The following is a 134,579-nucleotide window of genomic DNA, read 5'->3' on the forward strand; positions in this document are numbered from 1 at the left end:
TGGTTGGGGTTGAGAGCCAGCGCGGTTCTAGATTAGCGCTTATCAGTGCTAATCATGCTGGATGGAAACATGAACAGGTGAACAGATGAGCAGGTGAACGGGTAACAAGGTGAGCAGGTGAACGGGTAACAAGGTGAACAGGTGAGCAGGTGAGCAGGAAACCTACCTGATCAAATGTTTATCTTGTTAAATAAAGCATAAGATAAATCTCTCTCAAACCTATCATCATAGTATAGAATAGAATATAGTAGAATGTAGCCACAAGGGGGGTCGAAGAAGGAGAGGAGGAAGGTTGGCTCGTAAGAAGAGAGCGAACTCCAAGAGTCTAGGATTAAGAGTAGGAACTTTGAATGTTGGAACTATGACAGAAACAGGTAGAGAGTTGGTTGACATGATGCAGAGGAGGAAGGTAGATATATTGTGTGTCCAGGAGACCAGGTGGAAAGGTAGCAAGGCTAGAAGTTTAGGAGCAGGGTTCAAGTTGTTCTATCATGGTGTAGATGGGAAGAGAAATGGAGTAGGAGTTATCTTGAAGGAGGAGTTTGTTTGGAATGTCCTGGAGGTTAAAAGAGTGTCAGATAGAGTAATGAGTCTGAAGGTAGAAATCAAAGGTGTGATGTTCAATGTTGTTAGTGGTTATGCTCCACAGGTAGGATGTGAGCTAGAAGAGAAGGAGGAATTGTGGTGGGACCTTGATGAAGTGATGCAGAACATCCCTAGAAGTGAGAGAGTTGTCATTGGTGCAGACTTCAATGGACACGTTGGTGCAGGAAACAGAGATGATGAGGAGGTGTTGCAGGTTTGGGATCCAGGAGACGAATGCAGAAGGACAGATGGTGGTTGACTTTGCAAAAAGGATGGAAATTGCTGTAGTGAATAATTTCTTCCAGAAGAGGCAGGAACATAGGGTGACCTATAAAAGTGGAAGTACAGTAGGAGTATGCAGGTAGACTACATCTTGTGTAGACGCTGTAACGTGAAGGACATCAGTGACTGAAAAGTAGTGGTAAGTGAGAGTGTAGGTATGTAGGATAACTCTGATGGTGAGGAAGATGAAGAGGGCAAAGAAGACGGACTAAATGGTGGAAGCTGAAAAAAGAAGAGTGTTGTACTATTTTTAGGAAGGAGTTGAGTCAGGCTCTGGATGGCCAGGAGGTGCTTCCAATTGACTGGACAACTACAGCTAATGTGACCAGGGAGACAGGTAGGAGAGTATTTGGTGTGTCATCAGGAAAGTGTGTAAGGAGACTTGGTGGTGGAATGAGGAGGTGCAGGAGTGTATACAGAGAAAGAGGTTAACTAAGAAGAAGTGGGACACTGAGAGGACTGAAGAGAGTAGACAGGAGTACAGAGAGATGCAGCATAATGTGAATGTAGAGGTGCCAAAGGCCAAACAAAGGGCTTACGATGGCTTGTATGCTAGGTTGGACAGTAAGGAGGGAGAGACTGATCTATACAGGTTGGCAAGGCAGAGATACAGAGATGGGAAAGACTTGCAGGTGGTTAGGGTGATTGAGGATAGAGATGGAAGTATGTTGACAGATGCCAGTAATGTGAGGAGAAGATGGAAATAATACTTTGAAGAGTTGATGAATGAGGAAAATGAGAGAGAACGAAGAGTAGAAGAGGTGACTGTTAATATAGAAGTATAGAGAAATTCAGAGGGAGCTGAATTATATATTTGTAGATCTGGAGAAAGCTTACGACAGGGTGTCCAGATGGGAACTGTGGTTCTGTATGAGGAAGTCTGGAGTGGCACAGAAGTATGTTAGAGCGGTGCAGGACATGTATGAGGATTGTAAGACAGTGGTGAAGTGTGCTGTAGGTGTGACAGAGGAGTTCAAGGTGGAAGTGGAAGACTACATCAGGGATCAGCCCTGAGCCCCTTCTTGTTTGCTAGGGTGATGGATAGGGTTGAGAATTGATAAGATTTTATCGATTCCGATTCCATTTTCAATTCTGTTTAACAATTCGATTCTTTATCGATTCTCTTATCGATTCTCATTTGGAAAAAAGGAGAACAAACAGGTCGATTAGCATCAACTTTGTTTTATATCTTTGAACAAAAAAATACAAGTGAGGTGTTAAGACGCCCCCAGCCTTGATGATGTGCCAGGGGGTCCCCACAAAATTATTTGTAATATAAAATATGTATTTAATATAAAATAATAACAATAAAATAAATATTCTTCTGTAGAAATTAACGAAATACAACAAATTATTCTGTGGCAATTACACAAGAAGGTCCAGTAACATGTTTAAGACCACAAACGTAGTCACTGCTCAGTTTCATTCATCTATTCTGACCTGATACTCTTCCCTGCTGATGAAAGGAGAAGCTAGCCGTAAACTGCTCTTTAACTTCTCCCATAGATGAGCGGACAGCTGCAGCTGACGAGCTGCAGCTGTCCGCCGAAGCGCGCCCGGCTCGTCGTCGTTGCCGAGCGCGCAGCTCTTCCGGCCACACACCGTCCGCCTCCATGCTCCCAGCGACTGGGTTGCGGAGGAAAGCCCAGCCAGCCGAGCCCGAACAGTTTCCTCCCTTTGTTGAAATGTCCACATTGCAAGTAGTCGCCCTGTTGTCATCCTTTTTCGTACTTTCAAGCATTTATGCCGCTTTATCCCCATGTTTTCCTGCTGGGAGCGAATGCGCACGTTGCGTTACTACGCAATGTGTGGCGTGATGTCATTCGCGCCCACTGGAATCAATTAACGATTCCATGGAATTGAAACACTGGGAACTGGTTCTCAACAAGAACCGGTTCTCGATTCCCATCCCTAGTGATGGACAGGCTGACAGACGAGGTTAGACAGGAATCACCATGGACTATGATGTTTGCAGATGACATTGTGATCTGTAGTGAGAGCAGGAAACAGGTGGAGGAGAAGCTAGAGTGGTGGAGGTTTGCCCTGGAAAGGAGAGGAATGAAGGTTAGCCGCAGCAAGACGGAGTATATGTGTGCGAATGACAAGAACCCAAGTGGAAGAGTGAGGTTACAGGGAGAAGAGATAAGAAGGTGGAGGATTTTAAAGGGGATGTATTATGGCATGTAATACCTATTTTAAACCGGCCTTGAATGTCTTAAAAACAAACTTTTGATTTTTTTTGCTAAATAAATTAGAAATTCAGCCTCTGATCCATGTCTTTAGCATCCCATTCTCTAACCTCATTATCTATGCAGGATTCTGAGTGGGCGTGGTTATGATAATGAGGCTCTGTGCTGATTGGCTGCCTGAATGACGCGATACACCGCTACAGAAAAAATGGCGGAAGCTCCGGCTGACGGAGTTAGTTGCGGGCGTGGTTTCACGTATCGGAGGCCAACTGAGGTAAATCGCTCCCGTCGATACGTAACGACGGGAGCAGAATCTGAACGGCTCGTAGATCCACATCACACTGGATGGATCATCCAGGCGGCTGTACAGACACTGCAGAATTTGGTTGCTTTACTTCTTCTCTGAGTTGGCAGGCTGAGGGGAGACCACTTTATATATGTTAAAGCAAGAAAAAAAAACCTGTTTTTCATAATAGGTCCCCTTTTAGTACTTGGGGTCAACAGTTCAGAGCAATGGAGAGTGTGGAAAAGAGGTGAAGAAACATGTGCAGGCGGGATGGAGCGGGTGGAGAAAAGCGTCAGGTTTGATGTGTGATAAAAGAGTTTCAGCTAAAATGAAAGGAAAGGTGTACAAAACTGTGATGTTGTTTGGTCTAGAGACAGTGTCACTGAGGAGAAGACAGGAGGCAGAGCTGGAGGAAGCAGAGATGAAGATGCTGAGGTTCTGTACAGGAGTTACCTGATTGGATAGGATCAGGAACGAGGACATCGGAGGGACAGCACATGTTAGAGGCTTTGGAGATAAAGTCAGGGAGGCCACACTGAGGAGAGATAGTGAATATATTGTTGAAGGATGCTGAGTTTCAGGGCAGAAAAACAAGAGTGAAGTGAAAGACGTGTTACAGCTTCTCGGAGTCAGTTGTCTCGCATTTCAAAGTTGAGCTAGCGTTTGATCCCGTTGGCCAAACGATCGGCGTTCGGTCGTCACGTCGGCCGGCAGCAGAGGTTAACGTGGAGGGAACCCAAACAGATGGAGTGATGAGTGCAGGAGGAAGGAGAGAGCGAAGGCAGAGATGAAAGAGTGATGACTGATTCTGTCATTCGGTCAGAGTTCCAGCAGAAATCCCAGAGGACAGGAAGTGTTGACCGACAGGCTGCTGCTTCTCTTCCTCCTCCTCCTTCTCTTCCTCCTCCTCCTGCTGTTTCTCTCCTTTCACCTCTTCTTCATCTTGTCTTCCTGAACATATAAATAAATATTCCATCATGAACTTCAGAGCAGAAATAAACATGTCTACAGTCTGGTATGAAAAAACAAGATGAAGAAAAGAATTACAATTATTTCTAATGGATGGATGGATGGATGGATGGATGGATGGATGGATGGATGGATGGATGGATGGAAGGATGGATGGATGGATGGATACATGATGAATACATGGATGGATGGATGATGTGGGGATGAAATCGTGATGAATTAATATTGTACTTTCTATGTTTTATATGATTCTACATGCTAGTTAACTTAGTTATGTTTAAAGTCCCTGCTCCTTAACCCCCCCCCCCCCCCCCCCCCCCCTCTGGCCTGACCTACGGCCCCCCTCCGTGGAATCCCAGCAGCCCCTAGGGGCCACTGGGCTCCTTCTGCCCCTCCAGCCTCCCCCTCCACAGTAAAGCCCTCAGACTGCTGCCAAATACCTCCGTGGAGCACCGCGATGCGGCAGGAGGCCCCTGGCGGCCCCCAAGGGCCTCGGACATACATTAAATACTCTGACGACACCGTCATCATGGACACCACCAATACAGATGGACTGTTACAAAAAGAACTGGACTCTTTTGCCCTGTATTGGGTAGAGACAATTGCCTGGACTTAAAGACCTCAAAGACCAAAGAAATGGTCATTGACTTCCGCCACGGACACCTCACCCCCACGCTCTCTGTCAACACTGAAACAATAGAAACGGTGGAATCATACAAATACCTCGACACAATAATGGACTACAAACTCACATTTAAACTTGACAGTGAACATCTTGTTTCCAAATGTCATCAACGCCTCTTTTTTCTCCTTAAACTTTGTAAACTCCAGGTTCATCAGACAATACTTTCTGCTTTCTCTAAATGTTTCATTGAATCCATCCTCACATTCAACATAACAGCCTGGTTTGGTTCACTCAGCATCACCCACTGGAACAGTCTAAATAAAATAGTCAAACTCAGCAATAAAATCATAGGTCAGGAACAGGAACCACTCATCAACATCTGAAATACTCAGGTCAAGAAAAAAGGCACACATATCGCAACAGACACAACACACACATGACATGGCAACTACACTCTAATACCATCAGAATCAGATACAGGTCACTCCCACTCCGGACAAAGAGCATCACCCAGTTTCATCCCCACCTCAATCCGACTTTTAAACACCTAACCCGTTTTTCCTTTTTCTAGAGACCTGTTTCTTTCTTTTATCCTATGTAACTTTTTTATCCTGTAGCCCATGTGATGGTTTTTAACCCTTGCTACGAGTACTTGTGCTTATGTTGGAATTTGTTTTAATTATTGTACTGCATGTAAGGATGCGTGGACTGTGATTTTTGCACTTGCACTTTTGTCCTCCCGAAACGAAGTTCCTAACGGAAAAATAAAATGTCTTTTGAGTTTGAGTTTGAACCACCTGCACCGCAGGCCTCGAAATACCTGGCGTTTCTGAGTGGTTCATCTGGATCAGATCTTTATCAGGTCTGATTAAGAGTTAAGAGCCCCGTGGCGGCGCAGGAAACTGGAGAGGTCACTCACGTCTACGCCGGACGGGTTTCCCGCTGAGGCGGTCGCCTCAAAACAAACTAATAGAGGGAATGCGCATGATATCCCAGATGCGACTTCACAGCGGGTTTCGCCACTGAGTGTCAGAAAGACTGAGTGTCAGAAAGACTGAGTGGCAGAAAGACTGAGTGGCACCATAAACTTTCAGTTTGAACAACTGGAAAACATCTAAAATGGGAAAGAGCTGTTGTGCGATCGACTGTAATCATAGATTTAACAAGAAATCTGAGTTATCGTTTTACAGACTGTCAAAAAATAAGCCTAAGAGAGACAAATGGATCGCTGCAATTCACAGAAACAACTGGATTCCAGGCACCGAAACGTGGATTTGCGGTTCCCATTTTGTATCAGGTAATGTTGGATTTTTGGGTAACGTTAAACGGTCAAATCATAAAGTTCGGTGTCCTCATCACTTTAATTTCGCCAACAAATCCTGCCTTGAAGTCGGACCAAGTGTCAAGACTTTTTTTATGCCTTCAAGCTTTGCTTCGTGTATTTCCCCAGCGCAGAAATGAAGTACATATAAATATCAGGAACCTGGATTCGTGGCCAAATATTAATGTCCATGGACCACTGGTTCTTGGTAACTGTACCAAATATTAATGTCCATGGACCACTGGTTCTTGGGGTAACTGTACGGGTCACTGTCAAGTCCAACTGCCTTTAATTTAAGCCGATAATTAGCTGTTATCCCGCCTTCTCCACTAGTTGCAGACATTTTTGCCACTCAATGCCAGTAAGGGGGCTGGTCCAGTGGGGAAGTGACATCAATGCAGAACCTTTATACCAACGAGCAGGGAAGGATGAAAAAACGGCACTGACTCTGGTCAGTTGTCACTTTCTCCACCTGAGGATGTTTGTATTTCCTCCCTGTAAACGTCCCTGACCTCCAGGTTCACAGGAAGTCAACCAGCATCCATCAGTCAGAACTGAAGCCTGGAACCCGGTCCTCTGCCGCCATCTGGTGGACAGTATTGCACACTGCACCATGTTATATAAAGAAATAAGTTGGAACTGATACTGAAGTTGGCAAAACATTTCATTAAAACTTCTTTTTTATATTCATTAATATGTCCTGATATATTCAACCTTGGAACTATAAGAAAAAATTCAACTATCAACTATTTAAGTAGTTTGCGTCATTATTTGAGCTGATAATGTTAATAAAAAAAAATATTAATAGTAACAATAGAAATAATAATAATGAAATAATAATAATAACAATTAAAAAGATAAATACTACTACTACTACTACTACTACTACTACTACTACTACTACTACTACTAATAATAATAATAATAATAATAATGACAGTAATAATAACACTAGGAATAATACTAATAATAACAATGGAAATAAAAATAATAACAATTAAAAAAATAGTAATAACAAGAAAAGTATTTTTTTTTTCATTTTTACAAACACACTTTATTCACATTTTTACAGGATACAGTTCACATCATATACCATAAAGTGCTAAAGTGCCTAAAATAAAACAAAACAGAGTCCCCAATAAATAAATAAATAAATGACTACATCAGCATCACATTCACTCTCGAAGAAAAAATGCAAATTGCAGTTCATCATTAACAACATTACAAAGGACATCATTGTAACACCAGAGGTTCTTAAAACAATCCACATCATTCATCATTTTATAAAAACGGAATTCTAGTGTCATACATCTGGTGTTGCAGCGCCACACTGAGGCCGCCTCCTGAACTGCTCTGTCCTCCATTCTGTTATTTCTGGTCACGTAAATCGCCATTTTAGCTTCTTCTTCTGTATCCTGCACCATAAATAAACTTTGCATTGCAAAATGTTTCATGCATTTCAATGCATTAATTTATGTGTCCACTAGTGGCCAAATAAATGCATTAAACGCGGGAATTTGTGTGTCCACTAGAGGGCAAATAAGTCATTTTAATGAAGTAACTTATATGTCCACTAGAGGGCAAATAAATGCATTAAATGTGGTAATTTGTGTGTCAACTAGAGGGCAAATAAGTAATTTCAATGCAGTAACTTATATGTCGACTAGGGCAAATAAGTAATTTTAATGCAGTAACTTAAATGTCCACTAGAGGGCAAATACGTAATTTTAATGCAGTAATTTATGTGTCCACTAGAGGGCAAATAAATGCATTTAAATGCATTAATTTATGTGTCCATTAGAGGGCAAATAAGTAATTTTAATGCAGTAATGTATGTGTCCACTAGAGGGCAAATAAGTAATTTTAATGCAGTAACTTATATGTCGACTAGGGCAAATAAGTAATTTTAATGCAGTAACTTAAATATCCACTAGAGGGCAAATACGTAATTTTAATGCATTAATGTATGTGTCCACTAGAGGGCAAATAAATGCATTTAAATGCATTAATTTATGTGTCCACTAGAGGGCAAATAAGTAATTTTAATGCAGTAACTTATATGTCCACTAGAGGGCAAATACGTCATTTTAATGTAGTAATCTATATGTCCACTAGAGGGCAAATAAGTCATTTTAATGCAGTATTTTTTAATGTCCACTAGAGGGCAAATGCACAAAGTTTAATTCAGTAACGTATATGTCCACTAGAGGGCAAAAAAGTAATTTTAATGCAGTAACATAACAAGACGTGCAACATCATATGTGCAATATAAGCCTGTCTAACGCACACACAGTCTACCTGCTTTTTGGCACTTTTCTTTCAATCTACTGTATATACTGCTCATATTTTTGTAATTATATATATTTTATATATATTTTCTATTTTTTACTTTTTAGTCTCTTTTTACCCCTCCCCTGCATGTGTGTGCTAAGTATACTTCTGCCAACAAAGCAAGTTTCCCCACTGAGGGAGAAAATAAAGGATTATCTTATCTTATCTCTTATCTTAACTTATATGTCCACTAGAGGGCAAATACATGCATTTAAATGCAGTCATTTATGTGTCCACTAGAGGGAAAATAATTAATTTCAATGCAGTAGTACCAGTTTTAGTACCAGTTGTAGTACCAGTAAAACCGGTTGTAGTACCAGTTATAGTACCAGTTATAGTACCAGTAGTACCAGTTATACTACCAGTAGTACCAGTTGTAGTATCAGTAGTACCGTTTATAGTACCAGTAGTACCAGTTATAGTACCAGTAGTACCAGTTATAGTACCAGTAGTACCAGTTATAGTACCAGTAGTACCAGTTGTAGTACCAGTAGTACCACTTATAGTACCAGTTATAGTACCAGTAGTACTAGTTATAGTACCAGTTGTAGTACCAGTAATACCAGTTGTAGTACCAGTTATAGTATCAGTTATAGTACCAGTAGTACCAGTTATAGTACCAGTTATAGTAGCAGTAGTACCAGTTATAGTACCAGTAGTACCAGTTATAGTATCAGTAGTACCAGTTATAGTACAAGTAGTACCAGTTATAGTACCAATAGTACCAGTTATAGTACCAGTAGTACCAGTAGTACCAGTTCTTCTGTATCCTGCACCATAAATAAACTTTGCATTGCAAAATGTTTCATGCATTTCATTCCACTAGTGGCCAAATAAATGCATTAAATGCGGAAATTTGTGTGTCCACTAGAGGGCAAATAAGTCATTTTAATGAAGTAACTTATATGTCCACTAGAGGGCAAATAAATGCATTAAATGTGGTAATTTATGTGTCCACTACAGGGCAAATAAGTAATTTCAATGCAGTAACTTATATGTCCACTAGAGGTCAAATAAGTAATTTTAATGCAGTAACTTAAATGTCCACTAGAGGGCAAATAAGTAACTTTAATGCAGTAATTTATGTGTCCACTAGAGGGCAAATAAGTCATTTCAATGCAGTAACTTATATGTCGACTAGGGCAAATAAGTAATTTTAATGCAGTAACTTAAATGTCCACTAGAGGGCAAATATGTAATTTTAATGCAGTAATTTATGTGTCCACTAGAGGGCAAATAAATGCATTTAAATGCATTAATTTATGTGTCCACTAGAGGGCAAATAAGTAATTTTAATGCAGTAACTTATATGTCCACTAGAGGGCAAATAAGTCATTTTAATGCAGTAATCTATATGTCCACTAGAGGGCAAATAAGTCATTTTAATGCAGTATTTTTTATGTCCACTAGAGGGCAAATGCGCAAAGTTTAATACAGTAACTTATATGTCCACTAGCGGGCAAAAAAGTAATTTTAATGCAGTAACATAACAAGATGTGCAACATCATATGTGCAATATAAGCCTGTCTATCGCACACACAGTCTACCTGCTTTTTGGCACTTTTCTTTCAATCTACTGTATATACTGCTCATATTTTTGTAATTATATATATTTTCCTATTTTTTACTTTTTAGTCTCTTTTTACCCCTCCCCTGCATGTGTTTCTCTTATCTTAACTTATATGTCCCATAGAGGGCAAATACATGCATTTAAATGCAGTAATTTATGTGTCCACTAGAGGGAAAATAATTAATTTAAATGCAGTAGTACCAGTTATAGTACCACTTGTAGTACCAGTAGTACCAGTTATAGTACCAGTAGTACCAGTTATAGTACCAGTAGTACCAGTTGTAGTACCAGTAGTACCAGTTATAGTACCAGTTATAGTACCAGTAGTACTAGTTATAGTACCAGTTGTAGTACCAGTAGTACCAGTTGTAGAACCAGTTATAGGTATATGTGTCCACTAGAGGGCAAATAAGTCATTTTAATGAAGTAACTTATATGTCCACTAGAGGGCAAATAAATGCATTAAATGTGGTAATTTATGTGTCCACTACAGGGCAAATAAGTAATTTCAATGCAGTATCTTAAATGTCCACTAGAGGGCATATAAGTAATTTTAATGCAGTAATTTATGTGTCCACTAGAGGGCAAATACGTAATTTTAATGCAGTAATTTATGTGTCCACTAGAGGGCAAATAAATGCATTTAAATGCATTAATTTAGTACCAGTTATAGTACCAGTAGTACCAGTTGTACTAGTTGTAGTACCAGTTATAGTACCAGTAGTACGAGTTATAGTACCAGTAGTACCAGCTATAGTACCAGTTATAGTACCAGTAGTACCAGTTATAATACCAATAGTACAAGTTATAGTACCAGTAGAACCAGTTATAGTACCAGTAGTATCAGTTATAATACAAGTAATACAAGTTGTAGTACCAGTAGTACCAGTTGTAGTAGGGTCCTGATGGAGCTCTCCAGGGACCTGATGGAGCTAGTACTACTTCTACAGCCCAGGGCAGAGCTAGTACTACTACTACATTACAGGACAGAGCTAGTACTACTACTACAGTATAGGACAGAGCTAGTACTACTGCTACAGTACAGGACAGAGCTAGTACTACTACTACAGTACAGGACAGAGCTAGTACTACTACTACAGCCTAGGACAGTGCTAGTACTACTACTACAGTAAAGGACAGAGCTAGTAATACTACTACAGCCCAGGACAGAGCTAGTACTACTACTACAATACAGGACATAGCTAGTACTACTACTACTACAGTACAGGACAGAGCTAGTACTACTACTACAGCCCAGGGGAGAGCTAGTACTACTACTTCAGCCCAGGACAGAGCTAGTACTACTACTACAGTACAGGACAGAGCTAGTACCAGTAGTACCAGTTATAGTACCAGTTATAGTACCAGTCGTACCAGTTATAGTACCAGTAGTACCACTTGTACTACCAGTTATAGTACCAGTAGTACCAGTTATAGTACCAGTAGTACCAGTTGTAGTAGGTAGGATGTGTGTGAGGTAGACAGACAGATATGGCACATATGGTTATCGCACATGTTGTTATTGCACATGAGCTAGTACTACTACTACAGTACAGGACAGAGCTAGTACTACTACTACAGTACAGGACAGAGCTAGTACTACTATTACAGCCCAGGACAGAGATAGTACTACTACTACAGTACAGGACAGAGCTAGTACCAGTAGTACCAGTTATAGTACCAGTTATAGTACCAGTCGTACCAGTTATAGTACCAGTAGTACCAGTTATAGTACCAGTAGTACCAGTTTTATTACCAGTAGTACCAGTTATAGTAACAGTAGTACCAGTCCTGATGGAGCTCTCCAGGGTCCTGATGGAGCTCTCCATGGTCCTGATGGAGCTAGTACTACTACTACACCCCAGGCCAGAGCTAGTACTACTACTACAGTACAGGACAGAGCTAGTACTACTACTACAGTACAGGAAAGAGGTAGTACTACTACTACAACCCAGGACAGAGCTAGTACTACTACTACAGTACAGGACAGAGCTAGTACTACTACTATAGTACAAGACAGAGCTAGTACTACTACTACAGTACAGAACCAAGCTAGTACTACTACTACAGTACAGGACAGAGCTAGTACTACTACTACAGCCCAGGACAGAGCTAGTACTACTACAGCCCAGGACAGAGCTAGTACTACTACGACAGTACAGGGCAGAGCTAGTACTACTACTACAGCCCAGGACAGAGCTAGTACTACTACAGCCCAGGACAGAGCTTTTGAGGACATTAAAAGAATGCTGACAAACACGCCTGTTCTTTCCTTTTATGACATCACGAGGCCCACAGCTTTATCTGCAGATGCCAGTAGTTATGGACAGGGAGCTGCACTGCTCCAGCTCCACAGAGAAGAGTGGAAGCCAGTAGGCTACTGCTCCAGATGTATCTCTGAAGCTGAAAAACGCTACGCCCAGATAGAGGAGTGTCTGGCTGGCGTGTGGGCTTGTGAAAGTAACGTCTCTTAATGCGACTTATGAGATACACTCCAATGGCTGTGTATATGTCAGGAAAAACCCTCGTCATTGCTGATGCTTAGCCCCAAAGCCCACAGACTTACATGAACAGACTGAGACACACAGTGGGGTGGAGTGTCTTGTAGCTTCGGGGGTACAAGGCATCCCAGCATCTTCAAACAGGATGGAAAGCATCAAAATGGCCTCTGCAGCTGACAACGAGCTGCTGTCTGTCATAAAATGCATGAGAAGCGATTGGCCAGAATACAGCAGAGCATACATGAAGGTGAAAAATGAGCAATCAGAGGCTGACGGTTTGTTCATACGTGGAAGCAGGATCATCATTCCACCGTTACTAAGAGCCGACATCTTACAGAAAATACATGATGGACATTAGGGGCTAACAAAGTTTAGAGTGTAGAGAAAGAGCAAAGTCTTTGGTTTGGTGGCCACGACTATGCAGAACTCAACACATGTCATGCCAAGAGCAAAAGCCGGCCCAACAAGAAGAGCTACTCATCTCTACACCTCTGCCTGCCCATCCATGGAACAGAATAGCTCTTGATCTCTGTGAACACAACAAGAACAGCTACCTGGTAATATGAGATTATTACTCACAGCTCCTCCAGGTGCTGCACCTAACATCTACAACAAGCGGTCAAGTCATTCAGACACTTAAAGCAACATTTGCAAGGTTTAGGATCCCGGACGAGGTGGTGAGCAACAATGGTCCTCACTTCTCCTGTGCAGAGGTCCTGGCCCTGGCGAGACAGCGAGACTTTAAGCACACCACATCTAGTTCTCACCACCGCCAAGGAAATGGTCATGCGGAGAGAGCAGTACAGACTGCGAAGAGAATTCTCCAAAAAGAAGACCCAGTAATAGACCCTCATGTCGTACAGATCTACTCCCTCCCCTTTCAGGAGAAAGATCAGAAAAGAAAGATCTTCCAGCCAGCAAGAGTCATCACTCCAGAGCCTCACACCTGCACATCAGGACAGGTAGTTTCTTCTCATTAGTATGTCTGTGTGCATGTTTAAGCAGATAAGATGTGACATTTTCATCTTTGTTGTTACAGAAATGTTCATATTTTTTTATTCAGATCTCTGACATCAGATCAATACCAAAGTAGTATACATGTTACATTCTGATGTTTTGACAAGTACATGCAACATAAAAGGTCATTTACATTTATCTAAACATGTTTTGCACAGAAATATGTACATATTTTTTTCTCCTATTGGTACGACAATACTGGACCAGATCAACTTATCCCTAAACTTAGGATATGTACCTCATGTTTTTAAAGTTGCAGTAAATAAACCTTTCCTTAAAAAAACTGATGATAGACGGACTGTGCAGCCACGCCGTGCTTCTTCTTTTTATTTATGTGGCAAAAGAACTCTGTGCTGTCCGTAAAACCAAATCTAAGCACTGACGAATTCGCCGACATTTTGTGCCCTCATCCGTGGATCCGTGAAAGGGATTAAAGGGGGGAGTGAGGGCGGGAGAGGACGAGCGCCGACGCCGTCTGTGTCACAAAGTTCATGTGATTGATTGAACCTCCGGTCCTGACACCGCAGCAGAACCTCCGGTCCTGACACCGCAGCAGAACCGTGGTCTGTGCATCCCTGGCACCCGCTCACGTCAAACTTACCGAAGCATTTCCAACGCAGCAGGCCCAGTATTTGGGCCTCTGCCGGTAAGTTTTGATACAACTTTTAACTTCTCCCGTGTACACCGCAACTGTCTGAGTCTTCTCTCCGCTGTGGGCTCCTCTTGGAGCCCTCGCGAGTAAGTTTTGCTCTGAACCACCGGCTAAAGGAACTAGCTAGCTGCTCGCTACTCTGCCATTACTCGTTACTGGTCACCGCTGTTTTACGTCCTCAGCCACCACCACCTCCTCCTCAACAAGCTTACCTGCTGGATGTAGCATGCTGTGGCTAATCCCGTGGATATTCCTGGGGTTTTCATCGCTCCTCTACACCCGGACCCTCGGCTCCTCGACTCTAGCTAACGTTAGCTTCCAGCTACCGCTCTCCACCGGGACCATGCCGCCGCTCCACTCCGCCGTGGCCCACCACCCGCGTCCGACATCTGGTCCACTCTGGCAAAACCATCCTCCACACAGTCACTCAGGCCGCTTGTTTTCCTACAACTTCATGTCGCCAAACTCCATTCCTTCCTTCTGGTCCTCCTGCCGTCCCGCAACTACGTTACGTCATCACAACAAACAGCATGTGAATCTGTCCAATCTCCGTCCACTTCCTCAGTCCTCTCAGCCAATCACCAAGCAACACCACCTGAAACTGGCTCTGTTCAACACCCGCTCACTCAACGACAAAAGACTGCTGCTGAATGAATTTATAACGGACAATAATCTGGATTTTCTCTGTCTAACAGAAACCTGGCACAAACCCCTGGACTATTTCTCACTAAATCAGGCCACTCCCCCCAACTTCACCTACATGGAACAAGCTCGCGCTGAGGGGTAGGGGGGCGGTGTTGCAGCAATATACAGAAAGGACATTAAAGCAACCTCCATCCCCATTCCTGTCATTCCGTCATTTGAGCACGCTGCCTTCAAACTACCTGGCCCCACTCCTCTTGTCACCGCCGTCATTTATCGCCCCCCCAAACCAAACCCCTCCTTTCTCTCGGATCTCTCGGATTTTCTGACCCAGCTCTGCTCCATCTCTCCCTCTGTTCTCCTCCTGGGTGACTTCAACTTCCACATCAACGATGCTAACTGTAAACCTGCTGCTGAATTCCTGGACCTGCTACACTGCCTCAACTTCACTCAACACGTCGACTTCCCCACTCACGCCCGCAGCCACACCCTCGATCTCGTCTGCTCCACCGGCCTCACAATAAATCAGCTCTCCAGCCTCAACCTCCACGTGTCTGATCACCTGGCAATCACTATGGACATCAACATCCCCATCCCCACTCCCAAAGAAGCACGCAAAATATCCTTCCGCAACATCAGATCCATCTCCCCCTCTGCCCTCTCAGCCTCTCTTGCCACTCAGATGTCCGCCTCCCCTCCCCCGTCAGCCGACAACCCCTCAGACCTCGTGGATTACTACAACCATACACTCTCCTCCTGTCTTGATCAACTGGCTCCCATCAAAACCAAAACAGTCTCTTTCGCACGCTCAGCACCCTGGTACACCCCTGAACTCCACAAAATGAAATCCCGTAAACGTCAACTCGAGCGACTCTGCAAGAAATCTGGATTAACTGTTCATCAACTCGCCTACTCTGATCATCTCCACCAATACAAGGATGCCCTCAACTCAGCTCGCTCCACCTACTTCTCCAACATCATCCATTCCGACTCCTCCAACCCAAAGGCTCTCTTCTCCACAATCAACAAACTTCTCAAACCCAGCGACAACATCTCCAACTCCTTCACAGTCTCTAAGTGCAACGACTTCCTCTCATTTTTTCAATCCAAAATCCAGACCATCTACAGTAACCTGACCACCTCCTCCACCCCCTCCACCTACCCACCTGTTTCCCCCCCCTCCACCTCTCAGTCCCTGTCTCACTTCTCTCCCATGTCTTCAGCGTCTCTTTCAACTGTCATGATGGGCATGAAAACCTCTTCCTGTGCTCTGGACCCCATCCCATCCACATTTATAAAAAACTGTCTCCCAGCCATCTCCCCACTCATCATCAACATCGTCAACTCCTCCTTCAGCTCTGGATCAGTCCCGGACATCCTCAAACTGGCAGCTGTCACCCCCATCCTCAAAAAACCTGGACTCAACCCTGACACCATGAACAACTTCCGGCCCATTTCCAACCTCCCTTTCCTGTCAAAAATTCTGGAACGTGCCGTCGCCACTCAGCTCAACACCCACCTCACCTCCAATGATCTGTTTGAAACATTTCAATCTGGTTTCCGCTCACGTCACAGCACCGAAACAGCCCTCATCAAAGTCACCAATGATCTCTTTCTCTCCTCCGACTCCGGCAACCTCAGCATTCTCCTTCTCCTGGACCTCACAGCAGCCTTCGACACCATCAGCCACACCATCCTGCTTTCCCGCCTGGAATCATCTCTCTACATCCATCCGCCCTCTCCTGGTTAAAATCCTATCTCACCAACAGACATCAATTCATCAGCATCAACAACTGCTCCTCCTCCACTGCCCCTCTGTCACAAGGCGTCCCCCAGGGTTCGGTGCTTGGTCCTCTACTCTTCATCCTCTACAGCTCCCCCTTGGCAACATCATCCGCCGCCACCGCCTCCACTTCCACTGCTACGCTGACGACGTTCAACTGTACATCTCCACCAAATCCCTCACCTCTGCAACCCACTCTACCCCGACCAACTGCCTCGCTGAAATCAAGTCATGGATGCACTCGAACTTCCTCCAACTCAACTACAACAAATCGGACATGCTCATCATCGGCCCAAAATCCCTCACCAAAACCGGTCACGACTTCACCCTCACCATGGACAACTCCATTCTGTCTCCCTCCACTCACATCCGCAACCTCGGAGTTATCCTGGACAATAACCTCTCCTTCCAACACCATGTCAACCACATCACAAGGACTGCTTTCTTCCACCTCATAAATATTGCCCGTCTCCGTCCATCACTCTCCTTCTCTACCGCTGAAACCTTGATCCACGCCTTCATCACCTCAAGCCTCGACTACTGCAACAGCATCCTCTACGGTTCAACTTCCAAGGTCCTCAATAAACTCCAATACATTCAAAACTCTGCCGCCCGCCTGCTCACCCACACCCGCTCCAGAGACCACATCACCCCAGTCCTCCAGAAGCTCCACTGGCTCCCCATCCCTCAACGGATCCACTTCAAAATCCTTCTCCTCACCCACAAAGCTCTCCACAATCAGGCCCCCTGCTACCTCACCGACCTGTTCCACCGCTACACTCCCTCCCGCAGCCTCCGCTTCTCTGACGCCAACCTCCTGTCCCTTCCAGTCAGAACGAAGCACCGGACCTGGGGCGACAGGGCCTTCTCCATCGCTGCACCCACCCTCTGGAACTCCCTCCCCAAAAACATCCGTGACTGTTCAGACCTCCCAGCATTCAAATCCCATCTCAAAACTCACCTTTACAGAACTGCTTTTAATGTGTGATAATGTCCTGTTTCATGTTGTGTCCTTATGTACTGTCCTGTGTAATTGTAATTTGTATTATGTGTTTTGTTTTAATGTAAAGCGTCTTTGAGTGCCCTGAAAAGCGCTATATAAATAAAATGTATTATTATTATTATTATTATCATTGGTACCACTTGAAGGGGGCGTATAATGAGATGTAAATAAAAACAAAACTGTGCCTGCCTGGATTACCAGTGGTGTAGTTTACATGATACACAGGTATACGTCGTATACCCAATAGAAAATGTCAATGATTTGCATAACCCAGTGGTCCATGATGGTTTTCTAAGAATCTAAACGTGGAGTCAAAAATAAAAACATTTAGAGACAGAATCAAGAATAAAACAAGATTAATGAGATAAAAATCTAATTTATGATCAAACATCAACAATCCAGTAAATTATCTAATGTTTAAATGTTACAAAGATCAAATAAAAACACAATAAAAAAACTAAAGATAAATGGTGATCATCTTCTTCTTCATCCTCATCCTCATCATCATCATCATCATCATCATCATCATCATCATCATCGAGACACTGAGGAAACAGAACCAGAGTCCAAGTCCAGGATCCAACAGAGACAGTTTCTCTGACAGGACTTTTGAGACTAAACTGGACACAGAGACACTGAGGAATCTAACCAGGACGAGAGTCCAAATCCAGGGCAGAGAGGTTCAGTGGTGTTGAAGGTGGTGTTGAAGGTTTGGAGGTGGATCAGTCTGTCAGAGACGACTTCATAAAAGGACAGAGTTCCAGCAGGAACGTCCACGTACACTGCTACTCTATCAGAGGTTGAAGATGAAGATGAGTAGATGATGGATGCTCTGTTATTGTGAAGGACACGGTACCGACCACCTGGATAACAGTCCAGATTCCAGGAATGATCGTTTCTTCCAAACAAACAGTCACCAGAGTTTCCTCTCCTGCTGATTCTTCTGTAACTCACTGATACAGAAGCCTCTCCGCTCCACAGGACCTCCCAGTAACAGCGACCCGTCAGAACTTCTCTACACAGCAGCTGAGGAGGAATATCAAACCTGTCTGGATGATCAGGATATGACTGATCCTCCCAGACAAACATCATCTTCCTGTTGTCATCAGACAGTTTGATGCGTTTGTTGACTGTGTTTGTGTCGATGGTGAGTTGAAAGGAATCTGATGGAGAGAACAAACAAGCAGCTGCAGTTATTATTGAACAGTTATTGATCACTGATGGACTCATGAACGAGTGAAGATGGTTGAATAAAAACACACTTACACTTCCTCAGACCTGGTGTCAGCCATCGTTGTCCAGCAGGCTCCACCCTGGAAGAAGGAGGGGGGTCAGTCTCTCTCAGAGGAAGCAGAGATGTCAGAGCCCCCCCACCCCCATCACCTGTTGGGCACTCCCGTATCCGCTAAATAAACATCCCACCACACCCCTGAGCAATCACTTGAGGTGGAGGAAAACCCCCACACCTGTGCCACCATAACTACCCCCCCCCCTATACCCCCCCCCCCTCCCCTCAGCAGTGTGTCCTACCTGAGAGTGTCCAGTCTAGAGAGACGCTTCCCTACTGACTCCCCTGGATGGTTGTAGCTCAGGTCCAGCTCTCTCAGGTGGGAGGGGTTGGAGGTCAGAGCTGAGACCAGAGAAGCACTTCCTTCCTCTGAGATCAGACAGCCTGGCAGCCTGCAGAAACGCAACATGGGTCTGTTGCATGTTCTCTGCTCAAGTGTCCTGCTGCAGACACGTTTAGCAGCATGTTCACTGGACCTGAAAAAGACTTGAATGAATCCTGACCTTAGAGACTCCAGTTTACAGTGTGGACTCTCCAGTCCAGGACACAGCTTCTCCAGTCCAGAATCCTGCAGGTCGTTGTTGCTCAGGTCCAGTTCTGTCAGACTGGAGGACTGAGAGCTGAGAACTGAGGACAGAAGTGGACAGATGTCCTCTGAGAGGTTACAGTCACTCAGTCTGCAGATGGACGAAAAGAAGAACAACCAGGTTATTTCACTGTTATGGAAGAAAATGTAGTTGTGTCTCCAACTGTTCTGCTGGTCTTCAGTAACGTTTGTGTTAAATCACATTTCAGCAACAAACAATTCAAGCTGCTTTATATGATAAAAACATGAAAAGTAAAGAGGAAAAAATAAAAATCATGACTTTTAGTGCAGTTGGCAGAATAAATAAACGGTGGAAGTTTCTCCTAAAATTTAGTCCTGAAATTAGCAGTTTAAATCTGAATGCAAATTGTTTCAATAATCCATTAAAGGCAGCTGTAAATAGAGGTTTTATCTGGATTTAAAGGAACTGAGGGTTGAACCTCCAGTGTTACTATAGGTTTCTGGAACTGTGTTACAGATCTGTGGAGAATAGAAGCTGAATGCACCTCCACAGGCATACACACCTACAACTCCCTCCATCGACCGAATGACAAATGTGTAAACAAAATAACTCCTTGCTCCCACATCACTCATGTGAGGTTGTGCTGAGAAAAAGACCCCAAACAAGTGAAGAAAAAAATTTAATCTGGAGGTAAAACCAGACGTAGTCAGAAACTAGCCTCCACTCCCGAGGTCCAACATGTGTCTGTTGGTACTTACAGAACTTTCTTGGAGGCTTGGACCACCGGCAGCAGCCTCCGTAGAGCCTCCTCTGAAGCTGAGAACTTCTTCAGGTCAAACACCTCCAGATCTCCTGATGACAGTAAGATGAAGACCAGAGCCGACCACTGAGCAGGAGACAGTTTATCTCTGGAGAGACGTCCAGACCTCAGGGACTGTTGGACCTCCTCCACCAGAGAATGATCGTTCAGTTCATTCAGACAGTGGAACAGGTTGATGCTTCTCTCTGACGACAGGTCCTCACTGATCTTCTCCTTGATGTATTTGATGGTTTTCTGATTGCTCTGTGAACTTCTTTGGTTTGATGTCAGACCTCGTAGGAGAGTCTGATTAGTCTCCACTGAAAGACCCAGGAGGAAGCGCAGGAACAAGTCCAGGTGTCCGTTTGGACTCTGTAAGGTCTTGTCCACAGCTGTCTGATAGAAGCCGGTTGAAGAATGGTGATAGAGGCGAGTCTCTTCATCTTCATCATCCTCATCATCCTCATCATCATCATCATCTTCTTCATCAACATCTTCTTCATCTTCATAATTTTCAACTTCATCTTCATATTCTTCTACTTTACCCTCATCCTCAATTTCCTCTTCATCTTCATCCTCCTCCTGAACTTCTTTGCGTGTTTCAGATGTGTGAAGGGTTGTCTGATCTACCAGCAGGTTGACTCCAGACTTGATGAAGGTCCCATGGACATGAAGAGCAGCCAGAAACTCCTGAACACTCAGATGGATGAAGCAGAAGACCTGGTCCTGGTACAGGCTGCTCTCCTCTCTAAAGATCTGGGTGAACACTCCTGAGTACACTGCAGCCTCTCTGATATCGATGCCACACTCTCTCAGGTCTGGTTCATAGAATATCAGGTTTCCTTTCTGTAGCTGCTCAAAAGCCAGTTTTCCCAGAGACTCCACCATCTTCCTGCTCTCTGGACTCCAGTGTGGATCTGTCTCAGCTCCTCCGTCATACTTGACCTTCTTCAGTTTGGCCTGGACCACCAGGAAGTGGATGTACATCTCAGTCAGGGTCTCGGGCAGCTCCCCTCCCTCTCTGGTTTCCAGGACGTTCTCCAGGACTTTCTCCAGGACTGTAGCAGTGATCCAGCAGAAGACTGGGATGTGGCACATGATGTGGAGGCTCCGTGATGTCTTGATGTGGGAGATGATCCTGCTGGTCTGCTCCTCTTCTCTGAACCTCTTCCTGAAGTAGTCCTCCTTCTGTGGGTCAGTGAACCCTCTGACTTCTGTCACCATGGAGACACACTCAGTAGGGATCTGATTGGCTGCTGCGGGCCGTGTGGTGATCCAGAGACGAGCAGAAGGAAGCAGGTTCCCCCTGATGAGGTTTGTCAGCAGCACATCCACTGAGGTGGACCTTCTGGGGTCACTGACGATTGTAGAGTTGTGGAAGTCCAGAGGAAGTCGACACTCATCCAGACCGTCAAAGATGAACGCGACCTGGAAGTCTTCAAAGCTGCAGATTCCTTTGGTTTCAGAGAAGAATCCATGAACTAGTTCCACCAAGCTGAACTTTTCCTCTCTCAGCACATTCAGCTCTCTGAAGGTGAACGGAAGCAGGAACTGAATGTCCTGGTTGGTTCTGCCTTCAGCCCAGTCCAGGCTGAACTTACGTGTTAACACTGTTTTCCCGATGCCAGCCACTCCCTTCGTCATCACCATTCTGATTGGTCCTCCTCTTCCAGGTGGGGGTTTAAAGATGTCTTCCTGTCTGATGGCTGTTTCTGCTCCGTCTGGTTTCCTGGAAGCTGCTTCAATCTGTCTGACTTCATGCTCTTCATTGACCTCTCCGGTCCCTCCCTCTGTGATGTAGAGCTCCGTGTAGATCTGCTCCAGAAGGGTTGTCTTTCCTGCTTTAGTGATCCCCTCAGACACATGCTGGTACTTCTTCTGCAGCTGACTTTTGAGTTTGGATTGACAAATGGCAGCAACGGTATCTAAATAAAGATTAAATACAGAAAACCACGTAGTGATTAAAACCAGCCCACAACAAGTTCTACTTCCTCTAAAGAATCAACATTTCAACATTTACTGATCAGCAGTTCACTGAGGGGTATTAAAGCATTTTCCTCCCAAAAACCCCCCCGATCAATCAGAGGAACAAGAACAGTGTTTCCTCTACGATTCACTTCAGACAAAAAAGTTTTGTTCGTTTTGTGTTTGCTGGAACTGAATATTGAATCCACACAGTTCAACACTTTAGAATAAAACTTTTATTTACTGGGATATTGATGACCCTATTAATGAGATGTTCCTAACAGAAGACTGGTGCAAGAAGATGAGCTGAGTTCCTCCACCTTCCAGTGGGTTTAATGTTGTGTTTGATCTGTGAATGTTGGTCATCTACTGAAACATTCTGTGTCATTTATCCAGCAGCTTAGATGTTCAGTGAAACGTCTTACTGTTCTGCAGGCGGTCAGCCAGCTTCTCCTGCTTCCTCCTCCTCAAGAACTTCACTGTGATTTTCATGAATGTCTCTCTGATGCTCTTCTGCTCTTCATCTTCATCCTCCTCCAGACTCTCTGAGGATTCTGGGTAATCTGGACTCAGAACCTTCTGGATCTTCTTCAGTTCAACCTTCACAAACATGATGATGTCGTTCTCCAGCAGCTGGAACAGAAGACCACATGAATGACCCAACCAGACGGAAATCATGGAGACGAACATCAGGTCCATGATGGACAGACTGACAGTCCACTGGTCTCCAGAGACCAGCATGGAAACAAACACCAGTTCCATGATGGACAGACTGACAGTCCACTGGTCTCCAGAGACCAGCATGGAGATGGACATCAGGACAACAAATGGAGAAGCAGTTGTTGTTCATGTACAGACCTGAAAGATGGAGTCCAGCTGGGTCTGATGCTGCTGGACAGACGGACCACTGGGGGACTCTGAGATCTGCTGGTCCACTCTGTGGTGGAATCATGAAGAACTAGGTCACATCATGTCTGAAGGTCCATGGAGTCATGTTTGGATGAGAACAGTCCACCAGAGGACTTCCTGTCATGTTGTTTTTTTTGGTTTTTGTTTTTTTTTACCTTGTCTGCACACATATTAATGGTTGATACCATGCCGGTAAAAACCTGAGGCATACAGTATATATATGTGCATTATTACTATATTTAATATATATATATATATATATATATATATATATATATATATATATATATATATATATATATATATATATATATATATATATATATATATATATATATTATAAATTGTTTTGCTGGCTAAAACTAATTTCTCCTCGGATTGGATTGTGAAATCCAAGGGCTTTCTGTTTGACATTTGCCCGACGACCAAGATGCGTAATATCAACCACACTGGTCGGGAAAAGGACTCCAATAACATAAAGGCATGCCTGAGCCTTTTCAACGAGTTTGAGGAAAACATGTCTATGTTTACCTCACAATTCCTGCACCTGCTTCCACCTGTTGGATTTGGCTGTCTGGACGCCTCGGCCCTGCTCAGTAGAATAGAGCAACTGGGAAATGAAGTATCGGGTCTAAGGAAGACGATTCACGCTCAGTTGGACGTGAATAAGAACCTGGTGGAAGCTACATCTGCTGTGAATCTCCGAGTGACAGCGATGGAGGAGCGCCGCACCATGGATTCGGGCTCAGGGGCTGCTGCTGGTGGAGTTACGGATCCCCCTGGTGCTTCTCGGAAAAGTGAGGTACAGAGTCGGATCGGCTCCGCTCGACCGACAGCGGCATTACCTCCCCCCGTTGCAGAGGCTTCAATTAGCTCCCAGCCCCGCTCTCCCGTTCCGTGGTCTTTGGTCGTCGCTAAAGGCAGTAAAAAGCCTACACCAGCGAAGCCACTTCCTCGACGCGCCCCAGTGTTATCTCGGGGAAAACGGGAGCAGAAGAGTAAAGCTGTGGAGATTGTGGGTACTGGTACTGCGTGCCCAAACATTTCTGTGATCACAACCAAGAGGGTGAGTGTATTTGTCACCAAACTCTCCCCTAATGTAGTTGCTGAAAGTCTACGTGACTATGTGTTTGAGAAAATGGACAATATTACAGTGACGTGTAGAAAGATAGACGTGCCTGGCAGCCGTTTTGGCTCGGTTCATGTCACTGCTGTCTGTAATGAAGTAGCGGACATGTACAGTCCTGCAATCTGGCCCCCCGGGGTTGCTGTGCGACGCTACTTTGAGCCCCGTGGACCCAGGACCATGAACAGCAGTGCTCCTGTTGAGAGGGATGAGGTGCTGCGCACAGAAAAGGAAGCCCCGGCTTCGGACATTCACTAAAAATGCAACATGCGGGTCGCCTCTTACAATTGTTGTGGGTTGCGCCTTGGTAGTAGTGTGGGTGACAGAGCTCGGAGATTAGAAGTGGATACCCTGTTACAAAACTGTGAAATTGTATGCTTACAGGAGACTTTCCTCTCAAAGCAAGTGTTGGGAGGTCTGAACTCTATTCATGATGATTTTCACGGAGCTGGGGAATCAACAACGGATCTTTCTCAACGTATGGTTAAAGGGAGAATCTCAGGGGGTGTGGCCATCCTGTGGCACAAACGTCTTGACCCTGTAATCAGTGTTTTGCGTCTGGATATAGACTGGTGTATTGCTGTGCATCTAAAGCTGAATAGCAGAGAGTTTATTATTCTGAACATTTATACTCCCTATGACGCAAGTCACAATGATGACGAGTATGTGGAGAGACTTGCATCTCTCTGAATGCAGATATATCTGATAAAAAAGCTCCTTTTGCTAAACATCTGCTGAACTTCTGTGAAGATAATAATCTTGTCCTGTCTAGCCAAGAGCTTCTGCCTGCTGACAGTTTTACCTATTATAGTGAAGCTCACCATTCAGTTAGCTGGCTTGATCATGTGATTTATACTTCAGATGCTCATGCAACACTTGTTTCCATGAAAATATTGCATGATGTTACTACAACTGACCATTTTCCCATGGAGATGACTCTAGACATTGGCAGACTCCCAGAGATAACCAATGAGAGCAGTGGTGATATGAGGCCAGGATATACTGGTCAGAATTATCTGTTGAGGATGTTTTTAATTACTGTGGGAGATCAGGGGTCCGTTTCACAAAGCAGGTTTAGTGAAAACTCTGAGTCTGTTAACCCTGAAATGAGGGAAACTCTGAGTTTTCCGTTTCACAAAAGGAGGTAACTCAAACCAGAGAAAGAGGAGTAACTCTAGCCTGTTTCACAAAGAGAGGTAACTTAAAGGAGCTTGAGGCCGGATTGTGGCAGGATTTATGAAAAAAATCTGTATACATTTTAAGTTTTCTAGTAATAATGTCAGATGAAGCGTTCCAAACCCAAAAGAATGATCCCTCTAGTGTATCTCTCCTTTGCCTTTGCTGCAAAATGTGCTGCAATTCGGTCCCGAATTTCCCGCGCTGGGCTGCGGATGTGACGTCACATGACGCTGCATGCACATTCTCCCCGTTCTCCCGTGCCGGCTTCACTGTTGGCTGCAGTACCCCCAACGGCCGTTGTGGTGAAGGGTGGCGCTAGAGAGTCTCATTTCTTAAAAGGAGCCTCAAGCTCCTTTAAGCTCTCGGTCAGTTACCGTAGTAACAGACGCTCTGAATCTAACCTGGTCGGGACCAGGTTTATATGAATGAACCTGGAGTTTCTCTGTGTCTCCGCCTCTTTCAGAGCCGCACGCACATTTGATTTCCTCATTCATTCAGTCAGCAGGCGAGTTTTGGCGAAGTTCTGCCGTCTGTCATTAAAAACAGAGTCAGTATATATATTAGAAGTCCATTGTCACGAACATGGCATGTCCTTTTGATTAAGACACAATTGATGAAGGTGCAGAATTAATGCGCATAGAATTAAATATTCGTCGGGAGATGGTTATCAGACCGCGTAATACATGTACATTATACATAGTCTCATTACAGGCAAAGCAATATATGTTAATCCTTTATTTGTTATAATTTTGATGATTGAATTGTTTAATGATTTCATAATATATTCTAATTTTTTGAGATTTTTTATTTGGGGTTTTCATAAACTGTGAGCCATAATCTCAAAACTATAACAAATAAATGCTTGAAATATCTCACTTTGCATGTAGTGGGAAATAATATTTGTTTCACCTTAAATTGAATTTACTACGAATTAAGTTTTGCAATATATTAAAATTTTCCGACCTCCACCTGTATATTATTACATGAATAAATAAGAGCATACAGGGGTCTCCAACTCCGGTCCTGGAGAGCACATATCCAGCATGTTTTACGTGTCTCCCTGCATGAACACACCTGATTCTAATCAATGATCGTCATAACTTGTCATCAAGGACACTTCTGTTGCTGACACAGCTCCTTGTATCATGGTGTGCTGAAGCAGGGAAAGATCTAAAACATGCTGGATAGGTGCTCTCCCGCAGGACCGGAGTTGGAGAACCCTGGCATAATATGTGTCTGTATTGGTTCAATACGGAACGCAACTTTTAATTCACAATTACGGAACAATTCCGTATTTCAAGGGACGGGTGGCAAGCCTACATAAACCTGTCCAAGCCATCAAATCAAATCAATCAAATCAAACTTTATTTATATAGCACTTTTCCTACAAATAATGAAACACAAAGTGCTTAACAGGGAAAAAAAAAAAACAAGAAAAAACAAATAAACATAAAACTTATTAATGCCCCTCCCCCCCCCCCCCCCCCTCCCCGCAGACAAAAGCACACTACAATTCACCTAAATTCCTAAATTACACACACAGACACGCACGCAGACACATGGTGTAGACATGGCTAGGCACAGAGGATCCAGGTGACGAAACGGTAACAGGGAGCTGTCCACGCCAGGAGGTCTCATAGCCCGCAGCTACAAGGGGGGGGGGGGGGCCACAGAGACCATCCCGGCCCGGACGGATAGAGGAGTCCACACCACAGCGGTGAAGCCGTGGTGCAGAACTCCACCACCATCCAGGCCATAACCATCCCCAGGACGACCCCCTGCAGGCCAGAGTCACTCCCAGCATGGAGGCTCCCTATGAGGAAACACTGGAGATAAACGCTACAAGAAAACAGGATAAAATACACTAAAGGAGTTTATAAAAAACATAAAACATACAAACATAAAATCCTAAAAGTATGTCTAGAAAGTAAGACATTAAAAACTAAAATAATAAAACAGTAAAATGTATAAAATAGACCATAAATAACAACTAAAATATTTAGATAAAACATTGAGATTAAACAAAAATAAAATACGATAAGAAAGGATAAACTAAATATAAAACAGAGCAGTAAGATTCAATAAAAATAAGGGTGAGCATAAGAAATGTAAAAGAGTTAAATGAGTCAGTTAAAAGCCTGATTAAAGAGATGGGTCTTGAGCCTCTTTTTAAAAACATCAACAGTCTCTGCGGCCCTGAGGTTCTCCGGGAGGCTGTTCCACAATCGGGGACCATAAAAACTGAATGCCGCCTCCCCGTGTGTCCTGGTTCTAACTTTTGGTATGGTTAAAAGGCCGGCACCGGAGGACCTCAGGGTCCGTGAGGGTCGATAGGGTAAAAGTAGTGCAGACAAATAAGAAGGCCCAAGACCATTAAGACACTTAAAAACTAGTAAAAGAACCTTAAAATCGATCCTGAAGCGCACGGGGAGCCAATGCAGCGATTTTAAAACAGGTGTAATGTGCTCCCGCCCTCTGGTCCTCGTCAGCACGCGTGCGGCTGAATTCTGTAATAATTGTAGGTTGTACATGTTCTTTTTGGGAAGACCAGAGAGCAGGGCGTTACAATAATCTAAACGACATGAGATAAAAGCATGTATCAGCACCTCCGTACTAGCCTGAGAGAGAAACGGGCGGACTCTGGCTATGTTCTTAAGATGGTAAAAACCGATCTTTGTTATGTTTTTAATATGTGGAATAAAAGTGAGCTCAGAGTCAAAAATCACGCCCAGATTTTTAACTGATTTTGAGGGTTTAAAATCCTGTAACTTTGGTAAAAGTTTCTCTCTCTGGCCTTCGGGACCGATGAGTAAAATCTCTGTTTTGCCCTGGTTGAGCTGTAGGAAGTTTGCTGCCATCCATGACTTGATGTCTAAAATACAGTTAAAAAGGGCATCAATTGGCCCAGTGTCATCAGGAGACACAGCGATGTACAGTTGCGTATCGTCAGCGTAACTATGGAAGCTGATGCCGTGTCTCCTGATGACGTCCCCAAGGGGCAGCATGTACAGATTAAAAAGAGTTGGACCTAAAATTGACCCTTGGGGAACCCCACACTTTATCTTATAGGTTCCTGAGGAACATGTATCCATACTTACGAAGAAACTTCGATCAGTGAGGTAGGACGTGAACCATTTAAGAACAGTACCAGAGAGGCCGACCAGGTGCTTCAGTCTGTTTAATAAAATGTGATGGTCTACTGTATCGAAGGCGGCGGTTAGATCCAGCAGAACCAAGACTGTGAGTTTTTGGTTATCTAAATTGCACCTGATGTCATTTAAAATTTTTAAAAGTGCTGTCTCTGTACTGTGGTTCATCCTAAAACCGGACTGATGAGCCTCTAAAATGTGTGTTGAGTTTAAAAATTCATTCACTTGATTAAAAACAAGTTTTTCTAAAATTTTACTTAAAAACGGTAAGTTGGATACAGGCCGGTAGTTATTTAAAACATTGGGGTCCAACCCACTCTTCTTCAGAAGGGGCTTCACCACCGCCGTTTTAAAGGCGGCGGGGAAGGCACCCGTCTGAAGAGAACAGTTGACCAAATACAAAAGCTGTTCCTCAAAGAACCCATAGAGTGTTTTAAAAAACGGTGTGGGAATGGGGTCTAAAAGGCAGGTTGTGGGCTTTACCTTGGAGAAAACTCTACAAAGTGTCCCCGCATCAACCAAGGCAAAACTCTCCAGTGTTTCCTCAGGTAAAAGCATTGATCCAGGTGTGTTAAGAGTTAAAATCTGTTGAGATAAAAGACTGGATCTAATGTCGTCAATTTTACCCCTGAAGTGGTCTGCAAAATCCTCACAGAGGGCATCTGTTGCTGTCTTATGGGATCTGTTCAGGTTTCCATTTGTTAGAAGATCTATTGTGGAGAAAAGGAATTTGGAATTGTTTTTGTTATTTAGAATTAGGTTTTTGAAATGGGCGGTTCTTGCTTTTTTAATACTGTTATTGTAGTACTTAAGGTGTTGGCAAAAAATGTCATAATGAACTGTTAATTTTGATTTCCTCCATCTTCTTTCGGCACTCCTGCAGTTTCTTTTTAGTTTCTTTATTTCCTCAGTTCTCCATGGGGGTGTAGGTTTTATGCTAATTCTTTTAGTTAAAATTGGAGCCACTGAGTCCAGCGTTGTTTTGAGTATTTTGTTAAAATTGTCAACGATAAAATCACAGGGAGCTGGTAAAATTTCTGCAGGAGTGTTCTGTAAAATCTGGATAAAATTTGCAGCCACTTCAGGAGTTAGGTTACGTTTCCTCACCGTTCTCACCGGGGCCTCCCGCTGGTTAAAACTGGTGATGTTAAAAAACACGCAAAAATGGTCAGACACAGCCAGGTCCACAACAGAGCACGCACCCAGGGACAGGCCGTAGGTTATGACCAGGTCCAGGGTGCGCCCTCTGCTGTGGGTCGGTTGTGTGACATGTTGCTTAAAATCTAGACAGTTTAAAAGGTTTAAAAATTCTCTAGATACTGGGTCTGAGATGTTGTCTAAGTGCAGATTAAAATCACCAGTTATTAAGATCCTGTTGTAAGAGGTATGAATAATTGATAAGAGTTCAGAGAATTGGCTGATAAAACAGGTGGAGTACTGGGGGGGTCTGTAGACTGTTATGCAGAGAATTGGGGGGTTGCTAAAAACAAAAGCATGATATTCAAATGATGTGTAGCTGTTAAAAGGAACTGCATTGGATGACATAGTTGTTTTTGTTATTGATGCAGTTCCGCCCCCTCTCTTGCCCCCCCTGGTAGAAAATAGAAAGTTAAAATCTGGCGGGGAGGCCTCAGTGAGAACAACAGGTGCATCTGTGCCAAGCCATGTCTCTGTAAGGAGAATACAGTCCAGTTTCCTGTCTAAAATCAGGTCATTTATAATAAAGGATTTGTTTAAAAGAGAGCGCACGTTCAGCACAGCCATCTTGATGTCTGTGCCGAACGCGCGCTCATCATGACGTTTTAATGGAACATTAAAAACATAGCTGGATCTAAAAACATTCCTGTGCTTTGTTTTTCTGCTTGAGATGAGTGTTTTGATAATGTAGGTGTCCAGAGATTCTGGTGACAGGGGTGGTGGTGGTGCTGTACAGGTGTGTGTGGTGTTGGTGTATGTGGTGGGTGGGGGTGAGTGAGATGTGCTCCTATGTGTCTGTGTGTTAGCAGTGAGTCATGAGGTGGTGCAGGACTGTACTGTCAGGTCAATGTTTACTGATAAAAGCCGTGACCCCACCTGGTTTGGGTGGAGGCCGTCATGTTTAAAAAGGTGGGGTCTGTTTAAAAAAGCCATAAAATTGTCCACATATGGGATACCTTGGTCCAGGCAGTATCCCTTCAACCACCGGTGCAGCTGGCGGAGGCGACTGGTGGTGACGTCCCCGTAGCGCGGCGGGGGAAGCGGCCCGGAAATGACCAGCCGCTTCCCCGTGTCCAGCAGGCGGTCCACCATGACCCTGAATTCCTGCTTCAGGACCTCCGACTGCCGATTTCTCAGGTCGTTGATTCCGGCCTCCAGGACCAGCGTGGAGGCCGAGCTGTGCTGATCACACAGGCGCAGGGCGGCGGACTCCACATCTTTCACCCGGGCTCCGGGGTGGCAGAAGGTCCGGCCGCCCTGCACCCTCACATGGCGGACCATCGAGGTCCCGACGACCAGGACAGGTGGGGTGCGCTGCTCCGCGGTCCCGGGGACCGGCACGGGTGGAGTGCGCTGCTCCGCGGTTCCGGGGACCAGTACAGGTGGGGTGCGCTGCTCCGAGGGCCGCCTGGAGCTGCGCCTCTGGCGGGAGGGGACCCGGGGTTGGTGACGCCGGCCCGCGGTTGCTCCTGGCCGAGACGGAGAGGCCGAGCCAGGCTGGGCCTGCAGATCCCGGTTCCTGGGCTGGCGAGAGCCACGACCCGCTGGATGGACCGGTCCCTGCGGAGAGCCGGGACGCGCTCCCATCGGCGGAAAATCCTGCATGCTGAGGACGTCGAACCTGGTCCCCAGTGGGAGATCAGGTGGCGGGGCAGGGGGAGATGGACGTCTGGTGCCTCTGGTCACCACGGCCCAGGATTTCTCCGCCCTGAGCGGCGTCGAGCTCACCGGCTCCGGAGCCGCCGCTCCTTCCTCCCTGACGGAGTACTGCCACTCCGCGGGACGGAGACAGGAGGTGGAGGGTGCCGAGGATTTCGGCTTGGCTCCCTGCTGGAGCCAGCGGAGCCCAGCGGGTGCTGCTGCTGGAGATCCGGGGGTGGGAGATCCGGTCCATGGCAGGGTGGTATTTTCCATGGCCGTCATGCTCCGATCACCGGTACCGGATAATCTCAGGTGAGCGATAAACTTCGACTGCGTCGTTGCGACGGTGGAGAAATCCATAAGGATTTTGTCCTTCTCCTTTAGGTCAGCTTTCAAGCTCACTATGCTGTCCCTTAATTTTGACAGGGCGGGTAAACAGGTCTCACACACCGCTGCCATCTCAACGGTGTTCCGTGTTCCCGCTTTCCCGCGTTCCGCAATCACTTCCACTTCCGTATGTTGCGTCATCAATCTCTCACTACATCAAGGAGTTCCACAGGATTGCAGGTGAATGATGTAGAGATCTGTTAAATTAATTTTATATTATATTCTGTGCTGCGGTGTTACTCTTTTTTCGAAAAACATGTTCAAATTCGCCCTATGCGCGCATTAAAATCTTTAATTCCTATCGGGTGAAAAAGGACACGGTGTGAAGTATGTGGATCTTCAGATGAAAAAGTATGTTGCTCTTTTGTTGTCGCCAGTTGCCATGGTGAATCCTTGTATCACCTTGTATCGCTCTACTGATGATGGCTTTTTATTTCCCTCACGCACACGCTTAACTCCAGGTGAAACTACTTAGAGTTGAGTAAATTACCTCAAATCCGCTGTTCTGGAACCGAAAACTCAGAGTTCCCGATCTCAGAGTAGATACTAAGAACTAAGAGTTCAGGATTAGACTCAGAGTTTGTTGAACCTGCTTTGTGAAACGGACCCCAGGGCTCCTTTTAAGTCAGGTTCAGTTACCCATTGAAGCCATTTTATGTACTAATGCTAATTGTAATAATACCTCACACTGTAATGACTTGAGTTCTATGTATGATAATATTGTATGTGCTTTATCTCAGGCTAGTAGGCCGCTTATCACTCACCATACAAAGACTGGAATAAGCCAGGTTGGAACGCATATGTTGCAAATCACCCTGCTGAAGCTAAGACAGCACATAGAGCCTGGCTTATTGCAGGGAAACCTAGACAGGGCCCCGACTTAGGGCCCGATTTACTAAGATCCTAAATAAAGAGTACTAAATTGCGTGTGCACTGAAAAGGTTTGCACATGCTTTTGTTGTGTGTTTTGCGGGTGATCAACTAAGATTGCGTGCGCAATTGATAACAGGTGCAAACCTGTTATCGTGTCTTAGGGTTTGCGGCGCAAACTTTGCGCCATGGAGAGTCTGGATGGAAAGCAGGATATAGTCGCAAGCGCAAAATGAAATTTGACGAGTTGGAGTTAGAGATATTAGTGGAAGAGGCAAATTGTTGTGCCGTATTCAGCACCCCTGCCGTGAAAAGCACCCCCTCGTATATTCAATGATAAGTAGACCAAGAAAAAAAACAACACACTGACACTTCAATATATTTATATATACACACTCACACAAACACATACTTAGGAGTTTATATTATATATATTGACAAATATTATGGAAGACAACACAGTAAGCAGGCTATTAATTAATGACATCAATAACCATTTACCCGATTTTTGTTATCTGTGACTGTGATTGTGGGAAAGTATGACTATTGTGGAATCCATGAGCGCATTTAAACATGAATAATTAACACAAAACTGGACGCTAAACAGAACGTGACACGGAATGAGAATATAATTTTTGTCAGACGAGGGGGTTCTTTTCACGGCAGGGGTGCTGAATACGGCACAACATCGGGGTATGACAACTGCAGAATAAGTATAGGCGCACAATAAGAAACACTTTTTTCTCCATGAAAACACGTGATTTATTTATTATCACAAATAAAAAAATGAATGTGCCTCCTGTGGCAACCTTTTGCTAAATAATACTCGATTTAACATTCAAATAAAATATTTCTCCTTTTGCATGTGGAGAATCCTCACAAGTTGAGCCATCCCCACCCCATTCCTCAATTCAGGCACCAACAAGCATCCCTGCGTAATGCTGTGCAGATTAGCACCTTCCTTTCGAACGTATTAAAGGTGACCTATTATGGCATTTAATGTATATTTTAAACAGGCCTTGAATGTCTTAAAAACAATCTAAAGCTTGTTTTTTCTACATAAATCATAAATCCAGCCTGTGGGCCCTGTCACTAGTTTTACCGCTTCTAACCTCTTTTTCTGCGCCTCATTTTTAGGGAAGGGGGGGGTATGATAATGAGGCTCTGTGCTGATTGGCTCCCTGAATGACGTGTAGCAGGGGAGGAGAATAAACCTCGCTCCGCCAGAGCAGCCCGAGTCTGTAAATTATCACAACACTGAATTTTCACAAATGGAAACTTTATTGTTAAAAAAATAAAATATGAGTTGTATATAAATAACATTTATGCACTATTTCAGCCGGATCTACCCGGCGGATGCTGAACGCTGGCCCCGGAGCCACGCCGGGCGCCCGGGAGCAGCGCGCATCACCGCGGCTTTAACGGGGGAATCTGACCGGTTCCGACCGGCCGGGACCACAGGAACCCGCCTGGACTGGTAGCAGGGACTCCCGGGGACCGACCAGCGGAATTTCAGCCGGATCTGCTCGGCGGATGCTGCGCGACGGGCGCCGCAACTCCACGGCGGGCGCACAGATCGGCTCCGGAGCGCATCCGCGGCGCATCGTCGGTTACCGGTGATCAAACCGACAGATTTGCCTGAAAATCTCGTAGGGTGAAGCTGGTCCAGCCTGGGACGGACCCCCGAGGACCCAGCTCCCAAACCAGCCGGGAACCTGGATGATTTAACCCGGATCCGCTACGCTGCGGCGCCGCGTCCGACTGGCTGAAGGAAGCACCGCTCCAGCAGCGGAGAGAGCTGGTTGTGGGCGTGGTTTCAGCAGCGGAGGCCGAACCTCTGGAAATCCGCTCCCGTCGTTACGTCACGACGGGAGCAGATTTTAATCGGCTCAAAAAAAACCACGTGACACTGGGGGACTGTCCGGCGGGGGTCAGAGAGCTGGCAGAAATTCATGGTATTTTGTCTCCCCTGTGCTGGCAGGGTGAGGGGAGACCACTTTATATATCTTAAAACAAGAAAAAATGTCTTTTTCATAATAGGTCCCCTTTAAATACAGACACAATCACAATCCCCGCAAAAACTTTCAGGCTTGGTAAATCTCATTGCGCGTGGTAAATGGACCTATTTGCATTTTCCCCTCCCAGTATTTAGCGCCTTCTGGCGGGTACGCCCCATATTGATTAGTCATCAGGGCAAAAGTACTAAATGAACAGCGTGTGCTATTTTGCTCATTTGAGAGGCGCAGTCCTCTTTGCACGCTGTTAGTAGATCAGCTTGCACATTGGTTTGCGGGTGATGTCAAGTTTGCACACGTTTTTACACACGCAAACCTTTAGTAAATCAGGCCCTTAGAGTTTAAAAAACTAACTAATGCCAGGTATAAACACGCTGTGCGCTTCATCAGCAAGCATGAGCAATCTATCAGAGCTGACACTATGGCAGGGTCAATGCTAGGCCATAATAATGCAGGTTTTTGGAAGGAAGTTAAAACTGGTAATAGTAACAAAGCTACACTTCCATGCAACATCGAAGGTGTTTCCGGTACTGCTAATATAACTGAACTATGGAGGAAGCACTATGCTGACCTGTTTAACTGTGTTAAAAGTGAGCCATACTGTGTTAATGAGCTACATGAAGAAGGGGTGCACTTCAGTCCTTTTGAAAGTGTTCAAGCTATAAGACAGTTAGCTGATAATAAGGCAGGTGGCTTGGACAATATCACAGCTGAGCATCTCAAGTTAGCTAGCCCCAGATTAGCAGCGTTGCTTTCCATCTGCTTTACCGGTCTAATGACCCACGGTAAACTGCCTGATTCTATGCTGACAGTGATGTTGGTGCCTGTCATCAAGGACAAGGCTGGTAAGGTAGGGAGTATGGACAATTATAGACCCATTGCCCTAGCTAGCATACTGTCAAAGGTGCTAGAAATAATGTTATTAGATAGGCTAAGTGATTTTATATACACCACTGACAATCAGTTTGGGTTTAAGGCTAAGCACAGCACAGACATCTGTATATATGCCTTAAAAGAGGTGGTGGAAACATACAGAAGGTGAGGCTCCTCTATGCTGATAGGGTTTATTGATGCTTCTAAAGCATTTGACAGAGTCAACCACTACAAGCTATTTGCCAAACTCAAACAGAGGGGTGTCCCTGCTTGTATTATTCGCATCCTGGCTTACTGGTACGCCAAACAGAGCATGCAGGTCAAATGGGGAAATACACTATCCTCCCCCTTTAGTGTGGGTAATGGCGTTCGACAGGGAGGGCTTCTCTCTCCTGCCCTGTTTAATGTGTATATGGATGACCTCTCGCTACAGCTGGGAGAATGTAGAACCGGCTGCATGATAGGTTTTAACTTGATCAACCATTTTATGTATGCTGATGATCTGGCCATTGTTTCTTCCAGTAGTGCAGGGTTCCAACAACTGCTAAATATTTGCTCTGATTATGGGGTTGAATTTGATGTCAAATACAATGCCAAGAAGAGTGTTATGTTGATATGCAGGACTAAGGAGGACAAGCAACTAAACTTTCCCCTCTTTTATTTGTCAGGTCAAATTATTTCTGTATGTAACTGTACTAAATACCTGGGCCACATCATTAATGATGAGCTGGTAGATAATGCTGACATGTGCAGGCAACGGCGGATGCAGTATGCTCAAGCCAACATGCTTGTCAGGAGGTTTCACTACTGCTCTTCGGAGGTTAAGGTCAATCTGTTTAGAGCGTACAGCACCCCTGTATATACAGCCCCCTTATGGGTGAAATACACTAAAGAGAGTATGCGGAAGCTCCAGGTGGCCTACAATGATGCGCTCAGGATCCTGATGAAAGTTCCTAGGGGTGGCAGCGCTAGTGAGCTTTTTAAGGACCTGTGCTTACCCTCCTTCCAAGCCTTGCTGAGAATGCACATGTATAAGTTCAAGGTTCGCTTACATGCATCGCAGAATGGTATTTTAATAGCACTGACCAACCCTCGCTACAGCTCGGTTCGCTACCAATCGCACATGTGGAAACATTGGTACGCATGCCTTTTATAGTTTTTATTTATTTTAATGGTGTTTTTATTTGTTAGCTTGATGTGTATTTATATTATCATGTATTTTGTGTGTTTGTTGTATTGTATGTTTTCCTTTACCCTCTTTCCCTGCTGACTACAGTCGATAATAAAGATGATGATATATATATATATATATATATATATATATATATATATATATATATATATATATATATATATATATATATATATGTATATATATATATGTGTGTGTGTGTGTGTGCGAGAGTGTGTGTGTGTGTGTATATGTCTGTGTGTGTGTGTGTGTGTGTGTGTGTGTGTGTGTGTGTGTGTGTGTGTGTGTGTGTGTGTGTGTGTGTGTGTGTGTGTGTAATAATCCTATCAAAGCTCCATCTGAAGTGTATCTATAGTGGGGGAGGGGGTGGAGGCAACCCCGCCACCCGCGAGACCAGAGGCCAACAAGGAAGAACCCGGAACCCAGGCCACCAGCCACCCCATAGAGGGCGAGAAGAGGGAGACTTCCTGTCATGTTAAAGGTTCGCTGGTCCTCCTGAGACTGAGAACATCCACGTCTTACTCCCAGTACAAGCTCTCAACCTGGTGGTACAAGAAGGTCCAGCAAGTGTCCACAAAGACCACCTTATCAACAGATCAATGTTCACATGGTTCCAGGAACCATCTGTCCTCCTGCATCCAGCAACACCGTCCACCTGAGGAGAACTTCCTCCCTAAATGATGTTGCAACCACAGCAGAAAGATGCCCCCCTCCGTACAAACCGGTGAACTACAGTCACTCAGAAAAGACTCCAACACCCCCTTTATAGTCTGCTGTGTTTCTGGAAACATCAACAACCATCTAAGAATGGCAGAAAAACAGAGAAATGTTCACTTTAAACATGTTACGATGAAAACCTTTCAGTCCCAGTTACATTTTTCAGAAACAATTACAAACAACTCACCCTTCTGAAGGACAACCAGGAGGATCTTTAACATTGATAATTAAACCCTTTGATGCATCATTCTTCAAGGACACATAGCTGGGACCAGGTTCAGGTCCAGGTTCAGGTCCAGGTCCAGGTCCAGGAGAGTCTGTTTCCTGATGAAACCTAAAGAAAAAAAGAAGAAGCTTTAGTCATTAAATGGCTGTTTTGATGCCTTCCAGTCAGGTTTCCGTCCACATCACAGCACTGAGACAGCTCTAGTAAAGGTTCTGAATGACATCTGCTCCAATACGGATGGTGGCAACATCTCCGCCTTGGTCTTACTGGATGTCAATGCTGCATTCGACCCGGTCGACCAGAACATCTTGATAGACAGGTTGAAAAACTGGGTGAGACGTTCAGGCACAGCACTACCCTGGTTGCAGTCATGTCTAAACGACAGGGACTATTTGTGTCTTTAGGTAACTTCAAATTGGAGCTAACAAAAAAGAACATATGGAGTTCCTCATGGTTCAATTGTGGGGCCTCTGTTGTTTAACATCTATGTGATCCCATTCGCTCAAACCATGAAAAAAAAACGTTTACTGGTGACACAAACCTATTTGTGGCAGGGTGGAGGTGCAGCCACTCAGGTGATTGGGAACAGGTGTTCCCAATTAACCTCTCCACCCTGCTTCTAAGGCCTAACTCTGAGGTCAGCCTTGATTTCTTACAGCCGACTGCATGGTTCGAAACAAAAGAACCTCCATAATGACTCAAGGCCCCAGCAGGCTTTGCATTCACGGCCCTTCGGTGATAAGGAATAGCCTCCTCATTGGGCATGAACCCCGAAAACGAAAGCAGGGGCCGCTGTCATGCTGTCAACGCTGTTATGGCAGCCTGGGCTCGTCTATAAAGTTGCGTGCTGCTGATTGGGTAACGTACTGCGTCACGCATCGCGTCACTTCCTGGTGTTGCGGTCTGTTGCTGCTGCACGGCGTGCAGGCTCAGATCTCTCCCGACTTTTTTGTCTAAAACTTAGATTGTTTTCTGGTAAAATAGTATACACTATATCTGGTACATTACTGTCTTTATTTCAACACTTGCTCATTTTCTCTTCCGTAACTTTCACTATCACCAATCACCAATACATTTTCTGTCCGTTAGCCTCTGTTAGCATCTTAGCATGGCCTCTCCGTCTTCCACCATTTCACCTCTTTGCTGCTCAGTGTGTGAAATGTTTAGCAATTCCTCTGCCTCCTTTAGTGAAGACGGTAAGTGCTTAAAATGTAGTTTATTTGCAGGGCGGGAGGCAAGGCTCAGTCAGTTAGAGGTCTGGTTCTGCCAATTTGACCATAGTCCGATAGCCTCTTCAGCTAACCAGGCTAAGCTAGCGGCGGACCAGCCTATAGCAGCTGAGGGTAGCCGCTCCCCTGCAGCTCCCGAGCAGCCGGCCAGTCAGGGCCGGTGGGTGACGGTTCGGCGGAAGCGTAGTCCTAAAGGGCTCACGGAACACCACCACCCACTTCATGTGTCTAACCGATTTTCCCCACTCAGCGACACACCCGTTGAGAAACCGACCCTGGTGATTGGCGACTCCATAGTCAGGCATGTGAAGCCGACTCCAGCGACCATAGTTAGGTGTATCCCGGGGGCCAGAGCGGGCGACATAGAAGCAAATTTGAAGCTGCTGGCAAAGAGTAATCGTAAATTTGGTAAAGTTATCATCAATGTCGGAGCTAATGACTCCCGTCTTCGCCAGTCGGAAGTCACTAAAATGAATATTGTCTTGGTGTGTAACTACGCCAAAACCATGTCGGACTCCGTAGGTTTCTCTGGTCCCCTCCCCAATCTGACCAGCGATGACATGTTTAGTCGCATGCTCTCGCTCCGTCGCTGGTTGTATCGGTGGTGTTCAGAAAACGACGTGGCCTTTATTGACAATTGGGAAACGTTCTGGGGAAAGCCCGGTCTGATTAGAAGAGACGGCATTCATCCCACCCGGGTTGGTGCTGCTCTTGTCTCTAGTAATTTGGCCTGTTTTATTAGACCCTCTCCCTGACATCGCAGGGTCCAGGCCAGGATGCAGAGCTTTAGTTTAACACACTTTTCTGCTGCTTCTCGAGGACCAACGCCTGCCAACAAAACTGTAGGATTGCATGATGTAATTGGCAACCCTAAAACTATAGGATTACATGATGTAACTGGTAACTCTAACCAGGTGCCTAGCAAAATAGAAGTGGTTGCAGTTCCCCGCCCTCCACAAGTTCACCAGGTGCGGCGTTATAGAGGCGTTAACGAAAATAATCTTGTAAAAATGAAAACCAATGCACATTTGGTACCAATAAGAGACCGAAAAATTAGATGCGGAGTACTAAATATACGATCGTTAAGCTCCAAGTCTCTGTTAGTAAATCTGTTAGTAAATGATACATACTCCTACATAAATAATTACAGAGAGTAGGAGTGATGTTTTCTGCTTAACAGAAACATGGTTACAGGAGGAAGAGTATGTTAGTTTGAATGAATCGACTCCGCCCGGCTATTTTAATCATCACATTCCTAGAAATACGGGCCGAGGTGGAGGAGTCGCAGTAATTTATAACTCCAGTCTCCAAACAAAAATTGAACCTAAGTCCAATTATAATACATTTGAAAGCCTCACGCTTAGTCTGAAATTTCCGAGCTGGAAATCAGAGAAGCCAGTCGTGTTAGTGGTAGTGTATCGGCCCCCTGTTGGCGCTTATCTAGAGTTTTGAATTTTCAGATTTCCTTTCTGGATTATTGATTAGTACAGATAAATTCATCATAGTGGGTGATTTTAATATTCATATGGATGTTGAAAGCGATCATCTTAAATTAGCTTTCAATTCTCTTCTGGAATCAATGGGTATCTCACAAAAAGTGGACGGGCCGACGCATTGTTTTGATCACACTCTCGATCTCGTTCTCACCTACGGTGTTGAAACTGATGATCTGTTATGTTGGTGTCACCTGTAAACTCCTTTTTATCCGACCATTATTTAATAACGTTTGAATTTAATGTTGTCGATGTTGAAGTGCAGGGCAGGAGGTATTATTTTAGCAGATGTTTGTCTGATGAAGCTATTGCTAAATTTAAGGAGGCCATTGCTCATCTTGCGACAGTGGAAAATAGTGAAGCCTCTACTGAAGCAATAGAGGCCAGTGACCTGGGTTCTACCTTTGATGTTGGTGTTGATTTTCTTGTTAGTAACACTGCTGATATGTTGCACTGAAAAGGAGGGTTTTTAGCCACAGAAGCTTAACTCCCTGGTATAATTCAGATATCCGCATGTTGAAACAAAACGTGCATGAAATGGAAAGGAAGTGGCACTCTTGTAAGTCTGTAGACTCCTATCGTGAATGGAAAGATATTCTAATAGTATATAAAAAAGCCATTCGCAAAGCCAGAACAGCTTATTATTCAATGTTGATAGAGGATAACAAAAGTAACCCACGTTTTCTGTTCAGCACTGTAGCCAGGCTGACAAAGAGTCACAACTCTGTTGAGCCGTGCATTCCTGCAGCTCTCAGTAGTGAAGACTTTATGAGCTTCTTTAACAGTAAAATCACGAGAATTAGAGAAGAAATCAACCAGCCGGTTGTGGGCGTTTCTTCAGCTTTAGCGACTTCCCTAGGCTCTGACCTGACTCTAGACTGTTTTGATCCTATAGACCTCCCTGAGCTGACTTCACTCGTTAATAGAGCTAAGTCAACCACATGTATGTCAGACCCCATCCTGACTCGACTATTCAAAAATGTTTTTTCTCTTATTGGTGCGACAATACTGGACCAAATCAACCTATCCCTAAGCTTAGGATATGTACCACAGGCTTTCAAAGTGGCAGTAATCAAACCTTTACTTAAAAAACCTTCTCTTGACCCAGACACCTTAGCTAATTATAGGCCAATTTCCAACCTTCCATTTGTATCTAAAATTCTGGAAAAGGCAGTTTCAAGCCAGTTATGTGACTATTTGTATAGAAATGATCTGTTTGAAGTCTTTCAGTCAGGGTTCAGAATGCATCATAGCACAGAGACAGCACTGGTTCGAGTCACGAATGACCTCCTTATGGCCTCAGATAAGGGATTAGTGTCCATACTGGTTCTACTGGACCTCAGTGCTGCTTTTGACACTGTAGATCATGGCATTTTACTGCACAGGTTAGAGCATGTTGTTGGGATTAAAGGGACAGCTCTACGTTGGTTTAAATCATATCTATCTGACATGTTCCAGTTTGTTCATGTACATGAGGTTTCTTCCGAACAGTCAAGGGTCTGTTATGGTGTTCCGCAGGGTTCAGTGCTAGGGCCAATCTTGTTCAGTTTATACATGCAGCCATTGGGAAGTATAATCCAGAATCACGGCATACACTTTCATTGCTATGATGATGATACGCAGCTCTATTTGTCTATGAAGCCGGATGAGACAGAACCGCTGGTTAAACTTCAGGCATGTCCAGAAATGTCTTGCTTCTAAATTCAGATAAAACAGAGGTTATAATTCTTGGTCCAGAGCATCTTAGGAAGGGACTAGATGGTGTTGCGATGGCTTCCAGTGCAACTGTGAGAAACCTTGGTGTTGTTTTCGATTAGGATTTGTCGTTTAAACCATATGTTAATAAGGTTTGTAAAATAGCGTTTTTCCATCTCCGTAATATTGCAAAAATTAGGAAAATCCTCTCGCAGAGTGATGCAGAAAAACTAGTTCATACATTTGTATCTTCTAAACTAGATTACTGTAATGTGTTGTTAGCAGGATGTCCAAGTAATTTGCTGAATGGGCTCCAGCTGATCCAGAATGCAGCAGCACGAGTACTGACAGGAATCAGCAGGAGAGACCACGTCTCTCCAGTGTTAGCGTCGCTCCATTGGCTACCTGTAAAATTCAGAATCCAATTTAAAATTGTATTACTTGCATATAAAGCCCAAAATGGCTTAGCTCCGCATTATTTACAAGATTTGATAGTGCCTTATGTTCCTGGCAGAGCTCTCCGCTCCCAGGGTGCAGGTTTACTCGTAGTTCCTAGAGTATCTAAATGTAGATTTGGAGGGCGGGCGTTCTTCTATCAGGCACCATTACTTTGGAACCAACTTCCAATCTGGGTTAAGGAGGCTGACACCACCTCCACCTTTAAAACTAAACTTAAAACATTTCTGTTTAGTAAAGCCTATAGTTAGTGTTTAGTAAACCTCTAGCTGGTGTTGGTAAATCTCTAGGTAGTGTAAACTCTAGTGTGTTAGAGTCAGTAGTCATAGTTGCAGCTATAGAACAAGACTATAATAGTTAGTCTCAAATATAGCTTTGCGGTAGATATGCTGCTATAGGCTTATGCTGCAGGGGGGCACCGACATGATCCGCTGGGCGGTGCCTCTCACCCTTCTTCTCCTCTCCTTTTCCCTTCCTCTCTTCTCCATTACCATTTTTATTTATTATAAATATCTCATAGCTATCGTTTTTGTCCATCGTTCCTGTAGTTTCTTGTGCCGGCCCCCCTTTTTCCCTTTTTTCTCTTTTGTGCATGTTTGCAGGCCGGAGCCTCGGGAGCTGCATTCTGGCCTGTGTTCCCGGTACCCCCCCCCCATCCCCAGTCATCCCATTGCTGCTTCCACCTGCCTACATAGATGTCTGCTGTTGTTGCTTCCGCCTGCCTGCGGCCACCCCCCCTTCTGGTCATCCCGCTGCTGCTTCCACATGACTGCTGTGTGCTGCTGACGCCCCAACAAACTAAAAGCTTTACTAAACACTTACTAGAGGCAATACTAAACACCAACTAGAAGCTTTACTAAACACTGACAAGAGGCTTTACTAAACACAGGTACATTATAACGTTTTATGTGGTACTTTTGAAAAAACTTTTTTGGTCAAAGTGGTGATGAAAAAAATAATTAGTAAATGTATTATCATGGACCCTAGGCTGTTTCTGCCTGGTCTCTACACCGAGAGACACAATTATACAAAGAATGAGTGGATTCTCTTGGATGTAGGGCCGTTGATTGCTGAACATAGAATATCACAATACTGGAAAAAGTCCTGCAGACCAGCTGTAGATCAACGGCTACGTCAAATGACTTTGGCTCTCCCACTGGAAAGGATTAGCTATAAACTGACGGGCAAGATGGACAAATTCAAAACTACTTGGAGGCTCTTCAGTTCATGTATCAGGAAGAAGGAGACAGAAGGAGGTCCGACTTTGAGAGATTGTTAAGGCACTTGTCCTTTTGTTTCTATGTTTGGTTTTGGTTTATACTGTATGTCATATTCAAGTTTTACATTCAAATGTGCTTTCTGAATTGTTTCTCTCATAAATATCACTGATCTCCTGGTCCATGATGAACCAACCAGGACCCTCGGGTTGTCAGGGCCACGCCCACTTTCTGTACCCAGAGTTAGAACCAAACACAGGGAGGCGGCGTTCAGCATTTATGCTCCTTGCCTCTGGAACAAACTCCCAGACACGACGAATTGGGACAGGATTAAAGTCCCAGACCGCCTCCGTGATTATCACACATCACCGCAGGTCCCAGGGTCATTTTAATCCCGAGTGAAAGAAGCATCAGTGACATGTTTTAGTGGCATTTACATAAAACTCACCTCTCTGAGGTAGAACGTCTGCATCGTTTAGAAGGAATGAAACAACCCTCTGATTGGTCACTCTTTGAAGACGCACTGGGTCCAGGTCCAGGTCCAGGTCCAGGTTGTCTCCTGTAATAAAGGTGTTTGGTGACGTGAGGTTATGTTCTGGTCTCTGGAAAGATCCTAGACACAACTTGTATTGTAATAGATGCTTTATAGTTAAAACTGAACTGGAAATTATCAAGACACATATTTCTAAAACTAAAATAATCATGTTACGATAAAAACATTTCAGTCTCTGTTACGTTTTTCACAAATATTTATGTAAAACTCACCTCACTGAGGGAGAACGTCTGGTATCTTTAAAATTCCACAAGATATCCAATGATTTGTCACTTTTCAAGGACACACAGCTTGGTCCAGGTCCAAGTCCAGGTCCAGGTCCAGGTCCAGGTCCAGGTCCAGGTCCAGGTCCAGGTCCAGGTCCAGGTCCAGGTCCAGGACCAGGACCAGGTCCAGGTCCAGGTCGTCTCCTGTAATAAAGGTGTTTGGTGATGTGAGGGCTGAACTCTGACGTGCAGAAGAGTCATGGACCGTTAGAGCTGATCATCTCACCTCTCTTCTTCTCTCCGACTCTCAGGTTTTCCCCCCGGGGAGGTTTTGGAGGGAAGGACTCCCTCCTCTCTGTCCTCACACTGATCCATGCTGCTGGATTCACATCAGCTCACACACACCTTCTACCTTCATCTGCAGAGTAAACACACGTCATTGTAGATGTACAACGACCAGCTGCTCCATCTTCATTTTTTGATGCAGGTATAAGTAGTTTTTTTCATAAATAAATGATGTAGTGATGAAAATGCAGCAGCTTCTCTCTAAAGTCTGAGCTCAGTCCTGGATGACACATCTCTAAATAGAAATGTGTATTTTGTGTAAAGAGTGTTAGGGCCAAATCCACAAAAGGATTGCGCGGCTTTTGCGGCCGCTAAACCGGTGCAAATGAGACAAAAAGAGAGCGTCCAATTCACAAAGCACCCGCAAAGGGCGAATTGCTCCACAAACTGCGCTGCCAAGCAAATAGTGGCAGTCTGCGCCGGTACCATTTGCATGCATGCAAATTAGGTAATTCGGCGCAAAATTGCCCCCTTTCTATGCAAATAAGCCTCATTGCAAAAAGCGCCTAATTCACAAAAGCCAGGGCTATTTGCCACACGCAAAAATAGTGGAGCAAATACCGTCTTTCAGAAGCGTGTATTAAACTGCGCGCAAACTCCTCACTCCCCGTCTCTCTGTTTCTCTCTCTCAATGTCATTCAAGCCTGTGTGATACTGAATGATATTAAGGGTGAAATCTACAGTCAGACATGACTGTAGACAATCAGATCAAGTGGGGTTGTGGACTTATCTCGGATTTGAAAATAAAAATAACAGGACGGAGCTCAGGATTCATCCATACAGTAGGCTAGGGGCTGCTTTATTACAAACAATTCCACCATATAAACATAATCTAGAATGTGTGTGTTTAACAGTTTAATAATGTCATCACATATCACAACATATATCAGACTTAAAATAATAAAATAATAAATTAAAATAGCGCTGATCGTGTCCCTCTGTGTGAAGCTCAGTCAGTCAGGACTCTGGTGCTGCTGCTGCTGCTGCGGTGACATGCGGGGAACCTCCTCACACTTTAGGACAGAACAAATGAGGGGCTGCGTTTAGGGAGCCCCACGGAGCCCCTAAAGGGACTCAGATTTTTTTTTCATATGAGTTTTACGCGCGCGTAAAACCTTTACGTACAGGTGTATGTTGTCTAAATTAGGGTCCCGCGTTAAAACGACGCAGACCCTACGGCGTAGGGTACGCGGCGACGCGCACCTACGCCGTAGGCTCTGCGTTAAAGGAACGCAGAACCATAAACCCGCCCTGAGCAGCTCTGAGGGGAGACGGGAGAGGAGGAGAGGGAGCGGGGGGTGAAGCGGGGCTGCGGGGCCGTTTTCGTATCGCTTTCATACAGTGTACACATACAGCTTTCATACGTGTAGCAAAACAAAGAAAATGAATTACCATTAGATCCTGATCTGATCCCGATCCAGTGTTAATGAAGTTACTGGTGCTGTGCCTTGTGCGTAAATGCGCACAGCCTCTTAACATTTGACATTTCATTATGTCATACGGACACTGAGGTCTTTTCTATCTATCTATCTATCTATCTATCTATCTATCTATCTATCTATCTATCTATCTATCTATCTATCTATCTATCTATCTATCTATCTATCTATCTATCTATCTATCTATCTATCTATCTATCTATCTATCTATCTATCTGCATGCGAAATAGAAGTACAAATACGTGAAAGTTGAGGCTGTTGTGTTCTCTGCAGTTTTCATTATGGACCAATCTGTGTGCTGAAATATGGAGAACACTGGAAACAGCTCCGCTCACTCAGACAAGTGCAAATTGCACTCAGCCGCAAAACTTTATGGGCGTGTTTGCGCCGGTATATCATTAGAGCAAAATCTTTTGTGAATAGGACCTTAAAGCGGGGCAAATTGCGGGCGCAAATGCAGCGCAATTCACAGCGCTATTTGCGGGCGCAATCTGTTCTTTGTGGATTTACCCCTTAGTGTTTAATTGTTGTGTTTTGATAACTTAAAGCTCAGTGTGACTGGTGACTGGTATGTAAAGGTTGGCCACACACGAACGCACGTTTTTGAATCCGACTGATTTACTTTCTATTATTTCAGAGGGGTTTTCAGAGGAAGTAAGGAAAGTGTGTCATTCTTGCTTCAGCTTTCTTGTAGAAAAAAGGGGGAGGAGAAGAAAAGTAGCTCATTTGCATTTAAAATAAAAAGGCACAAATGTATATATAGATAGGTGTGTACATGTAGATAGGTATGTATATATAGTTGTGTACATGTACATAGTTACATATGTATAGATAGGTGTGTAGACATTGGGTAAATATTTATTTTTATAGATGTATTTATTTTGTGTACATTCAGTTTAAATAGATTAATTCATTTATTTATAAAAATTTACTTACAAAGTATTCTATATGTTCAAAATGTGTGTGTATGCATGTGTGTATATGTGTATCTATCTCTATTTATCTATAGATACATAGATTCATACTAGTGTAAACGTTGTTATGCTCTATACAATTTTTTTGACGTGTCTGGAATTAATCAATAAGTCAAATAAATGAAATATAAAAGTTTGTCCATTTCTTTGTTGGTTGCATTTCTTTTCACAAGAAGGATCCCAGATGCTGCGACACTGTTTCTGTCCCCTCTTTTATTGGCATAAATCAAATTTCAATGTTCGTCGTCAGAACCACTCTATAAACCATGTCTTCCTACTCAGAGTTTCGTTGAAGGCTGATTTTATCTGCTTATTTTTTAATCTGTGTCTTTTTCTCTCAAAGGCTTTAAACAAGTCAACTAAACTTCCTTTTTCTTGTCCTCAAAGACGTGTCACCGTCCATCCATGAGGAATCTTCAGTTCAACCTGAACTCAGGTGAAACGTCTTACAGAGCAGAAATGGAAGTCGTGTTTGTTCCAGCCTTTGATAGTGTCTCTGACCTGGATGATAGTCTTTTAATTCATATTTACTTTGTTCAAAAGCTTTAAATAAAGAGTCAAACTTCCAAATTAAATGAACACGTTTACAGAAAACAGTAAAGTTTCTGGAGACAAAGTTCAAACATGAATCAAACTTACAGTTTGTTGGATCGGTCCACAGCTCTCCTGATGACTCGATTCCCCGGCCTGAAAAACTAGATCTGAGTCTCAAAAAGGTTCACAGGTGAGAGTCCAGACTCCGCCCCCTCGTCTCCAGGTGAGAGTCCAGACTCCGCCCCTCGTCTCCAGGTGTAATTCAGTCTCGTTAACTCTTGGTAGACTGGATTCAGTGAATGGATCCATGGAATGAGTAAAGTTCAGAAACTGTCAGAAGCAGCAGTGATGTTGGTGCTGATGACAGATATTCATTTCTTCTGTGGTTTTAATGAGGAGAGTCGGCTCTCTGACCCGACTGGAACTACTCTAGTGTTGTTCCTGTCAGTGGTTCCGACCAACCAGAGGCTGTTTTTTTGTTTCGTTGACAAGGAAGTCGTACCTGACACGCCTCAGCTGCGTCTCAAACATCCAAACACATTTAGTTCTGCTGTATCTACCTGAGGATCAGTTCACAGATTAAAGAATGTGCCCTGATCTGTCAACACACCTTCTCACGTCCTAGCAGCAGGTTCACCAGCAGAACCAGACGGACCAGTTCAACCCAGTCAGAAGCAGCATCTCTGGAGGAGATCCAACTGTTAAAGGAACTAACTCATTTCTAACATTTAACACAACTTACAGAGAACAGACAACTGTGTAATATTGCAGAACTAACATTGCCACAGTAAGTGTTAAATAGTGACGTAGAATGTTTTGAGTGGCAATTAATGTGTCGTTGCCTTGGTTACTAAGACGCTCTGTTTATGCCGGTTAGCTAGATGTTGTGTGCTTGTCATTAAATAAATATTACAGATCAAGCATGGTGTCAGATGTAGTTCATCGAACGATCAAGAGACAAAGTAAGAAGACAGATGGCCAGAAGAAAATAAATTGCAAAGTTTAACCCTCCGGAAAACTTTACGCCGGAGTGGCCCGAGTGGAGACAAGGGTTGGAGCAATAGAGGTGACTCACAAGACTGAACCTCTGGTAGTTATTATAGGCGACCACCAGGAACTCATGTGCTTTCATTTGTATCGCTCTACCCAGCATTCTCTTATTCTGGGCTTCCCTTGGTTAAAGGAACATAACCCGCACATTGACTGGAATACTGGGAGGGTTCTGAACTGGGCTGAGGGTTGTCGGTGGAGCCTCTCGGTGGGGACGGCCACCCATAGGTAGTGTTTTCCTCACCTGGATCGTTAGTGCTAAGCCATGTCACCAGTCCACTTACTGTGTGTGTGTGTGTGTGTGTGTGTGTGTGTGTGTGTGTGTGTGTGTGTGTGTGTGTGTGTGTGTGTGTGTGTGTGTGTGGCGTGTGATGGGTGCACATGTATATGAGTGTGAGTGAGTGTGTGTGTACGCGTGGGGGGTGGGGGGGCGGGGTCGTATGGAATGTTTTAAATTGTGTTTTTTATTGTTATTTTATTCTGCATGTAAAGCACCATGTGTTGCATTTTATATTGTATGATTTGGTGCTATACAAATAAATAAAGTTTAAGTTTAAGTTTAAAAACAAAAAAACCAAAGGCAAAAACCATGTTACCATGATCTGGGAGAGGTTTTTAGCAAAAGTAAGGCTACCTCCCTTCCTCCTCACAGACCGTACGATTTTCCTATTGACCTAATCCCAGGGGCCCCAATACCTAAAGGTAGACTGTATTCTATCTCTGGCCCTGAAAAGAAAACCATGACCGAATATATTGAGTCTTCATTAAAGGCTGGTCTTATTTCCCCCTCTTGGGGGGGCATTAAGTGGCCACTATGGGCCACTTAATGACATTACTGTTAAAAATCGGTACCCTCTGCCACTCATGTCATCAGCCTTTGATCAGCTTCAGCAGGCTAAACGTTTGCAGGCAGTTCATGGTGGAGGTGGACGCCTCCAATGTCGGGGTGGGAGCGGTACTCTCCCAGCGCTCCGAAAAGGACAACAAGCTTCAACCCTGTGCCTTCCTGTCTCGGAAGCTTTCGCTGGCTGAGAAGAACTACGATGCTAGGAACATGTTGTTGGCCGTTAAAATAGCTCTAGAGGAGTGGAGACATTGGTTAGAGGGTGTGCAGCACCCTTTCATTGTATAGACAGATCATAAGAATCTGGAATATATTCGCAAAGCTAAAGACTGAACTCACGTCACGCCAGGTGGACATTGTTTTTTAACCGTTACAACTTTATGTTGAAACTTACAGGCCGGGGTCCCAGAACACTAAGCCCGACGCCTTGTCCCATCTGTTCGATCCCGAGCCTACTGCCAAGGATCCTGAGCCAATCCTACCACTGAACCGTGTGGTAGGATCGGTGACTTGGCACATAGAATCTGAGGTGAAGCAAGCTAATGGTGAGAACCCATCGGTTGTCCTGTGAATCGCTTGTTTGTCCCTGTTGATATTCGTCCACAGGTGATCCATTGGGCTCACACCTCGCTGCTCACCTGCCATCCAGGAGTCAAACGAACCATGCACGCCATTTCCCAGAGGTTTTGGTGGCCCTCCATGGAGCGAGAGCTTTGGGAGTATGTGGAGGCATGCTCTATCTGCGCCCGCAACAAGACCTCCTCCAGAGCGCAGATGGGGTTGCTGCAGCTCCCCACTCCCACTCATCCCTGGGCTGAGATATCTCTGGACTTTGTCACGGGTCTCCCGGTCTCTCAAGGTAACACCACTGTCCTCACAGTGGTGGACAGATTTTCTAAGATGACTCATTTCATCGCTTTGCCTAAGCTGCTGTCTGCCAAAGAAACAGATATTGTTTTCAGACCGGGGGCCCCACTTGCACTTTGCATTAAAAGATTGTTTCTGCACAACCTGTCCAAGACTTCCTACTTTCATCAGCTGGGAGGACAGGAGGGATTTTCCAGCCAGTAAGTCTCATCACTCTACAGACTGTGTTTTCTAGTCAGAAGGAAGTCACAAGCCTCACACCTGCACATCAGGACAGGTAGTTTCTTCTCATTAGTATGTCTGTGTGCCACTTTAGGAAGATAAGATGTGACATTTTCATTTTTGTTGTTACAGAAATGAAACTTTTTCTGTCAAGATTTTTTTATTCAGACCTTTGACATCAGACCAATACCCAGTAGTATTCATGTTACATTCTGATGTTTGCCAAGTACATCCAACATAAAAGGTAATTTACATTTATCTAAACATGTTTTGCACAGAAAGATGTACATATTTTTTTCTCTTATTGGTATGACAATACTGGACCAGATCAACTTATCCCTAAACTTAGGATATGTACCTCATCTTTTTAAAGTTGCAGTAAATAAACCTTTCCTTAAAAAACTGATGATAGACAGACTGTGCAGCCACGCTGTGCTTCTTCTTTTTATTTATGTGGCAAAATAACTCTGTGTTGTCCGTAAAACCAAATCTAACCACTGACGAATTCACCGACATTTTGTGCCCTAATCCATGGATCCGTGAAAGGGATTAAAGGGGGGAGTGAGGGCGGGAGAGGATGAGCCCCGACGCCGTCTGTGTCACAAAGTTCATGTGATTGATTGGTACCACTTGAAGGGGGCGTATAATGAGCTTTAAATAAAAACAAAACTGTGCCTGCCTGCCTCATCATCATCATCATCATCATCATCATCATCATCATCATCATCATCATCATCATCATCATCATCATCATCATCATCGAGACACTGAGGAACCAGAACCAGAGTCCAAGTCCAGGATCCAACAGGACTTGGACAGAGTTTCTCTGACAGGACTATTGAGACTAAACCAGACACAGAGACACTGAGTGACCTAACCAGGACCCAGACCAGAACCAGAGTCCAAATCCAGCACAGAGAGGTTCAGTGAAGGTGGTGTTGAAGGTGTGGAGGTGGATCAGTCTGTCAGGGTCGACATCATAGAAGGACATAGTTCCAGCAGGAATGTCCACGTACACTGCTACTCTGCCAGAGTCTGGACATGAAGATGAGGAGATGATGGATGTGTATCTGTTATTGTGCCATACACGGTACCGACCATCATCAGAACAGTCCAGACTCCAGGAATGATCGTTCCATCCAAACAAACAGTCATCAGATAATTCTCCCCTGCAGATTCTTCTGTAACTCACTGATACAGAAACATCTCCGCTCCACTGGACCTCCCAGTAACAGCGACCCGTCAGAACTTCTCTACACAGCAGCTGAGGCTGATCATCAAACCTGTCTGGATGATCAGGATATGACTGATCCTCCTCCACAAACATCATCTTCCTGTTGTCATCAGACAGTTTGATGTATTTGTGGACTGTGTTTGTGTCGATGGTGAGTTGACAGGAATCTGATGGAGAGAACAAACAAGCAGCTGCAGTTATTATTGATCAGTTATTGATCATGAAGGAGTGAAGATGGTTGATAAACACACTTACACTTCCTCAGACCTGGTCTCAACCATCGTTGTCCAGCAGGCTCCACCCTGAAAGGAGAAGGGGGGTCAGACCAGCTCAGTCTCTTTCAGAGGAAGCAGAGATGTCAGAGCCTCCCCCCCATTACCTGTTGGGCACTCCCGTATCCACTAAATAACATCCCACCACACCCCTGAGCAATCACCTGAGGTGGAGAGGTAGCTGGAGGATCCACGCTGCAGATCCACACAGCAGTGTGTCCTACCTGAGAGTGTCCTACCTGAAAGTGTCCTACCTGAGAGTGTCCAGCCTCCAGCGTGGATCCTCCAGTCTAGACAGAAGCTTCCCTGCTGACTCCCCTGGATGGTTGTAGCTCAGGTCCAGTTCTCTCAGGTGGGAGGGGTTGGAGGTCAGAGCTGAGACCAGAGAAGCACTTCCTACCTCTGAGATCAGACAGCCTGACAACCTGCAGACACACAACACAGGTCTGCTGCATGTTCTCTGCACAAGTGTCCTGCTGCAGAGATATTTAGCAGCATGTTCACTGGACCTGGAAAAGACTTTAATGAATCCTGACCTGAGAGACTCCAGTTTACAGTGTGGACTCTCCAGTCCAGGACACAGCTGCTCCAGTCCAGAATCCTGCAGGTCGTTGTTGCTCAGGTCCAGTTCTGTCAGACTGGAGGACTGGGAGCTGAGAACTGAGGACAGAACTGGACAGATGTCCTTTGAGAGGTTACAGCCACTCAGTCTGCAGATGGAAGAAAATAACAACAACCAGGTTATCTCACTGTTATGGAAGAAAGTGTAGTTGTGTCTCCAACTGTTCTGCTGGTCTTCAGTAAAGTTTCTGTTAAATCACATTTCAGCAACAAACAATGTCAGCAGCACGCAGCTCCCGAGGCTCCGGCCTGCAAACATGCACAAAAAAGAGAAAAGGGTGGGCCAGCACAAGAAACTACAGGAGCGATGGACAAAACGATAGCTATGAGACATTTCTAAAAATGGAAATGGTGAAGAGAGGAAGGGAAAGGGAGAGGAGAAGAAGGGTGAGAGGCACCGCCCAGCGGATCATGTCGGTGCCCCCCTGCAGCATAGGCCTATAGCAGCATATCTACCTTGAAGCTATATTTGAGACTAACTATTATAGTCTTGTTCTATAGCTGCAACTATGACTACTGACTCTAACACACTAGAGTTTACACTACCTAGAGGTTTACCAACACCAGCTAGAGGTTTACTAAACACTAACTATAGGCTTTACTAAACAGAAAGGTTTTAAGTTTAGTTTTAAAGGTGGAGGTGGTGTCAGCCTCCTTAACCCAGATTGGAAGTTGATTCCATAGTAATGGTGCCTGATAGCAGAACGCCCACCCTCCAAATCTACATTTAGATACTCTAGGAACTACGAGTAAACCTGCACTCTGGGAGCGGAGAGCTCTGCCAGGAACATAAGGCACTATCAGATCTTGTAAATACTGCGGAGCTGAGCCGTTTTGGGCTTTATATGCAAGTATGAAAATTTTAAATTGGATTCTGAATTTTACAGGTAGCCAATGGAGCGACGCTAACACTGGAGAGACGTGGTCTCTCCTGCTGATTCCTGTCAGTACTCGTGCTGCTGCATTTTGGATCAGCTGGAGCCTATTCAGCAAATTACTTGGACATCCTGCTAATACATTACACATTACAGTAATCTAGTCTAGAAGATACAAACGCATGAACTAGTTTTTCTGCACCACTCTGCGAGAGGATTTTCCTAATTTTTGCAATATTACGGAAATGGAAAAACGCTATTTTACAGACCTGATTAACATATGGTTTAAACGACAAATCCTGATCGAAAACAACACCAAGGTTTCTCACAGTTGCACTGGAAGCCACGTCCCCATGACGCTGCAGGGGTGTTCTGCATCACTTCCTGTTCGGTCTGTGTGTCATAGCGCGTCTCTCCATTTTGCATCACTGATTAGCGCTCCATTTCTGGGTTTGGCCACATGTTTACCGCCGTGAACTCGGGGTACGCACCTGGCCACTAAAACACTAAGTTAGCGTGGTACCACTGTGTAACTCTACCAAAACAATGTGGGACTCCGGAGTTTTAACTGGACCTCAAATGTGACCGGTGACATCTTTGACGGCATGTCGTCCTTCACCACTGGCTGTCAAGGTGGAGACCAAGCGCCGACCATCTCACTTCTGGGTCGGGTCTCATGACGAACTCTGACTTGCTGCAGTTCCTCGACTGGCCGCTAGAGGCTGCAAAAACCAGCTCATGGTTGATTTCACATCCACAACAACTCTGAGGAAGGTGAATGTGTCACGTCAGGAGAGTTTATAGAAAACATTACATCTATTTGTAACATTAGTGATGGGCAGTTGGCTCAGCTGATGGTCATCCAGCACCACTTCCTCATCCCTCATCGTCATGGTAACAGTCATCAGTGGGTTGTAGTGACCCAGCGTCGCTAAACGCAGTAATCCTGGATTTCTCCGGTGAACCAACACGTGGAAGGAGATATTCTGCTGTAATCCTGAATCCTGCTGCTGCACAGCTGGATGATGTTGTTGACAGAACTACAGCTTCAATGTCAATGACGTTGGACGGTGTCGTCCCTCAGGAGTAGAAGGTCAAAGGTCAGATCAGGTCGGCCCCGTGGTTTAATTCAAAACTGCAGGTTTTAAAGCAGACCTCCAGAAAAATAGAGAGAAAGTGTTTTTCCCATAACTTAATCAAGATTAGATTAATCAAGAGTCAATAATATCGTACTTATTATCCGCACTGAAGTTTAAACCTTTGATTTCTGTGTGGAGTGTTCAGGTGAGTTTGTAGTGAAGTGGGTTCTACCAGTAAAATTGGTCTGAAGTGAATTATCTGCTGCAAGGGAGTCAGCAGGAAAAGACTTGAATGAATCCTGACCTGAGAGACTCCAGTTTACAGTGTGGACTCTCCAGTCCAGGACACAACTGCTCCAGTCCAGAATCCTGCAGGTCGTTGTTGCTCAAGTCCAGTTCTGTCAGACTGGAGGACTGAGAGCTGAGAACTGAGGACAGAAGTTCACAGATGTCCTTTGAGAGGTTACAGCCACTCAGTCTGCAGACGGAAGAAAAGAACAACAACCAGGTTATTTCACTGTTATGGATGAAAAGGTAGTTGTGTCTTCAACTGTTCTGCTGGTCTTCAGTAAAGTTTGCGTTAAATCACATTTGAATTCTATTCAAGCTGCTTTACATGATAAAAAACATGAAAAGTGAAGAGGAAAAAATTAAAATCATGACTTTTAGTACAATTGGCAGAATAAATAAAACTTTTCTACTACAATTTAGTACTGAAATTAACAGTTTAAATCTGAATCCAGATGGTTTCAATAATCCATTAAAGGCAGCTGTAAATAGAGGTGTAATCTGGATTTAAAGGAACTGAGGGTTGAACCTTCAGCGTTCCTGCAAGTTTCTGGGGGTTTGTCTGTGGAGAATTGAAATTAAAGTGTTTCCTTGTCAGAGTTCATGCTTATGTTTTATTTCAGGCCCAATGTGTGTCATTAAAGTCTCTGGAAATGAAAGAACCAGCGTACCTCACTCATGTGAGGTTTTGCTGAAAAAAAGACCCCAAACTAGTGAAGAAAATATGAAATCTGGAGGTAAAACCAGACATAGTCAGAAACTCGCCTCCACACACCCACAACTCCCCCCATCGTCCGAGTGACAGATGTGTAAACAAAAAACTCCTTGCTCACACATCACTCATATGAGGTTGTGCTGAGAAAAAGACCCCAAAAAAGTCAAGAAAAAATTAAATTTGGAGGTAAAACCAGACGAAGTCAGAAACTACCCTCCACTCCAGAGGTCCAACATGTGTCTATTGGTACTTACAGAACTTTCTTGGAGGCTTGGACCACCGGCAGCAGCCTCCGTAGAGCCTCCTCTGAAGCTGAGAACTTCTTCAGGTCAAACACCTCCAGATCTCCTGATGACAGTAAAATGAAGACCAGAGCCGACCACTGAGCAGGAGACAGTTTACCTGTGGAGAGACGTCCAGACCTCAGGGACCGTTGGACATCCTCCACCAGAGACCGATCGTTCAGTTCATTCAGACAGTGGAACAGGTTGATGCTTCTCTCTGCAGACAGGTCCTCACTGATCTTCTCCTTGATGTATTTGATAGTTTCCTGATTGTTCTGTGAACTTCTTTGGTTTGATGTCATCAGACCTAGTACCAGGTTCTGATTGGTCTCCACTGAAAGACCCAGGAGGAAGCGCAGGAACAAGTCCAGGTGTCCGTTTTGGCTCTGTAAGGTCTTGTCCACAGCTCTCTGATAGAGTTGATTCTCTGCTCTTGTTTTAAACCACGAGTAGGTGTTTCTTTGTTCTTCCAGCAGGTTGACTCCAGACTTCATGAAGGTTTGATGGACATGAAGAGCAGCCAGAAACTCCTGAACACTCAGATGGATGAAGCAGAAGACCTGGTGCTGGTACAGGCTCCTCTCCTCTCTAAATATCTGGGTGAACACTCCTGAGTACACTGAAGCCTCTCTGACATTGATGCCACACTCTCTCAGGTCTGGTTCATAGAAAATCAGGTTTCCTTTCTGCAGCTGCTCAAAAGCCAGTTTTCCCAGAGACTCCACCATCTTCCTGCTCTCTGGACTCCAGTGTGGATCCATCTCAGCTCCTCCGTCATACTTGACCTTCTTCAGTTTGGCCTGGACCACCAGGAAGTGGATGTACATCTCAGTCAAAGTCTTGGGCAGCTCCTCTCCCTCTCTGGTTTCCAAGACGTTCTCCAGTACATTCTCCAGGACGTTCTCCAGGACCGTAGCAGTGATCCAGCAGAAGACTGGGATGTGGCACATGATGTGGAGGCTCCGTGATGTCTTGATGTGGGAGATGATCCTGCTGGTCTGCTCTTCATCTCTGAACCTCTTCCTGAAGTATTCTTCCTTCTGTGGGTCAGTGAACCCTCTGACTTCTGTCACCATGTCAACACAGTAAGGAGGGATCTGATTGGCTGCTGCGGGTCGTGTGGTGATCCAGAGACGAGCAGAAGGAAGCAGGTTCCCCCTGAGGAGGTTTGTCAGCAGCACATCGACTGAAGTGGACCTTCTGGGGTCACTGACGATTGTAGGGTTGTGGAAGTCCAGAGGAAGTCGACACTCATCCAGACCGTCAAAGATGAACACAACCTGCAACTCTTCAAAGCTGCAGATTCCTTTGGTTTCAGAGAAGAATCCATGAACTAGTTCCATCAAGCTGAACTTCTCCTCTCTCAGCACATTTAGCTCTCTGAAGGTGAATGGAAGCAGGAACTGGATGTCCTGGTTGGTTCTGCCTTCAGCCCAGTCCAGACTGAACTTCTGTGTTAACACTGTTTTCCCAATGCCAGCCACTCCCTTTGTTATCACCGTTCTGATTGGTCCTCCTCTTCCAGGTGGGGGTTTAAAGATGTCTTCCTGTCTGATGGCTGTTTCTGCTCTGTCTGGTTTCCTGGAAGCTGCTTCAATCTGTCTGACTTCATGTTCATCGTTGACCTCTCCGGTCCCTCCCTCTGTGATGTAGAGCTCCGTGTAGATCTGCTCCAGAAGGGTTGTCTTTCCTGCTTTAGTGATCCCCTCAGACACATGCTGGTGCTTCTTCTGCAGCTGACCTTTGAGTTTTGATTGACAAATGGCAGCGACGGTATCTAAATAAAGGCAAGGCAAGGCAAGGCAAGTTTATTTGTATAGTACAATTCAACACAAGGTAATTCAAAGTGCTTTACATTGAGATTAAAAGTGGCAAGACATAATTAGACAGTAAATAACCAATAGGATTGAATACAATGATGAATAAGATGATAAGAAAATAAGTAAAATAATAAAAAGCACAAGCTGTTAAAAATAAGGGCCGTAAAGTCCAGCAGGTAAGTATTTTATTTAAGAGTACGCTTGAGTAAACAGTAATGTTTTTAGGGCCGATTTGAAGGAGCTGACAGTTGGAGCAGACTTCAGGTCTACAGGAAGTTTGTTCCACCGGTGAGGTGCAGAATAACTGAACGCTGCCTCACCTTGCTTGGTTCTGGTTCTTGGGACACACAACAAACCAGATCCAGATGATCTCAGGGGTCTGGGAGCTTCATAGGGAACTAACAGATCAAGCATGTATTTTGGTCCACGACCATTCAGTGCTTTGTAGACCAGCAGTAAGATTTTAAACTCTATTCTTTGACTCACTGGAAGCCAGTGTAGTGATTTCATGACCGGTGTAATGTGGTCCAGTTTCGTGGTGTTTGTAAGGACTCTGGTGGCAGCGTTCTGGATCAGCTGCAGCTGCCTGATTGATTTCTTGTTAAGGCCTGTAAAGATGCCATTGCAATAATCCAACATACTGAAAATTAATGCATGAATAAGTTTTTCCATGTCTTGTTTAGACAGAATCCCCTTAATTCTAGCAATGTTTTTTAGGTGGTAATAGGCAGATTTAGTGATAAACTTTAGATGGCTGTTGAAGTTCAGGTCTGAGTCAATAATTACTACCAGATTTCTGGCTTGATTTGTAGCTGTCAATGACATGGAGCCAAGGTGAGCGCTGATCTTTTCCCTTTCATTTTTAGGGCCAAAAATGATCACCTCTGTCTTTTCTGCATTTAGCTGGAGAAAATTCTGGCACATCCACTCATTGATTTGGTGAATACAGTTACTCAATGAGAGTAGGGGATTGTAGTCATATGGTGACACTGAAATATAGAGCTGTGTGTCATCGGCATAAGTATGGTAGGAAATATTGTGATGTTCCATAATATGAGCTAGGGGTAGCATATAGATGTTAAATAGAAGCGGTCCGAGAATGGACCCTTGAGGAACCCCACATGTGATCTTGGTTCTCTTAGACTCATGGTTTCCAATTGACACAAAAAAGGCCCTATCTTGCAAGTAAGATTTAAACCATTGAAGCACAGTGCCGGTAAGTCCCACCTACTTTTCCAGTCTGCTGAGAAGAATGTTATGATCAACTGTGTCAAATGCAGCACTGAGATCCAGTAATATCAGAACAGAGTATTTGCCTGCATCATTATTCAGATGAATATCATTTAAGACTTTGATGAGTACAGTCTCAGTGCTGTGGTGTGGCCGAAATCAGGACTGAAATGCGTTAAAAAGGTTGTTTTGCATCATAAAAGCATGGATTTGCTGGAAAACGACCTTTTCAATGATTTTCTCCAAAAATGGTAGATTTGATATTGGCCTATAAGTGGCCTAAGTATAAATGGCCTAAGTGTTGTAGCATCCAGATAAAGATGAAATAAAGAAAACCACTTAGTGATTAAAACTAGCCCACAACAAGTTCTACTTCTTCTAAAGCAGGGGTGACCAATCCTGGTCCTCGAGAGCCACACTCCTGCATGTTTTAGATGTTACCCTGCTTCAGCACACCTGATTCTAATTAATGGTCCTAATCAGCTTTTCATCAAGGTCTCCACAATTCTGTTGATGACACAGGTACTTGTATCATGGTGTGTTGAAGCAGGGTAACATCTAAAACATGCAGGAGTGTGGCTCTCGAGGACCAGGGTTGGCCACCCCTGCTCCAAAGAATCAACATTTCAACATTCACTGATCAGCGGTTCAATGAGGAGTATTGAAGCGTTTTCCTCCCAAAAAACCCTCCGATCAATCAGAGGAACAAGAACAGTGCTTCCTCTACGTTTCACTTCAGCCACAAAACTTTTGTTCGTTTTGTGTTTGCTGGAACTGAATTTTCAATCCACACGGTTCAACACTTTAGAATAAAACTTTTATTTACTGTGATATTAATGACCCTATTAATGAGATGCTCCTAACAGAAGATGAGCTGAGTTCCTCCACCTTCCAGTGTGTTTAAGGTTGGGTCTGATCTGTGAATGTTGGTCATCTACTGAGACATTTGGTGTTGTTTATCCAGCAGCTCAGATGTTCAGAAAAACGTCTTACTATTCTGCAGGAGTTCAGCCAGTTTCTCCTGCTTCCTCCTCCTCAAGAACTTCACTGTGATCTTCATGAATGCCTCTCTGATTCTCTTCTGCTCTTCATCTTCATCCTCCTCCAGACTCTCTGAGGATTCTGGGTAATCTGTACTCAGAACCTTCTGGATCTTCTTCAGCTCGACCTTCACAAATATGACGATGTCGTTCTCCAGCAGCTGGAACACAAGAACACTTGAATGACCCAACCAGACTGAAATCATGGAAACAAACATCAGGTCCATGATGGACAGACTGACAGTCCACTGGTCTACAAAGACCAGCATGGAAACAAACATCAGGTCCATGATGGACAGACTGACAGTCCACTGGTCTACAAAGACCAGCATGGAGACAAACATCAGGTCCATGATGGACAGACTGGCAGTCCACTGGTCTACAAAGACCAGCATGGAGACAAACATCAGGCCCATGATGGACAGACTGACAGTCCACTGGTCTCCAGAGACCAGCATGGAGATGGACATCAGGACAACAGATGGAGAAGCAGTTGTTGTTCATGTACAGACCTGAAAGATGGAGTCCAGCTGGGTCTGATGCTGCTGGACAGACGGACCACTGGGGGACTCTGAGATCTTCTGGTCCACTCTGTGGAGGAATCACGAAGAACTAGGTCACAAGGTCTGAAGGTCCATTGAGTCATATTTGGATGAGAACAGTCCACCAGAGGACTTCCTGTCACGTTAAAGGTTCGCTGGTCCTACTGAGACTGAGAACGTCCACGTCTTACTCCCAGTACAAGCTCTCAATCTGGAGGTACAAGAAGGTCCAGCAAGTGTCCACAAAGACCAGCTTCTCAACAGATCAATTTTCACATGGTTCCAGGAACTATCTGTCCTCCTCTATCCAGCAACACCTGCCACCTGAGGAGAACTTCCTCCCTAAATGATGTTGCAACCACAGCAGAAAGATGCCCCGTGCTGTACAAACCGCTGAACTACAGTCACTCAGAAGAGACTCCAACACCCCCTTTATAGTCTGCTGTGTTTCTGGAAACATCAACAACCATCTAAGAATTGCAGCAAAACAGGAAGATGTTCACTTTAAACATGTTACAATGCAAACGTTTCAGTCTCAGTTACGTTTTTCAGAAACAACGTTTACAAACAACTCACCTCTCTGAAGGAAAACCAGGAGCATCTTTAAAACATATAATTAAATCCTTTGATGCATCACTCTTCAAGGACACACAGCTGGGACCAGGTTCAGGTCCAGGTTCAGGTCCAGGTCCAGGTCCAGGTCCAGGTCCAGGTCCATGAGAGTCTGTTTTCTGATGAAACCTATAGAAACAAAGAAGAGGCTTTAGTAATTAAATGGCTGTTTTGATGCTTTCCAGTCAGGATTCCGTCCACATCACAGCACTGAGACAGCTCTAGTCAAGGTTCTGAATGACATCCGCTCCAATACGGATGGTGGCAACATCTCAGTCTTGGTCTTACTGGATGTCAGTGCTGCATTCGACCCGGTCGACCAGAACATCTTGAGAGACAGGTTGAAAAACTGGGTGAGATGTTCAGGCACAGCACTACCCTGGTTGAAGCCCTGTCTAAAATACAGGGACTATTTGTGTTTTTAGGTAACTTCAAATTGGAGCTAACGAAAAACAACATGTGGAGTTCCTCATGGTTCAATTCAGATTAAAGAGTGGAAAGCACCTTCTCCAGCAGACTGTGAAAGGTTTTGGGGTCTACTAGACTTCTTTGTTCCATAACCCTCAGGATACTTTATCACATTCATAAAGACCTCAGCAGCGATGATGCATTGAGAGAGGCCTTGCTGATGCAGCGCAACAACCCGACCACCTTCAAACACAACAAGCTTCTTTGCTTTCGCCATCAAGGAAAACCTGACAAAGTGATGACTTCACAGAAAATCACACGGAATACACATTTTTGAGCAGAATTTTGCTTTTAAAGGCTATCAGTTAGATTGTTTTTTCAACAAACTTTCTGCTAAGTTTTGTTCTCCTGCTCCCATTTTTCTTTTTTGCAATTTGAAGTTCTGCTTAGAACTTTCTCAAGATCCAGAAGAGCAAAATGTTAATTCTTAACTGGTCTCAAGATTTGGATCAGGAGTGTTTATATAGACATTTTCAGGTAGGGCTTTTATACCTTTTTTATATTTTTATATTTTATTTTTTTTCATGCTCCTTGTATGTTATCATGCTGCGTCCGAATAATATCCCAATCCTGGGATCAATAAAGTACTTTTTTACATACGCATACACATACATATATATATATACACATACAAACCCAGTACGTTTTTTTTATTTTTTTTTTTTGGGGGGGGGGGGTGACATCCACTGCTAACCCAGGAAGCAAGAGCACACAGACGCACACGTCGAGCACTGGAAATCTGCAACAAAAACCACAAAAGTAACACAAAACCGGCACGGAGCCGACCAAAACACGAGCAGCAATCGACCCAAATCTCGAGATCCAATCACAGTCCGAGCTAACCTAACGCGACTAACTAACCCCAAAAACTACAGAACAAGCATGCAGGTGAACAAGCCAGTGTGTCTGTCTATGTGTGTGTGTGCGTGTATGTATATGACTCTGTGTGTGTGTGTGTGTGTGTGTGTGGCTGTATGTGTGTGTGTGTGTGTGTGTGTGTGTGTGTGTGTGTGTGTGTGTGTGTGTGAGAGAGAGAGTGTGTGTGTGTGAGCATATATATGTATGTGTGGCTAAGTGTGTGTGTGTGTGTGTGTGTGTGTGTGTGTGTGTGTGTGTGTGTGTGTGTGTGTGTGTGTGTGTGAGCGTATGTATGCGTGGCTAAGTGTGTGTGTGTGTGTGTGTGTGTGTGTGTGTGTGCATGTATGAATATATGTATATGTGTGTGTGTGTGTGTGTGTATATTTCTATGTGGCTATGTGTATGGGCCCGATTTACTAAAGGTTTGCGTGTGTTAAAACCTGTGCAAACTTGACAGCACCCGCAAACCAAAGTGCCAGCTGATCTACTAACAGCGTGCAAAGAGGATTGCGTCTCTGAAATGCGCTAAATTGCACACGCAATTCAGTTAGTACTTTTGCCCTGATGAATAATCAATATGGGGCGTAACCGCCAGAGAGCGCTAAATACTGGGAGGGGAAGATGCAAATTGCTCCATTTACCACGCGCAATGAGATTTACCAAGCCTGAAAGTAATTGCGCGTATTGTGATTGCGTCTGTATTTAATACGTTCGAAAGGAAGGTGCTAATCTGCTGCTCCCGTTATTGTGGCAAGGAGGCGACATCCAAAATCAAAGAATACGCAGAGAGAGAGTCTTTATTCTGCTGCATGCTATTTTAAAAATGGTTGCACAAGTTTTATTAAAGGCCACTTTTTCTTTAGTTCTTCGCCTTATATCTTGCCACCTTCTATATATTGTGCCCCCCTCCACTCGCCCACAAGCAGGCCAAGCCTTTGTGCCAAAACTTTGTATTTTATTGATTACTTATCTTATTGAACGTGAAATCATCCTTCGTAAATTACATTTAATTAAAACCTGTGCTTATTAATCACAAAACATCATGACCAAATCCGCTCCGACCCGCTGTGTCAGGATCAGCGCAGACAGACTGCAGCTTCACCTGAATTATGGTTCTGCGTTAAATCGACGGCCATATGGTCCCGTCTGTCACACATTTACTGTCAGTGTTTGCTATATAATATATAATATTTGCAATATACTGTGGACATCTGAATAAAAACTTAACTCATAAATAGATTGAATCAAAGCGCTCTCCAGCTCTGTGTCTGATGTCTTTTTCTCCTCAGATCATGCCGAGCACCGCCGGGTCACGCAAACCCGACCAATTAAATATTAAAATCAAATTCAGTCCTGTGGCCCGTTTTTCTATTTCGTATTTTTGATCTGTGCCTAAAATTGAAATATGAAAAACCAGACGTTTTTCCGTTTTTTGTGTTACCAACTGCATTTATTCTATCGCAGGTTTTCTCCGATATTGCGTTTCTTTTGGTAATGTTTAAATTTCTTTGCTGTAGTTCATGAATGTGTTTATTTGCCTCTTCCACTAATATCTCTAACTCCAACTCGTCAAATTTCATTTTGCGCTTGTGACTTGTGGCTGTGCTTTCCATCCACTCTCCATGGCGCAGATCTGCGCTCGCAAACCTTAAGACACGCAACACTTCATTTAAATACTGCTGTTTGCACCTGTTATCAATTGCGCACGCATTCTTAGTTGATCACCCGCAAACCACGCAACAACAGCACGCGCAAACTTTTTCAGTGCACACGCAATTTAGTACTCTTTATTTAGGATCTTAGTAAATCGGGCCCTATGTGTGTGTGTGTGTGTGTGTGTGTGTGTGTGTGTGTGTGTGTGTGTGTGTGTGTGTGTGTGTGTGTGTGTGTGTGTGTGTGTGACAGCGGACTGCGACCCAGGCAATCCCCGGCCACCTGGTCCGGGCACGCGGCCAGGAGGCCCTCACCCTCCAGGCCAACGACCCCCACCCGGCAGGTGGGGGTTTTGGGGTTTTTCGGGTTTTTCGGGTCATATCGGGTGTCTATATGCGCAATTTTAACTCTCCAATTAGCAAAATACTGGATACCTTCCCCTGCAGTAGCGGAGCGTGGGTCTCAGTACAGACGGGGCGGAGTATTCTCGATGGGCCCTTATGATAGTCATTTTAATGTTCAACAACACCTCATCCTACCCATCAAACAACATTTATTCTCACTTTTATTGAGCCAAGCCTATAGGCCTATGCTGCAGAAAGCAGAGTAAAGTCACAAACTTGTTCAGAAGAAAACACACACACACACACACACACACACACACACACACACACACACACACACACACGCCTGACAGCTGTCAATCACATGGCGCTGAAAACTCAGATAGTCACGGACTGAGTCAGTTCCATCTTTGATACAGCTTAAATACAAAAAAGAAAACATAACTGGTCTAAAATTACTCATTAATCTATTTAGATAGATATAGACACAGCGGTCTATTAACATCATTTCTGAGCTCTATAATACAGAATAGACTCGGCGGTCTAGTTGAAAACAACACAAGCGCTTGTGTTGTTCGCTTGTGTATTTTAATGTGCGCACATTAAAATAGGCAGGTGGTCAAAGCTACCACAACATTCTGATAAAGAAATTATTTAAGAAGGTTACACTGACTCACCATAGTTGACTCTTCCATAACCCAAAATAATCCAGGTAACGTGGAAAACGGGGTAACATTCAAAACTTTGTACATGCTTAGTCCTCTTTTAAAGTTTAGCGCTCATCTCCTTCATGGCCGCAAATTTGCCGAGTCGGCAAATTGCTGCAACTGTTAAGGCTGATTTATGGTTCCGCGTTACACCAACGCAGCGCCTACGGCGTAGTGTAAGCGTCGATGCGCACGTACGGTGCGTGTCGCCGCGTACCCTACGGCGTATGCTCTGCGTCGATTTAACGCAGAACCATAAACCAGGCTTTACAGACAATCAGCGTTGGCTCACAGCTCTGATGCGTTCAGGACAGTTGTAAAGTAAGAATCAGCCTACACTGGGCGCACAATGCACATTTTATCATTATTATAGCCTACAATTTACGATGGAACGTGACTGTTGATATTTATAAGGGGAAAAAAAACGGAAAAAAAAAAACGGCCCACAGCGCGAGGCCCCTTGGGGCACGAGGCCCCGTACGGTCACACGGTTCGCACACCCCTTGCGGCGGCTCTGCCCGGCGCCACCCCCACTGAATTATCTTTTTTAGACACTAACCTGTAAAGTTTTGATAACAACTTTAGAGTGCTTAGGTTCAATAATTCTATTATGCTGGCGGGAAGTTGTAGGTCTAATTGGTTTAGTTTATATGTTTTATTTATTATGGCCTTAAGTTGTTGGTATTCTAAAAATGTTTTACTGCTAATTCCATATTGAACAGTAAGGGCCCGATTTACCAAGATCCTAAATAAAAAGTACTAAATTGCGTGTGCACTGAAAAAGTTTGCACGTGCTGTGCAAACCTCAGTATTTAAATGAGGTGTTGCGTGTCTTACGGCAAACTTTGCGCCATGGAGAGTCTGGATGGAAAGCAGGATAAAGTCGCAAGCGCAAAATGAAATTTGACGAGTTGGAGTTAGAGATATTAGTGGAAGAGGCAAATTGTTGTGCCGTATTCAGCACCCCTGCCGTGAAAAGCACCCCCTCGTATATTCAATGATAAGTAGACCAAGAAAAAAAACAACACACTGACACTTCAATATATTTATATATACACACTCACACAAACACATACTTAGGAGTATGGGTATGACAACTGCAGAACAATTAGGCGCACAATAAGAAACACGTTTTTCTCCACGAAAACAAGTGATTTATTTATTATCACAAATACAAAATGAATGTGCCTCCTGTGGCAACCTTTTGCTGAATAATACTCGATTTAACATTCAAATAAAATATTTCTCCTTTTGCATGTGGAGAATCCTCGCCATCCCCACCCCATTCCTCAAATCAGGCACCACAAGCATCCCTGCGTAATGCTGGGCAGATTAGCACCTTCCTTTCGAACGTATTAAATACAGACGCAATCACAATCCCCACAAAAACTTTCAGGCTTGGTAAATCTCATTGCGGGTGGTAAATGGACATATTTGCATTTTCCCCTCCCAGTATTTAGCGATTTCTGGTGGGTACGCCCCATATTGATTATTCATCAGGGCAAAAGTACTAAATGAATAGCGTGTGCTATTTTGCTCATTTGAGAGGCGCAGTCCTCTTTGCACGCTGTTAGTAGATCAGCTTGCGCATTGCTTTGCGGGTGATGTCAAGTTTGCACACGTTTTTACGCACGCAAACCTTTAGTAAATCAGGCCCTAAGTGTATTAAAAGGTACAAACTGTCCTCCTATGATTACGTGCTGTAGATACCGTATTCCTTGATCTCTCTATTGAGCAAAGTTTATCATCTTTTTATCATTTTTCAGGATGTCTGGGTTGTTCCAGATGGGTGTATGGTCACATGAAAAAAGTGACATTTTAGCTACTTTAAGGAATTCCCACCAGGCTGTCAGAGTTGTGTTAATATTAATGCTTTTGAATCATTTATGATGTTTAATGCTTTGACTAATAAATGGCAACTCTGAGATTTCCAGATCATTGCAAAACACTTGCCATGAGTCCAGCCATTGACTATCTAAAGAATGATTTTTCGACCATTTTAAAATATACTGTAATTTATTGGCTATAAAGTAATACTGGAAGTTAGGTAACTCCAAACCTCCACATTCTTTGGATTTTTGCAATATCTTCAAACTAATATGTGTTTTATTCTTCCACAGAAATGTATATACAAATGAATCCAATGACTTAAACCAAGAAGGAGGTGGTTTGGATGGTATCATTGATAAAAAATAATTTACTTTTGATAGAACCATCATTTTAATGGCGACTGTTCTTCCCATGAGTGAAATGGGAAGAGAGTTCCATCTGGAAAGATCATCTTCTATTTTCTTTAAAAGCTGAAAATAAGTCAATTTCATTAACTCTGACAGCCTAGGGGAGATATTTATGCTTAAATATCAAATTTTCCCTGATTGTAATTTAGTATTGGCTATATTCCTAAAATTGCAGTTAACACACAAAACGGTGGATTTAGAACAATGAATAGAATAGTCAGACAAAGATGAAAATGCCTCTATAAATGCAATTGTCCGTGATAGTGAGGTTTGTGAGTTCTGGAGGAAGAGAAGTACGTCATCCGCATTAAGACTTATTTTGTGCTCTAATGTTTTGCATTGTATACCTTTAATATTTTGATTTTGTCTAATAGCTGCAGCTAAATGTTGAATAAATATTGCAAATAGTGAGGGAGAGAGAGGGCAACCCTGTCTAGTGCCTCTTTGCAAGTTGAAACTTGTAGAGATTTGATCATTTTTCCTTACACATGCCTTGGGAGAGCTATATAATATTTTTATCCAGTCAATAAAAGATTTGCCAAATCCAAATTTATGTAAAGTTGCCAATAGAAACTTCTACTTTACCCGATCGAATGCTTTTTCAGCATCTAAAGATATAATAGTAGTTTCCTGTTTATTGATATTCGAATAATCTATAATATTAAGTAATCTACGAGTGTTAGTAGAAGAATGTCTACCTTTAATGAAACCTGTTTGATCCAGATGTATAATAGAAGGGGTGACTCTTTTCAGACGTTTGGTAAGAGCCTTGCTGATTATTTTAAGATCCACATTTATCAATGATATTGGGCGGTAGCTCGATGGGAGCAAAGGATCCTTATCCAGTTTTAATAAAAGACTAATATTAGCATAATTCATATTTAAGGGTAAGCTTTTATTCTCCCTAACATTTAGGATCATTTTATAAAATGTTGGTGCTAATATGCTCCAGAATTCCTTATAGAATAATAAAGTACCTTTTATCTTATCTGGCAGATTCAAGTTTTTAGAATGGCAGCAAAACAGAGAAATGTTCACTTTAAAAATGTTACGATGAAAATGTTTCAGTCTCAGTTACGTTTTTCAGAAACAACATTTACAAACAACTCACCTCTCTGAAGGACAACCAGGAGAATCTTTATAATTGATAAATAAATCCTTTGATGCATCACTCTTCAAGGACACACAGCTGGGTCCAGGTCCAGGTCCAGGTCCATGTTGTCTCCTGTAATAAAGGTGTTTGGTGATGTGAGGGCTGAACTTTGACGTGCAGAAGAGTCATGGACAGTTAGATCATCTCACCTCTCTTCTTCTCTCCGACTCTCAGGTTTTCCCCTCGGGGAAGTACTAGTGGGAAGGACTCCCTCCTCTCTGTCCTCACACTGATCCATGCTGCTGGATTCACATCAGCTCACACACACCTTCTACCTTCATCTGCAGAGGAAACACACGTCATTGTATCAATAAGTCAAGTCAAGTCAATTTTATTTATAAAGCACATTTCACATTACAAGCATGGACTCAATGTGCTCAAAATACATAAACAAACAAATACACAAAATTACAAGTTTACAATAACAGAAATAGATAACGAGTATGACAAGAGAAAAAACAATAATAACAACCATAATTCCATCTTAACAAAAGTGTGATCACCCTGCCCACCATGAGTTTAGGCAAATGCCTGTGCAAAAAGGTACGTTTTTAGTCTGCTTTTGAAAGTGGGCACTGTTGGAGCAGACCTTAGTTCCTGTGGCAAGGAATTCCAGAGAGTAGGACCGTAGTGACTGAAAGCACCATGAGCAGATCTAGTGTGGATTCTGATAAGAAGACTCTTATTTGATGATCTAAGGGATCTGTCTGGTATGTATTCAGTGATCATGTCAACCATGTAGGAGGGAGCTAAACCATTCATAGATTTAAAGACAAAAAGAAGCACTTTAAAATCTATTCTTTTTTTAACAGGGAGCCAGTGAAGAGAGGATAAAACAGGAGTGATGTGTTCATACCTCCTGGTTTTTGTTAGAATTCTGGCTGCAGCATTTAAGCTGGAGTTTATGTAACACTTGCTTTGTTAGTCCTGCAAAAAGTGCATTGCAATAATCTAATCTACTGGAGATAAAGGCATGAACCAGTTTTTCAGAGTCTGATTGTGACAGAAAGCATCTTACTTTAGATATATTGCTGAGATGATAGAAGTCAGTCCTGGAGACATTAGCTATGTGTTTCTGGAAGTTAAGATCAGCATCTAAAATAACACCCAAGTTTTTCACAAGCTCACAAGGTTTTACTGACAGAGGAGTTAATAAAGGTAGAATATGTTGCCTCAGAGCACTTGGACCAATTAAAATAATCTCTGTTTTTTCTTCATTTAGCTGTAAAAAGTTTGTTGCCATCCAATACTTGATATATGTAATGTATTGAATGACGTCATTGACCAGATACAAATAATTGTGTGTCATCAGCATAAGAATGATATTGAATATTATGATGCCGAATGATGGACCCAAGTGGTAACATATACAAATTGAAAAGTAGGGGACCTAGAATTGACCCTTGTGGGACTCCATATTGAATGCTGACATTATCAGAGTCATAGCTGCCAACCGAAACAGAGAAAGATCTACCACTTAGATATGAAGAAAACCAGTTAAGAACTGAGCCTCTAAGGCCCAAACACTGTTCAAGGCGCTGAAGTAGAATGACATGGTCTACAGTATCAAATGCTGCACTAAGGTCGAAAAGTAATAGAATAGAGACTTTGTTGTTGTCTGTGTTAATTTTCAGATCATTGATAACTCTGACGAGGGCAGTTTCTGTACTGTGATTTTTTCTAAAACCAGACTGGTAGGCATCAAACAGGCTATTATATGACAGATACCTGTGTAATTGCTGGTAGACAACCTTCTCCAGAATTTTCCCCAGGAATGGAAGGTTTGAAATGGGCCTGTAGTTCTCAACAGTGAATGGATCAAGGTTCCTCTTTTTTATCAATGGTGTTATAATAGCATGTTTGAGACCTGAGGGAAAGAGTACAGACTGTAGGGAGGTATTTACAATTTTGAGTACATCATCACCAATACAGTTAAAAACATCTTTGAACAGTTTAGTGGGCATAAGATCAAGCGAGCAGGTCGCAGAGCTCAGCTGTTGTACTGCTTCCTGAATTTCACTGCACTAAGTAAGGGTGAAGTTGGAAAGAGTGCTGGCTCTATGGTGCTGAGCAGAGGGAGAGTGGTCACGTCCACCAGCAGAGGAAGCCGCAATGTTGTTCCTAATGTTCAGGATTTTAGATTTGAAGTATAATGCAAATTCATTACATTTATCAGAGGAGTGGAACTCAGTGGTATTGGTCTCGGAGGATTAATAAGTTTGTCAATTGTGCCAAAGAGAAACTTAGCGTTATGTGAATTGTCAGTGATGATTTGAGAGAAGTACTGCTGTCTAGATTGTTTTATTTCTTTGTTATGTGTGTGTTTGTATATAAGTGCTGAGCATATCTTTATAGATCTTATAGTCAGCCTGCAGTTTGGTCTTGCACCACTTGCGCTCGGATTTGCGGCAGTTCCTTTTAAGGGCCCTCACTGTTTTCACATTCCTCCATGGTGCTTTTGTCTTGCGAGAAATTAATAGTTTTAATAGGCGCTATGTCATCCATAATTGAGTCATTGATCAAGTTGTCTCATGAAGACAATGGAGATGGAGTAAAGTCCAGGTTAGAGTCAGAGTATGGCCCAAATAATCTAGCAGTGTTGGTATATTTAGCAATAAAGCTACCAGCTGTGTCAGCAGCAATGGTGCGTCTTTTGACTAGTTTTGACCCAGGTGTAATTTTAGTTGTCCGGGCAACATTAAAGAAGATACAAAAGTGATCAGAGATCCCAACATCAAGAGTACACTCAGGGGTTATGTCAAGACCTTTGGAAATAACCAGGGGTTAATTTGTGCCGGATCCTGCCGGAACAAGATCCGGCACCTCTCGATTTTGCCCCCCCTGCGTTCCGGCACTTATTTGGGCAGATCCGGCACCTCTCGTATATATATAAAACAATAATAATATAAAAACTTTTTTTTTAATGTATAAAAAATAATAATATGCATTAATTCATTTACAGAACAAATCCCAAGCATTTCATGTTGTTTTATTTAACGTCATTTGAAAGAGTCGGAGATTTGTTGATGCAATGAAAAGATGGGCCAGCAAACCACGCCCCCGACCAAAAAAACTTTGGAAATTTGCTGGATCTGGGGAGCCAGCAGCGAGCAACGCAAACATGTCAAAAAGACAGTTGAATTTACTGTCTTTTTTCACAAAGAAGGAAGATTTGCATGATTCTTCAAAACGAATCAGAAAAGCAACAAGCGGCGATGAGGGCAGCTGCAGCACAATCAATGTGGTCCTTGCACCGCGGAGCACATACACATGAATGGATTTGTGTCGGTTGCTGTGGATTATGTTCTCACTACAAATAAAAAAAACGGGCTGAAGCCCCCCATAATTTGATCTCAGCCCCCCTAAAATTAAGAGGACATTTTTCCCTTTCCAAAGATACCAATATTGTGTTTGTACAATTTAAAACGGCGTTATTTTGGGGTTGATGCAGCCGCATCTCTCTGCCTGCAGTCACTGCACTCTGTCCCGCCCACAGCACCATCTGATTGGTTACACACAGAGACAGGCACGGGAAACAGCCAATCAGCGGTGAAGGCTGTGCATGCTCAAACAGAGGGGATAATAAGTTTAGCTGGGTAGAGAAGCTCCGGAGAGGATATGTTTCCAAGGTAAGTTAAGGCAGCAGACACCCTATTATTGTTATTCTAGCTTTCCAAAGTGCACCAGATTGATGCATTTAAATGCACTATGCTCAAAAAATTTCACGGGGGGGGGCTGTCCCCCCCCCCCCCCCCCGGATCCCCCCCCCCCCGGTACCCCCTCGATGTTCCGGGACCTCTTCATTGGCAAATTAAGCACTGGAAATAACCAAATCAAGAGTGTGCCTCTGATTATGAGTAGCCCCAGCAGTATGTTGTATGAGTTCAAAAGAGGATAACAGTTCAATAAAATGGTTGGCAAAGTGATCATTGGTACAATCAATATGAATGTTAAAATCACCAGAAATAACGATGTAGTCATATTCAACAGTAATTTGGGATAACAGTTCGCTAAATTCAATTATAAAACCTTTTTTGAGCCTTGGGGGACGGTATACGGTTAGAAGAAGACATGGATAAGCAGATCGAATAGCCAGAGCAAAGTACTCGAAAGTAGAGTATGAGCCCACATGAATGGTTTTACATGATAGAAAGTCTGAATATATAGCAGCAACACCACCAACCTTCATTATTAGTCCTGGTACTATGTGAAAATGAAAAATGTGGTGGTGATGCTTCGATCAGTTCTTTATTTCCGGTTTCATCAAGCCAGGTTTCAGTGAGGAGAATACAGTCCAGTCTGTGAGAGCTAATGATGTCGTTAACAATAAATGTTTTATTTTTGAGAGATCTGACATTTAGGAGTGCCATCTTTAGGGATCTTGCAGGAGTAATTGAACAGTCAACTAGTGCAAGTTTTGGTTAGATGGTGTAATGACTTCAAAATTCTGGGTGTTAACTCCTCTGGATTTGTGAGGTCTGGCAAGTCTGACGGTTAGTAGGGTGGGAATTGGATTGTAACTTTTAATTGTGCATGTGGCGTGAGAGGGAGCTAAGATTTCACACTGTTTTATAGATCTCCAGACCGGTACAGGTGAAACAGAGCCAGCAACAGCAGGACCCGCATTGTCAGGTGTAAAACTGAGACATACAGAGTCAGGATGCTGGGCCGGGTTGTGCTGTGCAAAATATCAGTCCTGGTGAAATGCAATAAAGTCAATAAAATTTTGTTGAAGTATACTAGATCCATTTTTGTTTAGATGTAGTCCATCGTACCTAAATAAGTCCCGTCTGGTCCAGAAAGAGTCAAAGTTACTGATGAAACCAATACCAGTGGCTATGGTGAAGTTTTTTACCCAGGTTGTGTAGGCTATAAAGACGACTGAAACGCTCAGAGTTGTTAGTCATGACAGGGGTGGGGCCAGAGAGGACACATCTCCTTCCCAGACTTTCAACAGTAATGACAAGTGATTCGAGTTCATATTGCAGCTGTGTGGATTTCCTAGCCATGACGTCATTGGCACCTGAGTGCGAGATCACAGTGTGAACAGAGGGATGCATGTCCAGGAGGGCCGGTATCAGTTCAATAAAGTCAGTGGTTTTTCCTCAGAGAGACAGTAGGTAATGGCACCAGGAAGCCTTAAAAAACGGATTATGGAGTCTCCGACCACTAAGATTTCGGGATGCTCAGACTCTGGATTTCCTTTGTAGACTGCAAGTTTTGGATTGAGTTTGTGTCTGGTGGTTGGCGAGCTGTGAGAGGACGGGTGCACTGAGTTCCTGACCTAATCGGACGGTCGCGTTGGAGGGGGCGGAGCAGCAGCAGCAACAGGTGGCTGTGAGGAGCCGGATGAGGACGCTGGAGCAGCCGCCGCGCGGGACTGGTTTTGGGGCTGTAGGAGTGATAAACGGGGCCGTTTACATCCTGGGGGGGCTGATGAAGAAAATGACGAGTCCGAAGACGAGGTGACGCTGATGGGAGAAGTCCGCTTTCGGATCCGGGCCGCACTCCGTGCCGGGGGAGGAGAGACAGGCTCGGTGGGAAACATGGCCAGAGAAGAGAAGAAGTTTGAGAGTGGAATGTCGTCATCGCCGGTGTTACACGGGTCGTAGAGGGGAAGAGACAGCTTTTTGGTGCCCTTCACAACAGAAGACCAGGAAGGAGTGGAGTTCAGACCAGGGACGTCGGTAGTGAGCGATGTTGGATCGGGATCCACGGGCCGCTGGATTTCTGCAGGCTCTGCAGGCTCGAGACACGCGAGCCGGGAGACCAGCACCGACTGCCGCTGGAGGAGGTTCTGGATGAGCCGCTCGATGGACCGGAGCTCCGACTTCAGCTCAATGAGCACCGCTGCCGGAGCCATCCTGGTCCAGGTAAGTGAAGCCAGGGGGCGGATGGGGGAGATAGAACTACGGCAGCAACTGTGTTGTAGAATGATGTGGTTTTGTGTGTACTGTAAGCCGGCATGGAGTGAAACTTACGCGCGGGGACTCCAAGAGGAGTCCGCAGCGTTTGGTGGTCACAGATCGGGTGAGTTTGAATCCGGTAAGAAACAGGACCTACTGACGTGGGCCCAGAACTGGGCCCGTTGAGGTGAGTGAATATCCGCCTAATCCGCGTAATCGATCGCCCAGTAGCCGGTAGGAAGCGGTAGGAAGCGGTAGGAAGCAGTAAACTAGGCGGCAGGAAGCAGCAGACTAGGCGGCAGGTCAATAAAAGTCAAATAGTCAAATAAATGAAATATAAAAGCTTGTCCATTTCTTTGTTGGTTGCATTTCTTTTTACAATTGGCAATTGTTTTTGTGCCCAGTTTTATTGGCATAAATCACATTTTAATGATTGTCATCTGAACCACTCTATAAACCACGTCTTCCTAGTCAGAGTTTCATTTAAGTCTGATTTTATCTGCTTATTTTTTTATCTGTGTCCTTTTCTATCAAAGGCTTTGACTTTGATGTCACCATCCAGGAGGAATCTTCAGTTCAACCTGAACTCAGGTGAAACGTCTTCAAGAACAACAGAAATGGAAGTCGTGTTTGTTTCAGCCTTTGAGAGTTTCTCTGACCTAGATGATAGGCTTTTATTTCATATTGACTTCGTACAAAAGCTTTAAATAAAGAGTCAAGTTTACAGAAAACAGAGACAAAGTTCAAACATGAATCAAACTTACAGTTTGTTGGATCGGTCCACAGCTCTCCTGATGACTCGATTCCACGGCCTGAAAAACCAGATCTGAGTCTCAAAAAGGTTCACAGGTACGAGTCCAGACTCCGCCCCCTTGTCTCCAGGTGAGAGTCCAGACTCCGCCCCCTTGTCTCCAGGTGAGAGTCCAGACTCCGCCCCCTCGTCTCCAGGTGAGAGTCCAGACTCCGCCCCCTTGTCTCCAGGTGTAATTCAGTCTTGTTAACTCTTGGTAGACTGGATTCAGTGAATGGATCAATGGAATGAGTAAAGTTCAGAAACTGTCAGAATCAGCAGTGATGTTGGTGCTGATGACAGATATTCATTTCTGCTGTGGTTTTAATGAGAGAGAGAGTCGGCTCTCTGACCCTGGAGGACTGGAACTACTGTAGTGTTGTTCCTGTCAGTGGTTCCGACCAACCACAGGCTGTTTTTTTAGTTTTGTTGACAAGGAAATACATACCTGACATGCCTCAGCTGCGTCTCACACATCCAAACACATTTAGTTCTGCTGTATCTAACTGAGGATGTATTGTATAGGGATATTATTCATAATTGCTCTGGTATATCATTTATTTATATCATTTATTTAGAATGCTCAGGTATAATATTGCAATGAAGTGCTGTAATAGAATAGAATAGAATAGAATAATAGACTTTATTGATCTCCCAGAGGAGAAATTCAGTCGGCTAGCAGCCAAAACACACACACGCTTTATACAAAAGATTTAAAATAGAAATAACCATAAATAGTTAAATAATAAAAAAGAGCAACATAAAAAAGTAGAAAAAGTAGAAAAAGACTATGTACAAGAGAGAAAAAAGTAGTAAACACGAAATAAACTATAATATAATAATATTTACAAAATATTTACAAATATTTCCAAAAATACGTGAGGTATTAGTGGTTATTGCACTTATAAAGAGACAGGTTTATTGCACAAGGGTGGCTACAGTTGCTTATTATACAGTCTGATGGCTGTGGGGATGAAGGACCTGCGGTAGCGTTCCTTCCTGCAGCGGGTGGAGCAGTCTTTGGCTGAAGGAGCTGCTGATGGTCCCACAGTGTCATGTAGGAGGTGAGAGGGGTTGTCCATGATAGAGTTCAGCTTGACCAGCATCCTCCTCTCACCCACCTCCTCGGCAGAGTCCAGAGCACAACCAAGAACCGAGCCAGCCCTCCTGACCAGGCGGTTCAGTCTCTTCCTGTCTCTCTCCGAGCTCCCGCAGCTCCAGCAGACCACTGCAAAGAGTATGGCAGACACTACCACAGAGTCATAAAAAGTCCTTAGGAGCTCCCTGCACATGCCGAAGGACCTCAGTCTCCTCAGCAGGTGGAGTCGACTCTGGCCCTTCTTGTACAGGGCGTCATTGTTGTGTGACCAGTCCAGTTTGTTGTTGAGGTGAACACCCAGGTACTTGTACTCCTCCACCGTCTCAATGTTCAGCACCTGGATGTTCACTGGTGCAAGAGGCAGAGGGTTCCTGCCGAAGTCGATCACCACCTCCTTCGTCTTGCTGGTGTTAATTTGCAGATGATTCCGTTCGCACCATGAGACGAAGTCGGCGATGACCCCCCTGTACTCCAGATCGTCCCCCCTGGACACACGTCCCACGATGGCGGAGTCATCGGAGAACTTCTGGAGATGACAAGAGTCTGTGTTGTGGTGGAAGTCAGATGTATAAAGTGTGAAGAGGAATGGAGCGAGCACTGTACCCTGCGGGGCCCCCGTGCTGCAGACCACCACATCAGACACACAGTTGTGGCCTGTTGGTGAGGTAGTCGATGGTCCATGCAGCCAGGTGAGAGTCCACTCCTGCTTCCTCCAGCTTCCCCCTGAGCAGCGATGGCTGGATGGTGTTAAAAGCACTGGAGAAGTCAAAGAACATGACTCTCACAGTGCTGCGCTCTCCAGATGCGCGAGTGACCTGTGCATCAGGTAGATGACAGCATCATCCACACCGATGCCAGGCCGGTACGCGAACTGCAGGGGGTCCATCACATCAACTCACGTCTCAGGTGGCCGAGTAGAATCCTCTCCATGGTCTTCATCAGGTGAGAGGTTAAGGCTACTGGTCTGAAGTGGTTGGGCTCCCTGGGTTGTTTGGTCTTTGGAACCGGAACCACACAGGAGGTCTTCCACAGGAACTCTCTCCAGACTGAGGCTCAGGTTGAAGATGTGCAGGAGCACAGCATAGAGCTGGTCTGCACTAATATTTTTATAATGTAATAACAGGTATATTTTTTGATAAAGTAAAGCTTGCTGTTATATTTATTTTTGTTTTGTATTAAGCTAAATTGAAAAAGAAACATGGGGTAGGACCTCATAAGTTTTTAACTTGCTCCTACTCATTTTTGGGCATGAAGGTTTATTTCCCTTTGATTTTGTTTAATGACTGTTTATTTTTATTCTTTTTCTTAAGTTTTGTGTAACTGTTTTTTTTTTATTATTTATAATTAATATGCTTGAAATAAAGATTTCAATCAATCAATCAACCCAGTCAGAAGCATCATCTCTGGGGGAAATCCAACTGTTAAAGGAACTAACTAATTTCTAACATTTACCACAACTTACAGAGAACCAACAACTGTGTTATATAACTGTTAAATAGTAACGTAGAATGTTTTGAGTGGCAGTTAATGTGTCGTTGCCTTGGTTACTGAAACGCTGTGTTTATGCCGGTTAGCTAGATGTTGTGTGCTCGTCATTAATTGAAGCTTAACCAGCGAGTTTCAGGAGCAGGACCACGCCTCAACCACGCCTCTTCCGGCATACCTTCAAATACTAACCTAACCCTCAGTTCCTCTTCGCTCTCGTTATCTGCGCCAGAGCCGCAAGCACGTCAACGCTACTACACACTCTCGTATCTCTAAGATCGTTACTCACCCATTCAGGCATGGATCTTGTGTTGCTATCGCCATCGGACGATGATCTGTTTGCAGGGGATCTCCAGCAAACACAGCGGATCAAGATTCGGGGGAGAAAAAACTTTTCAGCCGTCGCCGTGCCTGAAACACCGCTCTCCCGGGCCCGACGGCCGCCCAGGAAGCCGGCAAGCCGGTCAAGCTCCGTCTCCTCAGTGGTCCACATCCCGCCGGTTCATCTCTCCTGAACATCCGGGATTGTCGTCGCGGGTCCCCGACACCTTCTCCGCGGGGCTGGCCCGAGCCCCTCGCCGTCGACCCGACAGCGCAGGTTGCGCAATCCGCCGGCGGTCCCGGCGTCGCCACGCTCCGGCGGGGGACCTCGACGGCCGGCCTTTTGCAGGTGTTTCGGGCTGGATTGTCGCCACCCTCCAGAGGGCACTGCGTGGTGGAGGAGTCCCTTTTCACCGCACGGACAATGAAGCAAAACTTCTCAATCATCTCATGTCAGCCCGCCATGGCCACCACTCCGCCAGCGCCGGTTTCTCTTCCAGATGACGTCATCACGCAAACTTCGACGGCGCGCTGTGAAGTCGACGCCCCCATTAAATGGCCAGTCCGACCCAGCCCCCGGGTTTCGCACTCAGAAGACACGCCAATTTTTCCAGTGGCCAGCCACGGTACTGCAACAAAAAATCCCATGGGGCCCAGAAAGCTTTTTCCCGTAGACCACAATAGTAAAAGAGAAGCCTCTAAAACTTGTCACAGGACACCTCCAGCTGTAATCACTGGCAATTACTAATCCCATGGTTTCAGGTCAATTAACTACTTCAGTTTCTGGCACCGGGATGCCAGCGCCCCCCGCTGCCCACCTCCAGCAACTACAACAGCTAACTTCGGCCGGGGTTTCTGGCACCGGGATGCCAGCGCCCCCCCCCAGCCCACCTCCAGCAAGAAATGCTCCCTCAGACATCTCATCAACCAGTCAGGGCTCAGACCGGACCCTGACCAAGTGGAGGCCATTTTCAGCAGCCACCGTCTGAAAATGTGCAGGAGCTAAAATGACTTCTCGGCATGGTGAATTACCTGGGCAGGTTCGTCCCAGCCCTTGCAACAGTGGGACAGCCGTTGAATGAGCTGCCACAGAGCAAGAACTTCTGAACCTGGGGACTCGCAGCAGTCAGCTTTGAGGACATTAAAAAAATGCTGACAAACACTCCGGTTCTTTCCTTTTTTTTATATAGCGCCCTTCAAGGCATTCAGAGCGCTTTACAGAGATCATTATTCATTCATACACATTCTCACCAGTGGTGGTAAGCTACATCTGTAGCCACAGATGCCCTGGGGCAGACTGACGGAAGTGTGGCCTCCATATCATGCCAAACGGACCCCACCGACCCCCACCAAACATTCATATACATTCACACGGGGCAAGGTGGGCAAGGTGTCTTGCCCAAGGACACTACGACAGCAAACTGGGACGGAGCGGGATTCGAACCGCCGACCTTCCGATCATTGGACGACCCGCTCTACCACCTGAGCTACTGCCGCCCCAAATTTATGACGTCACGAGGCCCACAGCTGTATCTGCAGATGCCAGTAGTTATGGACAGGGAGTTGCGCTGCTCGAGATCCACAGAGAAGAGTGGAAGCCAGTGGCCTACTGCTCCAGATGTTTCTCTGAAGCTGAAAAATGTTACGCCCAGAGAGAGAAGGAGTGTCTGGCTGGCGTGTGGGCTTGTGAAAGGTTTGACAATTATCTGTGTGGCTTAGATGAATTCAGGCTTGAGCCGTTACTGCCACTCATCAACAGCCAGGGCCTCGGTAAAGTTCGTCTAAGATGTCAACGTCTCTTAATGCGACTTATGAGGTACACACCAGTGGCTGTGTATATGTCAGGAAAAACCCTTGTCAATGCTGATGCTTTGCCCCAAAGCCCAAAGACTTACATGAAGAGACTGAGACACACAGCGGGGTGGACTGTCATGTAGCTTTGGGGGTACGAGGCATCCCAGCATCTCCAAACAGGATGGAAAGCATCAAAATGGCCTCTGCAGCTGACAATGAGCTGCAGTCTGTCATCAAATTCATGAAAAGCGATTAGCCAGAATACAGCAGAGCGTACATGAAGGTGAAAAATGAGCTATCAGACGCTGATGGTTTGCTCATACGTGGAAGCAGGATCGTCATTCCACCGTTACTGAGAGCCAACATCTTACAGAAAATACATGATGGACATCAGGGGCTAACAAAGTGTAGAGACCTAGCAAAGTCTTTGGTTTGGTGGCCAGGACTCTGCAGAACTCAACACACATCATGCCAAGAGTAAAAGCCGGCCCAACAAGAAGAGCTACTCATCTCTACACCTCTGCCTGACCGTCCATGGAACAGAATAGCTCTTGACCTCTGTGAACACAACAAGAACAGTTACCTAGTAATATGAGATTATTACTCACGGCTCCTCCAGGTGCTGTTGTTACAGAAATGAAACTTTTTCTGTTCAGATTTTTTTATTCAAACCATTGACAGCAGACCAATACCCAGTAGTATAAATGTTACATTCTGATGTTTGCCAAGTACATGCAACATAAAAGGTCATTTACATTTATCTAAACATGTTTTGTAAAGAAATATATACATATTTTTTTCTCTTATTGGTACGACAATACTGGACCAGATCAACTTATCCCTAAACTTAGGATATGTACCTCATGTTTTTAAAGTTGCAGTAAATAAACCTTTCCTTAAAAAACTGATGATAGACAGACTGTGCAGCCATGCCGTGCTTCTTCTTTTTATTTATGTGCCAAAAGAACTCTGTGTTGTCCGTAAAACCAAATCTAACCACTGACGAATTCGCCGACATTCCGTGCCTCATCCGTGGATCCGTGAAAGAGATTAAAAGGGGGAGTGAGGGCGGGAGAGGACGAGCGCCAACGCCGTCTGTGTCACAAAATTCACGTGATTGATTGGTACCACTTCCAGGGGGTGTATAATCAGATATAAATAAAATAAAAACAAGACTGTGCCTGTCTGGATTTTATACCTGTGGCGTAGTCTACCTTATACGCAGTTATACGCCGCATACCCAATAGAAAAGGTCAATGATTTGCGTAAACCCAGTGGTCCATAACACTATTCTAAGAATCTAAACGTGAAGTCAAACATAAAAACATTTAGAGACAGAATCAAGAATAAAACAAGAATAATGAGATAAAAATATAATTAAAGCTGCAAGCAGCGATGAACGGGCCCTCGCACTCACGGCCACCGCCCCCCATAAGTATCAGAAATGACACCACCCACGACTTCCTATGTCAAACCATTGAAAAGTTATAGCAGAAAAAAGGGACAACCAATCAGAAGAAGGGGCGGGGCTAATTCAGGCCAATGAAGGTCAAGGACTCCATACAGAGTCTGATGACACCACCCACGACTCTCCATGTCAAACCATTCAAAAGTTATAGCAGGAAATAGGGACAACCAATCAAAAGAAGGGGCGGGGCTAATTTTCACCAATTATGGTCAAGGACTCAATACCGAGTCCCATGACACCACCCATGACTCTTTATGTCAAACCATTCAAAAGTTATGGCAGAGAAAAGTTTTCCGGGGGGTGCTGTTGAGCCATTTTGCCACGCCCATTAATGCAAACCATGAAATATCAAATTTATCACCAGGCCTGGCTTGCATGCAAAATTTGGTGACTTTTGGAGAACTATCAAATATGGACCAATCAGATTAAGGGGGCACGCTTTTTGGCGTCTAGCATCGCCACGGTAACACTTTTGAAAGAGAAAAGTAATGCGCGTAGTCGCAAGATGGAGACGCACATTTTGAGGTATAAGTCACCTGGATGCACGTTACGGTTCGGGCCGTATTAATTGCCGAAGGAATGGCATTAATTGCGCCAAAATTACACAATTAATTCAAAATGGCCGACTTCCTGTTCAATTTCGGCCATGGCGCCAAGAGACTTTTCTTTAAGTTGCGACATGATACAGGTGTGTACCGATTTTCGTTCATGTACGTCAAACCGTATTATGGGGCTTGAGGCTCAAAGTTTTTTCCCTCTGAACCAATCAGATGAAGGGTGGGCGCACTTTTTGGTGTCTAGCGTTGCCGCGGTAACGCTTTTAAATGAGAAAAGTAATGTGCGTCTTTGCAGGACAGGGACGCACATATTGATGTAGAAAAAAAAAATTGCTGACAAAAAAGTCTGGATACTGCGGGAATCGAACTCTGATCTCTGACTCCAAAGACGGGAACACTCTGGCTGAGCTAAGACTCAGCTTCTCATTTCTATTTGACCTACTGACTTAGGAGAGACCAACATATCGATATTTAGTAATGTAAGTCTGGAGCTGTTTTTTCAAATTTTTTTAAATATTTGTAAGTTATAAATATTAGTAAAACCCTACTATTTTAATTATTACTTTTTCTGTAACCATTCTGCCAAGGTTGTAACCGGGCTGAGCTGGGAATATTTCTGACGTCACCACATTACAGGGAGCTGATTGGTCGGGGGGCGGGGCCGTCATCACCCTACTCGCCACTGATTGGTCGGGGGGCGGGGCCGTCATCACCCTACTCGCCACCGATTGGTCGGGGGGCGGGGCCGTCATCACCCTACTCGCCACCGATTGGTCGGGGGGCGGGGCCGGCAGACGTTTGAATCAGGAAGCGGGAGTCAGCGCGAGAGCGACTGGCGGCTCGTGGCGATTTTATTATAAAAAAGGGACAACCAATCAGAAGAAGGGGCGGGGCTAATTCAGGCCAAAGAAGCTCAAGGACTCATTGCAGAGTCCCTTGACACCACCTACGACTTCCTATGTCAAACCATTCAAAGTTTATAGCAGAAAAAAGGGACAACCAATCAGAAGAAGGGGCGGGGCTAATTCAGGCCAATGAAGGTCAAGGACTCCATACAGAATCTGATGACACCACCCACGATTCTCTATGTCAAACCATTCAAAAGTTATGGCAGAGAAAAGTATTCAAGGTGGCGCTGTTGAGCCGTTAGGCCACGCCCATTAATGCAAACCATGAAATATAAAATGTATCACCAGGCCTGGCTTGCATGCAAAATTTGGTGACTTTTGGAGAACTATCAAATATGGACCAATCACATGAAGGGGGGGCGCGCCTTTTGGCGTCTAGCGTCGCCACGGTAACACTTTTGAAAGAGAAAAGTAATGCGTGGTGTCGCAGGATGTAGACGCACATTTTGATGTATAACACACCTGGGTGCACGATACGGTTCGGGCTGAATTAACTCTCGAAGGAATGGCATAAATTTCGCCAAAATGACACAATTTATTCAAAATGGCCGACATCCTGTTCGGTTTTGGCCATGGCTCCAAGAGACTTTTCTTTAAGTTGTGCCATGATACAGGTGTGTAGCGATTTTCGTGCATGTACGTCAAACCGTATTGTGGGGCTTGAGGCACAAAGTTTTCCGGGGGGCGCTGTTGAGCCATTTTGCCACGCCCATTAATGCAAACCATGAAATATCAAATTTATCACCAGGCCTGGCTTGCATGCCAAATTTGGTGCCTTTTGGGGAACTATCAAATATGGACCAATCAGATGAAGGGGGGGTGCGCTTGTTGGCGTCTAGCGTCGCCACGGTAACACTTTCGAAAGAGAAAAGTAATGCGTGTAGTCGCAGGATGGAGACGCACATTTTGATGTATAACACATCTGGGTTCACGATACGGTTCGGGCTGAATTAACTCTCGAAGAATGGCATATATTGCTCCAAAATTACGCAATTAATTCAGAATGTTCAAAATGGCCGACTTCCTGTTCGATTTCGGCCATGGCGCCAAGAGACTTTTCTTTTAGTTGCGACATGATACAGGAGTGTACCAATTTTCGTTCATGTACGTCAAACCGTATTATGGGGCTTGAGGCGCAAAGTTTTTTCTGTCTGAACCAACCAGATGAAGGGTGGGCGCGCTTTTTGGCGTCTAGCGTCGCCACGGTAACGCTTTTGAAAGAGAAAAGTAATGCGTGTGGTCGCAGGAGGGAGACGCACATTTTGATGTATAATACACCTGGGTGCACGTTACGGTTCGGGCTGAATTAACTGCCGAAGGAATGGCATAAATTGCGCCAAAGTGACACGATTAATTCAAAATGGCCGACTTCCTGTTCGGTTTCGGGCATGACGGCAAGAGACTTTTCTTTAAGTTGTCCCATGATACAGGTGTGTACCGATTTTCGTGCATGTACGTCAAACCGTATCGTGGGGCTTGAGGCACAAAGTTTTCAAGGGGGCGCTGTTGAGCCATTTTGCCACGCCCATTAATGCAAACCATTAAATATCAAATTTTTCGCCAGGCCTGACTTGGGTGCAAAATTTGGTGACTTTTTGGGCATGTTAAGGGGGGCAAAAAGGCCATCACTTTGTCAGAAGAAAAATAATAATAATAATTAAAGCTGCAAGCAGCGATGAACGGGCCCTCGCACTCACGTCCACCGCCCCCCATAAGCATATCAGAAATGACACCACCCACGACTCTCTATGTCAACCCATTCAAAAGTTATAGCAGAAAAAAGGAACAACCAATCAGAGGAAGGGGCGGGGCTAATTCAGGCCAATGAAGGTCAAGGACTCATTACAGAGTCCCATGACACCACCCACAACTTCCTATGTCAAACCATTCAAAAGTTATGGCAGAGAAAAGTATTCTAGGGGGCGCTGTTGAGCCGTTAGGCCACGCCCATTAATGCAAACCATGAAATATCAAATTTATCGCCAGGCCTGGCTTGCATGCAAAATTTGGTGACTTTTGGAGAACTATCAAATATGGACCAATCACCTGAAGGGGGGTGCGCCTTTTGGCGTCTAGCGTCGCCACGGTAACACTTTTGAAAGAGAAAAGTAATGCGTGGTGTCGCAGGATGTAGACGCACATTTTGATGTATAACACACTTGGGTGCACTTTACGGTTCGGGCTGAATTAACTGCCGAAGGAATGGCATAAATTTCGCCAAAATGACACAATTTATTCAAAATGGCCGACATCCTGTTTGGTTTCGGCCATGGCTCCAAGAGACTTTTCTTTAAGTTGTGCCATGATACAGGTGTGTAGCGATTTTCGTGCATGTACGTCTAACCGTATTGTGGGGCTTGAGGCACAAAGTTTTCTGGGGGGCGCTGTTGAGCCATTTTGCCACGCCCATTAATGCAAACCATGAAATATCAAATTTATCACCCGGCCTGGCTTGCATGCCAAATTTGGTGCCTTTTGGGGAACTATCAAATATGGACCAATCAGATGAAGGGGGGGTGCGCTTGTTGGCGTCTAGCGTCGCCACGGTAACACTTTCGAAAGAGAAAAGTAATGCGTGTAGTCGCAGGATGGAGACGCACATTTTGATGTATAACACATCTGGGTTCACGATACGGTTCGGGCTGAATTAACTCTCGAAGGAATGGCATATATTGCTCCAAAATGACACAATTTATTCAAAATGGCCGACATCCTGTTTGGTTTCGGCCATGGCTCCAAGAGACTTTTCTTTTAGTTGCGACATGATACAGGTGTGTACCGATTTTCGTTCATGTACGTCAAACCGTATTATGGGGCTTGAGGCACAAAGTTTTTTCTGTCGAACCAATCAGATGAAGGGTGGGCGCGCTTTTTGGCGTCTAGCACCGCCACGGTAACACTTTTGAAAGAGAAAAGTAATGCGTGTTGTTGCAGGATGGAGACGCACATTTTGATGTATAACACACTTGGGGGCACGTTACGGTTCGGGCTGAATTAACTTTCGAAGGAATGGCATAAATTTCGCCAAAATGACACGACTAATTCAAAATGGCCGACATCCTGTTCGGTTTCGGGCATGACCCCAAGAGACTTTTGTTTAAGTTGTCCCATGATACAGGTGTGTACTGATTTTCGTGCATGTACGTCAAACCGTATCGTGGGGCTTGAGGCACAAAGTTTTCCGGGGGGCGCTGTTGAGCCATTTTGCCACGCCCATTAATGCAAACCTTTAAATATCAAATTTTTCGCCAGGCCTGACTAGGGTGCAAAATTTGGTGACTTTTTGGGCATGTTAAGGGGGGCAAAAAGGCCTTCACTTTGTCAGGAAAATAATAATAATAATAAAAATTCCTGCAAATACAATAGGGCCTTCGCACTGAAGGTGCTCGGGCCCTAATTAAAGCTGCAAGCAGCGATGAACGGGCCCTCGCACTCACATCCACCGCCCCCCATAAGCATATCAGAAATGACACCACCCACGACTCTCTATGTCAAACCATTCAAAAGTTATAGCAGAAAAAAGGAACCACCAATCAGAAGAAGGGGCAGGGCTAATTCAGGCCAATGAAGGTCAGGGACTCCATACAGAGTCTGATGACACCACCCACGACTCTCTATGTCAAAGCATTCAAAAGTTATGGCAGAAAATCGGGACAACCAATCAGAAGAAGGGGCGGGGCTAATTCAGGCCAATGAAGGTCAAGGACTCAATACCGAGTCCCATGACACCACCCACGACTCTTTATGTCAAACCATTCAAAAGTTATGGCAGAGAAAAGTATTCTAGGGGGCGCTGTTGAGCCGTTAGGCAACGCCCATTAATGCAAACCATGAAATATCAAATGTATCACCAGGCCTGGCTTGAATGCAAAATCTGGTGACTTTGGTGACAAAAATTGCTCACAAAAAATTCAGAATTCAGCCAGGCTCGAACTCTCAACCTCGGGAATCAAAGACCGCAATGATCTGGCTGAGCTACATGTCAGCTTAGATACTGCTGTGACTTACTAGGTTATGAGAGACCAAAATAGCGATAAAATATCTGGAACCATTTTTTCCTAATTTTTAAAATATTTGTAAGGTATAAATATTAGTAAAACACTATATTTTATATTATTACTTTTTCTGTAACCATTCTACCGAGGTTCTAACCGGGCTGAGCACGGGACTATTTCTGACGTAACCACATTACAACAGCTGATTGGTCGGGGGGCGGGGCCGTCATCACCCTACTCGCCACTGATTGGTCGGGGGGCGGGGCCAGCAGACGTTTGAATCAGGAAGCGGGACTCTCTATGTCAAACCATTCCAAAGTTATAGCAGAAAATCGGGACAACCAATCAGAAGAAGGGGCGGGGCTAATTAAGGCCAACGAAGCTTAAGAACTCATTACAGAGTCCCATGACACCACCCACGACTTCCTATGTCAAACCATTAAAAAGTTATAGCAGAAAAAAGGGACAACCAATCAGAAGAAGAGGCGGGGCTAATTCTGGCCAACGAAGCTTAAGAAGTCAGTACAATGTCCCATGACACCACCCACGACTTCCTATGTCAAACCATTCAAAAGTTATGGCAGATAAAAGTATTCTAGGGGGCGCTGTTGAGCCGTTAGGCCACGCCCATTAATGCAAACCATGAAATATCAAATTTATCGCCAAGTCTGGCTTGCATGCAAAATTTGGTGACTTTTGGAGAACTATCAAATATGGACCAATCACATGAAGGGGGGGCGCGCCTTTTGGCGTCTAGCGTCGCCACGGTAACACTTTTGAAAGAGAAAAGTAATGCGTGGTGTCGCAGAATGTAGACGCACATTTAGATGTATAACACACCTGGGTGCACGTTACGGTTCGGGCTGAATTAACTGCCAAAGGAATGCCATAAATTTCGCCAAAATGACACAATTTATTCAAAATGGCCGACATCCTGTTCGGTTTCGGCCATGGCTCCAAGAGACTTTTCTTTAAGTTGTGCCATGATACAGGTGTGTAGCGATTTTCGTGCATGTACGTCAAACCGTATTGTGGGGCTTGAGGCACAAAGTTTTCCGGGGGGCGCTGTTGAGCCATTTTGCCACGCCCATTAATGCAAACCATGAAATATCAAATTTATCGCCAGGCCTGGCTTGTATGCCAAATTTGGTGCCTTTTGGGGAACTATCAAATATGGACCAATCAGATGAAGGGGGGGTGCGCTTGTTGGCGTCTAGCGTCGCCACGGTAACACTTTGGAAAGAGAAAAGTAATACGTGTAGTCGCAGGATGGAGACGCACATTTTGATGTATAACACATCTGGGTTCACGATACGGTTCGGGCTGAATTAACTCTCGAAGGAATGGCATATATTGCTCCAAAATTACGCGATTAATGCAGAATGTTCAAAATGGCCGACTTCCTGTTCGGTTTCGGCCATGGCGCCAAGAGACTTTTCTTTTAGTTGCGACATGATACAGGTGTGTACCGATTTTCGTTCATGTACGTCAAAGCGTATTATGGGGCTTGAGGCGCAAAGTTTTTTCTGTCTGAACCAATCAGATGAAGGGTGGGCACGCTTTTTGGCGTCTAGCGTCGCCACGGTAACGCTTTCGAAAGAGAAAAGTAATGCGTGGGGTCGGATGATGGAGACGCACATTTTGATGTATAACACACTTGGGGGAACGTTACGGTTCGGGCTGAATTAACTTTCGAAGGAATGGCATAAATTTCGCCAAAATGACACGACTAATTCAAAATGGCCGACATCCTGTTCGGTTTCGGGCATGACCCCAAGAGACTTTTGTTTAAGTTGTCCCATGATACAGGTGTGTACCGATTTTCGTCCATGTACGTCTAACAGTATCGTGGGGCTTGAGGCACAAAGTTTTCAAGGGGGCGCTGTTGAGCCATTTTGCCACGCCCATTAATGCAAACCTTTAAATATCAAATTTTTCGCCAGGCCTGACTAGGGTGCAAAATTTGGTGACTTTTTGGGCATGTTAAGGGGGGCAAAAAGGCCTTCACTTTGTCAGGAAAATAATAATAATAATAATTAAAGCTGCAAGCAGCGATGAACGGGCCCTCGCACTCACGGCCACCGCCCCCCATAAGCATATCAGAAAAGACACCACCCACGACTTCCTATGTCAAACCATTCAAAAGTTATAGCAGAAAAAAGGGACAACCAATCAGAAGAAGGGCTGGGGCTAATTCAGGCCAATGAAGGTCAAGGACTCCATACAGAATCTGATGACACCACCCAGGACTCTCTATGTCAAACCATTCCAATGTTAAAGCAGAAAATCGGGACAACCAATCAGAAGAAGGGGCGGGGCTAATTAAGGCCAACGAAGTTTAAGGACTCATTACAGAGTCCCATGACACCACCCACAACTTCCTATGTCAAACCATTCAAAAGTTATGGCAGATAAAAGTATTCTAGGGGGCGCTGTTGAGCCGTTAGGCAACGCCCATTAATGCAAACCATGAAATATCAAATTTATCGCCAAGTCTGGCTTGCATGCAAAATTTGGTGACTTTTGGAGACCTATCAAATATGGACCAATCACATGAAGGGGGGGCGCGCCTTTTGGCGTCTAGCGTCGCCACGGTAACACTTTTGAAAGAGAAAAGTAATGCGTGGTGTCGCAGGATGTAGACGCACATTTTGATGTATAACACATCTGGGTGCACGTTACGGTTCGGGCTGAATTAACTGCCGAAGGAATGGCATAAATTTCGCCAAAATTACACAATTTATTCAAAATGGCCGACATCCTGTTCGGTTTCGGCCATGGCTCCAAGAGACTTTTCTTTAAGTTGTTCCATAATACAGGTGTGTAGCGATTTTCGTGCATGTACGTCAAACCGTATTATGGGCCTTGAGGCACAAAGTTTTTTCCGTCTGAACCAACCAGATGAAGGGTGGGCGCACTTTTTTGGTGTCTAGCGTTGCCACGGTAACACTGAAAGAGAAAAGTAATGTGCGTCGTTGCAGGACAGGGACGCACATTTTGATGTAGAAAAAAAAAATTGCTGACAAAAATATCTGGATACTGCTGGAATCGAACTCTGGATATCTGACTCCAAAGACGGGAACGCTCTGGCTGAGCTAAGACTCAGCTAATTATTTTTTATATGACCTACTGACTTAGCAGAGACCAACATATCGATATTTAGTGATGTAAGTCTCGAACTGTTTTTTTCTAAATTTTTTTAAATATTTGTAAGTTATAAATATTAGTAAAACCCTACTATTTTAATTATTACTTTTTTTGTAACCATTCTGCCAAGGTTGTAACCGGGCTGAGCCGGGAATATTTCTGACGTCACCACATTACAGGGAGCTGATTGGTCGGGGGGCGGGGCCGTCACCACCCTCCGCGCCACCAGAGACGTTCTATAAACCGAGACAGCCCACTAAGGTTCGAGTTTCTGTATCTGTGTCACGTGACTGCCACGCCCCTTTAGGAGACCGGAAGTAGGTCCTGAGTCTATTGAGTCCTATGGGAAAAGTGAACGTGAGCACAGATTATTACCAATTCCTTCGCTCCATAGTAACCTAAGTAAATATGGGACGCATTTTCCAAAAGCCACAAACCTTCTGAACATTCTGACACCAAAATGGCAATTTTCAGACCGACAGATTAGGAGAAAATTAACTTTGTTTGAGACCTGTCTCTGTCTGAGCAACACACTCTCGCGAGATTTGGCTCTCATCGTTTTCCCATCGGATAAAATGAAGTTTAAAACTAAAATAAAACTTGCTTCTTTGCTTAATAATACTGTTATTTTTATTATTTAAGTCTTTTTGGAAGAAAGTTGTACTCTAGTGTTTTATGTTCCAAAACGATATGGGGAGAGGGGAGGCCACGCCCACTTAGGAGACCGGAAGTGTATACCATTTCAAACCATTGCCAGTAATGGCAATGCGCTATCTTGTGTATAGAAGATCTTTGGCGCCACTGATTGGTCGGGGGGCGGGGCCGTCATCACCCTACTCGCCACTGATTGGTCGGGGGGCGGGGCCGTCACCACCCTCCGCGCCACTGATTGGTCGGCGGGCGGGGCCGTCATCACCCTACTCGCAACTGATTGGTCGGGGGGCGGGGCTGTCATCACCCTCCGCGCCACTGATTGGTCGGGGGGCGGGGCCGGCAGACGTTTGAATCAGGAAGCGGGAGTCAGCGCGAGAGCGACTGGCGGCTCGTGGCGATTTAATTATAAAAAAGGGACAACCAATCAGAAGAAGGGGCGGGGCTAATTCCGGCCAATGAAGGTAAAGGACTCCATAAAGAATTTGATGACCCCACCCACGACTCCCTATGTCAAACCATTCCAAAGTTATAGCAGAAAATCGGGACAACCAATCAGAAGAAGGGGCGGGGCTAATTAAGACCAACGAAGTTTAAGAACTCAGTAGAAAGTCCCATGACACCACCCACGACTCTCTATGTCAAACCATTAAAAAGTTATAGCAGAAAAAAGGGACAACCAATCAGAAGAAGAGGCGGGGCTAATTCTGGCCAATGAAGGTCAAGGACTCCATAAAGAATCTGATGACACCACCCAGGACTCTCTATGTCAAACCATTCCAATGTTATAGCAGAAAATCGGGACAACCAATCAGAAGAAGGGGCGGGGCTAATTAAGGCCAACGAAGCTTAAGGACTCATTACAGAGTCCCATGACACCACCCACAACTTCCTATGTCAAACCATTCAAAAGTTATGGCAGATAAATGTATTCTAGGCGGCGCTGTTGAGCCGTCAGGCCACACCCATTAATGCAAACCATGAAATATCAAATGTATCGCCAAGTCTGGCTTGTATGCAAAATTTGGTGACTTTTGGAGAACTATCAAATATGGACCAATCAGATGAAGGGGGGCGCGCCTTTTGGCGTTTAGCGTCGCCACGGTAACACTTTTGAAAGAGAAAAGTAATGCGTGGTGTCGCAGGATGTAGACACACATTTTGATGTATAACACACCTGGGTGCACGTTACGGTTCGGGCTGAATTAACTGCCGAAGGAATGGCATAAATTTCGCCAAAATGACACAATTTATTCAAAATGGCCGACATCCTGTTCGGTTTCGGCCATGGCGCCAAGAGACTTTTCTTTAAGTTGTGCCATGATACAGGTGTGTAGCGATTTTCGTGCATGTACGTCAAACCGTATTGTGGGGCTTGAGGCACAAAGTTTTCCGGGGGGCGCTGTTGAGCCATTTTGCCATGCCCATTAATGCAAACCATGAAATATCAAATTTATCGCCAGGCCTGGCTTGCGTGCCAAATTTGGTGCCTTTTGGGGAACTATCAAATATGGACCAATCAGATGAAGGGGGGGTGCGCTTGTTGGCGTCTAGCGTCGCCACGGTAACACTTTTCAAAGAGAAAAGTAATGCGTGTAGTCGCAGGATGGAGACGCACATTTTGATGTATAACACACCTGGGTGCACGTTACGGTTCGGGCTGAATTAACTCTCGAAGGAATGGCATATATTGCTCCAAAATTACACAATTAATTCAGAATGTTCAAAATGGCCGACTTCCTGTTCGGTTTCGGCCATGGCGCCAAGAGACTTTTCTTTTAGTTGCGACATGATACAGGTGTGTACCGATTTTCGTTTATGTACGTCAAACCGTATTATGGGGCTTGAGGCACAAAGTTTTTTCTGTCGAACCAATCAGATGAAGGGTGGGCGCGCTTTTTGGCGTCTAGCGCCGCCACGGTAACGCTTTTGAAAGAGAAAAGTAATGCGTGTTGTCGCAGGATGGAAACGCACATTTTGATGTATAACACACCTGGGTGCACGTTACGGTTCGGGCTGAATTAACTTTCGAAGGAATGGCATAAATTTCGCCAAAATGACACGACTAATTCAAAATGGCCGACTTCCTGTTCGGTTTTGGGCATGACCCCAAGAGACTTTTCTTTAAGTTGTCCCATGATACAGGTGTGTACCGATTTTCGTGCATGTACGTCAAACCGTATCGTGGGGCTTGAGGCACAAAGTTTTCAAGGGGGCGCTGTTGAGCCATTTTGCCACGCCCATTAATGCAAACCATTAAATATCAAATTTTTCGCCAGGCCTGACTTGGGTGCAAAATTTGGTGACTTTTTGGGCATGTTAAGGGGGGCAAAAAGGCCATCACTTTGTCAGAAGAAAAATAATAATAATAATAATAATTAAAGCTGCAAGCAGCGATGAACGGGCCCTCGCACTCACGGCCACCGCCCCCCATAAGCATATCAGAAATGACAGCACCCACGACTTCCTATGTCAAACCATTCAAAAGTTATAGCAGAAAAAAGGGACAACCAATCAGAAGAAGGGGCGGGGCTAATTCTGGCCAATGAAGGTCAAGGACTCCATAAAGAATCTGATGACACCACCCAGGACTCTATGTCAAACCATTCCAATGTTATAGCAGAAAATCGGGACAACCAATCAAAAGAAGGGGCGGGGCTAATTAAGGCCAACGAAGCTTAAGGACTTATTACAGAGTCCCATGACACCACCCACAACTTCCTATGTCAAACCATTCAAAAGTTATGGCAGAGAAAAGTATTCTAGGGGGCGCTGTTGAGCCGTTAGGCCACGCCCATTAATGCAAACCATGAAATATCAAATTTATCGCCAGGCCTGGCTTGCATGCAAAATTTGGTGACTTTTGGAGAACTATCAAATATGGACCAATCACATGAAGGGGGGGCGCGCCTTTTGGCGTCTAGCGTCGCCACGGTAACACTTTTGAAAGAGAAAAGTAATGCGTGGTGTCGCAGGATGTAGACGCACATTTTGATGTATAACACACCTGGGTGCACGTTACGGTTCGGGCTGAATTAACTGCCGAAGGAATGGCATAAATTTTGCCAAAATGACACAATTTATTCAAAATGGCCGACATCCTGTTCGGTTTCGGCCATGGCTCCAAGAGACTTTTCTTTAAGTTGTGCCATGATACGGGTGTGTAGCGATTTTCGTGCATGTACGTCGAACCGTATTGTGGGGCTTGAGGCACAAAATTTTCCGGGGGGCGCTGTTGAGCCATTTTGCCACGCCCATTAATGCAAACCATGAAATATCAAATTTATTGCCAGGCCTGCCTTGCATGCAAAATTTGGTGCCTTTTGGGGAACTATCAAATATGGACCAATCAGATGAAGGGGGGGTGCGCTTGTTGGCGTCTAGCGTCGCCACGGTAACACTTTTGAAAGAGAAAAGTAATGCGTGTAGTCGCAGGATGGAGACGCACATTTTGATGTATAACACATCTGGGTTCACGATACGGTTCGGGCCGTATTAATTCTCGAAGGAATGGCATATATTGCTCCAAAATTACGCGATTAATTCAGAATGTTCAAAATGGCCGACTTCCTGTTCGGTTTCGGCCATGGCGCCAAGAGACTTTTCTTTTAGTTGCGACATGATACAGGTGTGTACCGATTTTCGTTCATGTACGTCAAACCGTATTATGGGGCTTGAGGCTCAAAGTTTTTTCTGTCTGAACCAATCAGATGAAGGGTGGGCGCGCTTGTTGGCGTCTAGCGTCGCCACGGTAATGCTTTTGAAAGAGAAAAGTAATGCGTGGTGTCGCACGATGGAGACGCACATTTTTATGTATAACACACCTGGGTGCACGTTACGGTTCGGGCTGAATTAACTGCCAAAGGAATGGCATACATTTCGCCAAAATGACACGTTTAATTCAAAATGGCCGACATCCTGTTCGGTTTCGGGCATGACCCCAAGAGACTTTTGTTTAAGTTGCGCCATGATACAGGTGTGTACCGATTTTCGTGCATGTACGACAAACCGTATTGTGGGGCTTGAGGCACAAAGTTTTCAAGGGGGCGCTGTTGAGCCATTAGGCCACGCCCATTAATGCAAACCATTAAATATCAAATTTTTCGCCAGGCCTGACTTGCATGCAAAATTTGGTGACTTTTTGGGGACGTTTAGGGGGGAAAAAAGGCCCTCCTTTCGTCAGAAGAAAAAAGAAAAAAAATTCCTACAGATACAATAGGGCCTTCGCACTGTAAGTGCTCGGGCCCTAATAATAATAAAAATTCCTGCAAATACAATAGGGCCTTCGCACTGCAAGTGCTCGGGCCCTAATAATAAAAATTCCTGCAAATACAATAGGGCCTTCGCACTGAAGGTGCTCGGGCCCTAATAATAATAATAATAATAAAAATTCCTGCAAATACAATAGGGCCTTCGCACTGCAAGTGCTCGGGCCCTAATTATGATCAAACATCCACAATCCAGAAAATGATTTAATGTTTAAATGTGACAAAGATCAAATAACCCCCCCCCCCCCCAAAAAAAAAAAGAAAGAAAAATGGTGACCATCTTCTTCATCATCATCATCATGATCATCATCATCATCATCATCATCATCATCATCATCATCATGGAGACACTGAGGAACCAGAGTCCAAGTCCAGGATCCAACAGAGACAGTTTCTCTGACAGGACTCTTGAGACTAAACTGGACACAGAGACACTGAGGACTCAGACATGGACCAGAGTCCAAATCCAGCACAGAGAGGTTCAGAGAAGGTGGTGTTGAAGGTGTGGAGGTGGATCAGTCTGTCAGAGACAACGTCATAGAAGGACAGAGTTCCAGCAGGAACGTCCACGTACACTGCTACTCTATCAGAGACTGAAGATGGAGATGAGGAGTTGATGGATGTGTATCTGTTATTGTAAAGGACACTGTACTGACCACCTGAATAACAGTCCAGACTCCAGGAATGATCGTTTCTTCCTAACACACAGTCATCAGAGTCTCCTTTCCTGCTGATTCTTCTGTAACTCACTGATACAGAAACAAGTCCGCTCCACTGGACCTCCCAGTAACAGCGACCCGTCAGAACTTCTCTACACAGCAGCTGAGGAACATCAAACCTGTCTGGATGATCAGGATATGACTGATCCTCCTCCACATTTGTCATCTTCCTGTTGTCATCAGACAGTTTGATGGCATTGTTGACTGTGTTTGTGTCGATGGTGAGTTGACAGGAATCTGATGGAGAGAACAAACAAGCAGCTACAGTTATTATTGATCAGTTATTGATCACTGATGGAGTCATGAACGAGTGAAGATGGTTGAGTAAAAACACACTTACACTTCCTCAAACCTGGTCTCAAACATCGTTGTCCAGCAGGTTCCACCCTGGAAGGAGGAGGAGGGGGGTCAGACAAGCTCAGTCTCTTTCAGAGGAAGCAAAGATGTCAGAGGCCCCCTACCCCCATTACCTGTTGGGCAATCCCGTATCCGCTAAATAACATCCCACCACACCCCTGAGCAGTCAGCTGAGGTGGAGGAAAACCCCCACACCTGTGCCACCATAACCACCACAATATAAGGCCCCACCCAGCAGTGTGTCCTACCTGAGAGTGTCCAGTCTCCAGCGGGGATCCTCCAGTCCAGCAGACAGAAGCTGCCCTGTTGACTCCCCTGGATGGTTGTAGCTCAGGTCCAGCTCTCTTAGGTGGGAGGGGTTGGAGGTCAGAGCTGAGACCAGAGAAGCACTTCCTTCCTCTGAGATCAGACAGCTTGACAGCCTGCAGACACAAAACACAGGTCTGCTGCATGTTCTCTGCACAAGTGTCCTGCTGCAGACATGTTTAGCCGCATGTTCACTGGAACTGGAAAAGACTTGAATGAATCCTGACCTGAGAGACTCCAGTTTACAGTGTGGACTCTCCAGTCCAGGATCTGTGGAGAGACGTCCAGATCTCAGGGACCGTTGGACCTGCTCCACCAGAGAACCATCGTTCAGTTCATTCAGACAGTGAAACAGGTTGATACTTCTCTCTGCAGACATGTCCTCACTGATCTTCTCCTTGATGTATTTGATGATTTCCTGATTGTTCTGTGAACTTCTTTGGTTTGATGTCATCAGACCTCGTAGGAGGTTCTGATTGGTCTCCACTGAAAGACCCAGGAGGAAGCGCAGGAACAAGTCCAGGTGTCCGTTTGGACTCTGTAAGGTCTTGTCCACTGCTGTCTGATAGAAGCCGGTTGAAGAACGGTGATAGGGGCGAGTCTCTTCATGTTCATAATCATTTTCTTCATCTTCAAAATGTTCTAATGCATCTACATTTTCTTCTACTTCACCTTCATCCTCATCCTCAATTTCATCTTCATCATCTTCATCATCTTCATCTTCATCCTCCTCCTGAACTTCTTCTCGTGTTTCAGATGTGTGAGAGGTTGTCTGATCTTCCAGCAGGTTGACTCCAGACTTGATGAAGGTTTGATTGACATGAAGAGCAGCCAGAAACTCCTGGACACTGAGATGGATGAAGCAGAAGACCTGGTCCTGGTAGCGGCTGCTCTCCTCTCTAAAGATCTGGGTGAACACTCCTGAGTACACTGAAGCCTCTCTGACATCGATGCCACACTCTCTCAGGTCTGGTTCATAGAAGATCAGGTTTCCTTTCTGCAGCTGCTCAAAAGCCAGTTTTCCCAGAGACTCCACCATCTTCCTGCTCTCTGGACTCCAGTGTGGATCCGTCTCAGCTCCTCCGTCATACTTGACCTTCTTCAGTTTGGCCTGGACCACCAGGAAGTGAATGTACATCTCAGTCAGGGTCTTGGGCAGCCCCCCTCCCTCTCTGGTTTCTAGGACTTTCTCCAGGACGTTCTCCAGGACCGTAGCAGTAATCCAGCAGAAGACTGGGATGTGGCCCATGATGTGGAGGCTCAGTGATGTATTGATGTGGGAGATGATCCTGCTGGTCTGCTCTTCATCTCTGAGCCTCTTCCTGAAGTATTCCTCCTTCTGTGGGTCAGTGAACCCTCTGACCTCTGTCACCATGTCAACACAGTCAGGAGGGATCTGATTGGCTGCTGCGGGTCGTGTGGTGATCCAGAGACGAGCAGAAGGAAGCAGGTTCCCCCTGATGAGGTTTGTCAGCAGCACGTCCACTGAGGTGGACCTTCTGGGGTCACTGACGATTGTAGAGTTGTGGAAGTCCAGAGGAAGTCGACACTCATCCAGACCGTCTAAGATGAACGCGACATGGAAGTCTTCAAAGTTGCAGATTCCTTTGGTTTCAGAGAAGAATCCATGAACTAGTTCCACCAAGCTGAACTTCTCCTCTCTCAGCACATTCAGCTGTCTGAAGGTGAATGGAAGCAGGAACTGGATGTCCTGGTTGGTTCTGCCTTCAGCCCAGTCCAGACTGAACTTCTGTGTTAACACTGTTTTCCCGATGCCGGCCACTCCCTTCATCATCACTGTTCTGATTGGTCCTCCTCTTCCAGGTGGGGGTTTAAAGATGTCTTCCTGTCTGATGGCTGTTTCTGCTCCGTCTGGTTTCCTGGAAGCTGCTTCAATCTGTCTGACTTCATGTTCTTCATTGACCTCTCCAGTCCCTCCCTCTGTGATGTAGAGCTCCGTGTAGATCTGCTCCAGAAAGGTTGTCTTTCCTGCTTTAGTGATCCCCTCAAACACATGCTGGTGTTTCTTCTGCAGCTGCCCTTTGAGTTTGGATTGACAAATAACAGCGACGGTATCTAAATAAAGATGAAATAAAGAAAACCACTTAGTGATCAAAACCACAACAAGTTCTATTTCCTCTAAAAAAATCAACATTTCAACATTAACTGATCAGCAGTTCAATGAGGAGTATTGAAGTGTTTTCCTCCCAAAAACCCCTCCGATCAATCAGAGGAACAAGAACAGTGCTTCCTCTATGATTCACTTAAGACGAAAAAGTTTTGTTCGTTTTGTGTTTGCTGGAACTGAATATTGAATCCACACGGTTCAACACTTTGGAATAAAACTTTTATTTACTGGGATATTAATGACCCTATTAATGAGATGTTCCTAACAGAAGACTGGTGCCAGAAGATGAGCTGAGTTACTCCACCTTCCAGTGGGTTTAATGTTGTGTCTGATCTGTGAATGTTGGTCATCTACTGAGACAGTGGGTGTCGTTTATCCAGCAGCTCAGATGTTCAGAGAAACGTCTTACTGCTCTGCAGGAGGTCAGTCAGCTTCTCCTGCTTCCTCCTCCTCAGGAACTTCACTGTGATCTTCATGAATGCCTCTCTGATGCTCTTCTGCTCTTCATCAGGTTCAGGTTCAGGTTCAGGTCCAGGTTCAGGTCCATGAGAGTCTGTTTTCTGATGAAACCTGGGAAAAACTAATCTTTAGTTCCTGACATTTGCATCTAAACTAGAGAAAATAGAGTTTCAAGCCAGTCATGTGACCATTTGTATAGAAATTATCTATTTGAAGTTTTTCAGTCATGGTTCAGAATGCATCATAGCACAGAGACAATACTGGTTCTACTGGACCTCAGATAAGGGATTAGTGTCCATACTGGTTCTACTGGACCTCCGATAAAGGATAAGTGTCCATACTGGTTCTACTGGACATCAGATAAGGCATAAGTTCCATACTGGTTGTACTGGACCTCAGATAAGGGATTAGTGTCCATACTGGTTCTACTGGACCTCAGTGCTGATTTTGACCCTGTAGATCAGCATTTTACTGCAGGTTAGAGCATGTTGTTGGGATTAAACCAGACAGCTCTAGGTTGGTTTAAAAGACACATCTATGCTGATGATCTTGTTTACTCTGATCAAGATCAGACTAAACAAGATCATCAGGGAAGCTGGTTCAGGCTCTGGCTGGAGAACTTTGAGACCGTGTTTGAGGGAAGGACACTGAGGGGGGTGACATCCACTGCTAAACCAAGAAGCAAGAGCACACGGAAGGCACACATCGAGGAAACTGGAAATCTGCAACAAAAACCATAAACGAAACACAAAACCGGCACGGAGCCAACCAAAACACGAGCAGCAATCGACCCAAATCTCGAGACCTGATCAGAGTCTAAGCTAAGCTACCACGACTAACTAACCCCAAAAACTACAGAGCAGGCAAGCAGGTGAACAAGCCAGTGTGTATGCCTATGTGAACAGGGGGAGTTGGGGCTGGGGGAGTCTCCCCCAGCGGAACGAGGGAACGCGGGTGATGTGGGCCCCCCTCCCGACCCTGGTGTTGAGTGCATGTAATTAATGTAATAAAAACAGGGAGGGGGAGGTCAGGGTATCATACTGACAATGACCCCCCCCCCCTCCAGAACTAAGTATCCTTGTTAAATGTATTTATTAAATGTTGAATGTGCAGTGTCTACAGTATTATTAAAACCGTGAGGCGGAGAGTGCCGGGCCACACGGGACAATGTCCCCTACGCCCCGGACCCCCCGCCCCTTAGCCTATGTGCGTATGAATCGTTTTGGGGGGGAAGGAGGGGGAGCGGAGGCCGAAGCCCGGAGGCAGGACCAGCTTAGCCGGTCCTGGAAGGACGCCCACGCTCCCCCACCGGCCATCCAAGTTGACGGGGGCCAGCCCTCCAAGCTGGGCCAGGGCCCCACCGTACCTCCACGGGCGCCCCCGGCGCCGTCGGAGCCCCCAGGTGGAGGAGGAAATGGTCCAATATCCCTCCATTCATACTGGCAACATAAGACATAGACACCTGAGAATGACTCCACCCCGCCGCCGCGCCTGCCCGTGCACCCCCCGGCCAGGGGAGGCCCGATCCCCGGACCCGGAACCACCCTCCCTCCGGGCCTACCCCGACGGACACCCCCAAGGTCACGGAAATGCTAATTCTTAACTGGTCTTAAGATTTTGATCAGTGTATATATAGACATTTTCAGGTAGGGCTTTTATACCTTTTTTTAATATTTTTATATTTTATTTTTTTCCTGTTCCTTGTATGTTATGATGCTGCGTCCCAATAATATCCCAATCCTAGGATCAATAAAGTACATTTTATCTTATCTGGCAGATTCAAGTTTTTAGAATGGCAGCAAAACAGAGAAATGTTCACTTTAAACATGTTACGATGAAAACGTTTCAGTCTCAGTTCAGAAACAACATTTACAAACAATTTACAAACAACTCACCTCTCTGAAGGAAAACCAGGAGCATCTTTAAAAGTGGCAATTAAATCCTTTGATGCATCACTCTTCAAGGACACACAGCTGAGACCAGGTCCAGGTCCAGGTCCAGGTCCAGGTTCAGGCTCAGGTTCAGGTCCAAGTCCAGGTCCAGGTCCAGGTCCAGGTCCAGGTCTTCTCCTGTAATAAAGGTGTTTGGTGACGTGAGGTCTGAACTCTGATGTGCAGAAGAGTCATGGACATTTAGAGGTGATCATCTCACCTCTCTTCTTCTCTCCGACTCTCAGGTTTTCCCCTCGGAGAGGTTTTAGAGGGAAGGACTCCCTCCTCTCTGTCCTCACACTGATCCATGTTACTGGATTCACAGCTCACACACAGCTTCCACCTTCATTTGCAGAGGAAACACACGCCATTGTAGATGTAGAACTAGCTGCTCCATCTTCATTTTTTGATGCAGGTATAAGTAGTTTATTTCACAAATAAATGATATAGTGATGAAAAGGAAGTAGCTTCTCTCTAAAGTGTGAATGTGTTTGAATGTGTATGAATGTTGGTGGTGGTCGGAGGGGCCGTTTGGCACGATATTGCAGCCACGCTTCTGTCAGTCTGCAGGGCAGCTGTAGCTACAAAATGTAACTTACCACCACCGGTGAGAATGTGTATGAATGAATAATGATATCTGTAAAGCGCTCTGGTTGCCTTGAAGGGCGCTATATAAAACCAAGTAATTATTATTATTAGGGTCCGAGCACTTACAGTGCGAAGGCCCTATTGTATCTGGTGGTTTGCATTAATGGGCGTGGCAAAATGGCTCAACAGCGCCCCTTAGAAAACTTTGTGCCTCAAGCCCCACAATACAGGTTGACATACATGCACGAAAATCGGTGACCACCTGTATCATGTTGCAACTTAAAGAAAAGTCTCTTGGCGCCATGGCCGAAACCGAACAGGAAGTCGGCCATTTTGAATTAATCATGTCATTTTGGTGAAATTTATGCCATTCCTTCGGCAGTTAATGCGGCCCGAACCGTAACGTGCACCCAGGTGTGTTATACATCAAAATGTGCATCTCCATCCTGCAACGACGCGCATTACTTTTCTCAGTCAAAAGCGTTACCGTGGCGACGATATACACCAAAAAGCGCGCCCCCCCTTCATCTGATTGGTCCATATTTGATAGTTCCTACTTTCTGCCATAACTTTTGAATGGTTTGACATAAGGACATGTGGGTGGTGTCATCAGACTTGGTATTGAGTACTTGACCTTCATTGGCATCAATTAGCCCTGCCCCTTCTTCTGATTGGTCGATATGTGATAGTTCCTATTTTCTGCAATAATTTTGAATTCTTTGACATAAAGACTCGTGGGTGGTGTCATCGGACTCGGTTTTGAGTCCTTGAACATAATTGCTGCATATTAGCCCCGCCCCTTCATCTGAGTGGTCGATATCTGATAGTTCCTACTTTCTGCCATAACATTTGAGAGGTTTGATATAGAGACTCGTGGGTGGTGTCATCCGCTAAATGTCCAGGCCTGAAGAATCTACATGCAAGTCATAAAAGCGCTTCCACTGCCGCCTGAACGTGCACAAGGCTGCGTGGGCCCATTCATAGCTGCTTGCAGCTTTAATCATTATGATTAAAGTCTGAGCTCAGTCCTGGATGACACATCTCTAAATATAAATGTGCATTTTAAAGAGTTTTAGTGTTTAATTGTTGTGTTTTGATAACTTAAAGCTTTTTTTGCATAGTTCACTAACGCTTTGAGCTAAGAGGCTGAAATTCTAGGAGGTGACTCTCATCCACTGTGCTTGGAGCTGGGATGCTGATTTTTGACTATGTTGCAATGCAGAAGGCCCTTTGCTAGGATCTTTTGGTCCCGTGGCTGTACGACTTCCACAGAGCTAGTTGGCGTTGCAGAGGGTTCACAGAGTTGAGACTTGGCAAGCCCAATCTAGGCCCATATGGAGGCCACATGTCAAGTTTTACTTGGTTTGGTCAAATGTTGTGGCAACGGCGTCCGTTCAAATGTTGGAAAAGGTGAAGTTTCAAAGCCCCGCCCATCGAAAAGTACAGGTCCGATCTGCACCAAACTAACGTCTGTCTGTTCAGGGGATGCCCCCAAATAACATGTAAAAAATTCCGACTTCTATGACTTCTGAAACAGTGTTTCCTCATTTCCTTACGCATTTTATGTTGAATTCTATTGTTCAGGTTTTAAAATTCTAGCTAAATACATAAAAAAGGGAGGTGAGGTGTGAGTTCCATAACAACACGTCTGTGCCTACTGAGCATTAATAACATGGGGTTAGCCATAGAAAGGGGCGATAACAGCTTCCTGCGCCTACTAGTAGGTAGAGTAGGGCTCTACTGGCCCATATCTATGAGATGATTGTTATCGTTTTGTCCTTCATTCAATGGTATGACAGCAGTCAAATCGGGTGAAACCTGATAAGACCGGTTTATACCAGCTGAAACAGAAACAGAGAAGCTAGATTTATGTATCTGTTGAATCACCGGCATCAAGAAACAGAATTCCTCTCTCAACCTGAACCAGCTTTTTAAAATTTAAAAAATCTAATAAAACGATATAAAGTGTAATTATTAAATATTGGAGAAGGGACAGCATTACATTTGTTTGACTTTTTAGACATGTTAAACAGGATTTGTGTGTTACTGTACGTGTTGTCATGCGCGTGCATGTATATAGGTATGTATGTATATATATAGGTGTGTAGACATTGAGTAGAGATTTATTTTTACAGATTTATTTATTTTGTGTAGATTCACTTATAATAGATGTTTTGATTTATATAAACTCATTTACATGGGATTGTTTTCACAATTGGCTTAAGAAGATCCCAGATGCTACAGAACCTGTTTTTGAGCTCAGTTATATTGGCATAAATCAAATTTCAATGGTAGTCGTCAGAACCACTCTATAAACCACGTCTTCATAGTCAGAGTTTAATTTAAGTCTGATTTTATCTGCTGATTTTTGTATCCGTTTCTTTTCCTCTCAAAGGCTTTAAACGAGTCAACTAGAATTCCTTTTTCTTGTCCTCAAAGACGTGTCACCGTCCATCCAGGAGGAATCTTCAGTTCAACCTGAACTCAGGGGAAACGTCTTCAAGAACAACAGAAATGGAAGTCGTGTTTGTTTCAGCCTTTGAGAGTTTCTCTGACCTTGATGATAGTCTTTTATTTCATATTTACTTTGTGCAAAAGCTTTAAATAAAAGAGTCAAACTTCCAAATGAAGTGAACAAGTTTACAGAAAACAATAAAGTTTCTGGAGACAAAGTTCAAACATGAATCAAACTTACAGTTTGTTGGATCGGTCCACAGCTCTCCTGATGACTCGATTCCACAGCCTGAAAAACCAGATCTGAGTCTCAAAAAGGTTCACAGGTTTGTTTTTAGTTTTGTTGACAAGGAAGTACATACCTGACACGCCTCAGCTGCGTATCAAACATCAAAACACATTTAGTTCTGCATTGATCACCCTCTACCAACCCCAGGAGGGCCTACACTGAGCTCAAGTCTCCTTCTTAACCTGAGGAGTGAGCAGGCCGCTTCTTCTCATCAGACAGGGTGTACGTTGCAGTTTTATCACAATTGTCTCAAACGGGATCCCAGATGCTGCAGAATCTGTTTTTATACCCACCTTTATTGGCATAAACATTTTTATGCATTTAAAAGTTGGCCACACAGACACACAAGCACGTCTATTATTTCAGAGGAGTTTTCAGAGGAAGTAAGGAATGTGTGTCATTCTTGCTTCGGCCTTCTTGTAGAAAAAAGGGGAGGAGCAGAAAAGTAGCCCAATTGCATTTTAAGAAACAGGCACAAATGAAAACCTGATAAGACCGGTTTATACCAGACAGAAAAACATAAACAAGGAAGGATTTATATATCTGTTGAATCACCGGCATCAAGAAACAGAATTCCTCTTTCAACCTGAACAAGCTTTTTAAAATTTTCTGTAAATTAATATTTTTTAAATAAATTCACAAAACTCAAATAAAACGGTATAAAGTGTAATTATTGAATATTGGAGAAGGGGCAGGATTAAATTATTTTTACTTCCTAACCCTTTTTAGACAATGTTAAACAGGATTTGTGTGTTACGTGTTGTTATGCGCGTGCATGTGTGTATGTGTGTATGTATGTATGTATGTATGTATGTATGTATGTATGTATGTATGTATGTATGTATGTATGTATGTATGTATGTATGTATGTATGTATGTATGTATGTATGTATAGGTGTGTACATGTACATAGGTATCTATGTATAGATAGATGTGTGTAGACATTGGGTAGAGATTTATTTTTGCAGTTGTATTTATTTTGTGTACATTCAGTTATAATAGATTTTTAAATGTATTTACATGGGATTGTATATGCTCTTTACAAGTTTGTTGGATTTTGTTTTGATTGGAATTAATCAATAAGTCAAAAAATGAAATATAAAAGCTGGTCCAGTTCTTTGTTGGTTGCATTTCTGTTCACAATTGGCTCAAGAAGATCCCAGATGCTGCAGGATCTGTTTTTGAGCCCACTTTTATTGGCATAAATCAAATTTCAATGGTAGTCGTCAGAACCACTCCATAAACCACGTCTTCATAGTCAGAGTTTCTTTGGAGGCTGCTTTTTTCGGCTTATTTTTGTTTCTGTGTCTTTTCCTCTTAAAGGCTTTAATCAAGTCAACTAAACTTCCTTTTTCTTTTCCTCAAAGACGTGTCACCGTCCATCCAGGAGGAATCTTCAGTTCAACCTGAACTCAGGTGAAACGTCTTCAAGAACAACAGAAATGGAAGTCGTGTTTGTTTCAGCCTTTGAGAGTTTCTCTGACCTGGATGATAGTATTTTATTTCATATTTATTTTGTACAAAAGCTTTAAATAAAGAGTCAAACTTCCAAATGAAGTGAACTCGTTTACAGAAAGTTACAGTAAAGTTTCTGGAGACAAAGTTCAAACATGAATCAAACTTACAGTTTGTTGGATCGGTCCACAGCTCTCCTGATGACTCGATTCCACGGCCTGAAAAACCAGATCTGAGTCTCAAAAAGGTTCACAGGTTTGTTTATAGTTTCGTTGACAAGGAAGTACATACCTGACACGCCTCAGCTGCGTATCAAACATCAAAACACATTTAGTTCTGCATTGATCACCCTCTACCAACCCCAGGAGGGCCTTCACTGAGGTCAAGTCTCCTTCTTAACCTGAGGAGTGAGCAGGCCGTTTCTTCTCACCAGACAGAGTGTAAGTTGCAGTTTTTTCTCAATTGTCTCAAACGGGATCCCAGATGCTGCACAATCTGTTTTTATACCCACCTTTATTGGCATAAACATTTTTATGCATTTAAAAGTTGGCCACACAGACACACAAGCACGTCTATTATTTCAGAGGAGTTTTCAGAGGAAGTAAGGAATGTGTGTCATTCTTGCTGCGGCCTTCTTGTAGAAAAAAGTGGAGGAGCAGAAAAGTAGCTCAATTGCATTTTAAGAAACAGGCACAAATGAAAACCTGATAAGACCGGTTTATACCAGACAGAAAAACATAAACAAGGAAGACGGATTTATATATCTGTTGAATCACCGGCATCAAGAAACAGAATTCCTCTTTCAACCTGAACAAGCTTTTTAAAATTTTCTGTAAATTCATATTTTTTAAATAAATTCACAAAACTCAAATAAAACGGTATAAAGTGTAATTATTGAATATTGGAGAAGGGGCAGGATTAAATTATTTTTACTTCCTAACCCTTTTTAGACAATGTTAAACAGGATTTGTGTGTTACGTGTTGTTATGCGCGTGCATGTGTGTATGTATGTATGTATGTATGTATGTATGTATGTGTGTGTGTGTGTGTGTGTGCGTGCGTGCGTGCGTGCGTGCGTGCGTGCGTGCGTGCGTGCGTGCGTGCGTGCGTATGAAGTTCCATGCGAGTCATAATGCGTGCGCACCTGTCGACTGAGCGTGTCACTCGCGCGTGCTTTGACGCCTGTGCAGCAAAGCAACGGGTAACATGTAATGTAGTTTCCCCATTGATTTATAAACTTAAACTTAAACTTTATTTATTTGTATAGCGCCAAATCATACAATATAAAATGCAACACATGGTGCTTTACATGCAGAATAAAATAACAATAAAAAAAACATTCCATACGACCCCACCCCCCACGCGTACACACACACTCACTCACACTCATATACATGTGCACACACTCAGACGCCCACACCCACACACACACACACAATAAGTGGACTGGTGACATGGCTTAGCACTAACGATCCAGGTGAGGAAAACACTACCTATGGGTGGCCGTCCACACTGAGAAGCTCCACCGACCACGACCACCAGAAGCATCGCCACAGAGACCCCCCCAACCCGGACAGACCGGGGCAGACCCCACACAAAAGGTGGAGCCCCCCCCCCCAGCTACCCAGGCCTGAGGGATCCCCATGACGACACCCCCATGGGCGGAGCAGGCACACCTCCCAGTGTGAACGACCCCCCTGAGGAAACACTGGAGCTAAAAACTAAAGGATTAAAAGAAAGTAAGAAATGCCTAAAAGTGTAAAATTTTAGAGAAATCTATATAAAACTTAAAATGAATAATAAATAACATAAAGTAAAAAGTCACTAAAATGGATTAAAGTTTTAGAGATGATAAAAGAGCTAAAGAAGTAGACACAATACATAGCTAAAAACACTAGGTAAATGAGATCAGATAAAAGCCAGACTAAAAAGGTGTGTCTTGAGCCTCCTTTTAAAAGTATCAACGTTCTCTGCGGCCCTGAGGTTCTCTGGCAGGCTGTTCCATAAAGAGGGGCCATAATGGCTGAATGCAGCCTCACCGTGGGTTTTGGTCGCGGTTCGGGGAATGGTTAAAAGGCCGGTGCCAGAGGACCTCAGGGTCCGTGAGGGTTGATACAGTAAAAGCAGATCAGATAAATAAGATGGCCCAAGACCGTTAAGACCCTTAAAAACCAGTAAAAGAACCTTAAAATCAATCCTGAAACGGACGGGGAGCCAATGCAGCGATTTTAAAACAGGTGTAATGTGCTCCCGCCCTCTGGTCCTCGTCAGCACGCGAGCGGCTGAGTTCTGTAATAGCTGTAGGTTCTTAATACTCTTTTTAGGAAGACCAGAGAGCAGGGCATTACAATAATCTAAACGACTAGAGATAAAAGCATGCATCAGCACCTCCGTGCTGGCCTGAGAGAGAAACGGGCGGACTCTGGCTATGTTCTTAAGATGGTAAAAACCTATTTTCGTAATATTCTTTATGTGTGGAATAAAAGTGAGCTCAGAGTCAAAAATAACACCCAGGTTCTTTACACGTTGCGAAGGTTTAAAATCTTGTAGTTTTGGTAAAAGTTTCTCTCTCTGGCCTTCAGGACCAATAACTAAAACCTCTGTTTTGTCCTGGTTGAGCTGTAGGAAATTATCGGCCATCCATGACTTAATATCTAAAATACAGTTAAAAAGGGCATCAAGTGGCCCTGTGTCATCAGGAGACACGGCGATGTACAGCTGTGTGTCGTCAGCGTAACTGTGGAAGCTGATGCCGTGTCTCCTGATGACGTCCCCCAAGGGAAGCATGTAAAGGTTAAAAAGAAGCGGACCTAAAATTGACCCTTGGGGGACCCCACACTTAATTTCATGCATTCTGGAGGAACATGTATCCAAACTTACAAAGAAAGATCGATCTGTGAGATAGGAGCGGAACCAGTTAAAAACAGCACCAGAGAGGCCCACCAGGTGCTTCAGTCTGTTTAATAAAATGTGATGGTCTACTGTATCGAAGGCGGCACTAAGATCCAGTAGAACCAAGACTGTCAGTTTGCGGTTATCTAAATTGCACCTGATGTCATTTAAAATCTTTAAAAGGGCTGTCTCGGTGCTGTGGTTCATCCTAAAGCCAGACTGAAATTTCTCTGAAATATTGTTTCTTATTAAAAAATAATTTACTTGGTTAAAAACCAGCTTTTCTAAAATCTTACTTAAAAAGGGTAAGTTGGATACAGGTCTGTAGTTATTAAAAATGCTGTGATCTAAATTACTCTTCTTCAGAAGGGGCTTCACCACCGCCATTTTAAAGGCGGCAGGGAAGACACCCGTCTGAAGAGAGTAATTTACTATATTTAAAATATGTTCCTCAAAGAATTCATAAAATGTCTTTAAAAGTGATGTGGGAATGGGATCTAAAAGGCAGGTTGTTGGGTTTACCTGGGAGAAAACTCGACCAAGTGTCCTCGCATCAACCAGGGCAAAACTCTCCAGTGTTTCCTCGGGTAAAAGCAACTGTCCAGATGTGTTAAAAATGACATTTTGATGTGGTAAAAGACTGGACCTAATGTTGTCAATTTTACTTCTGAAGTGGTCTGCAAAATCCTCACAAAGATTGTCTGTTGGTGGTTGTGAGGAATTCTTAAAATGTACATTTGTTAAAAGATCGAAAGTGGAGAAAAGAAATTTAGAATTGTTTTTATTGTCTGTAATGAGTTTTGAGAAATGGGCAATTCTTGCTTGTTTGACGGTTTTATTGTAGGATTTGAGTTGATCACGAAATATCTGATAATGTATTGTAAGTTTGCTTTTTCTCCACCTTCTCTCAGCACTCCTGCATTTTCTTTTTGATTTTTTGACTTCCTCAGTTCTCCATGGGGGTGTAGGCTTAGTTTTTATGGTTTTTGTTAAAAGTGGAGCAACTGAGTTCAGAGTGGATTCTAGTTTCCTGTTAAAATTATCAACAATAAAATCACATGATGCAGGTAAAACATCAGCAGGAGTGCTCTGTAAAATCTCAATAAAATTTGCAGCCACTTCAGAAGTTAGGTAACGTTTCCTCACCGTTCTCATCGAGGCTTCCTGATGATTAAGACTGGTGACGTTAAAAAACACGCAGTAATGGTCAGACACAGCCAGAGCGACAACAGAGGACACACCGGTGGACAGGCCATAGGTTATGACTAGGTCCAGGGTGTGTCCTCTGTTGTGAGTCGGCTGTGTGACATGTTGGGTAAAATCCATGCAGTTTAAAAGGTTTAAAAATTCTCTCGACAGTGGGTCGGAGGTATTGTCAATGTGTAGATTAAAATCACCAGTTATTAAAATTCTGTTGTAGGTGGTATGTATGATTGATAAAAGCTCTGAAAATTCACTGATAAAAACAGTGGAGTGATGGGGTGGTCTATAAACAGTTAAACAAAGAATAGGAGGACTGCTAAAAACAAAGGCAAGGTGTTCAAATGAGGAGTAGTTGTTAAAAGAGACCTCCTTTGTAGCTAATATGTTTTTAAAAATTGAAGCTGTGCCGCCTCCCTTTCTAACACCCCGTGTAGTAAATAAAAAATTTGGTGGAGAAGCCTGGATGAGGGAAAATGCAGCGTCCGTGCCAAGCCATGTCTCTGTTAAAAGAATACCATCAAGTTTATGATGCACAATAAGATCATTTAAAATAAAGGTTTTGTTTAAAAGAGAGCGCACGTTCAACACAGCCAAGTTAATGTCTGTGTTGGACGTGCGCTCACGACCACAACGTACCGGGTTGATAAAAACAAGAAACAAGTCTCTGTTAAAACCAGTGGGTCTGTGGATCTGACGGGGAAAACGGGTGGTGACCAGGGGATGAATTGGTTGAGGATCTGGTGTGTGGGTGGCGCCAGATGTAGTTGGTTTTATGGAAGAATTATCTGGTGGGGGTGGCAATGATGACTGTGACCTGTGGGGGAAGCTGGAGAGGGGGGCAGTGCTGTGAGCGGCTGGCTCCACAGGTGAAGAGGAAGACTCCGGGCCAGAGCTGGGAGTGTGGGTGTGGCCAGAAAATAGTCACTCCCGTGGAGCCGACAGAACCGCGTGCTGAATGTTTGCAGCCAACACGCGGCCCCCCAGCCTATTTGGGTGAAGTCCGTCGGGCCTATAAAAGGAGGGACGATTCCAGAAAAGATTAAAATTGTCGATAAAACCGATGTTAAGAGCTCTGCAGGTGTTCTGAAGCCAAGAGTTCAGATAGAGCAGCCTGCTGAAGCGCCATGCTCCGCGGGACAGCGTTGGAAGCGGGCCGCTGATAAAAATGGACTTCCCACAGTTTTTAAGGAAGGTGAACAGCTCATTAAAATCATTTTTTAAAAGCTCAGAGCGCGGTTTGGAGCAATCATTGGATCCCACATGGACAATGACGCGAGCAATGGTGGATGGAGCAGACTGTAGCAGAGCGGGGAGTTTCCCTAGAATCACCGGGACTGTGGCTCCAGGGAAGCAATGCGTGGCTGCGTTGAAGAACCTAATGTTCCGGGATATTGAGTCTCCCACGATCAGTGCGGTTTGGGAGAAGAGGGGGCGAGGAGAAGAAGGTTGTGGGGACTCACGGTTGGAGGATGCAGGGTCCCCGCTGGGTGCCCGGGTAGACTGGTGAGGTGGTGAGGTTGTGGCCGCGGCATCAGACGAGGAACGGGGATTTCCTGCCGGCTCCGGACGAGGACGAGGAGGGCCCCCGGAGCGTCGCAGCACGGCCTCCCTCAGGATTTCCCGCCGGGCAGAGGAGGAGGTCGTCGGCCGGGATGAGGATGGGCGTCGCTGGGGCTCCTGGGTGTCGCCAGCTGACGGTGGAGGGGCTGTGGTGTCGGCCGGCGCTGTCGTCGGGTGTAGAGCTGAAACCGCAGTTGGCGGGACATCAGCCGGATGGACCGGATTTTCATCCGGCGACAAAGCCGTGTAGCGGTTGGAGAGGCTCAGCGGCGGAGGAGGAGAGGCGGCCCCGCCTGAGTGCTTCTTGCGGCCGCGAACCACCACTTCAGACCAGGGTGGTTCGCGGTTCGGTGTGGAGCAGGAGGAGGGCCGTGGACAGGTGGAAGGATCCCACACGGCTGTATCCAGGAGGGCCGCGCTCAGTTCTGAGATCTTCCTGGACTGCCCGGCCGCCACCTCCATGACGCTGGAGAGCAGGGAGTCCTTCTGCTTCAGATCTTCGGAGAGTCGTCTGACATCATCCTCCAGGTCGGTGATCCTTTTGTTAGCTCGTGTGAGGAGTTTGTTTTCCTCACACGGCAGGGCTGGCATGGTGTAGCTGGGGAGAACAGAAAAAAGAGCTCCGGCAGCAAGGTGTGTGGTCCACAGCGTTGAGGTTTCAGGAGAGGTATGACTGTATCCTTTAAGGACAGCCTGAGGAACAGGCACTTACCGGCGCTACTGGGCCCGGTGAGGTGAAAAGGTATCCGGTAAGCAATCCGGTAAGCTCGGCAGTAGAGGTGAGAATTTTCTCAGCGTTTTCCCACGCTGTCAAACGCTGCGCTGCTTCCGCGTTGTGCTGCTTCCCAACGGTCACGCGTGTACGCGCACGTTCATGCGTAATGACTGCTGCACACGCGTGATCACAGTACGCGTAGTGACTACGTGTAACATTTACACGTTTTTTGCGAACGCACGCATGAACGCACGCATGAAGATGATAGAACATTTTTGTTACACGTGCGTGCGTGTGTGCATTGTTACGTACGCAGACTACATCACGCGTAACAAGAAGCTGCGTGCTACACTAACAGCGTGTGCACGTCTGTCTGTCACTGTTAGAAGATTTCTTTTACGCGATCACACACACGTGCGTTCGCATTCTCTGACTGTTCGCAACCGGAAGTACATTTCCTCGGTGCGCAGCAGACGCGTCACATAAACGTGTCGTGTAGTTTCTCTGTGTTCCATTTTCATCCAGTATATGGTGCTATCGAGTCAATAATAGGCACAACTGTCCTTAAATGAATAAAGAAGGAAAGTAAGACAGCTTCCTTTGTTGGACCAGAGAAGCTTAGGTAGCGTGCAGTAGCACATGGCTACTTAATATGCAGAATGACATCATTCTGCATTCTGCACTGCGGGAAGTAGGGGTGCTGGGGGTGCGGCAGCACCCCCTCCCCCAGCTCCCGCCCCCCCTCCAGACAGGAGGGAGGGATGATGGAAAAATAAAATAAAATAAAACCTGTCACATTATTCAAATAAATAAAAGGTTGGCGTAGGCTACTGTATTTTATAGTTATGACGGGCTGTTATGACGGGCTGCTGTGCCAGTGTGCCACTGTATAGGCCTAGCCAGGGCTTAATTTGAGGGGGAGCAAGCCGGAGCGCGCTCCGGCAAACCTGTAAATATATACTTTTACGCACCGCTGCGCGCTCATATCAATTCCAAAAACACAATAAACAGCACAACGGCATAATGGTAAACGTTATACATCTATGTGGCTTAAAAAGTACAGTTGGGTTGCTTAATGTGTCTCACACAGCGCATCTGTGTGTGTGTGTTGTTGTTTTTTCGTTCCATGCGTAAAAGCCAAAAGCGCACTGGAGATGGGCAATCTCCAGCTATGTGTGTGTGTGTGTGTGTGTGTGTGTGTGTGTGTGTGTGTGTGTGTGTGTGTGTGTGTGTGTGTGTGTGTGTGTGTGTGTGTGTGTGTGTGTGTGTGTGTGTGTGTGTGTGTGTGGCGCTTTTTTTTTCTCTCGCACCACACTCATCCTCTGCGCTCCGGGACCTCCCACTTTACAAATTAAGCATATATTTTGATAACGGGGCAATGCAAGAGAATTGGTGGTTTTATTACTCAAAGGAAGTAAAACAAGCATATGGTTCATACATTTCCGTCAATAAGATCCATTAAATTAGGGTAAAATAACCGAAATAATACTCACACACACACAGACAGATGCGCTGTGTGAGACACATTAAGCAACCCAACTGTACTTTTTAAGCCACATAGATGTATAACGTTTACCATTATGCCGTTGTGCTGTTTATTGTGTTTTTGGAATTGATATGAGCGCGCAGCGGTGCGTAAAAGTATATATTTATTTGTTACAGGTTTGCCGGAGCGCGCTCCGGCTTGCTCCCCCTCAAATTAAGCCCTGGCTAGGCCTATACAGTGGCACACTGGCACAGCAGCCCGTCATAACAGCCCGTCATAACTATAAAATACAGTAGCCTACGCCAACCTTTTATTTATTTGAATAATGTGACAGGTTTTATTTTATTTTATTTTTCCATCATCCCTCCCTCCTGTCTGGAGGGGGGGCGGGAGCTGGGGGAGGGGGTGCTGCCGCACCCCCAGCACCCCTACTTCCCGCAGTGCAGAATGCAGAATGATGTCATTCTGCATATTAAGTAGCCATGTGCTACTGCACGCTACCTAAGCTTCTCTGGTCCAACAAAGGAAGCTGTCTTACTTTCCTTCTTTATTCATTTAAGGACAGTTGTGCCTATTATTGACTCATTAGCACCATATACTGGATGAAAATGGAACACAGAGAAACTACACAACACGCTTATGTGACGCGTCTGCTGCGCACCGAGGAAATGTACTTCCGGTTGCGAACAGTCAGAGAATGCGAACGCACGTGTGTGTGATCGCGTAAAAGAAATCTTCTAACAGTGACAGACAGACGTGCACACGCTGTTAGTGTAGCACGCAGCTTCTTGTTACGCGTGATGTAGTCTGCGTACGTAACAATGCACACACGCACGCACGTGTAACAAAATTCTCTATGTTATTCACGCGTGCACACACACGCTGCTGCACGCGGCTCCTCTATTAAAGACGCTAATAGTACTTCATAGCGTGTGTGCGTGCGTGCGTACGTACGTACGTACGTACGTATGTATGTATGTTAGTCAAAAAATGAAATATAAAAGCTGGTCCAGTTCTTTGTTGGTTGCATTTCTTTTCACAATTGGCTCAAGAAGATCCCAGATGCTGCAGGATCTGTTTTTGAGCCCACTTTTATTGACATAAATCAAATTTCAATGGTAGTCGTCAGAACCACTCCATAAACCACGTCTTCATAATCAGAGTTTCTTTGGAGGCTGCTTTTATCTGCTTACTTTTGTATCCGTATTCACTCTCAAAGGCTTTAAACAAGTCAACTAGACTTCCTTTTTCTTGTCCTCAAAGACGTGTCACCGTCCATCCAGGAGGAATCTTCAGTTCAACCTGAATCAGGTGAAACGTCTTCAAGAACAACTGAAATGGAAGTCGTGTTTGTTTCAGCCTTTGAGAGTTTCTCTGACCTGGATGATAGTATTTTATTTCATATTTACTTTGTTCAAAAGCTTTAAATAAAGAGTCAAACTTCCAAATTAAGTGAACACTTTTACAGAAAACAGTAAAGTTTCTGGAGACAATGTTCAAACATGAATCAAAATGACAGTTTGTTGGTTCGGTCCACAGCTCTCCTGATGATTCGATTCCACGGCCTGAAAAACCAGATCTGAGGCTGTATCCGAATCCGGACACTACCGTACTACATGCTACATACTGCAAAGTATGTACTGTATACTGCCTACTAAATGAACGATTCAGTACGCTGCTCCAGCAGACCGTTCACACAGCAGTATGCTACAGTAAGTATCCCAGAATGCATTTCGCACCAAAACTACAGCGAAAGCTGAGATCTAAAACCAGGCTAGAAGCTGTTTTAATTTCAGCTGTAGCGCTGTTAATATGCCATTTTTTAATAGTTTTTTGATATTTTTTCAGGCGTAAAAGTAACCGTTAAGATCCCCAACCTGGGCTCAGTTTATCCAAATAACGCCTGTTAAGAAATTTGATCCGATGTTTTGCGGATCAGAAGAGCCGCCGGCCCGGGGCGCAGCAGCAGCTCACGGCCGGAGAACAAACGTGATCGCTGGGTCAACCCGCGCCGTCGTCCCGGGGAGAAACCTGCAGCTCTGTGTAGAATTACCGCTGGCTGAAATAAATCATTTAGGAAGATAAATATTGGTTTAATAGATGAAAACTAACAGTTGTAGCTGCCACATTAATAAAGTGGAGCTTCATGTTTTTATTAGAAAGATAGATAGATAGATAGATAGATAGATAGATAGATAGATAGATAGATAGATAGATAGATAGATAGATAGATAGATAGATAGATAGATAGATAGATAGATAGATAGATAGATAGATAGATAGATAGAACTTTATTCATCTATCTAGTAAAAAAAACATGAAGCTTCACTTTATATTCAGACAAAACAAAGCTACAACTGTATATATATATAATATATATATATATATATATATATATATATATATATATATATATACATACATACATATACTGGAGCCCCAGAAGCAGCGCTCCTGTACTGTGTACATCAGAACCGTCACAATTTTAATAAATGTATTAAAATGAACATATCAGTCTATTGAATTTCATTTTATTTTATTATTAACAAAGTTCTTCTACTCTCTGTCGAGTCGCTCTCTCTGCATCTTCTCCTCCTTGTCCAAACCCTCTCTCTGCATCTCCAATTTATTTCATCCATCCATCCATTGTCCACCGCATTATCCGAGTCCGGGTCGCGGGGGCAGCAGTCGGAGCAGGGATCCCCAGACTTCCCTCTCCCCGGTGTCACGAACTGACTTCGTCATGACAAAAATGGGAGACGACACACAGGGATAACTGTTCAAAACAATGTATTTATTTATAATTAAATCAATCAAACAGGTAAGGTGAGGTGTGAGTCATCAGTTTGATCAGTGGTGTATGGCAGGTGTGGATGTGTGTAAGTGTAGTGTATGTGCAAGTGCAGAAAACTAAAGACAAACAAACTCAAAACAACCAAAAGAAAGCCATGCTTACTGAGCAGGGGAGAGAAGCCAAATGGCCCTGACCAGCCTGCTTAAATATTGGGCCTGATTGGAGTCAGGTGTGCCTCCTCCTCTAGGCACACCCATGCAGGCTGGTCCCCTCCTCCTGCACATGAACAGAACACCCTGTTAAGACAGGGTGGGTCGTCACACCTCCCCCCTTAAGAGAGGAGACCAAAAGGTACTCTGTAACTTCAGCTCACACATCATTTGAGACTCTACGGCTTCCTTTAGCAGAAAGTCTTTCTCTCTCTCGTGCCGCTCCTCCGACTCCTTCAGCAGCTCCTGTGCCTGATGCAGCTTTGCATCCACCAGCTGTTGCTGCAGGTCTTTGTGCTTCACCACTTTGTCGATGTGCTCCTCGCGCAGTTTGTACTGTTCGTAGAGTTTCTTGAGTTTTTCTGCCAGGTCTGCGTTCTCTTGTCGAAGGCTGGCGTTTCTCTCGTCGTGCTGCTCCATCTGAGTCTGGATGTCGTTCAGCGTCACCTGGAAATGAGAAGTCACCTCCTTCCTCTTCTCCTCCAGCCGCGTTCTTTGGATTCCTTCCTCCTTGAGTGTCCGGTTGTGTCTTTGCAGCTCCCTGGAGAGGCTTTCCAGCTTGCTGCGGGCCAGGATAGCCTTGCTGTGCTCGTTCCTCAGGTTGTCTTTCTCCTGGACCAGCTGGTTCTGCTTCTTCTGCAGCACCTTCATCTGCTTCTGAGTGTTACGGTTCTCTTCCAACAGTTCGGCGTACATCGTGCAAAGGCCTCCAAGCTTTTCCTCGGGGGTGCTCAGTGTGTTGAGGGTCTGCATGAGGAGGGTGATTTCTTTACCCAGACCTTTCACTTTCTTCTTCTTAGCATGGGTTACTGCGCATGCCGGCAAAACCTCTGTTTTTCCCTCTGGTTTACTTGGATAAGATGAGACTGGGACCTGGTTAACCACATTTGGAGCTATAGCCTCAGCCCACACTTTATCCCCCGCCAAATCATTTCCCAGTATTACATCGACCCCTTCCACTGGTAACTCAGGCCGCACTCCCACGACCACCTCTCCACTAACCAACCCACAGACAATGCTCATTCTATGTAGGGGCACGGGAATTAACTGCATACCCATACCTCGCATCAAACTGAAATCGCCCGTGTCTGACGTGGAGGAGAATGGAACTATGTTGCGACGGACATAAGTATGTAACGCACCCGTATCCCTCAAGATGTTAACCTTAATTGCCTTTCCACCAGACAGTGAAACAAAACCCTCTGAAACGAATGCTGAATACCCAGCCTTAGGGTCACCCCCAGCAGGAAACATGTCAGGAACACCTTCCATTTTAACAATTAGCTGAGGTGAGGGGACTACAGGTGCAGCCAACGCGGACGGTTTGATTTGTGCACCACTCAATGTCGTCTCTTTAGCTTTAAGAGAAAAACAAGAATTTTTCCAGTGTCCAGTTTTATGGCAAAAATGACAAACATTAGGGTCACTCCGTTTCCCGGAACCCTGCTCCGAATTTAGTACCCCTGAATCCCCCTGCTTTCCTGTACGAATGGACCCACCAGTTTGAAGCGTGTAGTCACCAAATACACTTTTGTGTGTTAGACAGTACTCGTCAGCCAAGATGGCCGCTTCTTGGGGGGTCTTCACTTTCCTCTCAGTTATATAAGTGGCAATATCAACGGGCACACAGTTTTTGAATTGTTCCAGAGTCATTAAATCACGAAGCCCATTAAAGGTTTTAACCTCTGATGCTACACACCATCGGTTAAACTGGACCAACATATCCCTCCCAAATTCCACATACGTTTGATGTTCCTCCTTCCTCCAACTCCTAAAACGTTGTCTGTAGGCTTCGGGTACCAACTCATACGCACGTAGCACTGCCTCCTTAACAACCCCATATTTCTGACTATCAATCACTGATAGGGAAGCATAGGCCTCCTGGGCCTTACCTGTAAGGACACATTGGAGCAGTAGGGTGCGCTCACCATCTGACCAACCTCTGGCGTCTGCCACCCGCTCAAACAGGGCAAAGAACAAATCTGGATCTTTCTCTGTAAACTTGGGGAGTAATTGCAGATTAGAACTAACATTAAACTGTTTTGCTTCATGAACACTCAACTGGAACTTATCATGCTCCAATTCCAATTTTTTTAACTCAGTCCTTTGTTTTATCTGTTCCATTTCTTTCTCATGTTCAAGTTTAATTTTCTCATGTTCAAGTTTAATGTTAAGCAATTCCTTTTGTTGTTCAAAGGTTAATTGGCTCGAAGAAAATGAAAAAGTTCCACCAGCACTTGGGTTCTCATCATCCTCTGGGACCACCTCCTCTGACAACACACCCTTTGTCACCAAACTGTCGATCAGAAAAATCTTCACCCTAACCTTTGACAGTTTTGAATGGACAGCAATTTTGTAGTGCTCTGCTATTTGTACCAGCTGGTCTTTTGTGCATCTGTCCAGTCTATCCACAGATGGATCCTGCAGAAAGTCCTCCACAGAACTCATTTTTTTTTTTTTTTAAATAAAAAAAACAAAAAAAAACACTGCAACGGTTTAAACTAACAAGTAGCAAAAGACCCCAGGGCCCAACTCCCCTATGTAACCTGCCTACCCAAAACCTGACTGACTGGCTCAACCCTAGTCTTCAGTGGCCCTCCCGAGTCCCCCCCTCCAACAGGGGCCTCTCAGTGGTACCACCACACTCCAGCTTTCGTGGAATGCACTAAACCAGACAAAAAAAAGACAGCAGGTCCCATATGGAGACCCACTGTTAAAAGCTACCGGGAGTTGGAGCCCCAAGGACTAAAGCACTTTATAAACCTGCAGTGAAAGAATGAGTTCCTAATGCTCTCCCCCCTCCCATACATACAAAACCTATGTGTGTCTCCCAAACCAGTCTGTTCCACAGAACACAAACAAAGCTTAAGTTTACCAAACAATTGATAGAAAAACAAGCAAGTAACAACCAAATCTACCAATAAACTTAACTAAAGTGACGAGCCCCCATCTTGTCACGAACTGACTTCGTCATGACAAAAATGGGAGACGACACACAGGGATAACTGTTCAAAACAATGTATTTATTTATAATTAAATCAATCAAACAGGTAAGGTGAGGTGTGAGTCATCAGTTTGATCAGTGGTGTATGGCAGGTGTGGATGTGTGTAAGTGTAGTGTATGTGCAAGTGCAGAAAACTAAAGACAAACAAACTCAAAACAACCAAAAGAAAGCCATGCTTACTGAGCAGGGGAGAGAAGCCAAATGGCCCTGACCAGCCTGCTTAAATATTGGGCCTGATTGGAGTCAGGTGTGCCTCCTCCTCTAGGCACACCCATGCAGGCTGGTCCCCTCCTCCTGCACATGAACAGAACACCCTGTTAAGACAGGGTGGGTCGTCACACCGGACACCTCCTCCAGCTCTTCCGGGGGGACTCCAAGGCGTTCCCAGGCCAGCCGAGCGACGTAGTCACTCCAGCGTGTCCTGGGTCTTCCTCGGGGCCTCCTCCCGGTGGGACATGCCCGGAACACCTCACGAGGGAGGCGTCCAGGGGGCATCCTATACAGGTGCCCGAGCCACCTCAGCTGGCTCCTCTCGATGTGGAGGAGCAGCGGCTCGACTCCGAGCTCCTCCCGGGTGACGGAGCTCCTCACCCTATCTCTAAGGGAGCGCCCCGCCACCCTGCGGAGGAAACTCATTTCGGCCGCTTGTATCCGGGATCCCGTTCTTTCGGTCATGACCCAGAGTTCATGACCATAGGTGAGGGTGGGAACGTAGATCGACCGGTAAACTGAGAGCTTTGCCTTTCGGCTCAGCTCCCTCTTCACCACGACGGACCGATACAATGACCGCATTACTGCGGCGGCCGCAGTAATGCGGCGGCCGCAATTTATTTCAGCTCCCGGACAAATTCTCTGTCAAAACACAGCAATGAAAAGTAGTTATTTCATGAAAATACAACGAACTCCCGATATATAACGTTGTCATAACACTTAAATCACTTTTATTTACCTAGCAAGCACGCTAAGATAACTAACAAAAACCTAACATACTATTAAAGACCTAACTTAAATTCTTTTTGGGCAGCATTTCACCGCCCATTGAAGAGGCTTCGTTGGCGGATCTCCAGATTATCAGCGTGTCGGTGTCCTGCTCTGTCTCTAATAACAACAAATAGATTTTAAATTATATGTTGTTTTCTTCTTGACAGCTTTCTATCGTTAACAGTAACGTTACTTTAGCTGACTTAACGTTACGTTATCGCTTTGTATTAACGTTATTAGGACAAATATGCCAAGTTCTACATTCATTACAAATAGGCAACGTAGCTTTGTCACAATTTTTAATCGTTGTCCTTACACTAAATTGAATTAAAAAAGTTATATATTTAAAGTTACTTACATTTATATTCCTCCTTCTCCCTCTCCACGGTGCAACTAGTCCTTTCTGCCATCACATCACATCACTGTCTGGTCGCCGCTGTTTTGTATTGCACTTGTGTTTTCTCTCAATAAAGCTTTGAAAAAAAAAGCGCTGTGCATTCTGAGATATAGTAGGCGAGGTAGACTGGTCTGATGCATGCTGCAGATTTTTTTCCAAATCAGTAAAACATCCGGGTATTTTTCGCATACTGCAGATTTTCTTCTGTTCACATACAGCATACTACATACTACATTTTGGCCAAATCAGTATTTACTAGTAGTACAGTATGCAAATTCGGATACAGCCTGAGTCTCAAAAAGGTTCACAGGTAAGAGTCCAGACTCCGCCCCCTTGTCTCCAGGTGAAATTCAGTCTTGTTAACTCTTGGTAGACTGGATTCAGTGAATGGATCCATGGAATGAGTAAAGTTCAGAAACTGTCAGAAGCAGCAGTGATGTTGGTGCTGATGACAGATATTCATTTCTGTTGTGGTTTTAATGAGGAGATATTTGGCTCTCTGACCCGACTGGAACTACTCTAGTGTTGTTCCTGTCAGTGGTTCCGACCAACCAGAGGTTGTTTTTTAGTTTGGTTGACAAGGAAGTACATACCTGACACGCCTCAGCTGCGTCTCAAACACCCAAACACATTTAGTTCTGCTGTATCTACCTGAGATTCGCAGATGAAAGAACGTGACCTGATCTGTCAACACACCTCATGTTAGCAGATTCACCAGCAGAACCAGACGGACCAGTTCAACCCAGTCAGAAGCAGCATCTCTGGAGGAGATCCAACTGTTAAAGGAACTAACTCATTTCTAACATTTAACACAACTTACAGAGAACCAACAACTGTGTCATATAGCAGAACTAAGATTGCCACAGTAAGTGTTAAATAGTAACGTAGAATGTTTTGAGTGGCAGTTGATGTGTCGTTGCCTCGGTTACTGAGACGCTCTGTTTATGCCGGTTAGCTAGATGTTGTGTGCTCGTCATTAAATAAATATTACAGATCAAGCCGACCCTCGATCACTCACATGGTGTCAGAAGTAGTTCAACGAACGATCAAGAGACAAAGTAAGTAGACAGATGGCCAGAAGAAAAGAAATGGTGAAGTTTAACTCTCCGGAAAACTTTAGGACGGAGTGGCCCGAGTGGAGACAAGGGTTGGAGCGATAGAGTCACAACAAAACTCCACAAGGACCAGGGACAAGTACCAGTGAGGTGCTTAATTTCTGCCGTGGACAACAAGACAGAAACATTAAGTCACGTTTGCTCAAGAGGAGGATCCCCATGACTTTTTCATCGTCATGGGCAGTGTTGGGGGTAACGTGTTACAAAAGTAACGCAATTACAGTAATGTATTACTATTTGCTGTAACGCAGTAATATAACGCATTACTAATAAATTTTCGGTAATATTTTACTCGTTACAATCCAAGTAACGCGCGTTACAACGCATTTTAACCCGTTTAGCTGTTGTTTTTTAAAGAATTCACCAACACCGCGTCCGCGAGACATCCCGACAACAGAAAAAAGCGTTGGGAACGCGGCGCGGCGGAACGTAGCGCCGCTGGACACTGTTTGTGGGGACTGTTCAGTGAGCAGAGCCGGCAGGGAAAAGTCAACAGTGCGGCGTGTCCGCGTGTAACTTAAATCTACCATGGTCTCAGCGTTAGGGCTCTTGATGGGTGCTTACTTATAATCTTCCTACGTTTGTACTTTCTAAACAGAAAACAAGCTTGATATTGTGATATTTAAATGTTCTTCTATTTTCTTCCTGTCACTCGCGTTGAAAGCAGGTTGAAAACACTGTAGGAAACGGTCATGGATGAGGAACGGCTGATCCAGTTAGTTGAAATGAGAAGTTATCTCTATGATTCCTCCTCATTTCACTACAAAAACCTCAATAAAGTGGCAGAAAGAAATACTATCTTATTATTATTATAAGGTCCCGGAACATCGGGAGGGAGAGAAAAGGTCCTGTAAGTGGGGAAAAAAACGAACAATTAATAACTGCGTGTGGTGACGCAATCAAACAGCGAACAGCGTGGAATGAGCGGCGTGTTCGTGGTGTTAAATGCAGCAAACATATCAGCATGTCAGATCATTACTGGGATGTGGGGAAAAAGCAGAGGACACGAGAAATGATCCAGGCTGAGTTTTATTTGGGAAACCGCTGGTGATGGAGACTGTGACGGGGACGCGCAGCGCAGGTGATCGGGGAGAGAGCGCAGCATGATATGCATCCGAAATAGACAATCAGGCGATCTATGAACTTCAATGAGAAACAAACACCAAGGGAATGTGGGTAAAAGGAGGTGCTGGATCTTGTTCCAGCAGAATCTGACACAAATTAAGCCCTAATAAGATTCTTATTATTATATCTTATTATCTTATCAAAACCTTTCTCCCTGGCGATCTCCCTCTAGCAGCTGCTACTTTATTGAGGTTCTTGTATTGAAATGACTGTTTCCTACAGAGCTTTCAACGCCAGCGACAGGAAGAAAATAGAAACAGGGCGCCCGACAGAAATCCAGCTCAAAACGGCGCTGCGTCGCGCTGCGCCGCTCGCAACCAGTATGGACAGTGCAATAAAAAATAAAGCAATGGAACTGTATTAACTCTGTATTACTGTAATAACTCTATTCGAGTTGAAAGCGTTAAGACCCTTTTTAACCCTCAATGGTTCCTTTCTGAAAAAGGAGGTTATAGTAAAGAGATTCACGGGTTCAAACATGTTGTTTACAACGGTGCCTGCTATGCCTGTAAACCGGGTCGGACGTCAGCCTAGAAATGACGTCACGCTAAACAACTCAATTCGAGTTGAGGGGGGATGAGGGGTGATGTGATGGCACCCCCCCTGAAATTAAAACGGTCCAAATCACCCCCCACCCCCCCTGAAATAAAAACGGTCCAAATCATCCCCCCTGAAATAAAAACGGTCCAAATCATCCCCCCTGAAATAAAAACGGTCCAAATCATCCCCCCTGTAAAACTGCCATCCCTCCTTTCCATCCCTTATGTCATTTCATCAATGAATGTGGTTTTACTGCTATTTCAACATTTAGAGTCATCACCAGAAAAATAACACCAGAAAAATAACTTATTTGACAATTCTCACCTGTTTCAAGTAAATTTTCACATGAAATAAGTAGAAAAATCTGCCAGTGGGACAAGATTTATCTTTTTTTGCTATTTTGTTGAAAGTAACTCAAAAGTAATACACAAGTAGTGTAACGCATTACAATTCAGATATAGTAATATTGTAATGTAACTAATTACTTTCAAATGACAGTAACTAGTAATATATAATGTATTATATTTTGGATGTAACTTGCCCAACACTGGTCATGGGGAAGTTTAAGGACTTCTTTTTACTTTTTAGGCAAGGCAAGTTTATTTATATAGCACAATTCAACACAAGGTAATTCAAAGTGCTTTACATCAACAGTAAAAGCGACAAGACATAATTAGACAGTAAATAACAAATAAAATGAAATAAAATTATTAAAAAAGAAGGTAAAATAATAAAAAGCACAAGTTGCTGAAAACTAAGGGGAGTAGAGTACAGCAGGTACACATCGCATTCGTGGTTTTCAGAAGGTATTTAATTTAAGAGTACGCTTAAATAACAAATACAATGAACTAAAATGATAAGAAAAGAGGTAAAATAATAAAAAGCAAACGTTGTTAAAAAATAAGGGCAGTAGAGTACAGCAGGTAAGTATTTAATTAGCCAGTAATGTTTTTAGGCCTGATTTAAAGGATCTACAGTTGGAGCGACCTCAGGTCTACAGGAAGTTTGTTCCACCGGTGAGGAGCAGAATAACTGAACGCTGCATCACCTTGCTTGGTTCTGGTTCTTGGGAACCACAACAAACCAGATCCAGATTAACCTCAAGGGTCTGAGAGCTTCATAGGAACTAACAGATCCAGATGAACCTCAGGGGTCTGGGAGCTTCATAGGAACTAACAGATCCAGATGAACCTCAGGGGTCTGGGAGCTTCATAGGAACTAACAGACCCAGCATGGATTCTGGTCCAAGACCATTCAGGTCTTTGTAGACCAGCAGGAAGATTTTAAACTCTGGAAGCCAGTGTAGCGATTTCATGACTGGTGTAATATGGTCCAGCACACACCTATCTATAGATATATAGATAGATCCCTCCACGATGCAAAACCGAACGCCACACAAAAGTCGTTCCTTCCAGCTGCCATCAAGCTCTATAATGTGCAATAACGGTCCTATGTGTAATTCTCCAGCACTTTATTACTCAGCACTTTAGCACCACAGCATTTTAATTAGGGCCCGAGCACTGACAGTGCGAAGGCCCTATTGTATCTGTAGGAATTTTTCTCGTTTTAATTTTTCCGACGAAATGAGGGCCTTTTTTCCCCCTAAACGTGCCCCAAAAGTCACCAAATTTTGCACCAAGCCAGCCCTGATGAAAAAATTGATATTTAATGGTTTGCATTAATGGGCGTGGCAAAATGGCTCAACAGCGGCCCCTAGAAAACTTTGTGCCTCAAGCCCCACAATACGGTTTGACGTACATGCATGAAAATCGGTACACACCTGTATCATGTCACAACTTAAAGAAAAGTCTCTTGGCGCCATGGCCAAAACCGAAGAGGAAGTCGGCCATTTTCAATTAATCGTGTCATTTTGGCGGAATTTATGCCATTCCTTCGGCAATTAATACGGCCCGAACCGTAACGTGCATCCAGGTGTGTTATACATCAAAATATGCGTCTCCATCCTGCGACGATGGGCATTACTTTTCTCAGTCAAAAGCGTTACCGTGGTGACGATAGAAGCCAAAAAGCACCCCCCCCCCCCCCCCCCCTTCATCTGATTGCACCATATTTGATAGTTCCTACTTTCTGCCATAACATTTGAATGGTTTGATATAAAGATTCGTGGGTGGTGTCATCGGACTTGGTTTTGAGTCCTTGAACATAATTGGCCTGAATTAGCCCCGCTCCTTCTTCTGATTGGTCAATATTTGATGGTCCCTATTTTCTGGCATAACTTTTGAATGGTTTGACATAAAGAGCCGTGGGTGGTGTCATCGGACTTGGTTTTGAGTCCTTGAACATAATTGGCATGAATTCGCCCCGCCCCTTCTTCTTCACTCACTCACTCATCTTCTCCCGCTTTATCCGTTCCCGGGTCGCGGGGGCAGCAGCCTCAGCAGAGATGCCCAGACTTCACTCACCCCAGACACTTCCTCCAGCTCTTCCTCCAGCTCTTCCTCCAGCTCTTCCTCCAGCTCTTCCGAGGGGAGTCCGAGGCATTCCCAGGCCAGCCGAGAGACATAGTCTCTCCAGCGTGTCCTGGGTCTTCCCCAGGGTCTCCTCCCGGTGGGACATGCCTGGAACACCTCCCTAGGGAGGAGGGACATGCCTGGAACACCTCCCTAGGGAGGAGGGACATGCCTGGAACACCTCCCTAGGGAGGAGGGACATGCCTGGAACACCTCCCTAGGGAGGAGGGACATGCCTGGAACACCTCCCTAGGGAGGATCCAGGAGGATCCGGTACAGATGCCCAAGCCACCTCAGCTGACTCCTCACAATGTGAAGGAGCAGCGGCTCGACTCCGAGCTCCTCCCGGGTGACCGAACTCCTCACCCTATCTCTAAGGGAGCGTCCAGCCACCCTGCGGAGGAAACTCATCTCTAAGGGAGCGTCCAGCCACCCTGCGGAGGAAACTCATCTCTAAGGGAGGAAACTCATCTCTAAGGGAGCGTCCAGCCACCCTGCGGAGGAAACTCATCTCTAAGGGAGCGTCCAGCCACCCTGCGGAGGAAACTCATCTCTAAGGGAGCGTCCAGTCACCCTGCGGAGGAAACTCATCTCTAAGGGAGCGTCCAGTCACCCTGCGGAGGAAACTCATCTCTAAGGGAGCGTCCAGCCACCCTGCGGAGGAAACTCATCTCTAAGGGAGCGTCCAGCCACCCTGCGGAGGAAACTCATCTCGGCCGCTTGTATCCGCGATCTTGTCCTTTCGGTCGCTACCCAAAGTTCATGACCATAGGTGAGGGTAGGGGCGTAGATTGACCGGTAAATCGAGAGCTTCGCCTTTCGACCCAGCTCCCTCTTCACCACGACGGTCCAGTACATCGACCGCATTACTGCGGACGCTGCACCCTTCTTCTTATTGTTCGATATTTGATAGATCCTATTTTCTAACATAACTTTGGAATGGTATGACATACAGAGTCATGGCTGATGTCATCGGACACGGTTTTGACTCCTTCACCTTCATTGGTGCAAATTAGCCCCGCCCCTTCTTCTAATTGGTTGATATGTGATAGTTCCTACTTTCAGCCATAACTTTTGAATGGTTTGACATAAAGAGCCGTGGGTGGTGTCATCAGCTAAATGTCCAGGCCTGAAGAATCTACATGCAAGTCATACAAGTTTCCACTGCGGCCTGAACATGCACAAGGGTTTGAGGGCCCGTTCATCGCTGCTTGCTGCTTTAATTATAATTGCTCTGGTATATCATATATTATTTATAAAGCTCAGATATAATATTTATAATGCTCAGGTATATTTAAATTTATAATGCTCAGGTATATTTATAATGCTCAGGTATATTTGTATTTAGAATCCTCAGCTATAATATTTAGAATACAGTATAATATTGTAATGAAGTAATTTTAATGCAATAACTTATGTGTCCACTAGAGGGCAAATAAGTAATTTAAATGCAGTAACTTATATGTCCACTAGAGGGCAAATAAGTAATTTTAATGCAGTAATTTATATATCTTCTAGAGGGCAAATAAGTAATTTCAATGCAGTAACTTATATGTCCACTAAAGGGCAAATAAGTAATTTTAATGCAGTAACTTATATGTCCACTAGAGGGCAAATAAGTGTATTTAAATGCGGTCATTTATGTGTCCACTAGTGGGCAAATAAGTAATTTTAATGCAATAACGTAATGTCCACTAGAGGGTAAATAAGTAATTTCAATACAGTAACTTATATGTCCACTAGAGGGCAAATAAATGAATTTAAATGCATTGATTTATGTGTCCACTAAAGGATAAATAAGTAATTTTAATGTAGTAACGTATATGTCCACTAGAGGGCAAATAAGTAATTTTAATGCAGTAGTTTATATGTCCTCTAAAGGGCTAATACATGACTTTCAATGCTTTCATTTATGTGCCCACTATAGGGCATATACGTAATTTAAATGCAGTAACTTATATGTCCAGTAGAGGGCAAATAAATGCATTTAAATGCAGTAATTTATGTGTCCACTAGAGGACAAATAAGTAATTATAATGCAGTAGTTTATATGTCCACTAGAGGGCAAATAAATGCATTTCAATGCATTGATTTATGTGTCCACTAGAAGGCAAATAAGTAATTTCAATGCAGTAACTTATATGTCCACTAGAAGGCAAATAAGTAATTATAATGCAGTAAATAAATCATTTAAATGCATTGATTTATGTGTCCACTAGAGGGCAAATAAGTAATTTTAATTCAGTAAAGTATATCTCCACTAGAGGGTAAATAAGTCATTTTAATGCAGTAACTTATATGTCCACGGGTTGTCCACAGTTGTAGTACCAGTAGTACCAGTTGTAGTACCAGTTATAGTACCAGTTATAGTACCAGTTATAGTACCAGTAGTACCAGTTATAGTACCAGTAGAACCAGTTATGGCGCTTTTCCACTAGTACCTACTCAGCGCGCCCCGGGTTGTCATGCCTTGTACCGCCTCCACCCGCTTTGTCCTCGTTTGTTTTTCCAAAGCCAGGTGAGAAGTCGGCGGGTTGGGGTGAAGTGGGCGGGTTGGAGTGAGAAGTGGGCGGGTTGGGGTGAAGTGGGCGGGTTGGGGTGAAGTGGGCGGGTTGGAGTGAAGTGGGCGGGTTGGAGTGAGAAGTGGGTGGGTTGAGGTGAAGTGGGCGGGTTGGGGTGAAGTGGGCGGGTTGGAGTGAGAAGTGGGCGGGTTGGAGTGAGAAGTGGGTGGGTTGAGGTGAAGTGGGCGGGTTGGGGTGAAGTGGGCGGGTTGGGGTGAAGTGGGCGGGTTGGGGGGTGAAGTGGGCGGGTTGGGGTGAAGTGGGCGGGTTTGGGTGAAGTGGGCGGGTTGGGGTGAAGTGGGCGGGTTGGGGTGAGAAGTGGGCGGGTTGGGGTGAAGTGGGCGGGTTGAGGTGAAGTGGGCGGGTTGGGGTGAAGTGGGCGGGTTGGAGTGAGAAGTGGGTGGGTTGAGGTGAAGTGGGCGGGTTGGGGTGAAGTGGGCGGGTTGGGGTGAAGTGGGCGGGTTGGGGGGTGAAGTGGGCGGGTTGGGGTGAAGTGGGCGGGTTGGGGTGAGAAGTGGGCGGGTTGGGGTGAAGTGGGCGGGTTGGGGTGAAGTGGGCGGGTTGGGGTGAAGTGGGCGGGTTGGGGGGTGAAGTGGGCGGGTTGGGGTGAAGTGGGCGGGTTGGGGGGTGAAGTGGGCGGGTTGGGGGGTGAAGTGGGCGGGTTGGGGTGAAGCTGCTGTGATGTACTCGATTGCGCAACCCCTTTGTTTGTGTCGGCGCTGATGAGAAAATCAGCTGGAGCCGCGAGCAGCTGAGAGTAAAACAGAGCTCCTGGTGGATCTGATCATTCCTTATCGCCCATCTACATCCCTTTTTTAATTCTCTCGTCAGCACCAGGTTTATGAACATCTGCACCTCAGAGTTGGATCCCCAAACAGACGTTTGCGCTGTAAAATAAAATCGCTGCGAGCCGCCAGTCGCTCTCGCGCTGACTCCCGCTTCCTGATTCAAACGTCTGACGGCCCCGCCCCCGACCAATCAGCGTGTATTGTGATGACGTCAGTTCCAGGGCCGACTCAGCACGCTTAGAACCTCGGCAGGATAGGTACAGAAAAAGTATCTGCTTGGCACGGCTCCACCCGCCTCGGCCCGTAGTGGAAAAGCGTAAGACGGGGGCGTGGCGGGTAGAGCGCGCCTAGTAGGTACTAGTGCAAAAGGGCCATTATAGTACCAGTTATAGTACCAGTTGTAGTACCAGTTCTAGTACCAGTTGTAGTACCACATAAAGAGTCGTGGGTGGTGTCATCGGACTTAGTTTTGAGTCCTTGACCTTTATTGGTGAAAATTGCATGTGCGAGTGCCCGTTCATCGCTGCTTGCAGCTTTAATTTTCAATTGCTCTTTTACAAAGTCCTTTTGGTCTGACATTGATAATTGGTTATCTTTTAAAAATTGAAGAAATTCCTGTTTTTACTTAAAATTATATTATTTATTATATGGATAACTTGGATCCTAAATATTCAAACATTATCAACCTGATGATTATTTTGGTAAATATAATATTCACACTTGTAAGTGGAGTGGAAATACTTCCTCATTTACTATATTTTTACTTATTTTTTTACCAACTACTTTAAATCTATGAAAAAGATTGATAATATAAACAGAGTTGCCAAGAAACTGTACTCATCCATAACTCAGTCCTTGCTCTTTTGATTTTATTGTACCTTGCTGACTTTGTGCTTTTTTTTTGTTTTTGTTTCTTGTGTGAATCTGTTATCTTCACCATTGTTGCTGTATTTATTTCCTAATTGTATACCATTTTCACCCTGCCTTGAACTGTACATTATTTTTGCTAAATAAAGTTAAAAAAAAAAAAAAAGATAAAGTCCTGGAGACGCACATCAACACCTTTACCAGCAGAGGGCGCTGCGGTCACACCGCAGAGTCCAGAGTCCAGGTCCAGATCTGGTTCAGAAAATGAGTCTGGAAACTTTATCTTCAGACTCAATAAAAGGAAAGATTAGTGAAGTCTACAACATCCTATCAGGAGAAGGTCGATCTTCTTTCCAGTTGTTAAAAAAGATTTGGGAGAAGGAATAAGGCAGAATCTTAGATAAGAATGCCTGGTTAAATACCTGTGAAAGAGTACATTTTCCATTTAGGCCTACAAGTAATTTCCTGCACACCTTCTTCTCACCGTACTCATGTTTATTGGGCCAACGTTTCGGTCATAGACCTTTTTCAAGGCATCAAAAAATTTACAAGTAATAAAATTAAGGAAGTTAATTTTAAATTCATCCATAAATTCTACTTAACTCCAATAAAAATACATAACATATCAAAGGATATTTCGTCAAAGTGTCCTAGATGTAAAAAGATGGAGGGGACATTCATGCATATGTTCTGGGAATGCGACCGTTTACAAAGTTATTGGAATTCAATTAATTCCCTTACACAATTAGTCCTGGACAAAAAAATTTGATTTAAGCAGTAGTTTATATTTATTAAATGACACGTATAATTTACAACCAGATAACCAAAAATGCAGGATATTAATTTTGATCACTTACTTTGCAAAGAAATGTATGCTTTTTTTTTGGAAGAACGATTCCCCTCCATCTTATTAGACTTCCGTAGATCAACTCACAGGATTTCTACCCTTAGAAAAACTAACCTTGAAAAAATATAATCGTGGCCATCTTTTTCAAGAATTTTGGTTCCCATTATTCTCTGGTTTAGAGAACTTCATTGTACGCTGAATGTCATTTACTTTATGTACAGTATCTTATGTATCTGTAGGTTAGGGTTAGGGTTAGAGTTAGAGTTAGGGTTAGGGTTAGGGTTAAGGTTAGGGTTAAGGTTAGGGTTAGGGTTAGAGTTAGGGTTAGGGTTAGGGTTAGAGTTAGGGTTAGGCTAACCCAAGACTAGTTCAGCTCAAAACCGAGACCAAGAACAAACCTAGTAATGTCCTGATCCTGCGTGATTGTAGAGCATCATCCTGGTTCAGTTACTTTCCATATGAGCTTGTATTCAACTGCAGCTCAATAACACAGAGAAGTGGATGATGATGTTGAACTCACTATAAATGTTTCCATCCATCAGCTGAGATCAGATCTGTGTGGCGACTGCACTACCGCTATTTCTACACTATTGGAGGATTGACTCCAGAGCTTTTAAGGATTGACACGACTACTAACTAGTCCCAAAGTCATCTAGCAGAATAACCAGCTCCAACACCCCCCTCCACCTCAGAAAAGGAATCAATAGTAAATGTTACTGATTTAAATTGGACTAAATTTGGAGATGACTGTACATGAACAAGAGGAAGAACTGCTGATCACCAGATTCTGTCACCTTGGTGTGAAACGGCATCTCAGTTATCTGAGACTGAGACCTGGAGAGACCCAGAGTCCGAGTCCGAGACCGAGACGAGACCAAGAGCACAAAAAGTGGTCTATAGACCAAGACCGGTCTCCAGAACTCCAGGTCTAGGGTTCCGTAACAACTGACGGAGTCCAACGGGGGAAGAGAGGCTGGTGAAGTCGTGCACATGAATAAATCCGGCCTGGAAATGCAATTATATGATAATTCCCAGTGCGATCCAACTCAGCGGCGCCGTTTGGATCCGCTGCAGCCGTCGGCCCAGAATCACGGCACGTTTGTCAACAGCATTAGCATAGAAATAAGTTTCCGTCCAGCCGTTCTGCAGCGAGGACGAGACGTGGGCCGGCGGCGCCGAGCATCTCCTGATGGGATCAATATCTAATAAATCTCTATATCTAATATCAGCCGGGTCTGGATCTGGTACTGTCGAGGGTCTGGATCTGGTCCCGTCGAGGGTCTGGGTCTGGTCCTGTCGAGGGTCTGGATCTGGTCCCGTCGAGGGTCTGGATCTGGTCCCGTCTGGAGCCGGGCAGGACTCTGGGAACCAGGCAGGATTATATATACCTGTATGTATATATATATGTATGTATATATATATGTATGTATATATATATGTATGTATATATATGTATATATATATATGTATATATATATATATATATATATATATATATATATATATATATATATATATATATATATATATATATATACACATACATATATAATCACAGACTTGGACTATCCTCCAAGTCAAGTTTTGAGACAGTGTTGTATTATAATTCCCCCAAAATGTTCTTCCTTTCAGCCCTGAAGAGTCCTTTCCTCCAAATGACACACAATTTAAATAACTGAAACTTTATCAAATCATAATATGCAAATGTTCCAGTGCAAGAGAGACCGAATTAGACTTTAATGGCCACAAATGAGTGTTTAAAACCAGACAAAGACGAGTAAAGAAGCAGACGGGGCCTGCAGAACCCCAGAACCACTCCACAGGCCGGATCAGAGAAGTTCTGGATCAGGAGTCTTTATTTCTCCTCAGTTTTCAGATTCTAAAGGCGGCGGACGGGAGAAGCAGACGGCTTTCAGGCCGACATTAGGATGCGGAACAGGGAGGTCGACACATTCCTGGAGGGACCGGAGCCGGTTTCTGGGAGACCCGGGACATCAGGAGAACCGGGACACTCGGGAGACCCGGGACACTCAGGAGACCCGGGACACTAAGGAGATCCGGGACACTCGGGAGACTCAGGACACTTCATGAAAGAGTCCCAGAGCTCATTCAGAGGCCCCTAATGGACCCCCGTCTCCGGCTTCTGGGGGGGTGTGGGGGGGGCAGCGCTGCCTCCTGCTGCTCCATCTGCTCTACATCTCCACATTCCCGTTCTATATCTCCATATTCTTGTTCTATATTGTAACGTGCCACATAGGTAGGGTTCTCTGTGTCTGCATTTCTCTTCCACCTTCTCCTCCCTACCACCCATTCTCTGCAGATCTGAGGTCCATAACCAGCAGGCATTAACCACTAGGGGTGTAACGATACACTAATCTCCCGATACGGTACGATACACCATATTGAGGTCACGATAACGATACGATATTATAGCAGTATTTTTTTAACAACCTTGCATGAGGAACATATGACTGGAAAAAATGGTCTTTTATTTGAAAGACACATAATACAAAACAATGCTGTGCGTTTGCCCTATTGTTACAGTTTGTAATGCTTTATAACTGTTTTAAAGAGAAAGCCAGGCCAATCATTTTCCACAAACTGAACTAAAAGTAAATGTCAGGTTTGCATTATGATCTTCAGTTTCATACAAGTACAAATATTTAGCCACAAACTGAATAGTTTCTCTCACGTAGGATTTGACTTTTTTCTTTTCCAGAAATGTAACGACTAAAATTAAATAAATTAATTAATAAAGTAAATAATAAAGTAAGTAATTAATAAAGTAAATAAATACATACAATTTTACATCATAAAAAAGATTGATTCATGCTCACCTTATAAGTGTAAGAGGAGATTTATTTTTGTTAAGAAGGTTATTTTGGTAATTCATGGTTCATTATTTTATAAATCTATTCTTTATATTCTGATGTAAATCAGGGACTATAATGACAC

General features: G+C 44.5%; 4 protein-coding genes across 5 annotated transcripts; all 4 read right to left on the minus strand.

Moving 5' to 3' along the window:
- Positions 1-18,118: 18,118 nt before the first annotated feature.
- LOC133463752 (NACHT, LRR and PYD domains-containing protein 6-like) lies at positions 18,119-48,363 on the minus strand. Of its 2 annotated transcripts, XM_061745462.1 has the most exons (12): positions 48,084-48,363; positions 44,973-45,104; positions 44,693-44,890; positions 44,376-44,486; positions 37,799-37,945; positions 23,215-23,293; positions 22,782-22,989; positions 20,351-22,316; positions 19,548-19,721; positions 19,287-19,436; positions 19,023-19,069; positions 18,119-18,919 (listed from the first exon to the last, which is right to left on the minus strand). In XM_061745462.1, the coding sequence occupies exons 2-12, from the start codon at positions 45,059-45,061 to the stop codon at positions 18,372-18,374; spliced, it is 3,717 nt and encodes a 1,238-aa protein (XP_061601446.1). In that variant the 5' UTR covers positions 45,062-45,104; positions 48,084-48,363; the 3' UTR covers positions 18,119-18,371. The 2 variants fall into 2 exon arrangements, with proteins under 2 accessions (XP_061601446.1, XP_061601447.1); XM_061745463.1 differs by lacking the exons at positions 23,215-23,293; positions 44,376-44,486; positions 44,693-44,890; positions 44,973-45,104; positions 48,084-48,363 and having other exon boundaries at positions 18,122-18,919; positions 37,799-37,915.
- A 2,773-nt stretch (positions 48,364-51,136) lies between these two features.
- Positions 51,137-115,489, minus strand: LOC133463753 (NLR family CARD domain-containing protein 3-like). The gene is made up of 13 exons (XM_061745464.1): positions 115,442-115,489; positions 75,664-75,711; positions 69,143-69,274; positions 68,952-69,065; positions 61,538-61,702; positions 60,932-61,010; positions 60,373-60,580; positions 56,300-58,106; positions 55,347-55,520; positions 53,004-53,177; positions 52,722-52,892; positions 52,451-52,497; positions 51,137-52,362 (listed from the first exon to the last, which is right to left on the minus strand). Exons 3-13 carry the CDS (start codon positions 69,229-69,231, stop codon positions 51,806-51,808), a joined length of 3,585 nt encoding a protein of 1,194 aa, XP_061601448.1. The 5' UTR covers positions 69,232-69,274; positions 75,664-75,711; positions 115,442-115,489; the 3' UTR covers positions 51,137-51,805.
- Positions 95,666-96,862, minus strand: LOC133463756 (cytolytic toxin-beta-like). Its single transcript, XM_061745465.1, has 3 exons — positions 96,707-96,862; positions 96,442-96,488; positions 95,666-96,338 (listed from the first exon to the last, which is right to left on the minus strand). The coding sequence occupies exon 3, from the start codon at positions 96,265-96,267 to the stop codon at positions 95,797-95,799; it is 471 nt and encodes a 156-aa protein (XP_061601449.1). The 5' UTR covers positions 96,268-96,338; positions 96,442-96,488; positions 96,707-96,862; the 3' UTR covers positions 95,666-95,796.
- Positions 115,490-116,920: 1,431 nt separating the features above from the next.
- LOC133463857 (alpha-taxilin-like) lies at positions 116,921-117,733 on the minus strand. The gene has a single exon (XM_061745608.1). The coding sequence runs from the start codon at positions 117,678-117,680 to the stop codon at positions 117,036-117,038; it is 645 nt and encodes a 214-aa protein (XP_061601592.1). The 5' UTR covers positions 117,681-117,733; the 3' UTR covers positions 116,921-117,035.
- Positions 117,734-134,579: the final 16,846 nt, after the last annotated feature.

Source organism: Cololabis saira, chromosome 17 (assembly GCF_033807715.1).
Source record: "Cololabis saira isolate AMF1-May2022 chromosome 17, fColSai1.1, whole genome shotgun sequence".
Taxonomy (NCBI): Eukaryota; Metazoa; Chordata; class Actinopteri; order Beloniformes; family Belonidae; genus Cololabis; species Cololabis saira.

Bases quoted from the DNA above. Each gene is read 5' to 3' on its own strand.
- LOC133463752 (XM_061745462.1), bottom strand. From the start codon at position 45,061: ATGGATCAGTGTGAGGACAGAGAGGAGGGAGTCCTTCCCTCCAAAACC. The intron at 19,722-20,350 runs GTAAGTACCAAC...GTCCATCTGCAG, and splicing joins CAAGCCTCCAAGAAAGTTCT to ACTGAGTGACTGTAACCTCT. The intron at 18,920-19,022 runs GTAAGTGTGTTT...TCTCTCCATCAG, and splicing joins GACACCAGGTCTGAGGAAGT to ATTCCTTTCAACTCACCATC.
- LOC133463753 (XM_061745464.1), bottom strand. From the start codon at position 69,231: ATGGATCAGTGTGAGGACAGAGAGGAGGGAGTCCTTCCCACTAGTACT. The intron at 52,498-52,721 runs GTAGGACACTTT...TTCTCCTTTCAG, and splicing joins TGGAGGCTGGACACTCTCAG to GGTGGAGCCTGCTGGACAAC. The intron at 52,363-52,450 runs GTAAGTGTGTTT...TCTCTCCATCAG, and splicing joins GAGACCAGGTCTGAGGAAGT to ATTCCTGTCAACTCACCATC.
- LOC133463756 (XM_061745465.1), bottom strand. From the start codon at position 96,267: ATGACAAATGTGGAGGAGGATCAGTCATATCCTGATCATCCAGACAGG.
- LOC133463857 (XM_061745608.1), bottom strand. From the start codon at position 117,680: ATGCAGACCCTCAACACACTGAGCACCCCCGAGGAAAAGCTTGGAGGC.